Here is a 144,179-nt window from a genome sequence, read left to right as displayed (position 1 = left end):
TGTACTCGCCCAATTTCTCCATCTGGAATTTCTCCGTTGATCCGCTTTCTTTAGTTGACATCGTGATTCGCCGTGGGGTGAGCTACTCTCTGTACGGTTTATGCGGTGATTCGGATCCCGTCGCTGCCACCAATGTTAGACGGACCGGGAGGGTCGGCCGAGGATAAGGGGAGAGGTCTCCGGGGAGAGCCGTCTCCAGTGAATCGTACAGACAAGTAACTTCCCCCCCACAGACGGACACCACACAATGATAAAGTTCAACGATACTTTATAGACAATTCTTCAAGTACGGTAGAATGGTACAAGGAGGTCTGGACTCAGGGGTCCCCTCTATTCTGGTCTCTGTTTGGGAAAAGGGTAGCGGGACAGTCTTGTTACCAAAACGATGGAAAATAGCTCTCAATCCTCGAGCTCGGTGGTGTAGATGAACGGGCCGCGGCGGAGCCAGCAGGTCCCGAGATGGATGAAGGCAGACGACGGTCCGCGGCAGAGCCAGCAGGTCCCGATGAAGGTGGTGGTTACAAACGGTCCGCGGCTACGCCAGCAGGTCCCGACGATGATGAAGGATAGGGTGGTTCCCAAAGCCGCGGCAGCGCCAGCAGGCAAGACGAGGGTGCACAAGACAGAGCTACGGCAGCGCCAGTAGTCCGTCAAGGATGAGTTCTTCTTTGCGTCTCTCGACTCCAAGATACCACTCCCGTCCTGCTCTGGAGCTGCCCCAGTTATAGGGCTGGTGTGCTTTGATGTCCGGACCCTCGCACTTGGAGGTCGGGAGGTCCGGGATGAGGGGGTTCAGACACCCAGCAGGGGGGTGGAGCCAGCGTCCGGGGAGGCGATGGGCGAGCGGCACTTGGCGGGTGAGAGCCATCGACACCTCCTGCTCCCATTGACTGACCAAGTAGCCCGCTCACCTCCTGGGTGGATGTTGGTGCCGGAATGTCTGAGGCCTGGCCAGGCCCAGGGTTGAGATCGATCGGGGGCCAGGCGGCCTCGTGGTGGAGTGTCCAAGATGGCGCCCAGGATGGGCGCGCAGGCCGGTAGTGGGTCGGCCTACGGGGTCAACAGGTTCGAGTGTAGGGGTCCCTGCGGGGACGGTGGACGTGCAATGGTGGTGTGTGGTACTTGCGTGGCTGGTTCGGGCCTGGTTGGGCCGGGGGAGAGCGGCCCTTCATGTGGCCTGTCCAACAATGACATTATCCACATAATAGGATAAATGTGTCTGATGGCACCAAAGTAAACAAAGTACAACTTCAAAAAGCTTTACATCTACGATAGAAGGTCTCTTTCTACATTTAGAGCAAATTTTTGATAATTTGAAATTTACAAACAACCCCTGGAGCAGTTTTGGAATTTGACACTTTTACCAGGAGAATTGCAACTTTCAAAAGAGTCCATAGTCCCATGAGTTTTTATGGTGTGTAACATATGCATGATTAATACATGGAAAACCAAGTCCCTTTACGTTTTGCTCCCAGAAAACACAGGAATATTTACTTCTCTTTCACATCCTGAAAAGGCACTTAATCTTGACTTTGGATGGACCAGCATTTCATCCATTTCCGGGTGGCAAACGACTGGTATACTGTTGGACAGGCCACATGAAGGGCCGCTCTCCCCCGGCCCAACCAGGCCCGAGCCAGCCACGCAAGTACCACACACCACCATTGCACGCCCACCGTCCCCGCAGGGACCCCTACACTCGAACCTGTTGACCGCGTAGGCCGACCCACTACCGGCCTGCGCGCCCATCCTGGGCGCCATCTTGGACACTCCACCACGAGGCCGCCTGGCCCCCGATCGACCTCAACCCTGGGCCTGGCCAGGCCTCAGACATTCCGGCACCAACATCCACCCAGGAGGTGAGCGGGCTACTTGGTCAGTCAATGGGAGCAAGAGGTGTCGATGGCTCTCCCCCGCCAAGTACCGCTCGCCCATCGCCTCCCCGGGCGCTGGCTCCACCCCCCTGCTGGGTGTCTGAACTCCCTCATCCCGGACCTCCCGACCTCCAAGTGCGAGGGTCCGGACATCAAAGCACACCAGCCCTATAACTGGGGCAGCTCCAGGGCAGGACGGGAGTTGTATCTTGGAGTCGAGAGACGCAAAGAAGAACTCATCCTTGACGGACTACTGGCGCTGCCGTAGCTCTGTCTTGTGCACCCTCGTCTTGCCTGCTGGCGCTGCCGCGGCTTTGGGAACCACCCTATCCTTCATCGTCGTCGGGACCTGCTGGCGTGGCCGCGGACCGTTTGTACCCACCACCTTCATCGGGACCTGCTGGCTCTGCCGCGGACCGTCGTCTTCCTTCATCCATCTCGGGACCTGCTGGCTCCGCCGCGGCCCGTTCATCTACACCCCCGAGCTCGAGGATTGAGAGCTATTGCCATCTTTTTGGTAACAAGACTGTCCCGCTACCCTCTTCCCAAACAGAGACCAGAATAGAGGGGACCCCTGAGTCCAGACCTCCTTGTACCATTCTACCGTACTTGAAGAATTCCCTATAAAGTATCGTTGAACTTTATCCTTGTGTGGTGTCCGTCTGTGGGGGGGGGAGTTACTTGTCTGTACGATTCGCTGGAGACGGCTCTCCCCGGAGACCTCTCCCCTTATCCTCGGCCGACCCTCCCGGTCCGTCTAACATTGGTGGCCAGCGACGGGATCCGAATCACCGCATAAACCGTACAGAGAGTAGCTCACCCCACGGCGAATCACGATGTCAACTAAAGACAGCGGATCAACGGAGAAATTCCAGATGGAGAAATTGGACGAGTACAGCCATCGTGAACTTAAACAGTTCTGTATCGAATTAGGTATCGCTACCACCGGACTAAATACCAAAGATGACTTTAAGCAGGCCCTAGAATCTTGGGCAGAAACCGGGGCTGCCGGAACCCCCGATCAAGACATCGCAGCACAAACCCCCATGGCCCCTGAAGAACGAAGAACGGGTCTCTCGCCAGACGAGATCCAGGAACGAGAAAGAACCCGACTACACGAGCTGGAAATGGCCCGGCTCAAAATGGACGTTGAACTGAAGTTGGCCGAACAGAAAATCAACTTAGAGCACCTGCGTCTCCGAGAAGAAAGAGAGGAGAAACAGAGACAAAGGGAGCTCGAGGAAAAGAAACTGGCATATGAACATGAGCGGAAATTAGCTGAAATCGACCTACGCAAACAGAAAAAAGAAGCAGGGGTGCCCGAGCAACCCCACACTCCAGGGGCAACAGAGAAGAAGGTACACATCCCCAAGGATGTCGTTCGAGAATACTTCCGAGAGGACGACATCCAGCAATGGTTTAAGGCCTATGAAATCGCTATGACTGCACACCGGATCGATAGAAGCGATTGGGGGGCCGGTCTGTGGGGGAGATTCCTCAATGAGGGCCGCGACGCCCTGCTGCAACTCCCGGACCACCAGATGACCTCCTATGACCATATGAAAGCTGCACTCCTCACCCGCTATGGCCTCACACCCGAGATGTACCGTCAGAGGTTCCGAGACTGCACCCGCATCCCAGGTACAACTTGGGTGGACTATGTCAATTACTTTAGCCGAGCCTTCGAGGGCTGGATCAAAGGAAGCAAGGTCACAACCTACGAACAACTGTTCAATCTTATGGTATGGGAGCATCTGTCGAACAATTGCTTCATTGAACTTCGCCAGCACCTCCTCGACAGCAAGTTAACGGATCCCCGGCAGCTCGCAGCCGAAGCAGACCGGTGGGAGATCACCAGAGTGAGTCGAAATGGGTCCTCCGAACAGAACCGGAACAACAATGGTCAGCACCGTCCCCGAGGAGGTGGAGGCCAAGGACGCGGAAGAAGCAACGCTCCGGTCACCCCCACTACCAGCCCCACCCCCCCGGCCAACCGGGGCAGCACCCCAGCGCGACCGGGACATCGAGCCAATGTTACCTGCCATCGATGCCAACGAGTCGGACACTATGCAAACGACCCAAACTGCCCCCAGTACCAGAGCCCAAGACCCCGCCAAGTAGCCGCTGCTGCTCTGGGGGAGGAACAGATCTCAGAGGAACAAGAAGAATATGAACAGGAACACCAAGAATGGGAGCCAGCCGCCATGGCTCTCGCCTGCCTAGGGGGGAGAGACCTGGTCCCGCGGGTCCCCCTACCCGCTAATACCCAGAAGTACAGCCAATGGGTGGGCATCAATGGACGCCGGGCTGAAGCCCTTCGTGACACTGGGGCCAGTGTAACAGCCGTCCGCTGTCACCTGGTGACCCCCGAACAATACTTACCAAACATTCTCTGCCCTGTACGTTCAGCCGATAACTCAGAAAGTCTGTGTCGGATGGCCTGCGTCCCCTTCGAATGGGGAGGGGTCTCCGGCATGTTGAAGGTGACGGTCCGAGATGATGCCCCCGTAGACTGCCTCCTGGGTAATGACCTGGAAAGCTCTACATGGGCAGCAGTCGAACGAAAAGAGCACCTGGGGATGCTGGGCGTCCCGGACTGGGCGTGCGTCACCACCCGGTCCATGACCGCCCGTGCCAACACCCGCCCAGAGGAACTCGAATGGCCGGCGCCACCGCCTCCGGTCGCCCCCGCCGAAACCACCGACCGTGACGTCCCCCCCGAACCAGCTCAACCTCCAGACCTCGCTAACCTCGACCAGTGGCCTCAAGAGGGGGGGCCCACGCAAGAACAATTTCGCCAAGAACAAAAGACCTGTCCCTCCCTCGAGGGACTCCGCCAGCAAGCGCTAGCCCAAAGCGCAGGGGATACCTCCGGAACTCACTGGGTCTACTGGGACAACGATCTGCTGTACAGTGAGCAAAGAATCGCGGAGCTGGGGGCCAGCCGAGTCCTAGTGGTACCCCTCCGTTTTAGAGACTTTCTGCTAAACCTGGCCCACGATGTCCCCCTGGCAGGACACTTGGGTCAAGACAAAACCTATAGCCGCCTGGTGACCCACTTCTTCTGGCCCAAAATGAGGGACAATGTACACCAGCATTGCCGATCTTGCCCCACGTGCCAAGCCAGTGGGAAGAGCGGCCGCAAACTGAAAGCCCCCCTGCAACCTTTTCCCGTGGTCACCACCCCGTTCGAGAGGGTCGGAATCGATATCGTAGGGCCCCTGGACCCGCGCACAAAACAAGGCCATCGATTCATCCTGGTGCTAGTGGACCACGCCACCCGCTACCCGGAGGCTGTTCCCCTGCGGACTGTGACAGCCCCGGTAGTCGGCCGGGCTCTGATGGGGATCTTCTCCCGGGTGGGCTTCCCCCGGGAGGTCGTCAGTGACAGAGGCACGAACTTTATTTCGAAATATATGAAATCTCTCTGGCAACAGTGCGGGGTTACCTACCGGTTCACGACCCCCTATCACCCTCAAGGAAACGGACTCGTTGAGCGGTTCAACCGCACGCTCAAAGGGATGATCGGGGGGTTGGAAGAGCCCCTCCGTCGCCAGTGGGATGTGCTGCTGCCGTGCCTCCTCTTCGCATATCGAGAGGTTCCCCAGAAGTCCCTGGGCTTCAGCCCATTTGAACTGCTATATGGACACCCCGTGCGCGGGCCGCTCAGCCTAGTTAAGGAAGGCTGGGAGATGCCCCCTCTAAAGAACCCACCAGATGTTTTCCGCTACCTCCTAACACTCCGCAACCAGACCCGGCGATTCCGAGAACTAGCAAAAGCCAACCTAGAGGCCAGTCAAGAGGACATGAAAAGGTGGTATGACCGGAATGCCTCCTCCATCGAATTTGAACCTGGGCAACAGGTATGGGTGATGTCCCCCACCGAACCCTGCGCCCTACAAGACAAGTGGACAGGGCCCTTCAAAGTGGTCGAGCGCAAGGGTCCGGCTACCTATCTCATCGACTTGGAATCTTCCCGGAACCCCCTCCGGGTCCTCCACGCTAACAGACTGAAACCGCACTTTGTACGGACAGAACTCAGCCTCCTGATGGCCACAGACAATGGGGCTGAAGAGGACTCCGAGCCCCTCCCGGACCTCCTACGAACGCGGGAGAAAGACGGTTCCGTAGATGGGGTCCGACTTTCAGAGGCCCTCACCCGAGAGCAACAACAGGAGTGCCAAGTTCTCCTGTCACAATTCGCCAGCCTGTTCTCCCTCACCCCAGGTGTCACTTCCTGGTGTACGCACGATGTGGACACGGGGGACAGCCCCCCTATCCGCCACCGGGCCTACCGCGTGCCAGATCGGGTACGGGCCTGCATCCAGGAGGAAGTAGCCAAAATGCTCACGCTCGGGGTCATCGAGCCCTCAGACAGCCCCTGGGCCAGCCCTGTAGTACTGGTCCCCAAAGCAGCTGCCCCCGGCACCACACCAGAACTCCGGTTCTGCGTCGACTACCGGGGCTTGAATGCGGTCACCAGGACAGACGCACATCCCATCCCCCGGGCAGATGAACTAATCGACCGCATGGGAGCTGCCCGCTACCTCAGTATCTTCGACCTGACGGCGGGCTACTGGCAAATCGGCCTCACACCCCGGGCACAAGAACGTTCTGCCTTTTCCACTCCCGATGGCCATTACCATTTCACAGTCATGCCCTTCGGCATGAAGAATGCCCCAGCAACATTCCAACGGCTCGTCAATCAGGTCCTGGCGGGGCTCGAAGGATTCAGCGCCGCCTACCTAGACGACATCGCTGTATACAGCAACCAGTGGTCCGAGCACCTCCACCACCTCCGAGCAGTGCTGCACGCCCTTCAGCAAGCTGGCCTCACGATCAAGGCCAGCAAATGTCAAATTGGGCAAGGGTCTGTAACCTACCTCGGGCACCAGGTGGGAAGCGGCCTGGTGGCCCCTCTGCAGCTAAAAATTGCCGCCATCCAGTCCTGGCAGCCCCCCATTACCCAGACCGAGGTACGAGCCTTCCTGGGCCTCACGGGCTATTACCGAAGGTTCGTGAAAGACTATGGTACTATCGTGAGGCCCCTCACAGAACTCACGTCAAAAAATCAGCCCCAGAAAGTCAACTGGACCCCAGAGTGTCAAGCTGCATTTGAACAATTGAAAGCCGCCATGTGCTCCGCCCCTGTGCTCCAGGCCCCCGACTACAGCCGGGAGTTCATCGTCCAGACGGATGCCTCCGACCATGGCATTGGGGCAGTCCTGTCTCAAGTGAACACCGAAGGCCGTGATCAACCGGTGGCCTTCATCAGCCGGCGACTCCTACCACGGGAACAACGCTGGAGCACCATAGAGAGGGAGGCCTTCGCGGTGGTATGGGCCCTCAAGAAGCTCCGGCCCTACCTTTTTGGCACACCCTTTCGGGTACAGACCGACCACCGACCCCTGCAGTGGCTGATGCAGATGCGGGGGGAAAACCCGAAGTTACTACGCTGGTCCATCTCCCTACAAGGGATGGACTTCACAGTTGAACATCGGCCTGGGCCAGATCACGCCAACGCAGATGGCCTGTCCCGGTTCTTCCGCCTCGACGAGAAGAGTCCCCAAGAGAATGGGTAACTCTCCCCGCCTTCAGCTGGGGGGGACGCATGTTGGACAGGCCACATGAAGGGCCGCTCTCCCCCGGCCCAACCAGGCCCGAGCCAGCCACGCAAGTACCACACACCACCATTGCACGCCCACCGTCCCCGCAGGGACCCCTACACTCGAACCTGTTGACCGCGTAGGCCGACCCACTACCGGCCTGCGCGCCCATCCTGGGCGCCATCTTGGACACTCCACCACGAGGCCGCCTGGCCCCCGATCGACCTCAACCCTGGGCCTGGCCAGGCCTCAGACATTCCGGCACCAACATCCACTCAGGAGGTGAGCGGGCTACTTGGTCAGTCAATGGGAGCAAGAGGTGTCGATGGCTCTCCCCCGCCAAGTACCGCTCGCCCATCGCCTCCCCGGGCGCTGGCTCCACCCCCCTGCTGGGTGTCTGAACTCCCTCATCCCGGACCTCCCGACCTCCAAGTGCGAGGGTCCGGACATCAAAGCACACCAGCCCTATAACTGGGGCAGCTCCAGGGCAGGACGGGAGTTGTATCTTGGAGTCGAGAGACGCAAAGAAGAACTCATCCTTGACGGACTACTGGCGCTGCCGTAGCTCTGTCTTGTGCACCCTCGTCTTGCCTGCTGGCGCTGCCGCGGCTTTGGGAACCACCCTATCCTTCATCGTCGTCGGGACCTGCTGGCGTGGCCGCGGACCGTTTGTACCCACCACCTTCATCGGGACCTGCTGGCTCTGCCGCGGACCGTCGTCTTCCTTCATCCATCTCGGGACCTGCTGGCTCCGCCGCGGCCCGTTCATCTACACCCCCGAGCTCGAGGATTGAGAGCTATTGCCATCTTTTTGGTAACAAGACTGTCCCGCTACCCTCTTCCCAAACAGAGACCAGAATAGAGGGGACCCCTGAGTCCAGACCTCCTTGTACCATTCTACCGTACTTGAAGAATTCCCTATAAAGTATCGTTGAACTTTATCCTTGTGTGGTGTCCGTCTGTGGGGGGGGGAGTTACTTGTCTGTACGATTCGCTGGAGACGGCTCTCCCCGGAGACCTCTCCCCTTATCCTCGGCCGACCCTCCCGGTCCGTCTAACATATACCATGTGTAAATTCCCACAAAGTATAACTGTGTGGATGCTCCCTGCACTTGCAGGGCAATCCCTGCCTCGGTCATTTTAACACCCTTTGCAGCATAATAATAATAATAATATTGAGCTTATAGAGCGCTCAGTAACGCCATCACGGCGTGTCCCCGCCCTGAAGCTGTCCCAGGAAAAGCAGCAGACAGAAAAAAAACCAGGATCTAAGCAGTGTATAGATGTGTTTTAAGTAAGGTTCTAAACCGTGTTTCACTGCTCTCCAGTCTCAGAGCAGGGGGGAGTTTGTTCCATTGTTGAGCTGCATGGAGCGCAAAGGAGCGTCCACCCATTCTAGCCTTCCTAATCCTGGGGACTGTCAGCAGTCCGGTACCCTCCGAACGGAGGGTCCTAGTAGGTTCATATCGGCTGACTAGATCCTTTAGGTAAGTCGGAGACCTGTCCCAGACGATACGGTGACAGAAAAGGAGGCACTTAAACAGCACACGTTTCTTCACAGGTAGCCAATGAAGCGCATCCAGCGCCATTTTCGAGCTGGCTCTCCTGGGTCTTCTTAACACCAGTCTGGCGGCGGAGTTCTGTATGACTTGTAGGCGACCTATGCTGCCCTCGGTTGCCCCAAGGAACAGTATGTTGCCATAATCTAACCGCGAGGTCACCAGTGCCTGCGTTAGTGTCCTTCTGGCCGATAAAGGGAGGAGGTCTAAAGTTTTGTTTAGGGTCTTTAGTACTCCAAAATATTTGCCCACAAGACGCCTTATGTGGTCATCATATGAGAGAGTGGGATTCATCCAGATTCCTAAGTTCTTAGCCTCCTGACAGGGTATGGGGGTGGGGCCCAGACATGAAGGCCACCACTCAGCCGACCAGTTTTCGCTTTTACCCCCTACCACCAGTACCTCTGTTTTAGAGCCATTGAGTTTTAGACAATGGGCATCCATCCATTCTGCTAGTGCTTGCATACAGGATTTAAAGTTGTTAGGGGTGTTGGAGGTGTTCTGCGATAGAGAGATTAGCAGCTGGGTGTCGTCCGCGTACGACACCAATTCCACCCCAAAGGAATGTACAACTTTCGCCAGGGAGGCCATGTATAAGTTAAAAAGAGTGGGGCTCAGAGCTGAGCCCTGAGGCACTCCCTGGTCTAATGACATCTCCACTGAGCGGCATGTCCCTTGCTGTACCTGGAAACATCTTTCCGTCAGAAACGATTGCAACCAGCATAGCGCCGGACCAACGACCCCGGCTTCGTTCAGACACCGTAGCAAGATGGAATGTGCTACGGTGTCAAAAGCCGCACTTAGGTCGAGCATAATCAAGGCCATAGTATGCCCTGCATCTGCCCCTGCTCTTAATGTCTCAGTGGCTCGTAGGAGGGCCGTCTCCGTGGAGTAGCCCGCCCTAAATCCTGATTGTGAGGGATGGAGTAAATTCCATTTTTCCAGGTGCTCTGTGAGCTGAGCATTAACCACCTTCTCAGCCACCTTCGCCACATACGGCAATAAGGAAATAGGTCTTAGATTTTCTAGCACCTCCAAGCTTACATTCGGTTTTTTCCTTATTGGCAGTACTATGGCCTTCTTCCACTCCATCGGGACCTGTTGAGAGGAAAAGGAGGTTTGTAGGACGTGTCTGATGTGAGGTTCCAGGGCTGTCAGGCCCTCTGAGATAACCCAGGCAGGAGCCGGATCATTAGGAGATCCAGATTTCACACTTCAACAGATCTTTATTAGCTTATCAGCTGCGGGGACATCGAAAGTTATTAATGAGGCATCAGGAGTTGTCAGTGAGCTATCTGCTATAAAATCTATACCCTTATCTGGTTGTTGAGAGAAGGAGGCGTAAATCTTTTTGACTTTAGTGGAGAAAAAGTCAGCGACTTTATTGCATCCTTCCAAGGAAGTCTTAGTAGGGGTATTAGAGCTAGAGACTATTGATATTTCTTTGTAAATTTTAAACAATTCTCGCGCGGAGCACTCGGCATCCTCAATACGAGTCTGAAAGTATTTGGCTTTTGCTCTACGCACCGCATACTGATAGCTCCGGTGTGCTGAGCTATAACTGTTTTTTTCTTGTTCACTCGGGTTCCTTCTCCAGCTCCTTTCAAGCTTTTTGCAGTTAGATTTTATTTGCTGGAGTTCGGTAGTGAACCAGGGTGCAGTACGCTGTCTGCCCTCTCTAGCTTTACCCTTGCACATGGGAGCTAGCTCATCCAAGGTGGCAGTAACAAGTAGATTAAAATCCTTGTTCGCCTGATCACAATCCGTGGAACGAAAAGGTTGTGCTTTCTGGATAGCGTTTATAAAATTTTCTTTGGAGTATTGTCTCCATTTGCGTTTCATAGTATTTCCTTTCCCATTATCCATAATCTTAGCAGTCTGGTGACAGCATTGAAAAGGGACCAGGAAATGGTCAGTCCAAGGGAGCTGACAAGGGGTGAGTACTTTTATCATATCCCAGCTCGCAAAGATAGGGTCCAAACAGTGACCCCTCTGATGTGTAGCTGCGACACTTAGCAGTTTGAGCTGTAATTCTTGTAAGACCAGACAAACATCCTCTGCCTCCTTCTGTGCGGGATCCTCTAGGTGTAGGTTTAAGTCACCTAGCACTAGAACTTTATTGTGTTTAATTGCGGTCTGAGCAACCCCTTCTAGTAGGCTACTGCGGAAGTTGCCCAGGGACCCAGGAGGTCTGTAGATTAGGATGCCTGAGATAGTCTCCTGTTGTGTCAATTTAATGCTAAATTCGCCTGCCTCGCTGTCCTCAATTTTTATTAGCTTTAGAACACATTCGAAAGGGTGTTTGACTATAATGGCGATACCGCCTCCCCTACCTTTTATCCTGTCGAGTCTGTGGAGGGTGTAGCCTGGTGGGATAGTGTCCACTATGTCTGGATCAGAGTGTTCTCCCAACCAGGTCTCAGTTAAGAACAGTATTTGCAGGTTCTCATCCAATAAGAGATCCCACAGCTGAAGAGTGTGTTTGCTGATGGATCTGCAGTTTAGGAGACCCCCTTTTACAAGAGTCGCTTCAGGGTTATGGACAATGTGCGCTAAGCAGCTTCCTCTAAATGAACAATGTGGACATGGACCAAGGTCCAGTGGTTCCATTGTGTGATGACAGAGGGTAGGTAAAGTGGGGCAAAGGTCTATCAGTCTCTTACTTGTATAGCACTGTCTGTGACGCGCAGGAGATGCAGGGGTTAGGGCCCCTAGCCCCGGTCGGTCGCGGACGGGCGCAGACGGGCTTGCCTTAGGCGCGCCTTCGGCGCGCAAACGCCGCTCCCACTGCGCTCGTCCGCTGCGCTTTCTCTGGAAACACATAATATAGGCGATTAGGGGGCGTGGCCTGGAAGGTGGGCGTGGCCAGAATTCTCGCCGGAATGGCGTCAAGGAATCGTTGCAGCCGGCGTGTGCAATGAACGCTCTCAGCTGTTTAGGTAGGCTTCGTTTTTTAAAAATACACAGAGTATCACATCAAATTTTAAAAAGTTTTAGGTCTGTAGCTGCTCCCGGCGTATGCCTGCGGAGTCCTGGGCAAATCTGCTTTCGGCGCTCAATTTGGCGCTTAAATAGGCTGCCTATGGGGGCGTGGCCTGGAAGGTGGGCGTGGCCAGAATTCTCGCCGGAATGGCGTCAAGGAATCGTTGCAGCCTAAACATACAACAGGACCAAATACACCCCACTGGCAGATTTATTTATTTATTTTATTTATTTATATTTATTTTATGCTTTTTTATATAGCGCGGACTTTTCCCGAAGGTGTCAGAGCGCTTCACAATAGGAACAGTAGTGAAACATGAGGAAAAATTACAAGTTAGCATGTTACAAAAGCAAACGTTACGTTACATGAGGCAATGGTGACAATTGTGCATGTATCAAGAGCAAACAAAATACAAGAGGTAGCAAACGATACGTTACAAGAGGAAAAAAGTGACATGTGTGTATGTTACAAAAGCGAACAAAGTACAAATAGAGGTATAATACTGCACTAGATGGCAGATACTCAAAACACAAGAACAAACGTTACATTACATGAGGCAAAGCTGGCAGTTGTGCAAGTATCAAGAGCAAACAAAATACAAGAGGTAGCAAACAATACGTTACAAGAGGGAAAAAAGTGACGTGTGTATGTTACAAAAGCGTACAAAGTACAAATAGAGGTATAATACTGCACTAGATGGCAGATACTCAAAACACAAGAACAAACGTTACGTTACATGAGGCAAAGCTGGCAGTTGTGCAAGTATCAAGAGCAAACAAAATACAAGAGGTAGCAAACAATACGTTACAAGAGGGAAAAAAGTGACATGTGTATGTTACAAAAGCGTACAAAGTACAAATAGAGGTATAATACTGCACTAAATGGCAGATACTCAAAACACAAGAACAAACGTTACGTTACATGAGGCAAAGCTGGCAGTTGTGCAAGTATCAAGAGCAAACAAAATACAAGAGGTAGCAAACAATACGTTACAAGAGGGAAAAAAGTGACATGTGTATGTTACAAAAGCGTACAAAGTACAAATAGAGGTATAATACTGCACTAAATGGCAGATACTCAAAACACAAGAACAAACGTTACGTTACATGAGGCAATGGTGGCAGTTGTGCATATATCGAGAGCAAACAAAGTACAAGAGGTAGCAAACGATACGTTACATGAGGAAAAGTGACGTGTGCGTGGTACAAAGCAGTACACCTTACAAGTAGAAGTATAATACTGCAATAAATGGCAGACTCTCAAACCACAAGAACACACTGGGAAGGCACTTCTATCGTCATGTAGAACAGATTGGTGGAACATTTTGTGAAAGCAGAACATCAGGTTGAGGACATGGGGTGGTTGGTTTTAGAGAATGTGAACCCACCCAGAGGGGAGGGAATCCTACTGTCACTCTTAGTTATAAGGAGTGTAAGTGGATACACACACTGGATTCTGTTAAAAATGGCCTTAATGTATATGAAGAGATTGACAGACAAGAGTCACATTTTAACAGTGGATGATAACTTTGGAGGGCTCAGTCTGTTATCCCTTTGGTCTAAGGGCTTTTTACATGTACTTCAGTCCATGCCGTCCCTCTTATCATGCAACGTCCCCTTAAGATATATTTTTGAGTGTAGAGTGTATGCTCCTATGAATATAGCAACTAAAATGGTATTTATTGATCACTCTCACTATGGAGATACTAATCATATATTTTCGCCTTGGTGTTTTTTTGGACCATTAAATGGATGAATTTGGAATACCATACACACATTTTTAAAACATTTCTGTATGTCGATCGTATGTCTTTCTAACTTACAGTAACTAACAGGATATTCATTGATTATTATCACCTCGAAGAGTTCAAACATGTATGTTCTCTTGTTGGTGTTTTGTAACATTAAGCGTATAAACTCAAATGGGCAACTGTATCGTGCCCCATGGCATCCGCGGTGTTTGGTTGGACCCTACCGTAGGCTTTCACGTGCAATGATGGGATTGTTTCTAACTTTTTACTGGGCTTCATATCCTGTTTAGAGTTCTACTCAGTCCCAGGATTATCACTGTGTTCATCCTTAGTTATTTTATTTTATCTTTCTCCTAAGAATGCTTTGCCAATGCTTGTTTTGCATTGTAGGGCTCTGCTGGCTTTTCACCTAGGCTGACAAAGTTGGTCACCATATTGGGTGAGTTTGTTGTCCTCGAGCTCGTTGATGTCTATACGGGCCATCTCTGCCGCGTCTTCGTGCCAGTGGGCTACTAGATGCTTTGCTCGGAGGGGAGATCATTGGTCAGTCAGTTGGGTGGCTGGTAAATTAGTTGTGTTTGGCTTTGACCCATCCATGTAATATGGCTTTCTGTTGACTATGCATCTAGGTTGCTTTTAGCGGTTGTTTGGGGCTAATGCGAGGTACTAAACTGTAAAGGCTATGTACCCCCTTCTTATTTCATTAAGGTTAGTTGTAGGCATTTTGGACTTTTTGGGGTATTTGCTTGCTCAACCACGTAGGACGAGGTAGTGTTTGAGCCAAACACTTCCTTGTCCATATCAGTTTTCTATAGTATATAGTAATAATGGTATGTGGTTCATATTTTTTAGGGAGCCTCCCTATGTGTTTTCCACTGATGTCCTGATGAAGACCCCGCAGATGTGGTCAGACACACCTTGAATGTTGAGGGGTCGAAACGTCACTGCTTGTTATCTCTGCTGTACCATTGACCAGACTGGCTGGTATTGATCTTTAGCTTTATGAGGATAAGCCACTACTGGCTTAGACATCATGGCATGGGCAGTGCATTGAATAATGTTCAAATCGTTTGTACAATGCCTCTTAAATAGCACGAACACCACTTGCACAAGCACCTTTTCACCTCATGCACTGTCCTTGCACTTTGTATTATGTTGATGTATGTTATATTGTGTTGATACTACATACATTTACAATAATTCTACTTATGTGCAAATATGTTTTATTGTTGTTTTTGTTTGACCTTGGGGGAGGATCTATTAGTTGTTGTACTCTATAATGTGAAAGTTGATTTGTAAATTAATCCGACGGAACCATTATATGATGTACTCTACTTGACCCAGGTTCTGAGGAGCACAGGGTGACCCTATAGCGGTATGGCGCTCTTCGCCCCAGTATATAAAGGAGGAGGGCCATGCAAGGATGTGGGAAAAGGGCCTGAGTCAGTACTTATTTTGCAGTTGTCTACCATGTGACAACCTCTAGAGCTTCTCCAATCTCTCATCTGATTGGTAGATAACTCACAGTTTGTTGAAGGAAGACACGGGTAGCTCTGCTCTCTGGTTTTAGAAGGTTTAAGTTGAATTAGGCAGTGATAAGAGGTCTCTGGTCTAAGCAGCTCTTTCTCTTTCCGCGTTCCTCATAGCAGCACTTGGAGCAGCAGGGACTGCGTCTCTGAGGTTGGACGAAGGAAGGTTCCCCGCAGCCATGCCCGCCACCTTCCTCCTTTTCAGTACAGATCACAGTCATAGGGGGAGTTTTCTTAGCCCTGATGTATATTCCCTTCTCTTTCAGCTGAGGCAGCCAAGTTTCATGCCTCTGGTCCAATCATGTATCTTCAATGGTGCACAGAGCTCCTTCAAGTAAAACAAGCATTGGCAAACAGAAAAGGTCTTGCCTGTGTGAACTGTTGGCTTTGCTAATACGTTTTGGAAATGCCCTACACCGGCAGGCATTGTTCTGACACCGTGCAGCATTGTCAAAAATAAATAAAATTAGAATATTGGAATGTGGAGAACCCCATTAAATACAATGGAGTGCTCCGTGCTTCTACAGGCCAGTAAAGACCTGCAGAGCAACATTCAAATGTTTCTTTTGTTCACAGCTTTTGCTGTGAACAAAGGTCTTTCGGAGCTCGAGGGGAATTAAACACCCTCGGGCTCCGAGAACGCCATTGTTTTATTTGTTAGAAAATTCTGCCCTCTAGTGGCAGAATGTACTAATAGCCTTATAGCCCTTCGTAGCTAGGATATAGGGCTATTAAAGTCCTGCTCCCTTGTTAAAAGCCCTTGCCTTCGGCTCGGGCCTTTTAAGTTGGAGCGGGCCTTTAATAGCCATATAGCCTGCTACGGCGGGCCATAAGGCTATAATAAAGCGCCAATGGCGTGACTACTTCTAGTGCCAACACAGGGGTAGGGTATATACGCACATGGAGAGAGGAACATAGAGCTAGGGGTGCCGGGGAGTGAACGTCACCAAGCGTGGGGTAGAAGCACACAAGAGAGTGAGAAGCACAGAAAAGTGACAACATGGCGGGGAGCAGGGAGATGCATCTGAGCTGGCGCTACATCGTGGAGCCCGAGGGTGGCATGGGGAGAAGTACACGGGAGACAAATACAGAGAGCAGGAGGGGTCATCATTAGATGGAAGGTGATGGAGCAGAGAATGGTAGAACTTGACATCGCAACCAAAATGGAGAAAAAAAGTTCCTTAAAAGTAAGCAGTGGAAGGATAGAAGCCAGCCAGTCAGAAAGTTGGTAAACAGGCCATGCTTTAGGAAGAAACTAACACAAGATGAACAAGCTGGGACCAGAAAAGCCATCAAATAAGAAGCAAGCACATGAGAGTGACAAAAAAAACCAACCAATGATAAGCAATGGGCGGGCTTTAAACCCCTGAAAGTTCTTAGGTCTTTTGCAATACCTGGTAGGCATGAAATAAAAACATATTAGAACATTGGAATGTTGGGAACTCCATTGAAAACAATGGAGTGCTCTGGGCTTATAATGGCTGCTATAAGCCCGGAGCTCCAACATTCCAATGTTTCTTTGTTCCCAGCTCTGGCTGTGAACAAAGGCTTCAGGGAGCCTGAGGGGATTCCAATCCCCTCACGCTCCCAAAAGGCTTTGTTTTATTTGTTAGAATATTCTACCCTCTAGTGGCAGAATGTTCTAATAGCCTTATAGCCCGCCATAGAGGGCTATACTGCTATTAAAGTCCCTCTCCCTTGTTAAAGGCCCTTGCCTTCGGCTCGGGCCTTTAACGCTGGAGAGGGCTTTTAATAGCCGGTATAGCCCTCTACGGCGGGCTATAAAGCTATATTATGCTCTTTGCATCTACATATACACTACACATATTGTACCCAGTAACTCTGTTCATCTGGTTCATGTAAATACTGCAAGAGTGTGCTGAACCACATAACAAGAGTTTATTGTCCATTCCAAATGTGGTCTTTCTCAAAATGAAAGCAAGTGTGATGTATAGCTCACTGCACGAAGCACCACACAACATTCAGTGTTATTAGTAAATATATTTGTTCTCCAGCACCATAAGCTCTTTAATCCTGTGTATCTAGTGGTTTAAGTGCGCAGGAATTTGCAGCTTTGCGTGTTTTAGTTCACTTTTCCTCTATGTACGTCCTGCTCACGGTTCAGCAGACATTACAGGCCTGACGGTTTGCAGCAGCAGAGGCTGCCAATTAAAAGGCATTTTGCAGTGTCATTGCAGCTCATTCACTAAACTCGAAGTGCCAGATTCACAGAACTAACTTAAGACAAACTTACTACCATTTTGGTATTCACAGAAGGCACAAACTCATTTCAGTAGTCACAGAAGTTAGGAGTCCTAAAGGCCTTTTGTGAATACCGAAAGTCTTAAAGTTAGGATTTTTCTCAGTTTAGAAGTAGTAAAGTTAGGAGTCGTAAACTGAGAAAAACCCTAAATTTAAGACTTTCGGTATTCACAGAAGGCATTTAGGAGTCCTAAAGTTAGGACTCCTAACTTCTGTGACTACCAAAATGAGTAAGTGCCTTCTCTGAATACCGAAATGAGTAAGTGCCTTCTGTGAATACATAAATGGTAGTAAGTTTAGGATTTTGTCTTAAGTTAGTTCTGTGAATCGGGCCCGATATGTCTGGCACACGCGATGTCAACCAAAGTCATTTTCTAGATTCTTTTGTTTTTTATCACCGAACCTGATGCTCGGGAACTGTGTGATCCTTTGATTAGATCACACAACATGCAAGGAGGATCGTAGGGTCCTGGGCAACAAACTATTTGGGTAATATGTACTGAAACAGACCCTGTTTCGTCCATCTGATAGCAAGCAAGCAGCTACATGTGACAAAAAAAGTCCATGCCCTATTATTCACACCATTAAAAATGTGTGCAGGCTGTTTTTTGCACTGAGTTTAACCCGTTAAATGCGGTTATACGCCGTGCAATTCACCTTGCCTGGTCACTGAGCATCATAGTATATAAATCAATCAATCAATCAATCAGGGATTCGTGAAGCACACTACTCACCTGTGAGGGTCTTAAGACGCTAGGGGGAGGGGGATTCACGCAGCGTCTCATCCGAAGAACCAGGTCTTGAATACTTGCAGTGTGGGGGTTCGTCTGATGCTGAGGGGGAGTTTGTTCCAGGTCTTCGCCGCAACGTAGGAAAAGCCTCTTCCTCCCGTTCTGGCTCTGTGGATGCGTGGGATTTCAGCCAGGGCGAGGTCGGCAGAGAGGAGGTTTCTCTTGGGTGTGTAGAAGGAGTTTCTTTCGTTGAGGTATTGGGGTCCAGTGTTGGGGAGGGATTTGTAGGCGTGAGTGAGCAGCTTGAAGGTCACTCTCTTTTTGGCAGGGAGCCAGTGGAGGTCTCGTAGGTGTTGGGTGATGTAGTCTTATCGTGCTATGCTGAGGACGACTCTGGCTGTGGCATTCTGGATGGTCTGGAGTTTGTGGAGTAGGGATTTGTTGATTCTGGCGTAGACGGTATTCCCGTTGACCAGTCTGCTGGTTATGAGTGCGTGGGTGATGGTCTTTCTGGATTCGGGGGGATCCATTTGAAGGTCTTGCGGAGAATGCAGAAGGTATTGAAGCACGTGAAAGATACGGTGTTGACCTGTGAGTTCTGCTACATTTGGGTGTTAAACTGGTACTAACGAGGTGCAGCGGATGCCAAGACAGTGTTAACAAGTTTGAAAATGACAAAATTATGAAGTAATATTACAAAATGCGTTACATTATGCAGCATAATTTGCCTTTTCTTGCAGCATAATTTAGTCAACCCTGCCACATAATTTAGCCTTACACTATAATTCCAGTGGCCCTGGTAATAATGCACAGTCGGTAGTGAAACTTCCACAGAGCACAGTTTGCAGCGCAGGCAGCAGCCCCGGGCTCATGAGCCAGTGGTGAGTGAGTCCCCGGCTCTGGAAGCAGCTGAGGTCAGCCCTGACCTCCGCTGGATTTTACAAGACCTGAGGAGGAAGTGATCCTGCTGGGAGCTCAGCAGGCAGCGCCAACCTCGCGCTCAGCAGAGCCAGGGCATGTTGGCAACTCAGCCATGGCCCGCGGAGGGGCGGGCTTGGGGCCACGCGTGCTGCGAGGACTCCCGCCAAAATAAGAAGCTCTCAGCTGAAAAACATGTCGCAGAGGCTGCTCTGCACTGGCTGCAGGGGGACCTGTGGCAACGTAGAAAATTCAGAAATAAACAATAATAATAATAATATAAGAAAAAACATGTTCTTGAAGACGTGTCAGGACTGCCTGTTACCGTGGTACACAAATCCATCGGCTGGAGTGTGTGGTTTAAAACAGACACTCAAAGAAAAGTCCAAACATCGCACAAACGCCCAGACCCCCTAGAAGTGAAAATGCCACCCGAGAATAAAGGTCGAGGCTGGCCCTGCACGACGGTTGTTCTTTCTGGTTAACAGATAGGGGCGTTTGTGTGAGAGTTAAAGTGGTACATGCGTGACGCAAGGCTCTGAGTCAGATTTATGAAGCTAAGCAAGCCCACATTGCGTGTCCTTGAGCGGCCTCAGAAATCTTGAGTATGGCAATACAGCGCAAATCACTGCGATACATGGCTCTGCATAAGGCAGGCGTTCCATGGGTGTTGCGGTGGGCGTTCCCACAGAGCAACAATGGTCTTTGACACATTGCCAGATACACAAGGACTTGTAAACCTGGGAATTCACCAAAACCTTACTTCCTCTTTCGATGTGTGCTGCATTCAGAAGGAGGGAATCGCCTCTATGGATTGTTTCTGTGCAGGAACGTGACCCCTCCTGCACAAAACAATCCTGCATGCAGTGCAAACACCCTTGCACCATGGTGCAAAGGACCCTAAACAGGTGCTAGGCTGCCAAACCGGCGCCAGCACAGGGATAGGGCAGGAATGCACTGTTTTGGGTGCCCTTTTACTTTGACATAAGACAGCGCAGCAAGCGGACTTGCTGCGCTGCTTGCTGCGCTGCCCTACGCCAAAACACCATGAATGAAGGCCATAGTTTCAACTTCATAGATACCATGCAGAAACAAGTAGTGTCAAGGACTAAAAGGGGGGACTTCCATACGGACGCATACACCTCAGACATGTTCAACATTCACATACACATTTCAACCACATTAGGGCTCAGGAGTAAGACGTATGTCACTGGGGTGGGGTAGGAATGAACCATAATAGTGACCATAACCTCACATCCCAATACTATACGAAGTAGCATTTGGTAAGAGTCAGGAGAGGCTGTTCTTCATAACAAGAGGTGAGGTGGGGGTGGGCGGTGTAGGGGTAAACAACACAACAACAACAACAAAATACCTGCCGCCTACTGTTTTGGGGTTCTCCTGCTCTGGTCCCAACTCCGATTCCCCATGGGCTGGTGAGCACTGCACAGGCTCCTAGAAACCAATCGAGACGCTGCTCTCATACTGGTAATACCGCATGAGAGAAGTTCTGTTATTGGCCTGAGTGGGCTGGTTTGATGCTCACTCAGGTCCTGGGAGTCTGTGCCTCTTCTCCACCCGGCTGTGCAGTGCAACTCTGGTGGAGAGAGTGCCACTGACGGTTTAGCCAGCCTTAGACAGCCGGCCAAACCATCTTACGCACCCACAGTGTGCACTACTCCTTCCCTGCTGTCATCATGGACCCGCTCCACCCTGACCTGGCTGGCTCTAGGTGGAAATAAAAATAAAAAGATAATTATCTGGTTTTATCATTTTATTTTTCCCTTTTTCCTTAGCTGGCTGTCAGCCGGGGGGACGATGCTTCTCCGCTATAGCGTTGGAATCGCTGCTTAGAAAGTTTCACCTCCAACGCAGCTGTGCATCAAAAGGTCATACGATAAATATGGTGCCAAATATCATATACAAAGATCTCAGTCGAGTGTATATCTTCTCATGTTAGCGCCTTGAGACCCTCACGGGTGAGTAGTCGCGTTTTACAAACCCTGATTGATTGATTGATTGATTGATTGAGGTGATATTTGTTCCTATTATTTCCAGGACACAATATTTTTGTCACAAGATATCTTTGTCTACAATAGTATTTTTCCAGCTTACCTCGAATGCTGAGCAGAACAGATCGATAAATCCCCTGAAAATATAAAAACTCTAGGGAAACATCCATCACAACGCAACTTTTACGACGCACTACCATTACAACGCAGGATTTTCAACGCAAGTCATTACAACGACTTGCACTGGAGGGCGCTGTAGGATAGGGAATAGTTTAATTTACTATCCAAAACCTTCCCTACTATCCACAGGGACTGGAGTTGGAATAGTAAATTAAACTATTCCACTATCCAGCGCCCCCCAACGCAAGTCGTTGTAATGACTTGCGTTGTTAAACCTGCATTGTAAAGGCATGCGTAGTAAAAGCATGCGTTGTGATGACATACATCCGAACTCTACTGCTTTCAGCCACCTTGGCATTGGACTGGCCGAGAGGGCCATCAGGCAGTGTCCGAAGGGCTGGTGTGGGGGCCGTTTTTGGCTGTTTGTGGGCCTGTTTTATCCTCTTCTGGTTGGTCTGACTGTAGCTTTCCCAGGTATTGAAAAAACATTGCATGCAACAAGCTCAACTCCGTACAGCCTCCTTTACTTTGCAAAACACGTATGCAGTTCGTCCTTACAAGTTCCAAACTGACCCAATTTGCAAACATTGGCCACTGTTTTGACTAATTCACTCAAGGGAGTGCACTTTTATTTTGTTGCCCAGGTCTACTTTCAGTTCCAGTCTGAGGACCCAGGCCACCTTTTCCCCTGGCACACCTTCATACCTTTAACTCACACTGCTACCCCAATCACAGTCACCACTTCCACAGAGTCTAAAATCACTGCATAAGCCTGCGACTTTTCAAAGTCTCTTTTTCTCACAAACTTGGGAATTGAATATTTTTGTGACATTTTAAGTTGCTACAGTTAAACTTGCAGTTTGCATTTATACGAATACCATTTTGTGACACAATAAATAAGGAAAGGAACTAATAAAAAAAGAAAAGTCTGGTCTTGTCCTTCCATCAAAGAACACATCACAAACTATCGAATAAACTCAGGTTGTGTGCGCTTGACACTGTATATAAACTTGCAGTAAAGATTCAGTGTACATGTGCAATTGTGCATAAAAAAGGTCTGCAAAGGCACACTTGAAGAGAAACATGTATGGGAGGGGGGCTGAGCCCACAACGAGTACCAACCCAGAAACTGCCCTTAACTAGTGTTTTATTACAGAGGGTTGCATTCACTCCTCCTCTGAGATATGTCTCTCCTTGTGTTAGGAAAATTCCTGAACCATTCACAACAGTAAGTTGTTTTCTTTACTTTATGTGCTGAATGCTACACTTCCTCCTACACAATACCCAACATATTGATTTGGTAGGATGGGCTTGAATGAAGGATCAAAGTCCTGATGAAGGCCACTGACTAGTCCGGCATTTATTGTTGGTTGAAACATTTTGACGCACTCTATGAGGAAATAATTAACTTTCTTACGCATCCTCCTTACAAGGTGTTTAGTCTTATCAGGGAACCCTCAATACATGTATCTTCCATGATCCAGTACATAATTGTATACTAATTTATCTGGATTCCCTGATAAACTATCATTGATATGAAAGAGCTCCTAATATTGGTTGAGCCATTCAAGCAATGCTTCGCCTTGAATGTGGACAGGACCAATGATGATGGGTGAGGGTTCTTTGTCCAAACACTTCTTACCTCTATTAGGGTCTGTGTCAGATTTTCTTAACCTCATCACTGAGGCGCGAATTCCACCACAGTGCTGAACATTCCGATCGCGGGTGTGGTCATGACGGCTCCCGGCCATCATCAGCACACGCCCACCGTGACTCATGACGGCCGGGAGCCGTCATGAGCATGGAAGAGGTTAATCCCTCTTCTGGTTTGTAATACTTTTTTTGTGGCAGAATCTCCAGCACCCCGAAAAAAAGCATTGCTCTCTACTGAAGAAGGACAATTTTCCTGAAACACTTGTCTAGAGATACACAGCACTGGCTGCACCAACAAGGGTGAAACACTAAAGCCTGACACCGAAGAAAGTGTTATCATGCATTGCATTTATTATGATGCATCGGGGCGAACTGAGTGCTGGAGTGTGAGGCAGTGTGCGCCCACCCCCCTCTGACTTTTTTTGTGGTGTTCATATTAACGCTGGGCGGAACTCCGCGAAGTGGCAAAAAAACTCTGCCGCACTACGCGGAGCTCCGCAAGCGGGGGAGTTCCATAGAAAAATGCTGTTTGCGGGGATTGCACAGTGTGGATGCTTGTCCGCAGTGTGCAATCCTTACGAACGGCATCGTGCACAGCGTAAGCAGTCCCTTCTTTCCCTTTCCTGCGCCTCGAGTAGATTTTTATTCGAGCAGCAGCTTTCTCAATGCAAAAAATTAGTTTCTCATTGCGAGAGGTCGCGAGCATACGCAACCACTTACAACGAGAAACCTGACCACACCCCGGGATGTTTTTTTCCCATGCTCTTGCTCGCCAACTTGATGTTGACAATCGCAAGTGAGGAATAATCTCACCGGGAGGTTGATTGTCCTCGCTCGCGGTCGACCAACTTGACGCTAACGATCACAAGCGAGGAAAAAAACTCTTTTTTTCGGATCTCCGCGAGCTCCGCTTGGAAACTTGGAAATGCCTAAGAATGCTACTCCACCCCAAGGGCGGTGTCAAGAGGTGCAATGAGGAGAAATGTTTTCACTTCTCCTTGTTTTTTTCCTCTTTCAATTTGTGTTGTATTCTACAGCATGCAGTGGAAGAGGAAATCACCTCAATTGATTGTTTTTGTGCAGGAAGGTGCCACTTCCTGAGCGGAAACAAGCTCCACGACGCGGCATCCTTGCACCAAGGTGTAAGGGTGTCTGTGCCAGTGCATGGCAGCAGTTTGTGCGCCAGCGCAGGGAAAGGCACAGAGATGCGACATGTCACTGTAAATATGGTAAATGTGTTGCATCCCTGTGCTTCGAAACGAACGCAGCGTGGCGCATCAAAATGACTTGAGGCACCATACTGCATCAGTTTCACATAAATAGGGCCCAAACAATCATCCCCGAGACCGAGGCATCCTTGCACCATGGTACACGAGTGCCTGCGTCGGCACATGGCAGCCATTTGTGCGCCAGCGCAGGGGGGAGCACAGAGATGCAACATATTATTGTAAATATGTGGCATCCCTGTGCTTTGAGAGTGCCACAGCGTGGCGCAGCCAAAGGGCTTGCGGTGCCGCGCTGCGGCACTTTCTTGTACATCAGGCCCTATTTGATTTTGAGGATTGCAGGGTTTTCGAACGCAAAAAGGTTTTGCACGAAGCTAGCCTGTAGTTTAATGTTAGTAACAGATTTGAGTTTGTGAAAAGCATTTCCTTTTTTTCCCTTTTGTTTTTGTACAGCTGGATTCAATTTTGCTGCTTGTATGTTTAGATTTTTGATTCTATTCACTATTAATAAGAAAACTTCGAAAAATAAGCATTAATCAATATTCAGCAAGTATATGCAAAGTCATTTTTTTACCGGGAAAGTTTTGCAAAGTCCTAGAATTTTTCGGAATGGGGTTGATGAAATTTGCGTACAAGCATCATCCTCGAATAGTGAAAATATGTATGCATGATTTTTCTGCAATTATACATTTTGTGGAGTTTTATATGCACAGTTGAATCGCCCAGGAGAATGCAAACTGTTTTTTTTCCTGAAGTTAAGCTTCTTCAAAACTATTTTTGCTTTACTTATGAATGAATATATGTGACATCATTCATTGCAACATTTATAATGTTCATACAAATACTGTGAAATGCAAAAAAAAAAAAAAATTAAGGGGCATATTAGCAAGGACAATATCGCCGCTTTAGCAGGACTTTTTCCTGCTAAAACGGCGATAATTTTATCGCCCTATTAGCAAGTTGTCGCTAACAGCAGTTAGCGACAGCTTGTAGGCGATAGTGAGCGGTTTGGGGCCCGCTCTGCATGTCAGTGATATTTATCGCTAATGACATGCAAAGTGGGCGTACCCAACCTGTTAGTGACTAAAAGCAATCGCTAACACAGATATCGCCTGTTATCAACGCAGGCGTAGCGATAAAAAAAATCGCGCTAAGCGCGATTATTGCTAGAATCTAACGCCTGCTAAAAAGTTGACTTACCTGTATAGTCAATGGGGGGTGGATTATCACATTAAGCCCCCATTGGCAATAATGCGAGAATATTCTCGCATTGAGCCGCTATCGCCGGATATTTCATCCCATTGGAGATAAACTTTGCTAATAGCTTGTTCTCTCTGCGATAATATCCAGCGATAGGCAGCGATAACAAAAATACGCTAAGCGCATTTTGCGATAAATATCGCTATTTGTTGCTAATATGCCCCTATGTTCGAAGTTGCAAAGTTTTCTATAGCTTTTCGTTAAGTTTGCAAAAAAAAAAAATACCTTAGCTATTATCCACCACCTTGCCTTTCTTTGGCATGTTTAGCCAGCCATGTCACGATAGGAGCTAGCGATAGTCTGGGAGCGCCACAGCTGGCGACCGACCCGCTGAGCTATCTTACGGGAAGGGCACTTAAGGAGCTGGGTTTATGGTGCCAGGCCAAATTTAACCTCGGCCTTGTGTGTGCGGGGCAGCAGGAAGGGAGGGGAGATGAAAAGCTCACATTTCATCAAAACATACCAAAAGCGCGCACATGTCTAATTTCAACGGTTAATCAAGTGTCTTTTGTGCGGTGTTTGTTTGCATTAGGGCACCTGCCCTATTTTTAGAGCCCAGGCCCGGGGGATGAATGCACGCGCGCCCCCATTAAACTATATTAGAAGCGTGGACCTGAGCTGCGAGTTTATTTTTATAACCAGCCGTCCGATTAACCAGGAAGCGGTCACAAGGGAGGTGAGGGCTGGGGGCATTTTTCTTTTTTAATATTTCTTCTGTATATGCATTCCAGACCCCAAAATACACTCAGGGGGAAAAGCAGGGCCCCTACCCCGCTGTCTGACCTGGGCCACTCATAGAAGATGAAAGGCTGAGCAAAGCGACAGGAGGAAAGGCTGCAAATAGCCCCAATTTAAAGGGATGATTGTACAAAAAATATTTGTGTGTGGATTGGGCAACTTGGCCCAAAAATAGAGCCCCGAACACGTGCACTTCCCATTGACGCCTGCAATTAAAATAAACAGCGATTTCTTTCAGGTATATCTGAGTCCGTCCCGGCACAGGGGGCTCAGGAATGGAGCTTGCAGAGGGTGTTTACCTTTCACCAAATCTGCCGAAAATTGCACAATTTTACCGCAATGAATGTTGGGTAATGGGACCCTCTCGAAGGAGCAAAGCGACCCTCACGCCAGGCAGGTTTTAAACCCTCCTCACGCACTGGGAAGGAGGTCGAACTCAGATTCGACGTCTCCTCAGGGGTAGTAAGCGCTATATAAATATAAATACAAATACAATAACTTCTCAGCGACACCAGAAGGCATCCAGGGCCGGGGACGGGCTGGGGTAATATCAGTCAGGGCTTGAGTCGGGGTACCATGCGGGTGGACGGCATCCCCCCACTTATTTTACCGGGAGCTCGATAACTGGAGCAAATGGAGCCACACATTCACTCTTTGGCCTCTCTGGGGCGAGATCGCAGCTCATTCAGCACGCTGCTCACGCTCTGGCTTCTCTGATGAAATCGCATTTAAGGGGTGAGCGAGGAGAGGCAAGGAGTCTGATGGTGCAAGCCACCTTTCGTGACGTCACTTCCTGTTCTGACAAATGCAAAAACAACAGTTGATGGACAGAATGCAGAACAATGTCATACATTCACCCCAGTACAGAGATCTGGGCCTAAATCCATCATTTTGTTGCTCACCACACCACCCCAGTTCAGACATATGTAAATCAGCCTTGACCCTGTGCCTCATGGGAACAGTCCAGCCCGAACTGCCAAGCCAGGTCCTCCCTGGACTTGAAACCAGCATCCTAGGACCGGTTTCTGGCTATCAGCCGTCTTCAGCCAGGATAGCTTGACTCCAGAGGTGTGGAGAGCCTGGGACTCACGTCTGAGCATACCCGTCCCACTCGGGGTGACAAATGCAAAAAGAACAGTTGATAAACAGAATGCAGAACAATGTCATACATTCACCCCTGTACAGAGATCTGGGTCTAAATCCATCGTTTTGTTGCTCACCACACCACCCCAGTTCAGACATGGCCATTTGCAAATCAGCCTTGACCCTGTGCCTCATGGAAACAGTCCAGCCCAAACTTCCTTTTGTGACGTCAGTGTCCCCCCCACTTCTTTTTTAGGACTGGTGCTCTGATGGGGGCTGGTGAGACCCTGCCAGGGCTGCCAGGGGCAGGCATGCCACAGTGTAAGGCCCCAGGGGGCTCGTGGGTTCTTGTTAGGGCCACAAAGGGCCAGGTGGTATGAGGTGGGAAGCTGCCCTCAGGCCTGTAGTGGACAGGGGCAACAAAGAGGAATGCCCCAGAAGTTGGTTGGCTGCTTCGAGGGCTGGAAGGGGCAGGTCTGTTACTGAGCAACGCACATGGGGCAGTTGGACGGGGCAGGAGGAAGAAAATAATATGTCCTTGGGTTGGGGGGCTACCATTAGGGCTGACAGGTCCAGAAGGGACACTGAGCAATGCCAGGGATCTGGTTGGCTATCGTAAAGGCCAGGAGGAAGAGGAGGGATGCTGGGAAATACCAAGGATCCCTGGAAAGACAGATGGACCCCGGCACTCAACAGTATTAATTCAACATTGCTTCTAATAAATTTGAAACACAAGATCTATGTATTGTGTTGATCGCGCAAATCACAGGATACGACAATATTTAGATTTGTACTGGGGTCTCCCAAATTTAATAATCAGTGTATCATTTAGTCACCACAGTCTGTACAAATATTCTTACAAGAAAAAGATTTTTTCAAAAACATTTCATGTTTATACAGTTATTTTTTCAAGGTCCAGTTTTTGTCGCTGGAAGGACAGAATATAACGGTGAAATAGAAACATGGCAGCCGACACATGTTTCATTGCATTCGTAACTTCTTCACACTGCAATAATAGTAATAGCATTCATGAATAAGTGATTTATAGGGCATTTAGTAAAACATTTCACTAAACCCAGTACTGTTTTATGCAAAGAAAGCGAAGACCCAAAGGAAAAAGCTCTCAGGGTGATGTGAGAGAGTACAAAAAAAGCTTTAGTGAGTCGCATGCATATCAATGGATAGACCATTATGTCATTCTCAAAAGAGATAGTGAGACAGGTGAAAAAATGGGCTTAAGTCTGATAAAATCAAGCAAAGAAAGATAGATATACTCAGAAGGCAACATGCGGCATTCTGGTTGGCTGCTGTGCCAGAAAGAAGAGGGGAACGCTGGGCAATGCCAGGGACCTGGTTGACTGCTGAGGATACCATCAGCATCGGGACGGATGCTGGCCAATTGCAATGCCCGGGGTCGGTGGCCTTTTGTTGTTTCAAAAGGGCCAGGCAGGACATTGGGCAAGGCCTGCAGGGCTTGTGGGCTGCTGCCAGGACGGAATAGCCAGGCGAGGCACAGGCCAATGTCTCAGTGGCTGCTGGGAAATTGTCAGGGCAGGACGTGGCATAAGGGTCACCTGGCAATGTTCAGGGGGTTGGTGGGCTGCTGTAAAGGTTGTGAAGGTAGGAACAGACAGCTTACACCCAGGACTGTGCCCTGGGGTGATGGGTTGCTTTCTAGGCTAGAAGCGGCATGCAGGCCATAGGTTAATGCCATGAGGGTTTCTGTATGACCAAAGGGATAGCAGGGCAGGGGTCAATGTCCCAGTGGCTGATCAACTGCTGCTGTGTTAGAAGGGGTAAGCAGTACATCTGTACTGGGGGGCTGCTGTCAGTGTTGGATGTCGTGCGGAACCATGCAGCCTATTCATTCTTGCATCGGCCATTTACAGCTTGAATATTTTACTTGTTTATCTTATCTTATCTTATCTCATGTTATCTCATCTTATCTTATCTTACCTTTTCTTATCTTACTGTATCTCATCTCATCTCATCTCATTTCACCTCACCTCACCTCACCTCACATTACCTTACCTTACCTTACCTTACCTTACCTTACCTTACCTTACCTTACCTTACCTTACCTTACCTCACCTCACCTCATCTCATCTCATCTCATCTCATCTCATCTCATCTTATCTCATCTTATCTCTTCTTATCTCATCTTATCTCATCTTATCTCATCTCTTATCTCATCTTATCTCATCTTATCTCATCTTATCTCTTCTTATCTCATCTTATCTCATCTTATCTCATCTCTTATCTCATCTTATCTCATCTTATCTCATCTTATCTCATCTCTTATCTCATCTTATCTTATCTTATCTCATCTTATCTCATCTTATCTCATCTTATCTTATCTTACCTTTTCTTATCTTACTGTATCTCATCTCATCTCATCTCATCTCATCTCATCTCATTTCACCTCACCTCACCTCACCTCACCTCACATTACCTTACCTTACCTTACCTTACCTTACCTTACCTCACCTCACCTCATCCCATCTCATCTCATCTCATCGTATCTCATCTTATCTCATCTTATCTCATCTTATCTCATCTTATCTCATCTCTTATCTCATCTTATCTCATCTTATCTCATCTCTTATCTCATCTTATCTTATCTTATCTCATCTTATCTCATCTTATCTCATCTTATCTTATCTTACCTTTTCTTATCTTACTGTATCTCATCTCATCTCATCTCATCTCATCTCATCTCATTTCACCTCACCTCACCTCACCTCACCTCACATTACCTTACCTTACCTTACCTTACCTTACCTTACCTCACCTCACCTCATCCCATCTCATCTCATCTCATCGTATCTCATCTTATCTCATCTTATCTCATCTTATCTCATCTTATCTCATCTCTTATCTCATCTTATCTCATCTTATCTCATCTTATCTTACCTTACCTTACCTCATTTTACCTTATCTTATCTTATCTAATCTTATCTTATCATATCTTACCTCACATTGCATTACCTTACATCTTATCTTATCTTATCTTGTCTTATCTTATCTTACCTTACCTTACCTTACCTTACCTTACCTTACACCTCAACGTATCTTATCTTATCTTATCTAATCTTGTCTTACCTCATTTTACCTTATCTTATCTAATCTTATTTTATCTTACTTTAGCTTACCTTACCATACCTTACCTTACCTTACCTTATCCTACCTTATTTTATCTTACCGTATCTCACCTTATCTCACCTTATCTTATCTTATCTTATCTTATCTTATCTTATCTTATCTTATCTTATCTTATCTTATCTTATCTTATCTTATTTTATCTTATCTTAACCATATCATACCATACCATACCATACCATACCGTACCATACTATACCTTATACCATACCATACCATACCATACCATACCTTACCTTACCTTACCTTACCTTACCGTACCTTACCGTATATTATCTGGGCTGATCTTATGGAATAAACAACTTGTGTTTCTTCAAGACATGACTTACACAGCAGGTTAGTGGTACCAGTGGAGATCGCAGTTTGAGTAGAGTACTTTTATGAGGATTGGTGTGATTGACATATACAGAGACAAGACCCCACTTACAGGTTAGAAATGATAATGCGTAATAGGGACATTTTATAAATGCAACAATTATCCGGAGGGGTTGGTAACAGGTCCAATATGGATTAGAAAATCCTCAGCAACTCCTTGGACTATAACTTGTGCCCCCACCATGCACAGTCTTGTCATGAATAATGTTATTTCAGATGTTGCAGTCATGTTATCAATGATGTCACAGAACATGTAATGAGTGACTTAATATGTCGGAGAACTAGCAGTCCATGTCGAGGGTGTGAGTTATAGTCAGGGCAGGTGGAATAATGTGACTGTGCAGCTGCAGTGCTTTTCGTATAGTTATGGATTTGCAGCATTTGCCACATAATTCATCACATGCAGCATAAACGGTTCAAAAGTTACTAATAAGGCAATGACGCATGGTGCCGCATAGTGGTAGGCCCTTTTCAAAGGTTGATTGGTCACCTTTCCATTGTCTATGTCTCCTGTTGGGTGCTAATAAGGTGCAAACTATGCCCAGACAGGTTCAGTAATGTGTAAAAATAAGAAAACAATGAAGTAATTCTATCACAAAATGTGTTGCATTAATCTGCATAGTTTGCCTTTTCTTGCTGCATGATTTAATCAACCTACCGCATAAGTTGGTCTTCCCTTGCTGCTTAATTCCAGTGGCCCTGGTACCTTTGGGAACTAGTTATAGTTTCTTGAGATAACTATAACTTTTGAATTTCAGTGTTTTTTTTAACTTTAAAATGGAATGTTTTAATTGCGATTTTCACTAAACTAGAACGCCCCTTCCAACTTTATTTTTCAGTGAATTTCTAAGGGTCCTTTTAAATGCAAACTCATATACTATCACACCTAACTATAGCATCACTTTAACCATAGTTTAAACATGTAAAACACATGCATTACCTTTATCAGAAAATTACCAATAATTATAATTAAATATATATTTCATTTATTGGCACAGTTCAATGTTTAATAAAAGTGCTTGCCAATAAAAAATATAAAACTTTACTAAAAAAAATAAAAAAAACACCAAAATGTCTTTGAATATTTTTTGTAAATATTTTTCAAGCTACGAAGTACTGCCATAAAAACAGCCACTAGAGGGCTCTGCACTCTAGCTGAAAGGTGTAGAGCTCCAGCAAGGACTGCGTTAAAAATATGGTAAGCTCTCCTTGGGTTATGGATACAAAAGACCCAGGAGACTGACTGTTTTTTATGTTACTGGTGGGGCCTGCTGCACTCCCCACAGCCCACCCCCACACATAATTTAAAAAAAATTTGGTGGTGCCCCTGCCTCTTCTAGGGGTATCACACGCATGAAAATATACTTTGTTAAAATGCCCCATGGGGTGCTCCTTGCTAGAAGCAGTGAATAATAAATGAGTGGCTCCTCCCCTTCTTGAATAAATGGTCCACGGAGGAAGGGGGACAGTACACCTAGTTCCTCTTGATTAAAAAATAAGCACCAGGGAATGAGGTCCACGGCCTCTCATTTTTTTGATGGCTTTAATATCCCTGCACATTTAAAAAAAAAATGTACTGAGTTTTATATAGCGCATACTTGACCCAAATCCAGCATCAGAGCTCTTTACATAGCACCAGTTGCATTACATGAGGACACATTCATTTTTGTTAGGCAGGGGGGATTAAATGATTTGCCCAGGATCATAGGATTTTCAGCGTCATTGCCGAGACTCGAACCCGGTTCACCAGATTTGAGGTCAACTGCCCTAGCCGTTAAGCCAACTCCTCTCCCCGTTTTGCACTAAAATTGCTCTAACTTTGCCCGTGGCAGCTGTCGTGCAGTGCATCGCTCACTCCTAGAGGCTTGCGTGGCTAACTCTAGCCTAAAGATGCATATAGAGAAAGCAGGTCGATGGAACACCCATAGGAAATACTTTTTATCTTGGCGCGCCCTGGCTGTGCAGGTTCACACACTCACAGAGAATCCTGGGAAACACAAAGTTCTGTCCATCTTCGGGAGGCGATTACCAGCTGGTAGATAAGTCGGGTTTATGGTATTTATTTTTTTGACATTTCCGTCTGTATTTATCCATATTTATTTTTTGTCAACTTTATCTGTATTTATCCATATTTATTACGGGTTTGTGAAAAAAATTAAGTTGAAACTAGTATATTTCTGCATTTATTTAATCAATAAATATGTAACCACGCTTGAATGCCTGCCAGGTTTCAGTAATATGAACTCCTGCAGAAGATACATCTTTGCACTTATAGGAAAATATGCAAATTTCAGTACCATCATTGTATATCTACTGGTGTTTAAGCCTCTTTACTAAACTTCCTTTTTTTTACCCCCTTACCTATCAATCCACACAGTTATTAGCCTGGCAGTCATGGCAAAGTGTATTTAGAATCACTCAAAAAGCAACCCAATTTCCATTTTTATCCACATTTAAAAATAAATACAGACAAGAACATAAATGGTTTTCTGTCTGCATTTATCTGCAAAAATCAGTAAAAACAGAAAACACGGGGGCATATTACCAAGATGAAGCGATATGTATCGCTTAACACGTTTAGCGGCAATATTATTATCGCCGAGCTCCGCCGATTTTTATCGCAGATAAACCTTGCTATTATCAAGGTTTATCTCAAAAGCGATAAAAATTGTCCGTAATGCATGAATATCGGTGAAAAGTCAGCGATATTCATGCATTACCGAGCTAATGCTCTTAGCCATGTTATCCACCCACCATTGGATAAGATGGCTAAGAACTGCTCTGGGCAGGCGTTAGCTTTTGGAGATATTCACGCTTAGCGTGAATATTTCCTAAAGTACGCCTTTGTAGGTAATAGGAGATAGCGATGTTAGCGACTGTTTACAGTCGCTAACATCTTGGCACGCCCACTTTGCATGTCATTAGAGATAAATATCGCTGACATGCAAAGTGGGGCCCAAGATGATCGCTATCTCCTACTAGCTGTCGCTAACTGGTGTCAGCGACAGCTGGGTAACAGGGCGATAAAATTATCGCCGCTTTAGTGGGAAAAATTCCCACTAAAGCGGCGATAAGGCCCTTGGTAATATGCCCCAAGGAGCCTTATAGATAAGTAAACACGTGAAGGCTATCTGCCCTTGCAGTCACTGGGCCATGGAATCTTGTAGATGTACATAATTGCCCCTCCCAAAAACCTCTACAGCTAAATGGTGAAACTGCTATTTTACCCTTCTATTAGGTTGTGTGGGCCATAGATTGTACTATTAGTCTATAAACACACAGGTATGGGGCCTAGTGGTTTCTGATGCTCTTACAGAATATCCGGTTCTTGTGCAAACACTTCCGCTTCTCATGCTTTTTATAGCGGATGTCTGCGCCGCAGTTCTTGCCTGCACAGAGGGGGGTCAGTGAGTTATAGACCCGACCAATGATTGGTCTAATAGAGCCATTCACTGTCGAGAAAACACGAGTCCTCTGTCTCTTTTTTTTTTTACATCTCGAGCAGTCAAAAATAGGCATTCTAGAATGTTCGAGAATGTTCCTTTGTTTGATGAATACTGCTTGTGTGTTGAGAACTGTGGTGCTATAATTAACCTAATGTCACCTTTAAAGAAAGCTATACTACACAGGCAATGTAATACATTGCAGTGCTGTGGATAAGCAGCTGTCCACTTTCCTTCCTTCCCTTACGTTCGTTCTTTCTTTCTTTCTTTCTTTCTTTCTTTTTCTTTCTTTCTTTCTTTCTTTCTCAGACCTGAAAATATATCACTTTCTATGTATTTCAAAATCCATTTTGTCCAGAAAGGCTAAGATCAGAAAGCAAATGTGATTTTTACAGAGTGAATTAAGTCTTCTGTTTTCACTTGTGGCTGGTTTTTGCTCCAATGAGGCATTTCTGTCACAATCTGCAACCTTCTGTGGCAGAAAGGGAGAGGGTCTCTGCTCGCTCTATAAATTCAGCAATATAGGATGAGCCAATGGCTTAAAGCTGAAAGAAGTCCAATCCTTGTAGGAACGACAAACCAGTGGTTTAAAGCTGCCAGAAATCCACTTCTGACTATGAATTAAGAACCAATGCAGGGCTGGACTGGGATCAGCAACCAGCCCGGGCAGTTTGCTACTCGACCGTACCTCGGAGTGGGAGTAGGGGAAAGGGTGCTAGCAAAAAACACCACTCCCGCTTTGATACATGGGCCAATATTGCAGTGACAAAACCAGCCCCCACCCCTCCGGCCCACCGGGGAAATGCTCGGTGCCCACTACTGCTAGCCAAGCCCTGGACCAATGGTTTGAAGGGATGTATGACATTACAACGCATGCATTTACATCGCATGCCTTTACAACGTAAGTATTGCAACGCAGTCCATTACAACGCATAGTGCTTTGGGGTGCTGGATAGTGAATAGTTTAATTCACTATTCCAACTCCAGTCCCCGTGGACACTAGGGAAGGTTATTGGATAGTAAATTAACCTATTCCCTATCCTAGAGCGCCCCCCAGAGCAATGCGTTGTAATAGTTTGCGTTGTAATGGTTGCGTTGTAAAGGCTCTGCGATGTAAAAGTTTTGTTGTAAGTGTTGTTCACCGTTTGAAGCTGCCAGTCTGTCTTTCACTGCATCACTGTCACCTGCACAGCCAAGTTGGTGCATACATTGGGTACAGCAGCTTTTCATAATGGGTCACATTCTCACGGCCTGTGTCGGTTAACAGCATCCGATGCAGGCTGCGTCAAGGCACCCAGTGATGTAATACGGTCCTTTTTGTCCAAAGCTGTGGTGCATTGGAGAGACCTGGATGGGCTGATCGTTGAAAGAGCGCAGAACTCACTGGCAAGAGGTGCTTCACGGGCAGGCTTCAGAATAGGGCAACTCTGAGTTTAACAGCCTCCCCATTAGAAGGTCACACAAGTGCTGCATTTGACCTCCAACTGTTCCCTTTCGAAACACCACTCACACCAAAGGGTTCATGTTGTATATATGCTGCTGGCGACCGGGTGTTGGCTCACTGCACTGGGGCACTGACAGGACAATGTGAAGGGGTGTCCGAGAACCCACTTCTGGCTCAAGAATCCTGCTGGTGAACACTCTGGGCCACAGGCATCAAAGTATGGAATTGAGAATTCTAAATAGCGATTTTCAGGGAATCGTTATTTAAGAATAGCAATTCCTTATGCATGTAGGAATTGCAACAAAAAATGAGATTCCTACAAATTCATTGTAACTCGCTATTAAGGTATACCTTCCCATTAATTCCTGTGGCTCTAAAGGCCCATAGGAATGAATGCGAAGTCATTCGCAATTCGCGAGTACCAAATAGGTACTCGCAAATTGCAAATGCAATATGAAGGGTGCCTAAAGGCTACCCTGATGCACCACCAAAAAATGTCATGTGTGTACATGTGGTGCACACATACGCCCTATGTGTGTCCCACATTGCGATTTGAAAAATGCACTTTTGTGCATTTGTCCAAGCTTTTGGAAATGTATTAGCGTTTTCTAAATGTGAAGTCGCATTTAGGAAAGGCTTGACGCATCCCAAACAGGGAGTCACAATTTGGATTCCCTAAAAGCTTTCGTAATTTAGGTAAACGCTAAATTTGTGATCACCTATATTGCGAATGCGTTTTGGGTTGATGCATCCCAATTTGATAAATACCAGTCACAAAGGGGCCGATTCTGCGAATCTCCCCTTTGCGACCGGTATTTACCTTGATGCATGTGCCCCTCTGTCCCGACACTTTCCATTGTGTTGGTATTTGTAGGATATTGGTATGGGGGTTTTACCCAGTTAAAGTTACGGGGACCTGGGTTATCAAGTAAGTAAAGAGAGAGGGTCCCAGTAGCATAGGAACATTTAACCACACTAATGAAAATAGTTAAAGAAACATAAATTTGGTCCACATTGTTTAATTCACAATGGGAAAGCATATTGGATATGCAATATTATTATACAAAATACTAAATCCGTAGTTTACAAGGTGCCCCAGAAGGAGAAGCGGGAGGGGTGGTGTATTGGTGTGGGGAATTAGTGAGGAAGAGAGAGAAGATTCGTAAGTGACAGTAAAATCAACAATTGTCAGTCATTTAACAAGGTTACAGACTATGTACACAAAATGAGACCAACAGGTTCATTAGATTATTCAGGAATAGTCATACTCCAAGCAGTTCAATGAATGAAAACAATGAGGTATGGAGTTGACAATAAAGAGTAAACAGATGTCGACGTTTCGACCCTCAAACGTGCAGATGTAAGTGGTTATCTTGCGGTGGGGTCTTCATCAGGACTGGAGGGGACACACAACCTATTTGATATATAAATATGTATTGTGAATACGGGAAGCAATATCCCTGTAAATGTTTCAGACATTAAAGCACATCACCCCAATATGGGTTAGATTAAGGTCAATATAAAGCAACCCACACTGATGGTTGGGACTGTGTCTACACGAAGAATAAAATTGATTTAAATGGCGCTAGAGCGTCAGACTTATTTAATATCTAGTCAAGAGCAATTGAGGATCAGCCAGATCTAACACGGTAGATGGTATCAAGAGATAGTAGGAGATAGTAAGGACTGCTCAGGAATATAGCGTATTCAGCCTTAGGCCAGACCAAAGTCTCAGCCAGGGAGTAGTTAAACACATTACATCGTAGAAATTGCAGCAATTGAAACTTACCACAAAGGTGGTATACACAGGACCAAACGTTTGTTGAGAGTCAGTATAACGAATAAATCTGTAGAATAAATGTATCAAAGTTTTAGAAAGTGCACCAATTAATTACCAAGAGGTGAAGTTCGGTAACAATGGTGAGGAACTCACCGTAATTTGCACCAATTATTGTAGGAATATTTGCAGGTTTAGGTCACAGACATCATCGATAGCTAAATCTGACAAATACAAGGCGGAAGCGACTGTTAGACAAACATAGGGAAACTAGCGTGGTCAGACGGTGTGCTGTATAGCAAACGGGATCGGGACTCACCCAATCGCCGTAGTAGGGACACGTCCGGCGGGAATCGTGGTCCGTGGCGGTCAGGCGAGCAAACTCTCGTTATTAAGTCTAGAAAGAGGGGTTGAGTGTTAAACTAAGCTTAGTAGCCGAACCATTACTGCATTGATTGGAGAAAAGCAGGAAAGCCTCACACAGCCAAAAACTGCTTACCGATCGAGGAATGAATCACTGTCAGATCACGGCTGGCCGTCTCAGTGGCAGGGCCAGTTTCCGGGTATGCTGATATCGCCGTGGCAACGAGGTCACGTGATACTTGGTACCTACGTCAGACATAGTTGGAGGACTGACTCGGGTTGCTTGGTAACGTGTCAACAATAGACATAGTGGATACACTAAGTTGGTGGTAGTGTTACTCAACCCAGGTAAAACGTATTAGTATTGCTTAACCCATGTAAAACGTGATATAATTAATAATAATCACCGTAGTTGAAACGGAGCGCGTTCGTGTTCGCAATCAATTAAATCTAGAATTATACATAGCTTATTGGAAATATTGTGCAACACGTAATGAACGGGACACTCGTATTAAGGTGAGCATTACTGTAGTGTTGGAAAAATGATCTAATATGATACCATTGTGATCATACATATAAAACAGTCATGGCATCATTCTCACATGAAGTTAGCGGCTGCAATGGAGGGCAAACATAACAGTTTAGCACATATGTTGGATGGAGCATAGTACCCAAGCACCTATGTGTCTAATTCAATGTTGTCATTACATAACACCTATGACAGTGGTGGCGTACCTCACACATGTGGGTAAAGGCCACTAATAATTAAAATAAGACATTGTTCAGGAAAGGACAGTGATGGCGTACCTCACACATGCGGGTAAAGGCCAATGCTGACTAGAGTCATACATTCATCAGGACAGAGTAGCTAGTTGCGAGAAAGAACTATCCTGTTCATTAAGCCCAGATTCAATTGAGTCAAAAGTGAACATCCACTTTAGTTCCCGAGTATTGAGGATGTTGGAAATGCTCCCACCCCGAGGTCCAAGTGAAGCTCTCTCAATGATTACCCATTTTAAACTCTCCGGTGAGTGACCTGCTGTGGAGAAGTGATCCACCATGGGTGCGCCTGGGACCTGGCAACGGATTCTGCTCATATGTTGAAGTATCCTCGTTTTAGCTTTTTGCTGTGTCTGACCAATGTATATTAGATTACATGGACAAAGGATGGCGTAAATGATGTTTACAGTGTTGCAGTTAGTGTGAGTTTTGATCGGAATTCTGTGATGACGATATGTAAATTCTTTTGTCTGTATCGTACTGTCACAGGCCTTGCAGCTCCCGCATCTGAAGTGGCCCAAAATTGGAGGTAAGTTCCACATGGTATTGATGGTAGGGTCCTCCGGTGTTCTGAGGAACGAGCGGACCACATGGTCTTTGACACTCCTTGCTTTTTTGAAAGCATGTAGTGGCGGGTCAGTTTGTTGGATATCATCTGATATCAGTTCCCAGTAGTTGTTGATGATACGTTTTATTTTGTTACTTTTTGTGTTAAAGGTTGTAACACACACGATTCTCTGTTCCGTTTGGTCTTTATCAGTCTTGGGAACCAGTAGCTCCTCGCGAGGGTAAAACCAGGCTCTTTTCCTTGCTCGCTTAACCAATTGTTTGGGGTAGCCTCTGCTCAGAAGTCTCTGTTTAAGTTCTTCCGATTCGGTAAAGTAGTGATCTTTATTGGAGCAATTGCGGCGTAAGCGTAGAAATTGCCCAAAGGGCAGATTGTCCCGCAGGGCTCGAGGGTGGTGGCTGTCATAGTGCAGCAGCGAGTTCCTCTCAGCAGGTTTTCGGTATAGTCTGGTCAATAAGTGCCCAGCATTCTCATAAATGGTAAGGTCCAGGAAATGGATTTGATGGTTATCTGATTGGATAGTGAATTTGAGAAACTGGGATTGGGCGTTCAACCAGTCAAAAAACAACATCAGTTCTTCCAAATTGCCATTCCATATCAGTAAAATGTCGTCTATGTATCTCATCCAGAGACCTAGATGGTCTCTGAATGGATTGATCGAGTTGAGCACAGTGTCTTGCTCAAAGGCGGCCATGTATAGAATGGCTACATCCGGAGCAAAGGGAGCGCCCATGGCAACTCCCGATGTTTGCATGTAGAATTTATCCTTGAAAATAAAGAAGTTCTTGGTCATCGCTATGTGTAGCAAAGCCACAATGAACTCCGTCGGTACTTGAACTGGAGCTTGTCGCTGGTGCAAGCAACGTGTTATAACCATTAATGCTTCTTGTTGCGGAATGCACGTATAAAGTGACACGACGTCGCAGGTAGCTAAACGTTGTTGATTGGTATCAAAGGTCAGTTGTTCCACGATGTTTATCATGTGCATGGTGTCACGCACATACGCCGGAGTGGCCTCTGCAATTGGCTTTAGAAAAAAATCAATGTACTTGCCCAGGGGCTCGAGGATAGAGCCACACCCGGAAACAATGGGACGACCCGGGGGTCCACCATTGATTTGTGTATCTTTGGAATGGTGTAGATGGTAGCCAACCGGGGATGTGGTTTATTTAGAAAATTAAACTCCAATTCCGATAGGAACCCTTGATCAAGACCAGCTTTGGTTATTTCTAGAATCTCCCGTGCAAAATCTCCCCTTTGCGACCGGTATTTACCTTGATGCATGTGCCCCTCTGTCCCGACACTTTCCATTGTGTTGGTATTTGTAGAGCACATTGCTGACTCTGGTTTGGCTCTGTAACGCTTTGTAGAACTTGCCTGTGTCAGGTAGCCCTTGCTGGGCTTTAAGCCCTTCTTTGCTACAACTTCTTCCTCTCCCAGCCCTCCTTTCTACCTCTTTCCTTTTCCTCACACCCTCCTTCCATCACAACTCTTGCCTCTTGCTCTTCTGCATCCCCCCTAGGGAGCTGAATGGTTTGAAACTGAAAACACATCACTATTGACCTAATGCTTATTCTCTGTACATAGGAGGCGTAGCGGAGCAGTGGCACAGGGCTCAGAGGCCCGAAGAGCTCCTTGAATCCTGAATATTGCTGTATTTTACAGTTCAAACAGATGCCAGAGGGCCATTTCCTTCATTGCACTAGGGCCCGCGACACAGGCTATGCTATGGTCCATACAGAACTTACCTGAGCACGGATCGGTGCTGACAAGTGAGACAGGAATTGCAAGAAACAGTGGGGCATATTACCAAGCAATAGCGATAATTATCGCTATTGCTTGGTTAGAGACAAAATGTTACCGCTGAGCTGCAGCGATTTTTATCGCAGATAAACCTTGGTATTACAAAGGTTTGTCGCAAATGCGATAAAAAACGGCCGCAATGCATGAATATCGCTGAAAAGTCAGCGATATTCATGCATTACCGAGCTAATGCTCTTAGCCATGTTATCCACCTCCCATTGGATAACATGGCTAAGAACTGCTCAGGGCAGGTGTTAGCTTTTGGAGATATTCGCGCTTAGCGCGAATATCTCCAAAAGTTGGTAATAGGAGATAGCGATGTTAGCGACTGTTTCCAGTCGCTAACATCTTGGCACGCCCACTTTGCATGTCATTAGCGAAAATTATCACTGACATGCAAAGTGGGGCCCAAGATGGTCGCTATCTCCTACTACAGCTAGGTAATAGGGAGATAATTTTATCTCCGCTTTCTTGGCTTTTAAAGCCAAAAAAGCGGAGATAAACCCCCTTGATAATATGCCCCAGTAAATCTCCAGCATGGCTCTAGTGTGAAGCTTGGGGAGGCCTGAGGACCAAGTATATGCAAATGCAAAGGTCTGCCCCAGGGGATCTTTGCCTTTTTACCTTTTGGATTCCTATGGAATCACTACTGAAAGAAAAGGACCACTGACCAAGCAGTTTCTACCATTTCAACCTCGAAACAATAGATAAAATGCAGAAAAGTATAGAAATAAAACAAATACTCAAATGATGGAATATTTTATTTAATTCACAAAAAACATGTAAAAATCAAAATGTTAATTTTGATGGGAAGGTTGTAGCTACTCAATTGCTTCTTTAATGTCTAAATGATGAAGAAAGATGCTAGACCAGTGGTTCTTAACCCGTGGACTGTGGACCCGGGTATTACACCTCTTCAGGATGTTCACCACTGCTTACAAAATTAAATGATATTAGCAGATCAATAAAGCGTGTAAAAATAAAGAAACAAAATGTAAAATTGAACATTTTAGGCCTTTCTGTATATGTAAAGGAATTTGAAATTGGAAGCTAAAGAATAGGTTGGCATCCTTAAATTGATTGTGGGAGCAGTGCAAGTGCAGCAATGTGGACGATGAAAAGCCTCAGTTTAATTTAGAAAAGCATCAAACTTCACTTTAAAATTCAAATTTAGATTTTTTTATATTTATGTATGAATTAAAGAAAATATTTACTTAATTGCTTATTCGTTTGATGAATGATTGTTTCTGTATTTTTGTATTTTGTTCCGCGGTTCAAATAATCAAAATTGCTTAGTCCAGGGTTCCATAATGACTCAGCGGGGGTGCCCGGATTCCAGTAATGATTAAATGGGGTCCACAGAAGTCAAATGATTAAGAACCACTTTACTAAACTTTATATCACTTGTCTTTTGTGCTCTGAATGCATGCTCGCTTTTTGTCAGCCCATACCAGTGCTTCAATTGCTTGCTGAACTTGCACTAAATGCTCAGACTAAGATAAGGATACCGACCTAGGGCCTGATTCCGATCTCATTCGGAAATCATACAAGCACTTAGAGACCTCTGGGTGATAAGGCGTTTTTTAAATCTAAATGAATAAATACCAACCAAATCTGTTCTGGAATGCTTTCTGTACGACTCGGATCGGGGGAGTCCAATCAACTGAGTACGATGCATCTGTATGCATCGAATACGATTCGGTCGGTCTCCCTTTGACTTCAAAGGGAGCCTGTGTTCCGAACGTCAACACAGGCTCCCATTGAAGAAAGGGGTGGTTTGGGAAAATCATGCACCCTGTGGTGGGCACCCCATGGTGCCTGCCACATTGTGAATGGTTGGGAAAAGGAGACCCATAGGTACCCCCACAGGCCTGATTTGGAGGGCCCTGGATTCAGGAGGGCATGCTACGGGCCCCCAAAGACCAGTTCTGGCAGCCATTTTGTTCCCAGCAAACTGAATTTGGAAAGGCTGTCTGAATCGGTCATCGTACTCGCTCATTCGGAAACCAAGTCCATAGAGCTGTACGAATAACATAAACGATAGTTTAGATGTAGGACTGAGGTCGACTAGGTCTCTATTGAATGCCAGCTAGCTCAGAGGTCACTAGAAACTTTTTTGAGTATACAGGAAGGGGTTAGCTTTCCTGAATAGACAAGAAGGGATTAGTTTCTGACAACCGCATAAACATGACAACTTTGCTCCCTCCAGAATAAGGAGTATACCTCCAGAGTCGCGGAAACAATAGATAGCTATTTTACTCAGTCACTCGTGCATGCTTAGTTTCACCATAAGTGCAGAGAAACAGAGAGACGGGCGTTTTCAATACCAGTGGTTATTTATTGAACAGTCTTCTTTCTCATGCAAGAGAAGTGAGTTGCCACAATTGCAATACTTGTTATAAAGTAAAGTGCGTACAGTAAAAAGAGTGTTACAAAGTAATACTGTAAAAGCATGGTATGGTTTCTGAGCCATACGGTGTTTAAAATGGTTAAAATACATACAATGATAAAATAATGACTAACAGTACTCAACTGGTGCGTCTAAGATACGCTTACCCCGGAGTACCTAACCTAAGGAAGGAGTAAGTGAGATATAGTTTGAGTTAAGATAGTTTTTGCCAAGAATCTGAATCAAGAATTCTCTAAGGGTCTAATCAGCTCCGTACCTTGGTTATAGAATGAAGGAGGTCTTGTATCTCTCTCTCAGGACTCGATCTCCCAGCAACCCGCAAGGGTGACCGGAAAACACTGGAGCTGGATTTCTCGGCAGGAGAAAAGACAGCGTCTCTCTCAGTGCGTCAATAGGAGGGGCGGCTTCCTTCGGCACTCGCTACAGCAGGGCGTCGGGCAAGTAGTTAGTCGATCTGCTCCAAACCACCGTGGGTTTTGCTAGGGCAGATGCTGTTATATTTATACCTGGAAGGTGCTGAGTTTGATGTAAGGTTGGACATAAGACGTCACTAAGAACTCACAGTTCTTTCAGGACTTCGGGAGTTCTAGGACAAATCAATACAGAAGCAGGGGGAATTCCCGGGCTGCTGGAGGCTTGGTTTGTTTAAGAACACGTTGTACTTTCTAGGAGTTTATGGGAGTAGCCTTGCCGTATTTGGACTGCATTGGCTATGTCTTAATATGGATATGATTCTTATGCCTATATATGGATATGATTTGATATAACCACATAAGGGCATAAATCGGGAATATTAAATTAGAGTCCTAGATTCGTTTACAACACTACAATGAGTTATGCTGGCAGTAGCCCGTATGCAATGTTTTCAATTACCCATAGGAATTGTTGTTCCCTTCACTAAAACTGCTGAGGTTAATGTTGATGTTATGCAGACCTAATGAAATAACACCTGAGTTTTGAAGGAATGGTTTTACTGATATCTCTATGCCTTTATAATGAAATGTTGCCTGAGTCCTCATGAAATGGATTTACGTGTGCCAACAATGAAATGTTGCTAATGAGTTAATGTTGAATAGATAACCCTGAATGATTTGCCAGCCCTGAAATTGATCTAGATAAAAGCATATTGATTTTAACAGACCAGCTGGTGTGGTATCCTGTATTGCGTGTGTTTCCTGTCTCAGTGGGAGTGTGTGCTGCACTGATACTTTACACTTAAGCTTTCGGGTGCCTTCCTGCTCACACCAAGCTACCTCCGTGGAATTGGTGACCCCAGTTCTCACAGTGTTTCACACTCTTGTACTTGTCACCTGTGTGTTTGTTTGCAGATTGGTGACCCGGCTTCTGTGCATGCACTTTCCTTGTTCCCAGCTGTGTGTCTTGCACACTCTCACATGTGTAACCTGTGTGATTACTTGCAGATGTTGGTGACTCGGCTTCTGTGCGTGCATTTTCTCCTGGCTGTGGCCTTGATCCAGTGGAATGCAGGAAGGCTCCTCCTGGCTGGTGCAGCGCCTGAGGTGAGCCAGCACTTAGGACCATTACACTCAAGGCCCACTCACTTAGAAGCAGGGCCACTGGAAATATGTGGCAGTGATGGGCCAAATGATGTGGCACGTTTGACTAAATTATGCATCATAACTGGAAAATTGTATGACAAATAATATCAAGTTATGAGGCACATGACACAATAATGAAATCACAACTCTTAAGCACTTTTTGTGTTATTGTTGTCTCTGTTTTGGAATTTTAACACACTGATATAAAATGGGCCCCAGTGCTGTCTGAAATACACAATAATATTATGAAAGAAATGTATGCGTTCTGCAGATCCCATTCAAAACAGCAACTGATGTTTCTTGCAAGGAAGCATAGAAACACTATTTTATTAACACTGCAGTTTCTATTTGGGCAGTGAAAGGCTCGCCTAAAAATGAACCCTGGGCGTAGCAGGCCTCTATGCGTATTTCCATGGAGTTTAAAAAAAAGTCAGTGGAAATACGCTACGCTCCCTCCCCCCTCCCAAAGTCTTTAAAAATGATCTGTAATTAAAGAAAAACTACGTTGTACGTCTGACGCTTGTGCACGTGCGCAAGCATGTCAGCTGTGCAACGTAGTTTTTTTTTATTACAGAAGGACGCGAGGAGTAGGACGTAGAGCGGCCAGGCAGGGAAGGCAGCAAGCAACAGGTAAGTGGCTTCTTTTACATTTTTAAAGACTTTGGGAGGGGGAGGGAGTGGCTAACTCTGCGTTCGCCACGCGGCGCGGAGTATGCAAATCCCCGCAAACTCCTCTGGCGGATGGGAGTTACCCGCCCAGGGTTACTAAAAATAATTGTTTTTAAAGACCACTGGACTCATTTACAAAATTTTAACGCATGGCAATTCAGCAAGCCTTCCTGCTGTGCTGCCGCGCATCAAAATATAAGGGCAGGAATGAGGCATATCTACAAGATCCGGCACATTCTTGTCCTTCTCCCCTGCGCCAGTGCACAAACAGCAGCCATGTGCCATTGCAGACAGCCTTGCATCATTTTGCAAGGGTGCTTGCACTGAGAGGATGATTGTCTTTGCACAGGAAGGGACACATTCCTGAACAAAAAACAATAATTAAAGGCATTATAGGCATTTTCCATTAAAAGTATTTCTCCTCGTTGCGGCTCCTTATGCCTCCCCAGAACAGATCCTGTCAGTGAAGGAATTCCAGGGGGGGGTCACAACCCCCTTCAAGGTGACACACTCGGTGCCCTGTAGGGTCTGCCGGGGGCACGTCTCCTGTCCTCTGGGACAGCACAGGCAGCACCTTAGAGTTAGAAATGGCCTCACCAGGGTCTGTCTCGGGGTGCTCTTCTCTCATAGCAGGTAACCCCTGAATTACTGCTCCTATTCCATCTTGGCCTCTGCACTCGCCATTTAGAGACAAGGGGCCCGATGTAGGTCGCCCAATACCGGTCGGTAACGGCCCAAATTACCGAATTTCGGCCATTACCAACCGGTATTAGGCTACTGATATGTTGGTGGGCTAAATTGCAAATTCGGTAAATTACTGATTCGGTATCTTAAGGAATCAGTAAGTTACTGATTCCTTAAAAAAACGAATAGGTGAATTACCGAATCTGCAATGTAGGGAGCACTCAAATGAGTGCTTTTCCAATTTTAGGATTCGTTATTTACCACCAACAACAAGTTGGTGGTAAATAACGGATACCTTTGAAAATGCAAATCTGTGCATTTTCAACTGTGCCATGTGGCAGACATACATCCCCTTAGGGTAGATATGTATGTGTGCCACATCTGCACACAAGCACGATTCAGGGGTGCAAGAGGGTGTCAAAGTGACACCCTGGCACCCTTGAAAGTGTCCTCCATTTTACCGAATCGGTATTTACCAATTCGGTAAATACCGAATCTTACCGATTCGGTAATGTTTACCAATTTTTTTGCTACATAGCATTTACCGATTCTAAAATACCGAATCGGTAAAATTCGGTATTTTAGAATCGGTAAATGTACTTTACCTACATCTGGCCCATTATCCCCAGAAATCTGAGGGGTTAGGGCGTCTGGCGGTTCTCTGACTGGCGGAAGTACACTGCCAAGGATGTAGTCAATGGGATTCTGGGGACTGACAATGACCCGCATCAGGGCCCCTCCCCAGCCTCATTCAGGGGACACAGGGGCCACAAGGTGGGAAAAGTCCTGGCCAGGGGCCTGGGTTACCCCTCATACCTGTCCAGGGAGATGCTGCTCTGGGGAAACCAGAGCTCTGTCTAGAGTGGTTGAGACTAACCAGATATGCCCTTAAAAAGAACACAAACATATTGTGAAAATGATTAAAATGTCATCTAATTTCAGCCAATAAATAGTTTTTAACAAAGAAAATCACAGACAGCAGCAGGAGCTCTACTCCATCATCTGAGAAGAGTGCTCCTAGTACCAATGAAGCCTGGTGTGCAGGGGTCACTGTTACACAGAGGTCAAAGGGTAACAGAAAAGGTATTTAGAGTTTGTTTGAAGGGGTGGGGAGTGGTGATCTATGATCCTTTATAGACTAGAGAGGGAGGTGAGCAGTGCAGGGATTTGTGGGTGTGAGAGAGGCTGTGTGAAGACAAGTGTCCTCACTTGATGGACAGGAGGAGGAAGGGAGCTGGCCAGATGTTGACTGCCATCTTGTTTGAGATTCTGGGGCCACATCAGGTGAATACTTGCAATAAGGTGTTGTCCTACTTGCATCTCTTCTACAATTCTAAATTGAAAATAGCCATCCTTTGATTGCAAAAGAGATGAATCAGAGCTCTGAAAATAGTAATAAAACATTACAACCATCTGAAAGTAAAAATAAGAGTAGTGAAACTCTGTTAGTTCTTGCTCACTAGGCCCTTCGTGTAGCCCCATAGACTAGTCCTGGAGCAAGAGATATGGGGAGTAGAAATCCATGCAGTATATCTGGCGATAGACGAAGATCACGGGTGCATTCAGCCTTTGGGTGGAACACCTCAGCACCCCCATCATACCTTCCTTCCTACTCCCTCCTCAGTGAGTAGGTGTTAAATGATTGAGCTGGGTCTGGTGGCTCAGTGAACTAATGGGCCCACTGCAGGGGCCTGTGTTCGACCTCATGGTCACAGGTTCAAATCCCGGCGGGTCTGCTCAGCCTTTCATCCATCTGAGGTCGATAAAATGAGTACCATTGACTTGGGTAACAATAAACATGTACTATTCAGCGCATTGAGACCCATGGGTGACAAGTCCACTTTATAAATGCACATGTTATGTTATTTACCCAGGTCTGGTGACTTGGTGAACTAATACACCCACTGTAGGGGTTTGTATTTGCCCTCATGGTCACAGGTTCAAATCCTGGCGGATCCACTCAGCCTTTCCTCCTTTTGAGGTCAATAAAATCATTGCCATTGAGTTGGGTAAGAATAAACATTTGTTTTGAGGCGCCAAGATGCACACGGGTGAATGTGCATTTAAAAGTACATATGTTATGGTGTTGCATTATTTTAGGATTACCCCATAGGCCTTGTTCTTTATTTACCAAATGTTCACTTTTGTGCTTAACAACTCAATATTACTTAACTGACTGCTTTGCATTGGATAAGGTTAATTGCAAAGATGCATACAAGGTCAGTTTGGCAGCTCAATGTGATGTCCACTCAAGTAACTCCCTAACAGTGTCCACCATCTCTTTCTGCAGTCCGTGGACTCCTCCCTTCTCTTAGACATGGATTCACACTCCGCGTCCAGCGAGGAGAAGGCCGCGACCGACCTGGTGGCCAAGCTCCTGCTTCTCGATGAGCTGGTGTCCCTTGAAAATGACGTCATCGAGACCAAGAAGAAGAGGAGCTTTCCCGGCTTCGGCACCCCACTGGACCGGCTGTCGGCCGCCTCCACGGAGCTGAAGGCCAAGCAGAGGTGAGTCCACTCAAGCGTAGGTGCGATGGTCAGCAGCACGACAACCTCAACCTGGACCTGTGTGGTAGGTAGGTACAACCGGGTGAGTACTGAAATAGCAATAGTTTACCAATCTAGACACTTTTCTTTCAATGATGAATATGTTTCAAGACCAGAGTTCTTTCTTTAATTGTTCTTGTGTGAGATAACAAAATACAGAAGTTCACCTGATTCTCTACCACAAAGGTTAAGTCATCTGTTGCTCTGTATGCATAAACAGACCTAAAAATATAAGATGTAAGAAATGTGAAATTCCACAGAAAAGTAAACGTTGTATTCATTCCAAGGGGTATCCAGCCTCACGGGGGGGGGGGGGGCAGATTTACTAACATTTTGTACTGGGTTTGCATCACAAAAATGACACACACCAAAGCAAAATGTTCATTTGGAATTTCCTTTCCAGCTCAGTCTTGCTTTGCTTTGGAATGTTGGTGAGTGTAACACAAAGTCCCGCTGTGCGTTGCTTTGCATTAGTTTGCTTTCGGGGACCTCCATGGATGTTACATGGGTGTTCTCATGTAACATCCCCAATGGCCTTTGACGCAAACCCCTAACTACTAACAGCGGTAGACAGACGTTTGATCCCCAAAAATAACACCTTATGGAGACTGATAATAATTAGGGGAAATGCTTTTTTCAAAAACTTTAACTACTTTTCATGTATGCAGCACTGTACAGAACACATCCAAACTGGAAAAACTTTTAAAGTTTGCTCGTCCTAGTATCTCAGCCAAAGCTTGATATTCGCAAAGTTGTGTGGATAAAACATTGAGTGGATCCACGCAAATCACACCACCCAGGACTCCCCTGGATGTCCAGTTTTCATATACGAATGAACCCTGGGTGGACAACTAGATTTTAAAATATGTATGAATGCACAGGCTGTACATAATTAAACATCTGGGTTCCAGATGTTTTTGATCAACAAACAAACTCTATTTATCCTTTCGACCAGAAAAGTCTACGGACAAAACAGTATATTATCTTTGGCTTTAAGGGCATTTTATTTTTACTTACTTTGATTTGTTTCTGATTTCAATGCTTAGTTTCTTTGGGGATACCATGAGTGAGCTGCACAAATGATCCCTTGCTGAATTCCAAATGTTATTTACTTAACGGAAATGCAATCTGTCCAGGTTCACCCATGAATTTCACACCTGCTTCCATCACTAACTTTAAGTAGGCAGAAGTCACAAGAAAATATGGAAATATCAACTACCACTTAAAAAATACCAAAGCTGTATTAAAAAAACGATAGTTCTGCCTGTTCATGAAAGCTGGGAAGGGGGTGATTTTAGCACAGAAAAATGTGTTCATGTCATTTAAAAAATATATATCCATATATATATATATATACTCTTTTTTGCACATCATTTTCCCCATTTAATAAAACAAAAAAGTTGCTGCATTTTGTTTATTTTCTTGCAGCCTGATTCATCAAGGGGCCGTTTTGCGTGGCCCTAATAGCGAATCATAGCGACTCGCTATTGAGGACACGCAAAACGGTATTCATGTAGGAATTGCTAAATAAATAGCGATTCCTACATGTTCTCAATTTGCGAGTAGCAATTTGCTACTCGCAAAAAAAGGAATAACTCCCCATTCATTCCTATGGGCCAAAAGGCCCATAGGAATGAATGGGGAGTATCCCTTATTTGCGAGTAGCAATTTGCTACTCGCAAATAAGATAGCGATTGTAAGGGTGCCAGGGGTGTCCAAAGGGCACCCTGTAGCACCCCTAAAATGCACATTTGAACAGGTGTTGCGCACACACATGTCCAAAGGACATGTGTGTGTGTAACATGCAAAAGAAAAAAATGCACTAAAGTGCTTTTTACACTATTTACGCAATTTACCACCAAGTCAGACCTGGTGGTAAATTGAGACCAAATATAGCGATTTCGCTATTTCTATTTGGTTGATGAATTGCATTTAAGGAATCTCTATTAGAGATTCCTTAAATCCAATTCCTCGCAAATATGCGAATTCTTAAATAGCGATTTTTGCATTTGGAATGATGAATACCAAATGCAAAAATCGCACTCGCAAAGGGCCAGATTCTCAGAATCTGGCCCTTTGCGAGCGCAAATCAGCTTGATGAATCAGGCTGTTGGTTCCTTCCAGGAGAATCAACAAACCCTATATACCTTTAGAATCACCAACATGTGAGAGAATAGGACGCATATTTGGCCTAGATATGTTTCATTGATAGTACCAATGGTGGTGCCCCGCATGACGTCACCAGTGATGTCATTTGTAAGTTCGGAGGAAATGTTCTTTACGTGGCATAATCTCCCATAATTTCGATAATTTTCTGTTATATGTGCTATGTGGAATTCCCTGAAATTCCGCTATTACGCAACGGCATCTTATTACACGCCATTCACAGCAAAAACATAGCGTGGGCGCACATGAAGTGCTTGAGCAACAAGAACACGAGTAACTGTAGTTTGTGCACCCGTGTTTTTGGTGCCACTTTCTAGTGCAAAATGTGCCCTTGTGTCTAAAATAAACACAAGAAGATAGCGTCAAATGGCGGTTTTCCATTTCACATAAGTCCATGTAATTTGGAATTTCTTATAATTACGCAAAAGCAAATTAATAATACGAATATCACACACGCCTAAAATACAAATCCTCTCTGTACTAAAAGTCAAAGCACCTTGAAAGTCTTTTGAAGGATGAATAAATCAATAGTGAAACCTTTCACTGCGAACAGGTACACAGAGGAATTCAACACTGTAAAAAGAAAGCCTGTCGATAATTCCTCTGATTCTACTGCAGAGTAATCACTATCTCGCAGAATCATCACACACAGAGAAGCAAAAACTATTTAATATTGGAAAATGTTTTAATTGTTTAAACAAATATTTTAAAAAGTTCACTGTAATATATTTCTGAATTTATGCACACTATTAGAAGTTTTGGTATTTGCATGTTTGATTAAGTAACAGGAAAAAGGGTTGCAATTAAAAAAAGAAAAATTAAAAGATTTCTTTTCATTTTTTAAGAGCAGGCAGTGGTCCATGGTACGACTGTCTGCTCTTGAAAAAAGTTTTTACAAACATTCACAGAGGTGGAGAGGTCCCTTGGGGACTCCTTCCCGTTTGCAAATGGGTTACCACCGACTTGAAGTAGGTGGTAAAATACGAATGTTTAGTGACTGCATTTCGGTCACTAAACATTCTTACATACCACTGCAATTCAGTATTAGGAAGGGACGCTCTAAACACGCCCCTTCCTAATACCTAATCTGTATGTATTCACAAATCCAAACTACGATTCGGTAACATGTTACCGACTCGTAATTTGGCAATGATACATACCAAAATGCATTTTTCAGGTCGCAAACGGCCTGATTCTGCAAATCGGGTGACCAGAAAAATGCTTGATACACCTGGCCCTTATATTGAAACAATATTATAGCTTCAGTGTGAAACTTAAAAGCGGACATTCCTGTTTAGGGGGAGCAAAGCGACCGTAACTCATTCCCCAGTACACTACTTGTGACCTCATACATGATGCCACAGTTGCCATCTCAAACTACGTCGCTGAAGACCCCACTTACTACCTCAGTGAGGGCCCGATTCACAAAAGTAATCTGAGACAAAATCCTAACATTACGACTTTCGGTATTCACAGAAGGCATTTAGGAGTACTAATTTTAGGAGTTTGTCTCAGTTAATCTTACATTTTGGTCTTAAGTTAAATTTAAGACAAACATAAGTTTAACTGAAACAAAATCTTAGTTGTAAAGTTAGGATTTTGTCTCAGTTAAACTTAAGTTTGTCTTAAATTTAATTTAAGACTAAAATTTAAGATTAACTGAGACACAATCCTAACTTTAGTACTCCTAAATGCCTTCTGTGAATACTGAAAGTCTTAAAGTTAGGATTTTGTCTCAGTTAAACTTAAGTTTGTCTTAAATTTAATTTAAGACTAAAATTTAAGATTAACTGAGACACAATCCTAACTTTAGTACTCCTAAATGCCTTCTGTGAATACTGAAAGTCTTAAAGTTAGGATTTTGTCTCAGTTAAACTTAAGTTTGTCTTAAATTTAATTTAAGACTAAAATTTAAGATTAACTGAGACACAATCCTAACTTTACTACTCCTAAATGCCTTCTGTGAATACCGAAAGTCGTAAAGTTAGGATTTTGTCTCAGATTACTTTTGTGAATCGGGCCCTGAGGTCTTTGGTGAAAGCACTGTTGACATGCCTTTATTTGTTTGTGTATGTGCTGGTATTTCCTGATAGGGATAGACAATGTGGACACCATCCATAGGTGTCTTTGTACAATGATTATCTGGCGTTGTGTCCCTTGTAAGACACCGTATCATTTTCCATTGGTGATGTCTGCTACTGGTCCCCTCTTTAGCCTGTTAAAGTGAGATTCCCTCTGTCCTCCCTTCAGTTAGCTCCGCCTCCCTGTGGACACAACCCAGTGAGCAGGGCCTTCACATTTATTCTCCTCAAATCCTTATTGGAACCGGATCCTGAAAAAACCATCAGGACATCTATGAGTTCAACGCTTCGACGTCCACCAGCATGTTTTGTAATGTAAATATTTCTCAAACTGATGAATGATTTACACGAAACAAAGATTAACTTCTTTTCTGAGTGAAGGTCTAGTTTCATACAAATATTTATATAATTCTGTCCAGCAGTCTGTGCTGCAGCAAAAAGAGCAAGCATTTTCCTAACCAATTGGCCTTACCTTTTGGCTTTGTCGATTCCTTTTTGCTAATGCTGATCTGCATTGGCAAGAAAAGACTCAACATGATGATGCTGAGGTGCACGTGTTACCTTTCATGCGTACATATCATCAAGAAGTGTTTTTTCCCTTTTAAATGTACTGTTCCAAATGGTGGACGCCCATCATGAACAGTAAATTAAAAAAACATAGGTGGACTAAAGCACATTTTTTTGAATGATGGAGCCTCGAAGCTTCCAGGCCTTCTTAAAAAGTAGAAGAAAAAAAAAAAAAGAAATGCCATGCAGGGGCTGGGAAAGCAACCGATGAGCCCTGAGTATGGAGGCTAATTAAAAAAAAAGATCTGCATGGCTGAAAGCCCACTGTAAGTATTAGATTAGCATGTTCTCATTCTTCTGACCACTGATATTTGTAGGTGAGTCCTAAAAATTCCTATGAGAGCTAAATAGACAAGCATTGACAATGCCAGTCGGTCCCACGTACCTTTACGTACAATCAAAAGCGATTGGCTTTGCCAATGCTTGTTTTTAGAAGTCTGTTAATATCATTGTTGCTTGTTCCACATTTATACCGTATTTTTTCTGATGACCATTAGTGGCAGTAAATGGGCAGCAAACTGATGCTGTAGAGAAATGTGGCTCTGTTTTCAATGCTGCATTTGGAGCAGGAAGTAGGACGAACCCAAGAAGCTCCTGTGGGCGGGTCAAACACAGGAAGAGACGAAAAACAACAAATAGGAGAAAGACAACTGAGAGCGGCATGAAAGCCATCCAATCTTGAGCAAGGATAGGCTCTGTGAAGTATGGTATAGAATGGTATGTCCCAATAGGCAGCTTGAGATGTCTGTAGCGACACCGCAAACACACCTCCATTTGTACCCCCTCTTTCATATTTTCCTAAGTAAGAATAATACCTGCATTGAAACATGACATAAAAATTTGCTGAATTAACTAATTGTCTGCCAAAATGTATGCAGAATTGCCAAACGGTGGAAAAGTCATGAGCAAAGCAAAAAGAAGCCATTGCAATGGAGAGTGCAAATCCACCAGGTCATTATCGCAGACTGATCTATATGTCATGAAATCCATTTGAATGCATTGGCACCCTCCCTCTGAAGGAATTAATAGCCATTAAAGCACCTTAGAAATGTAAATGCACCGAAAGCGTAAGGAACTCCATAGGTACACACTGCTCATGCAGGATAAAAGCAGCCAAGCACATTGAAGTCTGGCATAGAACAGAGGGCAGTCATCACTCACCAGATACCACAGCCAATGTATGCACATATGACTGTCAGAGGCCTGACGTCAGGGGTTCTGCTTAGACAATGGAAAATGGTTCTGTGGTACATGTGTTAAAGGGAAACAACCTTTACAACGCAGTCATCACATCGCACGACATTTACAATGCACACTCGCAACATCCTTTACAACGCATGTCACTACGACGCAGCCATTACATTGTATGTCACTATTGCACATGACACTACAACGCATGACACTACAAAGCATGTCACTCCAACGCAGGCATTAGATTGCATGTCATTACAACGCATACCGTTACAACACATAGCACCCCTACACTATTTAACTCTTACCCTACTGTTGCACACCCTGGAGTTAGAATAGTAATTTTTACCCCTACGCTATCCAACGCTTACCCTACTGTTGTACCCCCTGGAGTTAGAGTAGTAATTTTTACCCCTAGACTATCCAACACTTACCCTACTGTTGCACCCCCTGGAGTTAGAATAGTAAGTTTTACCCCTACACTATCCAACACTTACCCTACTGTTGTACCCCCTGGAGTTAGAGTAGTAATTTTTACCCCTAGACTATCCAACACTTACCCTACTGTTGCACCCCCCTGGACTTAGAATAGTAATTTTTACCCCTACACTATCCAACACTTACCCTACTGTTGCACCCCCGGGAGTTAGAATAGTAATTTTTACCCCTACACTATCCAACACTTACCCTCCTGTTGCACTCTCTGGAGTGGGAATAGTAATTTTTACCCCTATGCTATCCAACACTTTCCCTACTATTGCACTCACTGGAGTGGGAATAGTAATTTTTACCCCTACGCTATCCAACACTTTCCCTACTGTTGCACTCCCCTGGACTTAGAATAGTAATTTTTACCCCTACACTATCCAACACTTACTTTAAATGCACTGTAATGGTATGCGTTGTAATGGTATTCATTATAAAGGTATAATGCGATGTAATGGAATGCGCTGTAAAGGTAGTTTACAAAAATTTGTTATAATGGCATGCAATGTAAATATATGCGTTGTAAGTGATTTTGGTGTGTAAAAACTGCTTTGTAAAGGCATGCGTTGTAAATGTATGCATTGTATCTTGATACATTCATGTGAGGTAGACGCAAGTACACCTGGCAGCTACTTTATAAGTTCAGTGGCTCTGCAGGTGAAGAAAGTGTGTTGTGGTGAAGACATGCAGGTACGTGTTAGGCTAATTCAGGGGTGTCTAAGCCACACCAGAGAAATGGGGGACTCTTTGCCCCTTTAGCCATTTCACCCACACTAAACTGATTTCCGGGTCGCAGGGTTACATTTTGAGTACAACTCCATTTTTCAATTTTTTACTGATTTATATAAATAAATACAGACAGAAAAAACATCTATTTTTCCAGTCTGTATCAATTTATAACTATAGAAGCAATGGATAATAGACTGCGTTTGAGTGATTTAAAATGCTTCGGTCATGACTGCCAAAGCTCTGCGGATTGGCAGGTCAGGGAGTTAAAAAAAGATATAATGTTTTCTAAGGAGGCTGTAGATGTGGACAAAGTTGACAACGATCGCATTTTCATTTGAATGTATTGATTTATCATTCATGGGTGTTCATATCATTAAAATCAGTTAGGCCCTGAAGCATGAGAAAATATTTATCTGTTAAGACAATATGGACATTTACTAGTTTCAAATTCATTTTTTCACTAACCCCAAAATAAATCTGGATAAATACAGATAAAATAAGTAAAAAAATATATATATATGAATAAATATAGGAGGAAATGTCTAAAAAAAACACCATAAAACGTGGAGCAACAATTATGACACAGCAAGCTAACCCCCTGAGACCCCGCCCACAGGTTGCCATAAAAAGCATCTTATATCCATGTGGGGTAGATCCTTCTTTGGAATAATATGACTGGATGCTCTTTCAGCCAACGGTGACTGACTCAGTCTGCAAAAACAAGAAAGCAGAATGAAGTGAATAACTTCTAGGAGTGATGGCTGCCACCTCTTTGTGTTTCACTTGTTACAGTTTTAGATGATATGTTTAGCCTATCCCCTGATGGTGATAGAAACTATGAAATAAGAGCGCAAAGTTTTGGCTGACCTCTGATTGATCTTCGATCACTATATTTTTGAGTATATCTTCACCCTTTATTGCTCAATTAAATGAAATTTATCATATAATTCCACATTTTCTTTGATTTCTTTTGAAATTGTAACCAAAGGATTTGTAAGAACTTCATGGACTATTTAAGATTATATATAGCATGTAAAAGCTCCAATAACAATATTCCTTTCATGCACTTTATTTCACTTAATGTCATTAGTTATTTATTTCTTTACCATAGTATATCATTCATGCAACGCGTAAAATCTTAATGCTCTTTTAATTCAAATTTTGTTCTAGAATTTAAGGGAATTTAATTTATGTTCTTTTATTTATAGAACTGTTTTCAACACATTATGTTAGTTTTTTAAAATTCACTTTATATGGTCACATTGTTCATTTTATTTATGTATTTATTTTTGCGGCTTTATAGAGCGCGAACAAGGCCCCAGAGGGCGTCGGAGCGCTGTACAAGGATGTCAGGTGGACCTCCGAGGGCGGGAGTAAGGTTGGAATAATTTATAAACATTTGTTTATACTAGCATTTGTTGTCAATCAACGTCTGCCATTCAGGTGGTGTGCTCTCAAAAAGGGGATGTATTAACATACAGGGGTACAGAAACCTCTGAGATCTAATACATGTGATACAGAGACATTATATTACATTAATCAGACTGTTCACTAATATATGGTTGCAGCTTGCAAAAGGAAAGTAATACAGAATTTTATGGTTTCCATCTTGCGAGAAGGATAGTTGGGTAGTCAGTCTCCTGTGAAGGACTTGGTGGCGAGGTAGGAGAAGGAACGACCTCCACTGTGGCTTTGGTGGATACGGGGAGTGTGCGAAGGACGACGGAGGCAGAGCACATGTGTGTAGTGGGTAGATGGAAGTTCAGGCGGTGGTTGATGTATGCTGGTCCCTGGTTGCTGGGGCCCTTGTAGGCGCGTGTCAGCATTTTGACCTGAATAACAGTTGGTTGGGCTATTCAACTGTACTCATTGTATCAACCTCTTATGTCTCACTGTATGCCCCATTTGTCACTTTAATTCTGTATTTTTGTGAAGTGTGAAATTGTGTCTTGTTTGGTCTAGTGCTGCGAGAGTTACACACTTTCTGCACTCTGGTCTGGTGTGATGATGATAAATCACCTTGTTGGGTTGTGATCTAAGGGAAAGAGTGTGAAGAACTTGAGTTTATTTCTGATCTTTTAATATACGGAAGCCGTCAATAATTCTTAGAAACCTGTCCCTCATTGTCTTACTGGAGAATAGTTGGGATATCGCTTCTCACCTGTATTAAAAAGATGATATCAGTACTCAACCAACTTTGTGTTGTGACAATGGTACAGCCACCAGATAGAGTGAAAGCAGCAAAGAGAAGACATTAATGTTTATAGTTTGCACTTCTGGAGCTCATCAGATAAAAACAGAAACCTCTCAGCAGCTTTCCACACATTCTGAAGAAGGGTGGTTATTAAACTGCCTATAATACATTTCTACACTGACTAAAATATATTTTTGCCCTGCCTATGAGATATTTTAAATTGCATATAATATATTTTTGTCCTGCCTATAATATAGTTTGACACTGAATGTAGTATATTTTTACACTACCTAGAATATATTTTTGCACTGCATATATTATATTTTGCAGTGCCTATAATATACTTTTGCACTGCCTATAATGAACTTTTGCACTGCCTTTAATATATTTATATGCACTGTGTATAAAAAAGTTGTGCACTGCATATAATATAATTTTGAACTGACTATATTATATTTGTGCACTACATATAATATAGTTTTGCACTGCCTATAATATAGTGTTACTTTGCATATAATATATTATTGCAGTATCTATAATATATTTTTGCAGTGCCTATAATATATGTATGCACTGCATGTATTATATTTTGTACTGCCTATAATATATTTTTGCACTGCATATAATATACTTTTGCACTGCCTATAATGAACTTTTGCACTGCCTTTAATATATTTATGCACTGTGTATATAAAAGTTTTGCACTGCATATAATATAGTTTTGAACTGACTATATTATATTTGTGCACTACATATAATATAGTTTTGCACTGCCTATAATATAGTGTTACTTTGCATATAATATATTATTGCAGTATCTATAATATATTTTTGCAGTGCCTATAATATATTTATGCACTGCGTGTATTATATTTTGTACTGCCTATAATATACTTTTGCACTGCATATAATATACTTTTGCACTGCCTTTAATATATTTATGCACTGTGGATATAAAAGTTTTGCACTGCATATAATATAGTTTTGCACTGCCTATAATATAGTGTTACTTTGCATATAATATATTTTTGTAATGTCTATAATATATTTTTGCAGTGCCTATAATATATTTTTGCACTGCGTGTATTATATTTTGCACTGACTATATTATATTTGTGCACTGCATATAATATAGTTTTGCACTGCCTATAATATAGTGTTACTTTGCATATAATATAGTTTTTGCAGGATCTATAATATATTTTTGCAGTGCCTAGAATATATTTTTGCACTGCATATATTATATTTTGTACTGCCTATAATATATTTTTACACTGCATATAATATACTTTTGCACTGCCTATAATGAACTTTTGCACTGCCTTTAATATATTTATGCACTGCGTATAAAATAGTTTGCACTGCATATAATACAATTTTGAACTGACTATATTATATTTGTGCACTACATATAATATAGTTTTGCACTGCCTATAATATAGTGTTACTTTGCATATAATATATTATTGCAGTATCTATAATATATTTTTGCAGTGCCTATAATATATTTATGCACTGCGTGTATTATATTTTGTACTGCCTATAATATACTTTTGCACTGCATATAATATACTTTTGCACTGCCTTTAATATATTTATGCACTGTGGATATAAAAGTTTTGCACTGCATATAATATAGTTTTGCACTGCCTATAATATAGTGTTACTTTGCATATAATATATTTTTGTAATGTCTATAATATATTTTTGCAGTGCCTATAATATATTTTTGCACTGCGTGTATTATATTTTGCACTGACTATATTATATTTGTGCACTGCATATAATATAGTTTTGCACTGCCTATAATATAGTGTTACTTTGCATATAATATAGTTTTTGCAGGATCTATAATATATTTTTGCAGTGCCTAGAATATATTTTTGCACTGCATATATTATATTTTGTACTGCCTATAATATATTTTTACACTGCATATAATATACTTTTGCACTGCCTATAATGAACTTTTGCACTGCCTTTAATATATTTATGCACTGCGTATAAAATAGTTTGCACTGCATATAATACAATTTTGAACTGACTATATTATATTTGTGCACTGCATATAATATAGCTTTGCACTGCCTATAATATAGTGTTACTTTGCATATAATATATTTTTGCAGTGCCTATGATATATTTGTGTACAGCCTATAATGAACGTTTGCAGTGCCTATGATTATATTTTTGCACTGCATATCTTTTTGCACTGCATATAATATATTTTTGCACTGCCTATAATATATGTTTTCACTGCATATAATATATGTTTGCACTGCCTATAATATATTTTTGCACTGCCTATAATATATTCTTGCACTGCATATAATATATTTTTGCATTGTCAGTGCACTTGCTGTTTCTATTTGCGCTGCAAATTTGCATTTATTCAACCTATGACTAACCTTACAATCTCTCTGTAGAGAATGCACAAGACACCAAGAAAGGATAATGGTGTGAGTATACATTATAAGGAATGATATATAACTGGAATGTTGGGAGCTCCACAGAAGACAAGGAAGTGACTCCGGGCCAATAATGGCTGGTATATTCCTTGTGCTCCCACATGCCAGTATCTGTCTTTCTGTTTCTCTCTTTCAAATTAAGAACATTGTACTCTAAGTTGACAGAATGTTCTCTTAGCCTTATAGCCCTTCTGACTCGGGCTATGCCAGTTGTTAAAGACCCTCTCCATTGTTACTGGGCCTGTCATGATTGGTATAGTCCTCAGCAGTGGGCTATAAGTCTTTAAAATACCCTCTATTGTAAGTTAAAAGTAAATTACAAGTCACTTCCAAGTTCTGTGCTCTAATAAAGGAACTCGGCCTTCAAGCTTGCCCCGTGTAGGGGCATTGTTCTATTCTGTAACTTGAAATATTCCTACGGTGTAGTATAAAGGGTCCTTTATGCCACATACTTTGGGGTATATTTACAAAGGGATAGCGCCACCAAAACGTCACTTTTAGCGACATTCTGGTGGCGCTATGCACTTCTCTATATTTATTTACAAAGCGGTGTTAAGGTCCTTTTTGTGGCATTACGCCACCTTGTAATTACATACCCCTTTACACTCTTTGCTTAGCATGAAAGGGGCGAGCGATGGGTGTTCCTGTGGGTGTTCCCAAGCAACAACCATTGCTTTGTGATGTTTCCTTAGATTTACAAGCATGTGCAGGAAGGGAGACATTCCTGCACATAAACTATCATTCCCTGCAACGCAGGCACCCTTGCACTATGGTGCACGGGTGCCTGGGGTGCCACACAGCAGCTAATTTTAGCTCCAGCACTAGGGAAAGCACAGGGGTGCACCGCATTGTTATAAATGCAGCGCATCCCTGCGTTTTGAAAATGTCAGAGCGTGGCCCTGCCAAATTTGGAGCAGGTCTGCACTCCCACATTTCATTGTAAATATACCCCTCCATTTTTTCAGTGCATTGTTGACCCTCTTCGAGGTGGGAGAGCACTTTACGGCGTGGCAGCACGACACACAGACAAGGAGCATAGAGAGTAAATGTATATTGTGAACCGATACTTAAGTAGATGATGCAGTGAGGGGTGCGCGGTGCAGTGCCCTCAGGAAGGGGCTACAAAATATGGCCACAGAGCACAGAAATGTGGACTTATTGGTTTCACAAAAAATGTTCAGAGTTATGGGCTGTATTGTTATTATTAACAATACCACTACTATTACTACAACTAGTCCTCCTCCTACGAAGAGCAGAATAGTAGGATACATGGATGCACTCACTCGCTGCGGGTTAAGTTCATAAGCCGGACACACGTGCACGTCATCTGCACACAGGACCCTCAGAGCCCGAGTTGTACAGGATAAGGGTCCGTTTGTGCTGTCAGTAGGAGCTGACAAGTTTGTGCAGGGCAAATCCATCGCATTGTGACTCATGCGCTGCCCATGAATGTCCACAAGAGGGCGCCCAAGTACAGGAAACCTCTCCTTCCTGCATTTACTACATATTATTAATTACTGCAGCAGTCTAGGCATCAGGGGGCTGGCAGACACTAGTGAGGGGTCGAGGCACACCCAAGTATATTCCAACTCCAAGGAACGCAGATTAGAAATCTGTCAAAGGAAATAAAAGAGGAATGTGGGGGCCTCACAAAAGTGTTTCTGTCTCGTATAATCCTGGGCTGCAGCTGGCGGGGGGAGGGGGGTGAGGTGGGGGCCGTAAACCAGGGGGAGAATATTGTAGATGAGGTTATACTACAAAGGTGGAGCTTAACCCCTTGGCTGCGGAGGTAATTCTGCCGCAGCGCTAGGGGGGAGGGGAGGCCGCGCGGCGCCGCCATGCTCGTGACGGAACCGCTCCGTCACGAGCCACGGGCGCGCTGTGCTTGTGACGGAGTGGTTCCGTCACGGCCCCGCCCGCTCAATACAACGCGCAGCGCAGGTGCAAAATCAGTGCCGCACAGGCGCGGTGGCCGGGCCGTGACGGAACCACTCCGTCACCAGTACAGCGCGTCCGTGGCTGGTGACGGAGTGGTTCCGTCACCAGCATCGATGAGGTTAAGGAGGCATTAGTGTTGCGATAATATAGCACATTGCAGGCACTGGGTGGCCTTGAAGGGCTGTGAACCTCGCCCCCGAGCAATGGCGGATCCTCCGATAAGGCGGAAGAGCATCGCCCCACGGCTTCACAGAAATGAAGTAAAGGAAACATAAAAGGGTCATAACACATGTTATCATTTTATGTTTCCTTCTGCAGCAGCTTTGCGTTTGGGGCGGTGCTCCGATGAAAGGGGAGCATGGAAGCAGTGGTGTGCCCACTCCTAATCGCGCAATGACTGTTTGACCGCCCTCTCGGGTCGGCTAAACATTCATGCGCACTTCATATATTACAGAAATATGGGGGCTTCCACCCGTCACAGGACACTCAAGATGTGGAGACTGCAGTGTCTGTCACCTCACCGACAATACCAAGACCCTCAATCTTGAAGACGGAAAAATCTGAGAACAAAGGTCACACACCAACTGCAACAGTAACAACGTCGTATATCTGATCAAATGCACCTGTGGTAAACCCTATATAGGAATGACCACACGCAAAGTGAAGCAACGCATATCCGAACATCGTAGCACAATCAGATACAAGAAAAACACCACCAGACTCACGGACCACTTCCTGACAGAACACCACACCCTGAACGATATGAAGTGGACCATGATTGAACAAATCCAACCAGGTCCTAATGCACAAACTCGCCTTTTTGAAAAGGAACAACGGTGGATTTATAGACTTTCCACCCATAAAACAGGTCTCAATGATAATATTCCATGGGCATCAGTATTAAAATAATATTTCTATACCTTGCTCTATGAATTACTGAGTCGCCACCCCCCCTGAATTTGAAAGCCCACGTAATGACCCACTTCTCCGTGGCACCATTTCTGTAATTTTTCATTGGTCCACTATGAACAACAGCACCCCAGCTGGGTGCTTATGACACCCACGTGATCACTGCCAACCTTAGAAGTGATCCAGGTATCGGTGCTTCACTCGGATTACTGTCCAAGGGCATAGCTTAAGGCACCCTTCTTTTGCCAAGTCCTATCTGCACATTTGCAGGACTCGACGATATTACCACAACAACTGAAGGTCAGAAACATACATCTTTCATTGCCGATTCATATCTGCACGTTTGCAGAACTCGGCGGCATCTCCATAGTAACCCCACGTCTCCGAACGCATCACGACGCCAGTCGGTGTTCGTAGCCCCTCCCATTGCCGTGACGCCGCGCAACCACGCCCAACCCGGAAGCGGCTAAACTTTTCATTACCTAGCCCGTCCCGCACGGCATCACTAGCCGAGCAGAGGACGGTAGAAGTAGGTTAATGGCCTTTTACCTCACCAGCAAACTGTAAGTAGATGACTTTTTCTCCCTACAGAAACCCTGACACCTAGTCTGCCATTTTATCGCGAAGCACTACGTTACTGAGATGGGCATTCCCACGCCGCTCGGTGACTAACAGATCCGTCTCTCACTAATACATATTCAAACATTACAGAATATGTTTTCTCTGCGTGATGAGCCTACCCCCTGCCCGCCGAAGCATTTGAGAGCCTCAAACTAAGTAAGCCCTTCTCCCACGTCATGCAGCTCCTATGTGCCTCTCCGTGTTACATGTGTGTTAGTCTTGTATGTTATTTATATATAAGGGCAAAGTTTGCACCACCGATTTTCCAGACCATCATAACTGGGCATATCGAATGAAATATCGCGCCGTTTGCTGTATTCACAAGACAAATTACGAGTGCGATAAAAGTAATGCATGCGACAATGCACGCACCTATTGATAAGTATATGTGTCCTGGCACAATGATAAGCCCCCCACGGACACTTGATCATCACGTTATTGATCATATGAAGGTCTACAAATCACATTGGCATGAAGTTTGAAAGCACAGAGACACATCACGACGTAACAGGCTAGTAAGCATGATCACGCCTGATAACTGCTTACTTTCTCTTCTCCACAGGTCTTTCTTTTTTACCCATGCTCGTCCATTTTGACTAAGCATTAATACCATTGGCTATTTGCCATTAGGTACACAGGGATTCAGGATAGGGTGCGCCTTTTAGGGGGCCCATACCGTCTGTCTCCCTGTTTTTGGTCCTGAGGAATACCGGGTATTTACCCATATGGTAGAAACATGTTGACCAACCCACAAATACACATATAGAGATACACTGGCTGTAACTTCCCTACCAGTATCTCGCCACTGCTTTTTAACATTGTCCAGTTACTTTAAAATAAAATTTCTGTTTTGAGTTAAACCAGGACAATTTTTAACACCTTTTTTTGCACCTACAGCCACAACCCGCTCCACTGTATTACAGGTGTCGAAGCACATCCTGGTGACGCTAGGTCACGAGGGTGGACCCCGATGATGAAGCATGTCACCACTAGGCTGGTGAGTGAGGGGTTTGAAGCATGTCACCACTAGGCTGGTGAGTGAGGGGTTTCATACAAAAGGATGAATTCTTTCCTTTTTGCCAACAAACCCACCCTGCAGAAAACCTTCAATTTCTCCTTTGGTGGTACTCCTCTTTTTGTTTGTCTCACTTCATATATTCTCCATGCAGGCTGCATTACATAAGTGGAGAACATGCCCAGGCCCCCATTCCCTGGCTGAGTGCCAATCCACAGAGCTCAGACCAACAACAACGCTGCATTGCAGCATTGTGATTGGCTATCAGGAGGCTAGGAGCCAGATGCTTCCTGCTGCTTTCTGCCTCCAGCTGGAGGACGAGAGTCAGGAAGAAGAGGGCAGAGGAGAGGCGTTGGCCGGCACAAGTAAGTGTGTTTATTTTTTTAATGACATTTTTCGTCCCCCCTCCCACCCTCTTGCTCCTGCCCGACCACCAGGGTCCGGTAGCAGCCGCTACTGCCCCAGAGGGGTGCATGTGTGGCAGTGTAGTAACATATAATTGATGGGCCCCGGGCCCCTGCAGAATGGGAGAAGAGGCCCCTGATTCTCTCATATTTCATGGATATTGATTGGCTTTGGGCAGAGTGTGGCCCCTCTGAAGAGTGTGTGGGGGTGCAAGGATGTGCCCCCCTGCGCTACAGGGGCCTGCGAACTGCCCCTGATGTATGGGTGAAAAGGGTTTTGATTATTGCAACCTGAGCTGAGTATATACGCACCATTGCACTGCAATGAGGCGTGATGCAGTCTAGAGAAGCAGCGGGGGGCTGGGGTAAAGGGATCTACAGTGCGTAGCAGAGAGTAGTAGAGATAAGTGTGTGCATGACGGAGAAGTAGAGCTACATATGTGTGTATCTGGCGTGCGTGATAGTCAGTTATGTTCTTCAACCAGGGCCCTGTTGGCTAAGTGGCGGTGATATGTGACAGTTTTAGGGCATCGGCTCAAATTAAGCAGTGTATGTGCAGTGCTCCAGAGGTGGATCTATTTACGAGTGTTTATAGGACTGCCTTCTCTACGGTGTGCCTGTGCGGTGTGAAGAGAGAAATTGCAGCTCACGCACCTGCCTTACGGAGCAGAAAAAGCACCTTGGTCTGACACACAATGACACTTACACTTTTGAGTCATTCATACTTTTGGGGAAGGTTACTACTTTTTGTCTATTCGCAAAATCTGCGGGATATTAACAAGGGGAGAGTGCCACCAGAAGTCACTTTTAGCAAAGTTCTGGTGGTGCTATGCCCTTCTCTATATTTACAAAGCTGCGTTAAGCCACTCTTCATGGAGTAAACCCGCATTGGAAATACGGCTCATTTGCATGCAACAATTAGTGTGAAAGCGGCGTGCATTGGGTGCTGTTGTGGGCAATCCATCGCAAATCCCATTACTTGTGATGCTGTCCCAGATTTACAAGGAGGTGTATATCTGAGGCAGTGTCAAAAACCAACGCCATGCAAGAGCAGGCGAAACGAGAAGGAATGCTTTTATTTCTCCTCGTTTTTGCATTTGTTTTTCTATGTGTGCTGCATTCTGCAGCACATATGTAAATGTACACGTACATGTATTTATATAGCGCAAATCACCGACCCGGTATCTAAGCGCTTGCTTAGGGAACCCGTCCTGGTATTCCCCTGTGAGATACCCCGGCAGGGTTTCCACAAGGTGAAAGCCAGGCATCCCGCCGCGAGGGGCTGTAGTGGAGATTAAGCAGGCTATTGCCCAGAGTCGCAAAGTGTGACCCTGTGAGTCGAGTAGGCTTCGAAGCGAGAATTATCGTGTCCGTGGAATTTTTGAGCCCGAGACCCACCGAGGCGGGAATTGAACCCTGGTCCACGGTCGATCTCAGCTTCCGGGTCTGCCGCCTCTAACCACTGAGCCACGCTTCTCCAAAGAGCAAAATGCCAATAAATAATGTTTATGTGCAGGAAGGTGTCCCTTCCTTCACATAAATATTAATTAAATAATGACGATTTGTTACTTCTATGTGTGTACTGCAGCACACAAAGAAGTAACAACTCGCCATTAGTGATTGTTAACGTGCAGGAAGGGACACCTTCCTGCAGATAAACAATCCTCCCTGCAACGCAGGCACCCTTAGCAGCTAAATGTAGCACCAGCACTAGGGAAATCACAGGGGTGCGCCATATCCTTGTGAATACAGAGCATCGCTGCGTTTTCAAAATATCGAATCGCAGCGCTGCCAAATTTGGCGCAGCTCCACGCTCCAACATTTTCTTATAATTAATCCCCTAGATTTTACATTTTCTCCAAAAAGAGCTTACATCTCTCCATCAAAGTGAAGGGCCTGGGGGGTACCGATAAACTGCTGGGGCTATTCACAAAAATAACTTACACTTTTGAGTAAGTTTACAAACTTTTGCTCTACATCAAATCTGGATGTAAAAATACTCAAAAGAGTTTGTGATTTAGGCTCGGTATTATTGTCAGGAAGAAAGGTTGAGGTAATCAGGTGTTGACCACGTTTGAAGCTAGTTTCTCATCTCAATTTATCAACTTGTCTAAGTTATACAACCTTGGTCAAATGAATATATTTTACTAAACTCCTGCAAAAAACAGACTGTGGAGTACATAAAACGATGCAAAGTGCTGGCTCCAATTCACAATTCTGAATCTAAAGATAAAAATGTATATACATGTAGGTTTATGCCTACGCATAACTATATATCTTTACCTAAACGTCATTCAGCAACACTGGGTGAAGATTTACATCTGGTTGTAGGAGCAGGCGTCCCCAACACTTTACACAAGCGATTGGGGGCACATACAACACAAACTGTGAGCGGAAAGTTACCACAAGTATTTTATGCTTAAATAAGCTAAATTAAGTTCTACCTTCTGTAAGTGGTGACCTTGGCTATGCTCTTTACAACCAAGAATCGAAAAGAAGAAGTAAACTGGCATCTCCTGAAGAAAACAATACACATTTCATAAATATTACTACTGAGTGCACAAAAGTACAGGCCACAGCCTGGGCCCCCCCTTCTCTGATTTCTATGTGAATCTCTAACAGAGCCAGGAAATTGTCTGGTGTGGTGTGGAGTTGTCTCCAAGGCTCAGCTGGAGTATCTTTGAGTGTTTGGGTTAACACAGCTGGAGAATGTTGTGGGTATAACTTATGTGAACTGCAACTGACTTACCCTTTTGGAAGTGATTTAATTTGATATTTGCATGCCCTTCCCTAGTCCATTCTTTAATTTTCCCTTTTCTCCTACCACCTATTAGATATTCATTATTTTCCATCCAATCTCCTTTGCCCCTCCAATATTTATACCTAAAACGTAGAACTGCTTCTGCGGTGTTGTAAGCACTGTCGGTGTAGAACTCTGCACATAAGCGATAGGCAGAGATCTATCCCCCAGATGCATCAAGCATCCATTTTGCGATTCCTTATTAGCGAAAAATAAGGATTCGCTAATAAGGAATAGCAAAATGCTATGCATGAAGAAATCGCTAAAAAAATGTGATTTCCTAATATTCCTTAATTACGACTCACAAATTGTGAGTCGCAATTAAGGAATACCTCCCCATTCATTCCTAGAGGCCTAGAGGCCCATAGGAATGAATGGGAAGACATTCTCAATTTGCGATTAGCAATTAGCGAATCGCAAATTGAGAATGTAATTTCAAGGGTGCAGGGGTGTCCAAAGGACACCCTGTTGCACCCCTGAAAATAATCTTTGCACATATGTTGCGCAAACACATACCCTAAGGGCATGTGTATGTGCGCAACATGAAACTTTGAAAAAAGCACAAAAGTGCATTTTTCTAAGTTTTTGCAAATTACCATGAAGTTCAACTTCATGGTAATTTGCTCCCCTTATTAGCGAAATCGCTATTTTTTTTACTTTGTTGCATTGCATTTAAGGAATCTCAATTTGGGATTCCTTAAATGCAATCGCAATTTAAGGAATCTCAATTTAGAGATTCCTTAAATTGCGATTTTTGCATTTGGGATGATGCATCCCAAATGCAAAAATACAGGTCCCAAAGGGGCAGATTCTGAGAATCTGCCCCTATGTCCTTAAATTTGTAAATTACATATAGGAACACAAGAAGTAGTACTGCAGGAATAATGCTACAAATACTCCAAAATGTCTTTGTGAAGTAGGCCCACAGACATTAAGTGCTCAAATTGACTGTTCTTGACACCCACTTTCACCACGTTATCATGAACATTGCCTAGACAAGGGTGGCCCTCAGATGAACTGTCTGCTCCACCCTAACCTTTGGGTTGTCCACTGTGTTTATTGTTAGATGTGGAGAGAAGACCCCTAAGTTCTACTGTAACTTTCACAGGTGCTCAACTGTGTGATCTTATGCAGTTACTCTATTTCCCTCTGTCTCTAGCCCCATACCTAAACAAATGGGAGTGCTTAGAAATAGTTTTAAATGCTAGCATTAAGTAAAAATGCAAAGGATCTTCTACCTTCAGACCATCTTACTGCATGTGTCCTGTGCGGCTGGTCCCTCGTCTTGTCACCTGTCACTCTGGTGTGGGATGTTGGATAAGCTGTTTGCACTGACACTCAGAGTTGCAACAGTTCTTCTCAGTCTCCGGGTGACTGCACTCAGACTCACCAACCACCACCCTATCAGCCTTATGTCACTTAGTGATTGAGGTGTGGGCTGTAGAACAAGCAAGCTAGGGCCTGATGTACAGAAGTACTTGTTTGCAATCACCAAAAGGCAAATTTTTGCAATTCGCTGTTTGGTAATCTGAAACACCCATATACAATTGTGTGGTTTACATAGTTGGGTTGTATGACGTTTCAACGCATGCTTTTACCACGCATGCCTTTACAACACAGGTATTACAACGCATGTCGTTACAATTTTCTATTCCAACTCCAGTCCCCGTGGATAGTAGGGAAGGTGTCGGATAGAAAATTAAACTATTCCCTATCCTAGAGCGCACTCCAGCGAAAGTCGTTGTAACAACTTTCGTTGTAATTCCTGTGTTGTAATGGTAAGGCGTGGTAAAAGTTTTGTTGTAAACGATGTTCCCCCATAGTTGTGACTTCCAGTGGGTTGTAAGTAGACCTACCTCATGAATATTAATGAAGTAGGTCTCGGTTTGTGACCCATCGAGAATTGCAAATATCACAAGAATGGTGGCCTGCTGGGGTCAGCAGATCAACATGTCTGCAGTCACTTTTAAATAAAGCAATCTTTTTTTTCAATGCGGCACGTCAAGGGTTTGTACTTCCAACACCGTTGTTCAACCAATACTTGCAGCCAGGAATCTTCCACCAATTGGCCTCAGGAATCAAAATCTACCAGTACCCGTATCTAAGCATCACCCTTCCAAGACTTCCTCCTTCTTGGGACCTGCCTCATGAAACTCCAACTGGAACCCCACAAAAGGCCACATTTCTTGTTTTCTGATTGAAATTAAAATACAAATTTGATCTCACACTTGTTGAACAGCGAAAGTCAGAAGTATTGTGGCCCTCTTTGTCCACTAAGGTTAACAACACTCTCACCCTACACATAAAAAACCCAGGACAGACATGAAGGTCTTTCTCACAGTAAAGAACCCTTTATCCTCGCACCAACCAAACTCAGCATCACTCACCCTGGACCTCGCTCAGCCTGCCTCTCTTGCTGACATTTCTAGGTGGCATCCTCCATTGTCTAAGAACAATAATGACCCCCGACCCTGCCCCAACCACAAAAGGTCTTCAATGGTGTCCTTCTTTGCGTGTATTTCAACACAAGGACCATTGTGTCCTCTTGCCTGAATCACTGCAGAGACCAGCATTAAATATCACATATCTTTTAGAAGTTAGCAGCTCGTGAACATCATCCAAATATTGTGGTGCAACCAAATAAGGACAACCTTGTCGCCTCTCCCAGGCTAGACGACACTCCCTTATTTGGAAGAGAATGGAGTTCACAATGCAGGTAGCTACTGGCTGCGCGTGCGGGCTCAGCCTTGACCAGCACGAGGAGTCCCTGATACGGATTGAGTTGCATTAATCGAGCTCTGTCTGGGTCTATGTGCCGCAGGGCAGTGACGGGTCAATGTGTCGCAGGGCAGTTGTGGATCCATGTGCCGCAGGGCAGTGACGGGTCAATGTGTCGCAGGGCAGTTGTGGATCCATGTGCCGTAGGGCAGTGACGGGTCCATGTGCCGCAGGGCAGTGACGGGTCCATGTGCCGCAGGGCAGTGGCGGGTCCATGTGCCGCAGGGCAGTAGCGGGTCCATGTGCCGCAGGGCAGTGGCGGGTCCATGTGCTGCAGGGCAGTGGCGGGTCCATGTGCTGCAGGGCAGTGGCGGGTCCATGTGCCACAGGGCAGTTGTGGATCCATGTGCTGCAGGGCAGTGGCGGGTCCATGTGTTGCAGGGCAGTGGCGGGTCCATGTGCCGCAGGGCAGTGGCGGGTCCATGTGCCGCAGGGCAGTGACGGGTCCCTGCTCTGCAGGGCAGTGGCGGGTCCATGTGCCGCAGGGCAGTGGCGGGTCCATGTACTGCAGGGCAGTGGCGGGTCCATGTGCTGCAGGGCAGTGGCGGGTCCATGTGTTTGCGGGTAGTGGCGGGTCCATGTACTGCAGGGCAGTGGCGGGTCCATGAGTTTGCGGGCAGTGGCGGGTCCATGTACTGCAGGGCAGTGGCGGGTCCAAATGCCGCAGAGCAGTGGCGGGTTCATGTGCTGCAGGGTAGTGGCGGGTCATGTGCTGCAGGGCAGTGCTGGGTCCATGTGTCTCAGGGCAGTGCTGGGTCCATGTGTCTCAGGGCAGTGGCGGGTCCATGTGTCTCAGGGCAGTGGCGGGTCCATGTGCTGCAGGGCAGTGCTGGGTCCATGTGTCTCAGGGCAGTGACGGGTCCATGTGCCGCAGGGCAGTGGCGGGTTCATGTGTCTCAGGGCAGTGACGGGTCCAAGTGTCTCAGGGTAGTGGCGGGTCCATGTGCCAAAGGGCAGTGGTGGGTCCATGTGTCTCAGGGCAGTGGCGGGTCCATGTGTCTCAGGGCAGTAGCGGGTCCATGTGTCTCAGGGCAGTGGCGGGTCCATGTGCCGCAGGGCAGTAGTGGGTCCATGTGTCTCAGGGCAGTGACGGGTCCAAGTGTCTCAGGGTAGTGGCGGGTCCATGTGTCTCAGGGCAGTGGCGGGTCCATGTGCCGCAGGGCAGAGGCTGGTTCATGTGTCGCAGGGTAGGGGCAGGTCCATGTGCTGCAGGGCAGTGGCGGGTCCATGTGTCTCAGGGCAGTGACGGGTCCATGTGCCGCCGGGCAGTGACGGGTCATGTGTCTCAGGGCAGTGCTGGGTCCATGTGTCTCAGGGCAGTGGTGGGTCCATGTGTCTCAGGGCAGTGGCGGGTCCATGTGTCTCAGGGCGGTGGCGGGTTCATGTGTCTCAGGGCAGTGACGGGTCCATGTGCCGCAGGGCAGTGACGGGTCCAAGTGTCTCAGGGCAGTGACGGGTCCATGTGTCTCAGGGCGGTGGCGGGTTCATGTGTCTCAGGGTAGGGGCAGGTCCATGTGCTGCAGGGCAGTGGCGGGTCCATGTGTCTCAGGGCAGTGACGGGTCCATGTGCCGCCGGGCAGTGACGGGTCATGTGCTGCAGGGCAGTGCTGGGTCCATGTGCCAAAGGGCAGTGGTGGGTCCATGTGCCGCAGGGCAGTAGCGGGTCCATGTGTCTCAGGGCAGTAGCGGGTCCATTGGTCTCAGGGCAGTGCTGGGTCCATGTGCCGCAGGGCAGTGTCGGGTCCATGTGCCGCAGGGCAGAGGCAGGTCCATGTGCCGCAGGGCAGTAGTGGGTCCATGTGCCGCAGGGCAGTGACGGGTCCATGTGCCGCAGGGCAGTGACGGGTCCATGTGCCGCAGGGCAGTGACAGGTCCTTGTGCCGCAGGGCAGTGACGGGTCTTTGTGCCGCAGGGCAGTGACGGGTCTTTGTGCCGCAGGGCAGTGGCGGGTCCATGTGTCTCAGGGCAGTGGCGGGTCCATGTTCTGCAGGGCAGTGACAGGTCCTTGTGCCGCAGGGCAGTGACGGGTCTTTGTGCCGCAGGGCAGTGACGGGTCTTTGTGCCGCAGGGCAATGACGGGTCCATGTGCCGCAGGGCAGTGACGGGTCCATGTGCCGCAGGGCAGTGACGGGTCTTTGTGCCGCAGGGCAGTGACGGGTCTTTGTGCCGCAGGGCAGTGGCAGGTCCATGTGCCGCAGGGCAGTGACGGGTCCATGTGCCGCAAGGCAGTGACAGGTCCTTGTGCCGCAGGGCAGTGATGGGTCTTTGTGCCGCAGGGCAGTGACGGGTCTTTGTGCCGCAGGGCAGTGGCGGGTCCATGTGTCTCAGGGCAGTGGCGGGTCCATGTTCTGCAGGGCAGTGACAGGTCCTTGTGCCGCAGGGCAGTGACGGGTCTTTGTGCCGCAGGGCAGTGACGGGTCTTTGTGCCGCAGGGCAATGACGGGTCCATGTGCCGCAGGGCAGTGACGGGTCTTTGTGCCGCAGGGCAGTGATATGTCTTTGTGCCGCAGGGCAGTGGCGGGTCCATGTGCCGCAGGGCAGTGACGGGTCCATGTGCCGCAGGGCAGTGACGGGTCTTTGTGCCGCAGGGCAGTGCTGGGTCCATGTGCTGCAGGGCAGTGGCGGGTCCATGTGCTGCAGGGCAGTGACGGGTCCATGTGCCGCAGGGCAGTGACGGGTCCATGTGCCGCAGGGCAGTGACGGGTCTTTGTGCCGCAGGGCAGTGGCGGGTCCATGTGCTGCAGGGCAGTGGCGGGTCCATGTGTCTCAGGGCAGTGACGGGTCCATGTGCCGCCGGGCAGTGGCGGGTCCATGTGTCTCAGGGCAGTGACGGGTCCATGTGTCGCAGGGCAGTGGCGGGTCCATGTGCTGCAGGGCAGTGGCGGGTCCATGTGCCGCAGGGCAGTAGCGGGTCCATGTGTCGCAGGGCAGTGATGGGTCCATGTGCCGCAGGGCAGTAGTGGGTCCTTGTGCCACAGGGCAGTAGCAGGTTCATGTGCCGCAGGGCAGTGGCGGGTCCATGTGTCACAGTGACTGGTCCATGTGTCGCAGGGCAGTGGCGGGTCCATGTGTCGCAGGGCAGTGGCGGTCCATGTGCCGCAGGGCAGTGACGGGTCCATGTGCCGCAGGGCAGTGGCGGGTCCATGTGCCACAAAGCAGTGGCGGGTCCTTGTGCCGCAGGGCAGTGGCGGGTCCATGTGCCGCAGGGCAGTGGCGGGTCCATGTGCCACAGGGCAGTGGTGGGTCCATGTGTCTCAGGGCAGTGACGGGTCCATGTGCCGCAGGGCAGTGGTGGTTCTATGTGCCACAGAGCAGTGGCGGGTCCATGTGTCTCAGGGCAGTGACAAATCCATGTGCCGCAGGGCAGTGGCGGGTCCATGTGCCGCAGGGCAGTGACGGGGCCATGTTCCACAGGGCAGTGGTGGGTCCATGTGTCTCAGGGCAGTGACGGGTCCATGTGCCGCAGGGCAGTGGCAGGTCCATGTGCCGCAGGGCAGTGGTGGGTCCATGTGCCGCAGGGCAGTGGCGGGTCCATGTGCCGCAGGGCAGTGGCGGGTCCATGTGCCGCAGGGCAGTGGCGGGTCCATGTGCCGCAGGGCAGTGGCGGGTCCATGTGCCACAGGGCAGTGGCGGGTCCATGTGCCACAGGGCAGTGGTGGGTCCATGTGCCGCAGGGCAGTGGCGGGTCCTTGTGCCGCAGGGCAGTGACGGGTCCATGTTCTGCAGGGCAGTGACGGGTCCATGGGCCGCAGGGCAGTAGCGGGTCCATATGCTGCAGGGCAGTAGCGGGTTCATGTGCCGCAGGGCAGTGGCGGATCCTTGTGCCGCAGGGCAGTGGCGGATCCTTGTGCCGCAGGGCAGTGACGGGTCCATGTGCCGCAGGGCAGTGGCGGGTCCATGTGCCACAGGGCAGTGGCGGGTCCATGTGCCGCAGGGCAGTGGTGGGTCCATGTTCTGCAGGGCAGTGACGGATCCCTGTGCTGCAGGGCAGTGGCGGATCCTTGTGCCGCAGGGCACTGGCTTCTCTAGTTCACCTCGGAGGGGGATGTCCTCAGCGCTCTAGCAGTAGAGGCGCTTCAGCAGCACTGGAGAGGTGTGTCCTAGTGGTGGATGGCAGTGAATTCTGCGGCTCAGGGATAATGAAGTCTTCTAAGCGCTATGGGCTTCCCCCAGCGCTAGAATAACACATTTCTCAACATGCCCAGGCTAGCGTGCCCCGGGCAGGGGTCTCACACGTCAAGAGTGAGGTCTCCTGCCACACCTATCATAACCTATAGCTATGTGTCCACATCTGAGCACTGCTATGCCAGGTGAAGACAGGGTAGGGTAGAGGTGCTTCGGCAGTGGTGTAACAAACTTGAGGGGGGGCCCCTGCAGGGTACGTAGAGGGGCCCCCTTTGGGCTCAATCTGGAGCTCTCCAGCCAAAGTGTTGTGCTGAGGGCCCCCCGGGAGCTATGGGGCCCCCCCACTCCACGGGGCTGCGGGCCTGTGTTCCGCCCCTGTGCTTCGGTGGATACATGGGCGGGTTCCAGAGTCTGGCGTGGGTTTCATCATTCAAATATCAGTTGATTGATCAGGATTAAGGGTACTGACAGTGTTCGGGTCAAAGTTCTGTAATAGAAGCCGTGCTGCAGGACAAGATTGAGGCGCAGTGGTTGAGGTGAGTCGAGAATGGCCAGAGTGCAGCAGGTCAGGATTGAGGTGCACTGGTTGAGGTGGGTCTAGAATGGTTAGAGTGCAGCAGGCCAGGACTGAGGTGCACTGTCAGTGTGTGGGTCAAAATTCTAGCACAGCCGGAGTGCTGCAGGTCAGTACTAAGAGATTCTTATGTCTTATGTATTATCTCATATTGATTTGTCATCTTTGTAATGCTTTTAAATGTAATGTATAATGTATTGTACTTTTATGGATTGCAATATATCCGAAATAAAGTCAATTTGAATTTGAATTGAATTGATACTAAAGTGCACTTTCCATATCTGGGTCAAAGTTCTAACAAAGGGCAGAGGGCAGGTTAGAGCAAGTATAACAACCTTCTTTTCTGTGCATGTATTTACCCATCAGCGGACAGTCTAGAACAAGGAATTAGTCCTTCTTTGCTGTGCCTTTATTTACCCAGAGAGGGCAGGCTAGAGCAAGGATTGAGTCCTTCTTTTCTGTGCCTGTATTTACCCAGCAGAGGGCAGGCTAGAGCAAGGATTGTGTCCTTCTTTGCTGTGCCTTTATTTACCCAGCAGAGGGCAGGCTAGAGCTAGGATTGTGTCCTTCTTTGCTGTGCCTCTATTTACCCAGCAGGGGGCAGGATGGAGCAAGGATTGAGTCCTTCTTTGCTGAGCCTTTATTAACCCAGCAGAGGGCAGGCTAGAGCTAGGATTGTGTCCTTCTTTGCTGTGCCTTTATTAACCCAGCAGAGGGCAGGCTAGAGCTAGGATTGTGTCCTTCTTTGCTGTGCCTCTATTTACCCAGCAGGGGGCAGGATGGAGCAAGGATTGCGTCCTTCTTTGCTGTGCCTGTATTTACCCTGCAGAGGGCAGGATGGAGCAAGGATTGCTCCTTCTTTGCTGTGCCTATATTTACCCAGCAGGTGGCAGGCTAGAGCAAGGATTGCGTCCTTCTTTGCTGTGCCTGTATTTATCCTGCAGAGGGCAGGCTAGAGCAGGGATTGCATCCTTCTTTGCTGTGCCTTTATTTACCCAGCAGAGGGCAGGCTAGAGCTAGGATTGTGTCCTTCTTTGCTGTGCCTCTATTTACCCAGCAGGGGGCAGGATGGAGCAAGGATTGAGTCCTTCTTTGCTGTGCCTTTATTAACCCAGCAGAGGGCAGGCTAGAGCTAGGATTGTGTCCTTCTTTGCTGTGCCTTTATTAACCCAGCAGAGGGCAGGCTGGAGCTAGGATTGTGTCCTTCTTTGCTGTGCCTCTATTTACCCAGCAGGGGGCAGGATGGAGCAATGATTGCATCCTTCTTTGCTGTGCCTGTATTTACCCTGCAGAGGGCAGGATGGAGCAAGGATTGCTCCTTCTTTGCTGTGCCTATATTTACCCAGCAGGTGGCAGGCTAGAGCAAGGATTGAGTCCTTCTTTGCTGTGCCTGTATTTACCCAGCAGAGGGCAGGCTAGAGCAGGGATTGCATCCTTCTTTTCTGTGCCTGTATTTACCCAGCAGAGGGCAGGCTAGAGCAAGGATTGAGTCCTTCTTTTCTGTGCCTGTATTTACCCAGCAGAGGGCAGGCTAGAGCTAGGATTGTGTCCTTCTTTGCTGTGCCTCTATTTACCCAGCAGGGGGCAGGATGGAGCAAGGATTGAGTCCTTCTTTGCTGTGCCTTTATTAACCCAGCAGAGGGCAGGCTAGAGCTAGGATTGAGTCCTTCTTTGCTGTGCCTGTATTTACCCAGCAGAGGGCAGGCTAGAGCAGGGATTGCATCCTTCTTTTCTGTGCCTGTATTTACCCAGCAGAGGGCAGGCTAGAGCAAGGATTGAGTCCTTCTTTTCTGTGCCTGTATTTACCCAGCAGAGGGCAGGCTAGAGCAAGGATTGTGTCCTTCTTTGCTGTGCCTTTATTTACCCAGCAGAGGGCAGGCTAGAGCTAGGATTGTGTCCTTCTTTGCTGTGCCTCTATTTACCCAGCAGGGGGCAGGATTGGGCAAGGATTGAGTCCTTCTTTGCTGTGCCTTTATTAACCCAGCAGAGGGCAGGCTAGAGCTAGGATTGTGTCCTTCTTTGCTGTGCCTTTATTAACCCAGCAGAGGGCAGGCTAGAGCTAGGATTGTGTCCTTCTTTGCTGTGCCTCTATTTACCCAGCAGGGGGCAGGATGGAGCAAGGATTGCATCCTTCTTTGCTGTGCCTGTATTTACCCTGCAGAGGGCAGGATGGAGCAAGGATTGCTCCTTCTTTGCTGTGCCTATATTTACCCAGCAGGTGGCAGGCTAGAGCAAGGATTGCGTCCTTCTTTGCTGTGCCTGTATTTATCCTGCAGAGGGCAGGCTAGAGCAGGGATTGCATCCTTCTTTGCTGTGCCTTTATTTACCCAGCAGAGGGCAGGCTAGAGCAAGGATTGCATCCTTCCTTGCTGTGCCTGTATTTTCACAGTAGAGGGCAGGCTAGAGCAAGGATTGAGTCCTTCTTTGCTGTGCCTGTATTTACCCAGCAGAGGGCAGGCTAGAGCAAGGATTGAGTCCTTCTTTGCTGTGCCTGTATTTATCCAGCAGAGGGCAGGCTAGAGCAAGGATTGCATCCATCCTTGCTGTGCCTGTATTTTCCCAGTAGAGGGCAGGCTAGAGCAAGGATTGAGTCCTTCTTTGCTGTGCCTGTATTTACCCAGCAGAGGGCAGGCTAGAGCAAGGATTGCATCCTTCCTTGCTGTGCCTGTATTTTCCCAGTAGAGGGCAGGCTAGAGCAAGGATTGAGTCCTTCTTTGCTGTGCCTGTATTTACCCAGCAGAGGGCAGGCTACAGCAAGGATTGAGTCCTTCTTTGCTGTGCCTGTATTTACCCAGCAGAGGGCAGGCTAGAGCAAGGATTGAGTCCTTCTTTGCTGTGCCTGTATTTACCCAGCAGAGGGCAGGCTAGAGCAAGGATTGCATCCATCCTTGCTGTGCCTGTATTTTCCCAGTAGAGGGCAGGCTAGAGCAAGGATTGAGTCCTTCTTTGCTGTGCCTGTATTTACCCAGCAGAGGGCAGGCTAGAGCAAGGATTGCATCCTTCCTTGCTGTGCCTGTATTTTCCCAGTATAGGGCAGGCTAGAGCAAGGATTGAGTCCTTCTTTGCTGTGCCTGTATTTACCCAGCAGAGGGCAGGCTAGAGCAAGGATTGCATCCTTCCTTGCTGTGCCTGTATTTTCCCAGTAGAGGGCAGGCTAGAGCAAGGATTGAGTCCTTCTTTGCTGTGCCTGTATTTACCCAGCAGAGGGCAGGCTAGAGCAAGGATTGAGTCCTTCTTTGCTGTGCCTGTATTTACCCAGCAGAGGGCAGGCTAGAGCAAGGATTGAGTCCTGCTTTGCTGTGCCTGTATTTACCCAGCAGAGGGCAGGCTAGAGCAAGGATTGCATCCTTCCTTGCTGTGCCTGTATTTTCCCAGCAGAGGGCAGGCTAGAGCAAGGATTGAGTCCTTCTTTGCTGTGCCTGTATTTACCCAGCAGAGGGCAGGCTAGAGCAAGGATTGCATCCTTCCTTGCTGTGCCTGTATTTTCCCAGTAGAGGGCAGGCTAGAGCAAGGATTGAGTCCTTCTTTGCTGTGCCTGTATTTACCCAGCAGAGGGCAGGCTAGAGCAAGGATTGCGAGTTTCTTTGCTTTTTCACATTTCATTATGTCAACAATGACGTCCAAAGCGAGCCCTCCCAGCACTTCTTGGCACGTGCTGCCAGTGCGAAGGGCAGAGTGCCAAGAAGCCGTATGCGTGCCAAGCACTTAAGCAATTTGAACTCCCAGCCCACAGAACATTTCTATTAAAATGATTTTCAACATTAAGTTAGGACTGAACTATGACGTCAAGAGCTGCCTAGTTAAGCAATTTATTGTTGGCAACAGCTATTATATAAAATCCGCAAGTGCTGAATTATGACATTTAAAATTCTAAATTATGTTCCCTTTGCTTGGTTGTTGCAATAATAATAAAAATCCTTCATACATTAAATGTCAAAAGTCATTAAATGACAAAAGGGTTAGAGTCTAATTGTCTTATATTTTTATGTTTCTCTCCACCCAGACACAAAATTGGCCGAAGCACTCTGTAGAAGCGCCTGTCAGAGAAGCGTAGGAGGGCGTGCGTGCGCGTGCGTGTGTGCGTGCTTGTGCGTGTATACCGACTCACGAACCACCTTTACCCTCTCTCTCTAGGAAATTGGTATCCATTTCTGGTTTCTTAGCAGGGAGACAAAGTCACAGAATAAGTGAGGGGGGAGGGGGTCAAGTCAAAAGTTGTGATATTTGTAGCAGGAGGGCGGGGTTTCGATGTGTAGGTGAGATTCAGATGGGGGGCACCAGCAACCCACATTGCAGTTGTCCTTTTTCAGGGGGCCACAACATGACTCGCGTAATGTAGGTTAATTTGTCAGATTGCAATTTTCAGCCCCCTGTGAATGTAGGGACGGTGGCCTGCAGGGCACAAGAACCCTCCACCCATTTGCTTTTCCGAACAATCAACTTTTTGGGCCTCATTTATGAGAAGTGACGCATCGCTGCGTAAAAGCAGCGATGTGTCACTTCTCAGTGCGCCCTCCTTGCGACATGATTGATGCATCATATTTACTGTATGACGCATCATGTTGCAAGGAGCTACAGATACGTAAATATTTCTGACGTATCTTATGGCGCAAAAGTGATGCATTGCTGGAGTGTGTCACAAAAGTCACGCAACTCCAGCAATGTGTCCTTTCACAAGAAGCAAGCCCCATGTGAAAGGGCTTGCGTCAGTCTTACGCCTGCTGTGAGGCAGACGTAAGATATTGATGCATTTGCAACCTAGAGGTGACGCAGTGAAATCTGGTAGATTTCACTGCGTCACTTCTACGAGGCTTACTTACGTGAGAACGCCCACCCTGCTTGCATTATACCTGACGCAGGTATAATGTAGCGCAGGGGTTTACAAAGTGACGCATCTGCTTAGATGCGTCACTTTGTAAATAGGGTGCAACAGGAGACATGTTTTACGCCGCCAATGCGTCATAAAAAGTGACGCAACGGAAGCGCAAAACTGTCACAAGGCCTCATAAATAAGTCCCTTTGTTTTTAGAGCAGCTCATACCCATTAAAGGGACAGATACTGCTTTAAGCAAAATGTTCCTGTTTCAAGGACTTCCTCACCAACCCTCAAGGAAGTCCTATGCCCTCTCCACCCTCACCCAGCCACCTGCCAATGCCAACAAAGCATTCACTTTCCAACTCTAGCTTTAAAGCCAATGATGACATCCACGTGCCATTGAAACTACCGACCACAAACCACTTCCTGGTACACCCAAGAGCTCTCTGACGACAAACACCCCATGCACAAACACCAGGGAAGATTCAAGGCCCTCAATCCCAGGGTGAGCTAAAACAAATAAAAATGCATCGTGTTAATATTCAGAGACTTGGGGCTTCGTGGGCAGAGGTGCATTGAAGTCGCAAAGTCTCTGATTCACAGAAATACAGGGTTTGTGCCCACAAGACACTTTAAAATGTATCATTTCCCTTTCTTGAGTTGAAAAAGGATTTCCAGCTTCTAAAAGGGCCTTTGGCAACCAATATGAATCACAAACTGCAGGGGGCATGGAAGGGGTGCCCCCCTCCTGTTAGGGATTCACAATAGAATTGTTGGGATGGAAAAGTCCTCCTCATAGTAATGTAAGTGCACCCCTGCCCTGAGTACCCCAACGGTATCGATATCTGGACCCCGAATGCAAATTTGTATTGTCATTGGCAAACAGCGATCATGCGTGTGCGCCATGACATAGGCCTGCCTCGCGGGTTGTGGTCTTGTTGAACAAGAAAGGCCCCCAAAGCGCTTCCCTCATAGTGGTGAAAAACGACTGCCTTCAAATGGAGTTAAGCGGCACAGAACAGAGGCAGCACCAAGGATGAAGTAGCCAGGACCATGTAGTATCAATAAATAAATTCTTTTATTTTCTCATTTATAGGACAGCCAACGCGTTTCGCTCCCCAACCATGGGAGCTTCGTCAGGGCAAGTGTGTTGGTCAGAACTTGAAGCGACGAAAAATAACGTCAATGGAGTCGTTCGATCCAAACAGTACAGAAGCCTATGGCAAACTTTCGATATCCGGATAATATTTTAGCCACGTCAAGGGTATATATTTAAAAGACACAATTCGTCCAAGAAGTTCCAAAAATTAGTGTAAAATTTCTGGTATCCAAAGAACAGTAAATGCGCAGACCATAATAAGCTGCCACCAAAATTGCTGAAGAGCCCCTTTTCAGAGCGGTGTCCCCATGACGGATTCAATCGACTGCCGATTGAATCCGTCATGGGGACACCGCTCTGAAAAGGGGCTCTTCAGCAATTTTGGTGGCAGCTTATTATGGTCTGCGCATTTACTGTTCTTTGGATACCAGAAATTTTACACTAACACACTTGCTCTGACGAAGCTCCCATGGTTGGGGAGCGAAACGCGTTGGCTGTCCTATAAATGAGAAAATAAAAGAATTTATTTATTGATACTACATGGTCCTGGCTACTTCATCCTTGGTGCTGCCTCTGTTCTGTTTCTTAAGTCTTTGTCTGGATTTCCAGTAGGACCAAAACCGCAGCAGGTCCTGGAGGTTATCAGCACAACACCAAATTGGATATTAGAGGGACATCGGAAAATAGAGGTGCTGTCTACAAGATCCGCTGTGGAACATTTTTCTTTGGAGTTAAGCGGCACAAGCGAGGTGTAGTGATCCGTAGAAGTGAAGAGGCTCTTTTTACCCGTGTCACTGGAGTGAAACCGACAGGCTCGCTCCTGTAAAGCTCCACTGCTGAGTGCTTTACTCACCCTTGGTCTTCATCGGATTGGTGTGAAGTGCTGCACAGCGCAGGAGTGCCGTATCTGCGCTGGGTCTGTGTGTACTTGCGAAACGTACACTACAGGAATGATGCAGTACTGGGCACTATGTGCAAGGTGAGTGCATGTGCTGGGTGTATGTGTGCCTATGCGTGGTACAATACTGGAATAAATAGGGGAGAGCAGTTGGCCTAACGGCTAGGGCGGTCGACCTCGATTCTGGGGAACTGGGTTTGAGTCTCGGCAACAACGCTGGACATCCTGTGATTCTGGGCACATCACTTAATCTCCCCATGCCTAACAAAACGAGCATTGGCATAGCCAATAGGTCTCGCCTTTGGGATGTTATAAGTTGTTAGTAAAAAAAAAATGCTCCCCAAAGGCTTCGTGCAAAACGTGTTGAATTAACCGTTTGGAGATGCTTGCACTTGAGCTGCTATGGCAACAAATGCCAAAAGAATGTGTTTAGAAATGCCAAACACACCAGTAAACAACACGACATATCATTGTGTACGGAATGACATCCGCTGGAACGGCGGCAGCCATATTAGTAAACAGCCACACATGTTCTGACTGCATGCAAGATTTAGCAAAGGATAAAAAAAAAAACGCGTAAAGTGCAGCTCCTTGAGGAGCTGGCAGAGCCAGGAAGAGACAATATAAAGTGTGATAGCAGCAGCGGCAAGAGGCTGAGGAGCGGCTCCCACCCCCTGTGTGTGCGTGGAGAGAGATCAGCCTGCAGAGCCAGTGGTGGAAGTGGGGGGAAAAAAGTAGGGGAGCTGTGGGCGGAGACTCCTGCAATTTGGAACAGAAAAGTTTCAGAAAAAGGGCATTTCCCGCAAGAGTGTTTTTGTTTTTTGGATCCTTTTCACAGGGAAGCAACTAAATGAAAGAAGGAAAGAGAGGTTGTGAACCGTTTGCCAGCACAGAAAAGAAGAGGATATTGTTTGTGTCTTCTCTAGGCAGTAAGGAAGAGACAGAGTCCTTTTCCTTCTCTGTCCGTCCCCGAAAGCCAGCCGAGCCTTATCTGAAAGCGTTCGCTATTTCTGCCGTCCTGGGACACAGTTTTGAAATGAGAAAGTAGGGGAACACAATTTTTTTAATAAAAGAAGTAGGGGCACGCCGTGCCCTTCCGATCTTGCCCACTTCGACCACTGTGCAGAGCGGCTTCTTTGGCAAGGCTGCAAGAGCAGGCCACGGCGGAGACAGAGGCCTGGAGGGAGCAGCGCCCTGCCAGGCACAGAGCCTGCACACAGGCCGGCAGAGGCCATTCGCAGGCCCAACCCATCCCAATGACCCAGCACATGAACAGGCAAGCAACCTCTGCACAAAGCCCCCGAGAAAGAGGCCACGGTCCAGGCTTTAGGATAAAGAGCGAGGCGGTGCCGCCCCCTGTGCCCCGAGGGCATGGAGTGCTTCACCAGCCCGAGGAAGGGCCAGGGGCTGCGGGCTCTGCAGCAGTCCAGGGTCGGGGAGCTGGTCTTCGCCTGCCAGGCCTACACCTATATGCTGAAGGACAACGAGAGGGGAAACCACTGCGACTACTGCTCCCCCGGGGGAGGGGCGTGCGCCATGTGTCTGCTGGCCCCCTCCCCGTGGCAGCACCCGACTGCAGCCGCAGACAGCATGGCCCTGCTTGACGGCGTCAGCAGCAAGCGCTGTATCCGGGTGCAGAGCTTCCACGCCGCAGGAGACAAACTCCTCCCACCACAGGCAGGCAGCTTCTGCGGAAGGAGCTCCTCTCCTGCACATGCAGCCCTGCACAATGAGTAACTGCACACACCTGAGGCGAGCACCCCTGACCCCTGTACTTGTACTGAGCCCTCTTGCTCGAAAGGAGGGCAGCTGGCAACAAGTTCTGGTGCCCCGTGAGTGCTGTTAAATATAAAAAAAAATAATAATAAACAGAGCAGGGTGATCCTAAATTGTGCGCCGCGCTCCAAATTAAAGTGAAGCAGCACTGTAAAAAAAAGCCCAAGCCAGCGAATGGTGCGCGCAAGTGCGAGCAACAGGCCATGTGTTTTTAATTATCGCGCACGCGTCTGGACTTGATAATTTAAAACACATGACACCCCTGAGATGCGGGAGCTGCTGGTGTGTGCGCGCGGTTGCGAGCAGCAGCATATGTTTTCAATTATCGCGCCCGCGTCTGGGAACGATAATTGGAAACATATGCTGCTGCTGTGCGTAACCGCAAGCATTAGGCCGTGGGCGGGAACTTGGGTGTGACAAAAAAAGGCTTTGGCCAATTGCGTGCTGTCTTTCTTAAAAAGACGCATGCAAAGGCCATTAGCCTGGGGCAAAAGTACAAGCACACACGCAAGCGTGTGTGAGTGTCTGGTGCGATTTCTGGAAGCCCTTACATAAAGTCTCGCAGGACAGCGCATGCGCCCTGCACTAGGCTCGACCTAAAAATGAATGTGTCCTCATGTAACGCAACTGGTGCTATGTAAAGTCAAGTCAAGTCAAGTCAGAATTTATATAGCGCACTACATACCCATAGGGTCTCAAGGCACTTGAGGAAGGGGGGGAGGTTTACTTATTGAATATCCAGGTTTTAAGTTGTTTTCTGAAGGCTAGGTGGTTTTGAGTAAGGCGGAGGTGGATGGGAAGGGAATTCCAGGTTTTGGCCGCTAAGTAGGAGAAGGATCTTCCCCCCATGGTGGCTTTGTGGATGCGCGGAACAGCGGCGAGGGCTTGGTTGGACGAACGCAGCTGGCGGGTGGGGGTGTAGAAGGAAAGGCGCGTGTTGAGACAATCAGGTCCAAGTTCGTATAGGGCTTTGTGTGCGTGGGTGAGGAGACGGAACGTTATTCTCTTGTTGACGGGGAGCCAGTGAAGGTCTTTCAGGTGGACGGAAATGTGGTCTGTGCGGGGGATGTCTAGTATGAGTCTGGCTGAAGCATTTTGGATGCGTTGGAGTTGTTTCTGCAGTTTTGCGGTGGAACCGGCGTAAAGGGTGTTTCCGTAGTCCAGACGGCTTGTAACCAGTGCGTGGGTGACCGTTTTTCTTGTTTCGGTGGGGATCCAGCGAAATGTTTTTTTGAGCATGCGTAGGATGTTGAAGCATGAAGATGAGACGGCGTTGACTTGTCTGGTCATCGAGAGTGAGGAGTCCAGGATGATGCCCAGGTTCCGTGCGTGGTCCGTCGGTATGGGGGCTTTTCCTAGGGCCGTTGGCCACCAAGAGTCGTCCCAGGCGGAAGGGGATGAACCTAAGATGAGGACTTCCGTTTTGTCCGAGTTCAGTTTCAGACGGCTGTGCTTCATCCACTCGGCTACTTCTTTCATCCCTTCATGTAGTTTGGTTTTGGCGGTGGTTGGGTCTTTGGTGAGTGAGAGGATCAGCTGAGTGTCATCAGCGTAGGAGATGATGTTGAGGTTGTGTTGACGTGCGATGGTTGCGAGGGGGCTCATGTAGACGTTGAAGAGGGTGGGGCTGAGTGATGATCCTTGCGGGACGCCGCAGATGACTTCGGTGGCCTCTGACTTAATAGGGGGGAGGCGGACTCTCTGAGTTCTTCCAGCGAGGAACGAAATGATCCAGTCCATTGCTTTTCCTTGAATTCCGATGTTTCTGAGTCGTTGTATCAGGGTGCCATGGCAGACTGTGTCGAAGGCTGCGGAGAGGTCAAGGAGGATGAGGGCGACTGTGTCTCCGTTGTCCAGTAGTGTTCGAATGTCGTCTGTTGCTGCGATGAGGGCGGTCTCGGTGCTGTGTTTGGCTCGGAAGCCAGACTGTGAGGAATCGAGTGATTTGTTGGTTTCGAGGAAGGCGGCGAGCTGATTGTTGATGGCTTTCTCAATGACTTTGGCAGGGAATGGGAGGAGCGAGATGGGGCGGTAGTTTTTGAGTTCGGGGGGTCAGCTGTGGGGTTTTTCAGAAGGGCGCTGAGTTCGGCGTGTTTCCAGCTTTCTGGGAATGTGGCGGAGCTAAGGGAGCAGTTGATGACATCTCGGAGATGGGGTGCGATAATGGAGTCTGCTTTGTTGAAGATGTGATGGGGGCATGGGTCTGTAGGGGATCCTGAGTGGATGGAGTTCATCAGGCGAATGGTGTCTTCTGTGGTGAGTGGGTTCCAGTCAAAAAGGTTATTCGGAGGAGGTACAGGTTTGGAGGTGAGTGGGGTGGGTTGGTTTACGGGTTGGTTGTCAAAGCTGTTATGAATGTCGGCGATTTTGTCATGGAAGAATGAGGCGAGGGAGTTGCAGAGGACTTGAGAGGGGGTGATGTCATTAGAGCTGGTGGTGGGGTTGGTGAATTCTTTGATGATGTTGAAAAGTTTCTTGCTGTTGTGGGCGTTGTTGTCTAGTCGGTCTTTGAGTGCTGATTTCTTGGCTGTCCGGATTAGTTGGTGGTGTTTGCGGGTGGCGTTTTTGAATGCGCATGGGTGATAGTGTTTGGGTCTGTTTTCCAAGTTTTCTCAAGGGAACGACAGAGCTTCTTGGATTTCTTAAGGTCATCGTTGAACCAGGGGGCGTTCTTGCTTCCTTGCTTGATTTGATGTTTTTTCAAGGGTGCTAGTTTGTCGGCGGTTTGGGTTAACCATTGTGTGAGGTTGATGGCGGCTTGGTTAGGGTTCGTTGAATAGGCCGGGGGTTTTTGAAGAAGCGATGTTGAGATCTGGTCCGTGGTGATTTTGTTCCAGTTTCTTCGCAGAGTTGGTTGAGGGTGGTTGTGGATTGAGGTCTTATTGTAAATAAAGTGGATGCAACTGTGGTCCGTCCAGTGGAGGGGTGTGGTGTGAGTGAAGGAGATATGCTTGTAAAGCGCTCTGATACCCAATACCTTTGGGTCAAGTTCATGCTATATAAAACTCTGTTAAATAAAAAAATTAAAAATGTACAGTACGTGCATGTTAAATGCATGTGCTTGGATGTGTGCATGCGAGTGGTACAATACATGAAAGATTTAGTACTGTGCATTGTGTGCATGTTAAATGTATGTGCTGAGTGTATGTGAGCCTGTGAATTGGACAATGCAGTGATAATGCAGTACTGTGCAGTGTGAGCATGTAGCCGCTGCAGGTAAGAGCGTGGGCGGTGGGGCCGGCTGGGGGGATTTTGAGAGACGACCACAAGGGAAAGTTAAATAAATAATTTATTTTCCCTTGTGTTCGTCTCTCGAAATCCCCCCCAGCCGGCCCCACCGCCCCACTGCTCGTACCTGCAGCGGCCGCGACTGTGTGCATGTAAATGCATGTGCTGGGTGTATGTGTACCTGGAAGTAGTACAATCAATAAAGAATAGACAGTGTTGTGCAGTGCGTGTATGTTAAATGCATGTGCTGAGTGTATGTGTACTCATGAAGGGTACAATTCATGGAGGACTCTGTGTTCCATGTTTGAAGACCCAGGGCTATGTGGTGAAACATGACGAGAGGAGGTTGGGGGACCCCCACAGACAGGTTTGTGTATTGCTGCATTCTTGAAGGCTGGGTGGGACACACTGGGGAGGGAAAACCGGGCTTCCCTACTTCAAAGGGTGCTCTTTGATTCAAAGATTTCACGAGGAAGGGGCCTGGGCATATCTCACTGATGGATATTACTCACCTGCGCTTAAACCCCCCCTCCCCCCCCATCCGAAGACATGTGGACACTGCCCTGTCCTCATGCTGCACCACTGCATTGTCTACACCCCGGTTGCCTCTGAGTTTTGGAGCATTTTGGAGACGGACTGAGTTTAGCAGCAAAGACTCCACCACCTTGCCTGACCTCAAGATGGCTGCCTCAGTTGGTCTACCCACGACGCCCTATTACTCATGGACAATTGATCTGGCCATTTACCCGATCTTGATTACAGCCCTCACTGACCCTTCATCCTGCTCTCCCTCCAGAGCATTTACTCATTGAACTTTCCCTTGACTGTGGAGACCTAGCTATCTGACTGACGCCGGTTGGAGCTACCTGTTAGCTGAAGAGGGGATGGGCTGTGGATTTACCCTCGGCCGTCACCGACCCAGCCAGACCTTGGACAGACCGTCCTTTGTCTCTCTGTCGTATCCCCTCCTACTCATTCACCCTACCCTTTTCCCCCTCTACGCTCCTTTCCTCTTGTCATCATAGCTTGTTAAATGATTTTCCATTGAGACCTAGCTATCTGACCGATGCCCAGTGGAGCTACCTGTTAGCTGAAGAGGAGATGGGCTGTGGATTCCCCCTGTGGCCGTCACCTACCCAGCCGGACCTGGGGCATACTTTCCCTTCGTCTCTCCGTCGTATCTATACCTTACCCCCTTTCCCTTCTTCACTCCATTTTAGTGTTTTTAATGGTATGTTTTTTGTAATTTGTAACTGATGTAATTTGGCACTTATGTGGAACTTTATGTAAAGCGCTCTAATACCTTTGGGTCTAGCAAGCGCTATATAAAACTCTTAAAATAAATAAATACATAAGATGGGGCTGATAAGAAAATAGTAAGAGCAGGGCTGAGGCCCTGGGCTAATATTTTGATACACATATCCCTGTGACTGACATCCAGGTATGAACTCTATTTTGGAGTCGCTTCTACTCTGACGGACTGCTTTGAAGAGGAAGAGAGGGCAAAAGAGGGGTCTTGTCAAAAGGAAACTGACCATCAGCATAAACTTCAGAGACTCAGACTTTAAATCACATTTGGCATCTGGAAATGGACTATAAGAAGAGGAGTTGAGACCCCAAAAATTGTCAACTATCAAGCTACCAGTCGGCTCTGCACAGAGAAGCTTTGCAGGACTTCTGCCGGTGACCAGGACTCGGGGCCAAGGCCTGCTAATCTCCCTACTGGGTGAGGGAACATCACCCAGGGAATCCAACACCACCTGCCCTGGAGCACCTGCCTGCTTGCCAGGACCAGTGTGAGAGTGCTGGAGGGAGCGAGGTCCATTGGGGAATCCTGTCGAGTGGAGCCTCCGAGTGAGGTGAGAGGAGATGGCTGCTGCACCAATTGGGTCTTTGCTTGTGTGCAAGACGAAGTTAGCAACCCTCTCATGCCAGAGGGGGGCCGTCGTGAAATGAACTGTGCATATCGCTGTGATCGTCAGGCCAGAGCCTCTGTGCAGTGAGGAACCTGCGAACCCGTATGCCAGAAGGAGCCACTGTAAAGTAAAGTGTGGCCATAACTGTGCCGATTGGGCCAGGGCCAATATGAATTGGCGCCTTGAGACCCTCACGGGTGAGTAACGTGCTCTACAAATGCTTTGATTGATTGATTGAGGAATCGCTGATTCCCTATGCCAGGAGGGGCCACCATGAGAAGATTCTCAACCAGTGTGGGCCGTGACCCTTGCGCAGTGAAGAGCCGGTTATCCCGTATGACAGGAGGGGCTGCCGTGCAAGCATCTGCTCCATCGATTGGGGTAGAACTTGTGTGCAGTAGAGATATGGAAACTGCGTATGCCAGAGGGGATCACGGGGACTAGGGAGAAGTGTGACCTGAACAGTATCAGGGAACAGCCTTTGTCCCTAAGCTTTTACCACAAAATGCAATTACAATGCAGTTTTTACATCGGAATTACTTTTACCACGCAAGGCTTTACCACACAACTCTTTACATCTCATATATGTCTGTATTGATGAGTTTGTGGTAAGTATTTTATATATTTTTAAGGGTAATTAAAAAAGGGTGTGAGGGGTCTCCCCCCAAAAAGTAAATATGTAATTGAGATAAACGTATTTTAAAAAAATATATATGTTTATTTTACAATAAAGTATTACGATTTATTGTATCATTTTTTTAACAGTAGGTGGCAGTGTTAGACTGTGATTGATATTTCTGTAACCGTAAGCGTGGTGAAAGTATGTGTGGTAGTGGATTGAATGGTAAACGTATTTCAGATGTGAGTGAATGTAAATGCGTGGTAGTGGTATGCATTTTAGAATCTGCGTTGTAAAAACATGCGTGGTAAAGGTACACACGGTAATGTCATACAAACACCAGTATTGAGGCCGAAAGAGTGAGGCTGCCGTGGGAAGCTATCCCGGGATGAGGGGTCAGCATCAGGAACTTTGCACTTCTTCCCTCCACGGTGGACGAGTCTTTACCTGCTAGGCGGAACTGCTAGGAATATCCAGTCTCTAAGGTTACTCAACAGCTTGTAGGAACTCTGGTATCTTCGAGCGTAGCTTGTCTGTACCACCTGAAGTGGACTCACCTGAAGTGAACTCACCTTAACCAGCCGCTGCTGCTCTAGCGTCCACAGCGGAGGGGACACTCAGGAATTCTGGTCACTCTGACCCTGCAGGTGTGGGTAAGACTGAATTTGGACCTGTCCTCCTTGGGGAATTTGCTTAGTAGACAGCGCTTCGGGGCTGGAACACTTTTCGGTTTCATACAGAGTCGTAGTAGGAGACTCCAACTACTAGTGGGCATACCCTGGATTTTGCCTATAGAGAATGTGGAATAACGACTATCGCTAGAGCTAGGAGGGAGTGGGACACAGGGACCTGTCTACGAAACACTAGAGTGCAAACCTCAGAGGAATTGTGTAGATGTTTATGAATATCGAATTTACATTTGTGGTGTTAGAAGTAAATTAAATACATCTCTGTTTTCATAAAAGGGAGTATTCGGCTGGACAATCGTCTCTTGTTGCTTCTCTGCATATTTTGAGTTGTGACCCTGTATTCATCCCATATATCTACCTCCCCTGAGGGAGCCTTGAACTGCTCAGACCATCATACCCCTCAGAGGGAAGTGCTGAAAGGGTACTTAGACCAGTTGTAAAGATCCATAGTAGGTCAGGCCCCGTGACATCTGGATTAAAACGCCTCCACCCCCACGGTTGGGCCCAGTAATCCCTGCTTGTCCAATGACTAAGCATGAGCGTAAAATCCGTTCCGCTCGCGGATTTTGCGGATTTTCGGCAAATTCGCAATCCGCGAACTCTCGCGAACTTGCCGAAAATTCGTAAAATCCGTGCGAAGCGGATTTTTTGCTTGGTCGCACTTGACAACTAGAATACGATACAATTTCGCGGGAGTAAACACTTGCGAACACGTAGATGCGGTGGGCAGCGACAATCTGGCAATTGCGAGATTGCAAAATTTGCAATTTCGCACAAGAAATCCACCAGCAGGCAGCATAAACCTTGAAAATTATGATTTTTATCAGAATCACTCCTCAGGTTGACATTTGCCTGCACTTTTTCTTTGCAAGGAGTCCATTTTGGGGGGGGGGATGGGAAGATGGAAGTGCCCCACAGTCTCCAACTTCCTGTTCCTGTCCAGCAGGCTCCTCCCAGTGCTTTCTTCATGTGCTGGTCACTTTGATTTGGATCTTGACCTGGAAGGATTACTTTTTGTGGATGCTGCTGGATATTTGGATTTTTGCAAAACTGAAAGCACTCAGCAGGTGCAAAAGTTCAATCTTATCATTAGTAACCATTCCCTGTAGTGCTTCCTGAGGGGCCCCTTCAGAGTTCATTTGCCTACTTGCAACTATTCTATGACCCTGCTCTGACCCTCACAGCAGGCTCAGAGAATAGCTACAAGTATACAACAAAGGTCCTGTTAAAAAAATTACACTGCAACAGAAAGCAATTACATACAAAACTGAAAGCACTCAGCAGGTGCAAAAGTTCAATCTTATCATTAGTATCCATTCCCTGTAGTGCTTCCTGAGGGGCCCCTCCAGAGTTCAGTTGACTACTTGCAACTATTCTATGACCCTGCTCTGACCCTCACAGCAGGCTCAGAGAATAGCTACAAGTAGGCCACAAAGGTCCTGTGAAAAAAAATTGCACTGCAACAGAAAGCAAATTACAGATAAGGAAGCAGGTGCCAGCCAGACTGGAAGTTTAAATTCAGTGACACATTAATCAACCCCAAATTAATTCATGTCAGTTGAAGCAGGGCAGGTGTGTTTGCTTTTTTCACCCCAATAATCTACAGTGATAAACCAACCAGAGGGTGGCAGTGCCAGACCTAGAAACAACATAGTCACGGCCGTTGTGAGCCGACAAGTAAGTTCGCAATTGCGAACTGGTACACAACCCTCGCAAACTGGCAGAAACCCTTGCGAACACAAAAAAAAAAATCCGCAAATTCGCGAGAGTTCGCGGATTTTGCGGATTGCGAATCCGTAAATACGCAAGTTCGCGAATTGCCAATTCGCAAAATCCGCCCATGCTTACCAATGACACTGTGAACTGGGTTCTGACAGCAATGTATCAGTGGTATCTCACTGTAATGTCTATCACAAACCATTGACCTGTTACCGACAACTAAGCTGAGGTGGTATCTGATTAACAAAGCTTGTGTTCTACAAGATATCAGGTGCAAGATATCAACCTAAAAAATGTTGCCTTTAATGGCCTGCAGCTTACTGGATATTTTGTTGATGTGATGAAGTCACTGAGTCCATAGTGCTTTCCCTGGGTGGTAGAATCTCTTGCGAATCCACGATCAGCAGGGGACATGTTATTTGTGGTGCGATCAATGCTTTGCTCAGAAAGGGAGGTGCTCTTTCTCTGTGGCCTGTAGAGCAGGTTGAATGTCATGGATTAGAGGCAGGTGTGGGGATGTGGAAGGGGAAGAGGTTTTTCAAAGTGAAATTTATGAGCTCTCTTGAATACCTTGCATTGCCCTCTGTTCTCCAGTCTCATCTGCAGCGGGGGCATCGGGAACAAGCCAGACACATTAATTGTCCATGTATCCACCATGGGGTATTATTTACCATCCAGGATGGATTTTTAAAAAGCGTAAGTGCATCAGTAACTTCATCCCAGGGTCAGCAATGGCAAACAAGCCAGATCATTAACAATGTCCCCTCCACCTACTTGCTGCAATGAAGGATTAAAAAAATTTAGCTGGCAGCTTCAGCAGCAACTCCATAGGCAGATCAAGCAACCTGTCCAAACCAATCAATCAATCAATCAATCAGAATTTATATAGCGCTGCTAATCACCCGATGGGGTATCCCGGCGCTTCACAACAGGCACCGTTGTGCAATACCAAAATGCTGCACACAGTAAACCAGCATCATCTAAGACAAGATCTTCAAATAAAGCCATGAGGGAGAGAACACAGAGGATAGTGAGGGAAGGCAGTAAATACAAATTCACACTCTAATATGGGGTCTATATAATGTCCATAGTACACATTCTACAATATACGTTTCGTGGCCAGAGTTGCGGGGATAGGGGTCTCACTGGTGAGTTGGGGTGACTCACAGCTGAGATGCTTTTTGAGGGAAGTTTTAAATGTGAGGTTAAGGTTCCAAGACCCTGCAGGAGTGCGACAGGAAGGTAGAAAGAGTGATAATCTGAGTCTGTACAAGGGGGCTGTGATCAGTAAGGAGATGCAGACTTGTAGAGCACATAGGCAATCAAGTGGCAGCAAAAGATTTCACACAAATATTAGGGCTAGAATCTGACGCAAGGTGGGCACGGTGGCATATGCACAATGGCATTTTGTAATATGTGAAGTAGCATACCAGTAGATCTCTTTTACCTACTCTTAGGTGTCTTTATGAATTATTTACACAACATCTAGGGACTGCTTCACAAAGGTAAACTTACACTTTTGTGTAAGTGTTCTACTTTTCGGTGTTCACAAAGGGAAATGTATATGTGAAGTCTAACTTTACAACTATTCGGTATTAACAAGGTTAAACTTAAAACAAGAGTCTAACTTTACCACTATTTGGTAATCACAAAGGTAAACTTAGACCAAGAGTCTAACTTTACTTCTTTTCAGTATTCAAAAAGGTAAACTTAGACCAAAAGTCTAACTTTACTACTTTTCAGTATTCACAAAGGTAAACTTAGACCAAGAGAATAACTTTACTACAAAGGTAAACTTAGGCCAGGAGTCTAACTTTACTATTTTCGGTATTCACAAAGGTAAACTTAGACCAAAAGTCTAACTTTACTACTTTTCAGTATTCACAAAGGTAAACTTAGACCAAGTCTAACTTTACTTCTTTTCGGTATTCACAAAATAGACCAAAAATCTAACTTTACTACTTTTCAGTATTCACAAAGGTAAACTTAGAGCAAAAGTCTTTCTTTACTTCTTTTCAGTATTCACAAAGGTAAACTTAGACCAAAGGTCTAACTTTACTTCTTTTCTGGGTTCACAAAGGTAAATTACTCTAAGTAAAGTTAGACTGTTGGTCCATGTTTACCTTTGTGATGACTGAAAAGAAGTAAAGAACAACATTTGGTCCAAGTTTACCTTTGTGAATACCCAAACGTACTAAAGTAAGACTTTTGGTCTAAGTTTACCTTTATGAATTGGTGTCACAGTAGAAGAGCAAGTCTAAGTTTACATTTGTAAATACTGAAAAGAACTAAAGTCAAACCTTTGGTCTAAATTTAGCTTTATGAATACTGAAAAGAAGTAAAGTCAAACCTTTGTTCTAAATTTAGCTTTGTGAATACTGAAAAGAAGTAAATTCAAACCTTTGGTCTAAATTTACCTTTGTGAATACTGAAAAGTAGTAAAGTTAGACTTCTGGTCCAAGTTTACCTTTGTGAATACCTAAAAGTAGTAAAGTTAGACTCCTGGTCTTAGTGTACCTTTGTGAATGCTAAAAAGTAGTAAAGTCAGACTTTTGGTCTAAGTTTACGTTTACGTATACCGAAAAATGGTAATGTTAGACTTTTGGTCTAAGTTTACCTTTGTGAATACCAAAAAGTAGTAAAGTCAGACTTTTGGTCTAAGTTTACGTTTGTGTATACTGAAAAGTAGTAAAGTCAGACTTTTGGTCTAAGTTTACGTTTGTGTACACTGAAAAGTAGTAAAGTCAGACTTTTGGTCTAAGTTTACCTTTGTGTATACTGAAAAATAGTAAAGTTACACTTTTGGTCTAAGTTTACACTTGTGAATACCATAAAATAGTAAAGTTACACTTTTGGTCAAGTTCACCTTTGTGAATACCATAAAATAGTAAAGTCAGACTTTTGGTCTACCTTTACCTTCATGAATTGGTGTCATAGTAGAAGAGCAAGTCCAAGTTTACGTTTGTAAATACTGAAAAGAACTAAAGTCAAACCTTTGATCTAAAATTAGCTTTGTGAATACTGAAAAGAAGTAAAGTCAAACCTTTGGTCTAAACTTACCTTTGTGAATACTGAAAAGCAGCAAAGTTAGACTTCTGGTCTAAGTTTACCTTTGTGAATGCTAAAAAGTAGTAAAGTCAGACTTTTGGTCTAAGTTTATGTGTATGTATAACAAAAAGTAGTAATGTTAGACTTTTGGTCTAAGTTTACCTTTGTGAATACCAAAAAGTAGTAAAGTCAGATTTTTGGTCTTAGTTTACCTTTGTGTATACTGAAAAGTAGTAAAGTTACACTTTTGGTCTAAGTTTACCTTAATGAATACCATAAAATAGTAGGGGCCGATTCACAGAACTAACTTAAGACAAAATACTAAACTTACTACATTTGGTATTCACAGAAGTTAGGATTTTGTCTTAAGTTTGTCTTAAGACAGACTTAAGACAGACTTAAGTTAGGAATTTGTCTTAAGTCTGTCTTACCTCTGTCTTAAGACAAACTTAAGACAAAATCCTAACTTCTGTGAATACCAAAAGTAGTAAGTTTAGGATTTTGTCTTAAGTTAGTTCTGTGAATCGGGCCCGTAAAGTCAGACTTTTGGTCTAAGTTTACCTTTATGAATTGGTGTCATAGTAGAAGAGCAGGTCTAAGTTTACGTTTGTAAATACTGAAAAGAACTTTGGTCTAAGTTTAGCTTTGTGAATACTGAAAAGAAGTAAAGTCAAACCTTTGGTCTAAATTTAGCTTTGTGAATACTGAAAAGAAGTAAAGTCAAACCTTTGGTCTAAATTTACCTTTGTGAATAGTGAAAAGCAGTAAAGTTTGACTTCTGGTCCAAGTTTACCTTTGTGAATACCTAAAAGAAGTAAAGTTAGACTTCTGGTCCAAGTTTACCTTTGTGAATGCTAAAACATAGTAAAGTCAGACTTTTGGTCTAAGTTTACGTTTATGTATACCGAAAAGTAGTAATGTTAGACTTTTGGTCTAAGTTTACCTTTGTTAATACCGAAAAGTAGTAAAGTCAGACTTTTGGTCTAAGTTTACGTTTGTGTATAACGAAAAGTAGTAAAGTCAGACTTTTGGTCTAAGTTTACGTTTGTGTACACTGAAAAGTGGTAAAGTCAGACTTTAGGTCTAAGTTTACCTTTGTGTATACTGAAAAGTAGTAAAGTTACACTTTTGGTCTACGTTTACATTTGTGAATACCATAAAATAGTAAAGTTACACTTTTGGTCAAGTTTACCTTTGTGAATACCATAAAATAGTAAAGTCAGACTTTTGGTCTACGTTTACCTTCATGAATTGGTGTCATAGTAGAAGAGCAAGTCCAAGTTTACGTTTGTAAATACTGAAAAGAACTAAAGTCAAACCTTTGATCTAAAATTAGCTTTGTGAATACTGAAAAGAAGTAAAGTCAAACCTTTGGTTTAAACTTTCCTTTGTGAATACTGAAAAGCAGCAAAGTTAGACTTCTGGTCCAACTTTACCTTTGTGAATACCTAAAAGAAGTAAAGTTAGACTTCTGGTCTAAGTTTACCTTTGTGAATGCTAAAAAGTAGTAAAGTCAGACTTTTGGTCTAAGTTTATGTGTATGTATAACAAAAAGTACTAATGTTAGACTTTTGGTCTAAGTTTACCTTTGTGAATACCGAAAAGTAGTAAAGTCAGATTTTTGGTCTAAGTTTGCGTTTGTGTATAACGAAAAGTAGTAAAGTCAGACTTTTGGTCTAAGTTTACGTTTGTGTATACCGAAAAGTAGTAAAGTCAGACTGTTGGTCTAAGTTTACATTTGTGTATACTGAAAAGTAGTAAAGTAAGACTTTTGGTATAAGTTTACGTTTGTGTATAATGAAAAGTAGTAAAGTTAGACTTTTGGTCTAAGTTTACGTTTATGTACACTGAAAAGTGGTAAAGTCAGACTTTAGGTCTAAGTTTACCTTTGTGTATACTGAAAAGTAGTAAAGTTACACTTTTGGTCTAAGTTTACCTTTATGAATACCATAAAATAGTGAAGTCAGACTTTTGGTCTAAGTTTACCTTAATGAATTGGTGTCATAGTAGAAGAGCAAGTCTAAGTTTACATTTGTAAATACTGAAAAGAACTTTGGGCTAAGTTTAGCTTTGTGAATACTGAAGAGAAGTATAGTCAAATCTTTGGTCTAAATTTAGCTTTGTGAATACTGAAAAGAAGTAAAGTCAAACCTTTGGTCTAAATTTACCTTTGTGAATACCGAAAGGTAGTAAAGTCAGATTTTTGGTCTAAGTTTGCGCTTGTGTATAACGAAAAGTAGTAAAGTCAGACTTTTGGTCTAAGTTTACGTTTGTGTATAATGAAAAGTAGTAAAGTCAGACTGTTGGTCTAAGTTTACATTTGTGTATACTGAAAAGTAGTGAAGTCAGACTTTTGGTCTAAGTTTACGTTTGTTTATACTGAAAAGTGTGTATAATGAAAAGTAGTAAAGTTAGACTTTTGGTCTAAGTTTACGTTTATGTACACTGAAAAGTGATAAAGTCAGACTTTAGGTCTAAGTTTACATTTGTGTATACTGAAAAGTAGTAAAGTTACACTTTTGGTCTAAGTTTACCTTTATGAATACCATAAAATAGTGAAGTCAGACTTTTGGTCGAAGTTTACCTTTATGAATTGGTGTCATAGTAGAAGAGCAAGTCTAAGTTTACATTTGTAAATACTGAAAAGAACTTTGGTCTAAGTTTAGCTTTGTGAATACTGAAGAGAAGTATAGTCAAATCCTTGGTCTAAATTTAGCTTTGTGAATACTGAAAAGAAGTAAAGTCAAACCTTTGGTCTAAATTTACCTTTGTGAATACCGAAAGGTAGTAAAGTCAGATTTTTGGTCTAAGTTTGCGCTTGTGTATAACGAAAAGTAGTAAAGTCAGACTTTTGGTCTAAGTTTACGTTTGTGTATAACGAAAAGTAGTAAAGTCAGACTGTTGGTCTAAGTTTACATTTGTGTATACTGAAAAGTAGTAAAGTCAGACTTTTGGTCTAAGTTTACGTTTGTTTATACTGAAAAGTAGTAAAGTCAGACTTTTGGTCTAAGTTTACGTTTGTGTACACTGAAAAGTGGTAAAGTCAGACTTTAGGTCTTAGTTTACCTTTGTGTTTACTGAAAAGTAGTAAAGTTACACTTTTGGTCTAAGTTTACCTTTATGAATACCATAAAATAGTAAAGTCAGACTTTTGGTCTAAGTTTACCTTTATGAATTGGTGTCATAGTAGAAGAGCAGGTCTAAGTTTACGTTTGTAAATACTGAAAAGAACTTTGGTCTAAGTTTAGCTTTGTGAATACTGAAAAGAAGTAAAGTCAAACCTTTGGTCTAAATTTAGCTTTGTGAATACGGAAAAGAAGTAAAGTCAAACCTTTGCTCTAAATTTACCTTTGTGAATAGTGAAAAGCAGTAAAGTTTGACTTCTGGTCCAAGTTTACCTTTGTGAATACCTAAAAGAAGTAAAGTTAGACTTCTGGTCCAAGTTTACCTTTGTGAATGCTAAAACATAGTAAAGTCAGACTTTTGGTCTAAGTTTACGTTTATGTATACCGAAAAGTAGTAATGTTAGACTTTTGGTCTAAGTTTACCTTTGTTAATACCGAAAAGTAGTAAAGTCAGACTTTTGGTCTAAGTTTACGTTTGTGTATAACGAAAAGTAGTAAAGTCAGACTTTTGGTCTAAGTTTACGTTTGTGTACACTGAAAAGTGGTAAAGTCAGACTTTAGGTGTAAGTTTACCTTTGTGTATACTGAAAAGTAGTAAAGTTACACTTTTGGTCTAAGTTTACCTTTGTGAATACCATAAAATAGTAAAGTTACACTTTTGGTCTAAGTTTACCTTTCTGAATACCATAAAATAGTAAAGTCAGACTTTTGTTCTAAGTTTACCTTTATGAATTGGTGTCATAGTAGAAGAGCAAGTCTAAGTTTACGTTTGTAAATACTGAAAAGAACTTTGGTCTAAGTTTAGCTTTGTGAATACTGAAAAGAAGTAAAGTCAAACCTTTGGTCTAAATTTAGCTTTGTGAATACTGAAAAGAAGTAAAGTCAAACCTTTGGTCTAAATTTACCTTTGTAAATAGTGAAAAGCAGTAAAGTTTGACTTCTGGTCCAAGTTTACCTTTGTGAATACCTAAAAGAAGTAAAGTTAGACTTCTGGTCCAAGTTTACCTTTGTGAATGCTAAAACATAGTAAAAACAGACTTTTGGTCTAAGTTTACGTTTATGTATACCGAAAAGTAGTAATGTTAGACTTTTGGTCTAAGTTTACCTTTGTTAATACCGAAAAGTAGTAAAGTCAGACTTTTGGTCTAAGTTTACGTTTGTGTATAACGAAAAGTAGTAAAGTCAGACTTTTGGTCTAAGTTTACGTTTGTGTGCACTGAAAAGTGGTAAAGTCAGACTTTAGGTCTAAGTTTACCTTTGTGTATACTGAAAAGTAGTAAAGTTACACTTTTGGTCTAAGTTTACATTTGTGAATACCATAAAATAGTAAAGTTACACTTTTGGTCAAGTTTACCTTTGTGAATACCATAAAATAGTAAAGTCAGACTTTTGGTCTACGTTTACCTTCATGAATTGGTGTCATAGTAGAAGAGCAAGTCCAAGTTTACGTTTGTAAATACTGAAAAGAACTAAAGTCAAACCTTTGATCTAAAATTAGCTTTGTGAATACTGAAAAGAAGTAAAGTCAAACCTTTGGTCTAAACTTTCCTTTGTGAATACTGAAAAGCAGAAAAGTTATACTTCTGGTCCAAGTTTATCTTTGTGAATACCTAAAAGAAGTAAAGTTAGACTTCTGGTCTAAGTTTACCTTTGTGAATGCTAAAAAGTAGTAAAGTCAGACTTTTGGTCTAAGTTTATGTGTATGTATAACAAAAAGTACTAACGTTAGACTTTTGGTCTAAGTTTACCTTTGTGAATACCGAAAAGTAGTAAAGTCAGATTTTTGGTCTAAGTTTGTGTTTGTGTATAACGAAAAGTAGTAAAGTCAGACTTTTGGTCTAAGTTTACGTTTGTGTATACCGAAAAGTAGTAAAGTCAGACTGTTGGTCTAAGTTTACATTTGTGTATACTGAAAAGTAGTAAAGTAAGACTTTTGGTATAAGTTTACGTTTGTGTATAATGAAAAGTAGTAAAGTTAGACTTTTGGTCTAAGTTTACGTTTATGTACACTGAAAAGTGGTAAAGTCAGACTTTAGGTCTAAGTTTACCTTTGTGTATACTGAAAAGTAGTAAAGTTACACTTTTGGTCTAAGTTTACCTTTATGAATACCATAAAATAGTGAAGTCAGACTTTTGGTCTAAGTTTACCTTAATGAATTGGTGTCATAGTAGAAGAGCAAGTCTAAGTTTACATTTGTAAATACTGAAAAGAACTTTGGTCTAAGTTTAGCTTTGTGAATACTGAAGAGAAGTATAGTCAAATCTTTGGTCTAAATTTAGCTTTGTGAATACTGAAAAGAAGTAAAGTCAAACCTTTGGTCTAAATTTACCTTTGTGAATACCGAAAGGTAATAAAGTCAGATTTTTGGTCTAAGTTTGCGCTTGTGTATAACGAAAAGTAGTAAAGTCAGACTTTTGGTCTAAGTTTACGTTTGTGTATAATGAAAAGTAGTAAAGTCAGACTGTTGGTCTAAGTTTACATTTGTGTATACTGAAAAGTAGTGAAGTCAGACTTTTGGTCTAAGTTTACGTTTGTTTATACTGAAAAGTGTGTATAATGAAAAGTAGTAAAGTTAGACTTTGGTCTAAGTTTACGTTTATGTACACTGAAAAGTGGTAAAGTCAGACTTTAGGTCTAAGTTTACATTTGTGTATACTGAAAAGTAGTAAAGTTACACTTTTGGTCTAAGTTTACCTTTATGAATACCATAAAATAGTGAAGTCAGACTTTTGGTCGAAGTTCACCTTTATGAATTGGTGTCATAGTAGAAGAGCAAGTCTAAGTTTACATTTGTAAATACTGAAAAGAACTTTGGTCTAAGTTTAGCTTTGTGAATACTGAAGAGAAGTATAGTCAAATCTTTGGTCTAAATTTACCTTTGTGAATACCGAAAGGTAGTAAAGTCAAATTTTTGGTCTAAGTTTGCGCTTGTGTATAACGAAAAGTAGTAAAGTCAGACTTTTGGTCTAAGTTTACGTTTGTGTATAACGAAAAGTAGTAAAGTCAGACTGTTGGTCTAAGTTTACATTTGTGTATACTGAAAAGTAGTAAAGTCAGACTTTTGGTCTAAGTTTATGTTTGTTTATACTGAAAAGTAGTAAAGTCAGACTTTTGGTCTAAGTTTACGTTTGTGTACACTGAAAAGTGGTAAAGTCAGACTTTAGGTCTTAGTATACCTTTGTGTTTACTGAAAAGTAGTAAAGTTACACTTTTGGTCTAAGTTTACCTTTATGAATACCATAAAATAGTAAAGTCAGACTTTTGGTCTAAGTTTACCTTTATGAATTGGTGTCATAGTAGAAGAGCAGGTCTAAGTTTACGTTTGTAAATACTGAAAAGAACTTTGGTCTAAGTTTAGCTTTGTGAATACTGAAAAGAAGTAAAGTCAAACCTTTGGTCTAAATTTAGCTTTGTGAATACGGAAAAGAAGTAAAGTCAAACCTTTGCTCTAAATTTACCTTTGTGAATAGTGAAAAGCAGTAAAGTTTGACTTCTGGTCCAAGTTTACCTTTGTGAATACCTAAAAGAAGTAAAGTTAGACTTCTGGTCCAAGTTTACCTTTGTGAATGCTAAAACATAGTAAAGTCAGACTTTTGGTCTAAGTTTACGTTTATGTATACCGAAAAGTAGCAATGTTAGACTTTTGGTCTAAGTTTACCTTTGTTAATACCGAAAAGTAGTAAAGTCAGACTTTTGGTCTAAGTTTACGTTTGTGTATAACGAAAAGTAGTAAAGTCAGACTTTAGGTCTAAGTTTACCTTTGTGTATACTGAAAAGTAGTAAAGTTACACTTTTGGTCTAAGTTTACCTTTATGAATACCATAAAATAGTGAAGTCAGACTTTTGGTCTAAGTTTACCTTAATGAATTGGTGTCATAGTAGAAGAGCAAGTCTAAGTTTACATTTGTAAATACTGAAAAGAACTTTGGTCTAAGTTTAGCTTTGTGAATACTGAAGAGAAGTATAGTCAAATCTTTGGTCTAAATTTAGCTTTGTGAATACTGAAAAGAAGTAAAGTCAAACCTTTGGTCTAAATTTACCTTTGTGAATACCGAAAGGTAGTAAAGTCAGATTTTTGGTCTAAGTTTGCGCTTGTGTATAACGAAAAGTAGTAAAGTCAGACTTTTGGTCTAAGTTTACGTTTGTGTATAATGAAAAGTAGTAAAGTCAGACTGTTGGTCTAAGTTTACATTTGTGTATACTGAAAAGTAGTGAAGTCAGACTTTTGGTCTAAGTTTACGTTTGTTTATACTGAAAAGTGTGTATAATGAAAAGTAGTAAAGTTAGACTTTGGTCTAAGTTTACGTTTATGTACACTGAAAAGTGGTAAAGTCAGACTTTAGGTCTAAGTTTACATTTGTGTATACTGAAAAGTAGTAAAGTTACACTTTTGGTCTAAGTTTACCTTGATGAATACCATAAAATAGTGAAGTCAGACTTTTGGTCGAAGTTTACCTTTATGAATTGGTGTCATAGTAGAAGAGCAAGTCTAAGTTTACATTTGTAAATACTGAAAAGAACTTTGGTCTAAGTTTAGCTTTGTGAATACTGAAGAGAAGTATAGTCAAATCTTTGGTCTAAATTTAGCTTTGTGAATACTGAAAAGAAGTAAAGTCAAACCTTTGGTCTAAATTTACCTTTGTGAATACCGAAAGGTAGTAAAGTCAGATTTTTGGTCTAAGTTTGCGCTTGTGTATAACGAAAAGTAGTAAAGTCAGACTTTTGGTCTAAGTTTACGTTTGTGTATAACGAAAAGTAGTAAAGTCAGACTGTTGGTCTAAGTTTACATTTGTGTATACTGAAAAGTAGTAAAGTCAGACTTTTGGTCTAAGTTTACGTTTGTTTATACTGAAAAGTAGTAAAGTCAGACTTTTGGTCTAAGTTTACGTTTGTGTACACTGAAAAGTGGTAAAGTCAGACTTTAGGTCTTAGTTTACCTTTGTGTTTACTGAAAAGTAGTAAAGTTACACTTTTGGTCTAAGTTTACCTTTATGAATACCATAAAATAGTAAAGTCAGACTTTTGGTCTAAGTTTACCTTTATGAATTGGTGTCATAGTAGAAGAGCAGGTCTAAGTTTACGTTTGTAAATACTGAAAAGAACTTTGGTCTAAGTTTAGCTTTGTGAATACTGAAAAGAAGTAAAGTCAAACCTTTGGTCTAAATTTAGCTTTGTGAATACGGAAAAGAAGTAAAGTCAAACCTTTGGTCTAAATTTACCTTTGTGAATAGTGAAAAGCAGTAAAGTTTGACTTCTGGTCCAAGTTTACCTTTGTGAATACCTAAAAGAAGTAAAGTTAGACTTCTGGTCCAAGTTTACCTTTGTGAATGCTAAAACATAGTAAAGTCAGACTTTTGGTCTAAGTTTACGTTTATGTATACCGAAAAGTAGTAATGTTAGACTTTTGGTCTAAGTTTACCTTTGTTAATACCGAAAAGTAGTAAAGTCAGACTTTTGGTCTAAGTTTACGTTTGTGTATAACGAAAAGTAGTAAAGTCAGACTTTTGGTCTAAGTTTACGTTTGTGTACACTGAAAAGTGGTAAAGTCAGACTTTAGGTCTAAGTTTACCTTTGTGTATACTGAAAAGTAGTAAAGTTACACTTTTGGTCTAAGTTTACCTTTGTGAATACCATAAAATAGTAAAGTTACACTTTTGGTCTAAGTTTACCTTTCTGAATACCATAAAATAGTAAAGTCAGACTTTTGTTCTAAGTTTACCTTTATGAATTGGTGTCATAGTAGAAGAGCAAGTGTAAGTTTACGTTTGTAAATACTGAAAAGAACTTTGGTCTAAGTTTAGCTTTGTGAATACTGAAAAGAAGTAAAGTCAAACCTTTGGTCTAAATTTTGCTTTGTGAATACTGAAAAGAAGTAAAGTCAAACCTTTGGTCTAAATGTACCTTTGTGAATACTGAAAAGCAGTAAAGTTTGACTTCTGGTCCAAGTTTACCTTTGTGAATACCTAAAAGAAGTAAAGTTAGACTTCTGGTCTAAGTTTACCTTTGTGAATGCTAAAAAGTAGTATTGTCAGACTTTTGGTCTAAGTTTACGTTTATGTATACCGAAAAGTAGTAATGTTAGCCTTTTGGTCTAAGTTTACCTTTGTGAATACCGAAAAGTAGTAAAGTCAGACTTTTGGTCTAAGTTTACGTTTGTGTATAACGAAAAGTAATAAAGTCAGACTTTTGGTCTAAGTTTACCTTTGTGTATACTGAAAAGTAGTAAAGTTAGACTTTTGGTCTAAGTTTACTTTGTAAATAGCATAAAATAGTGAAGTTACACTTTAGGTCTAAGTTTACCTTTGTGAATATGGAAAAGTAGTAAAGTTATATAAACGTGTACGTTTACCTTTGTGAATCGGGCCCCTAGAATGGACATTTTTATAAACAATGACCACAAATACGATGAAGTGCAGACTTTTACTAAGCACCTGGACTTTCCAGAGCGATTCACAGATGCATTCAAGAGTATGCAAAAGATTAATTCTGTAGTACTACTTCCGGTATTCGTAAATGCTTTTCTAAATCGCCCACAAGATGAGCATGTCCTGGGCGCCACTGCTGGCAGGGAGTCAACACACCCGCCTTTGAAAGGGGAAGTGAATTTGTGTCATAGTAAAAGAGCAAGCTTGCAGGTTGCAAAGCTAATTACTGTACATTTTTAAGACATCTTACAAAAATGATATTGTTTTTCTTAATTCTTTAAATATAGCTGAGATATTTTAGAATGTTACAAATTATTACTTCATATTTACATTCCGAATAATCTCATAAGTATCACATTTTCAAAAACAAGTGATTTGGTTTATCATTGATAAATGTATTTTAGGATCACAGATTTAGTACCTTCGTGAATCCATTTTTTTTTAGCAATCTGGTGATCTCTTTCGCAATGTTTTCAGCCTGGTATATGCACAAGCCATGCAGCGTAAACTGTACTAGGAAAACAAATACCACAAACCCTTGTTGCAATACCCAGTGCCTGGGTGTCTGCTCACCCTCTAGCCAATGGGCTCCTCTCTTCTGTGACCAGCTTATTTCCCACAGAAAGATCCAGAATGGCTTTCTCCATTAGTCTTGGGCATCACGGCTGGGGTCCAAGCAGGGTCAGACTAACTCTACATTAAGCATGGGCGGATTTTGCGGATCCACGATTCGCGGATTTGCGTATTCACGGATCGTGGATCCGCAAAATCCGCGGATTTTGCGGATTTGCGTATCGGCGGATTTGGGGCGGGGCTTCCATGCGAGTGCACATGCATCTTGTGTGTATTAAAGGTCAGAGACCGATCAGAGCAGCAGATGAAGATACAGAAGCTCCTGGCCACAGGAACAGCACGAGGATTGCGCTTGTGAAAGTCAAGGATGCAAAGGCCTCTGTCCAGCATCACAGCTGATTTTCGACGGTAGATTTGGGAAGAAGGCACACCTGCCTGGCCTGTTGTTACTATTTTACGATGGCGCCGGCAAGCTGCCAGCGCCATCCTAAACTAGTTACTAAATTAGCTTCAACAGGAAGCTCGAATAGATAAAATAAAGCAGATGCACGAGCAGCTGCTTTATTTTATCTATTAGTGCTTCCTGTTGAAGCTAATTTAGTAACTATTTTAGGATGGCGCTGGCAGCTTGCCGGCGCCATCGTAAAATAGTTACAACAGGCCAGCAAGGCTTGAACTTTTGCCCTCGGAATCCGCCGCTCGCGGATTTGCGAATTCGCGGTAAATTCGCGGGAGTTCGCGGATCGCGAATTTACCGAAAATTCGCAAAATCCGCGAGCGGAACGGATTTTGCGCTCATGCTTACTCTACATCCTGGGTAGGGCCTGACTGACTTTACATCACAGGCGGGTCTGAGTAGGGCCTGACTGACTCTACATCACTGGTAGGGTCTGACTGACTCTACATCACGGGTGGGGTCTTACTGACTCTACATCACGGGTGGGGTTTTACAGACTCTACATCACGGGTGGGGTCTGACTGACTCTACATTACGGGTGGGGTCTGACCAGGGCCTCACTAACTCTACATCTTGAGTAGGGTCTTACTGACTCTACATCCCAAGTGGGGTCCAAGCAGTGCCTGGCTGACTCCAGTATTGTTGTTGTGAAGAAGAACGCTCATGTGCTGCTGTGTATGGACCACAGCGCACCCCTAGACCCGCGCTCACTACTGTGGACATGCGCCTACTCAATGAGGTGCCATAGCGTCCTGCACATGGCCATGCTGGGTGCTTGTCTGGCGCGGTATCCCTCCTTGGCGCCCAAAATAATAAATCTGACAGGGAACTTTCTAGTTTTACCAGAAGGTGTTCCCTGTATTTCAACAGTCAGGACAGACCCTCAGGGGGGAGCTCGAAGGAAGGAGGAGGCTGAACTCAGTGCCAGTCGAACTCCCATCATAAGGTAGAGGGCCGGGTTTACAACCCCTCATCCACAAACATTCAACCAGAGGCAGGTCACAAGGTCACAGGAGAAAGCACCAGGAAACATCTGGTCTGCACATCACTTCCTCACTGGTTAGGCCTTGCCAGGCTCACAAAACCAAAAATATTTATCAATAAAAATGCATGCATACCATGGTACACAGAAGGGTTTGGGGTTTCCCCATTTCATCCATTGGTGTGTCCAGCTGTCAGTCCTATTTGTTTCCTCCAAACACAGCACAGAGAATAGGGCAGTGGGTCAACCCCCTGAGGCATTGGCTCCTGCACTGGGAGTGGCAGCTTTTTTCACATTTATACACCCTAATGAAGAGTGCACTTCTCTTCAGGCCGGACGAGCCGATACTTGACTCTGTCAGTAAACGCTTCTTAAACCTTTTCCATTTCTCGAGGCATTTTTTCTGTTTAATCTACATATTTAAGTTACATAAATTCAAGGGGCCTCATTCATGAGAAGTGACGCATCGCTGCGTGAAAGCAGCGATGCGTCACTTCTCAGTGCGCCCTCCTTGCTACATGATTGATGCGTCATTTACTGTATGACACATCATGTCGCAAGGAGTTACAGATACGTAAGTATTTCTGACATATCTGTATGGCGCAAAAGTGACGCATTGCTGGAGTGTGTCACAAAAGTGACGCAACTCCAGCAATGTGTCCTTTCACATGGGGCAAGCCCCATGTGAAAGGGCTTGCGTCAGTCTTACGCCTGCTGTGAGGCAGGCGTATGAAATTGACGCATTTGGGTCCTAGAAGTGGCGCAGTGAAATCGTATAGATTTCAATGTGTCACTTCTATGCCCCTTTCTTGTGTCAGAACGCCCCCCCTAATGTAGCGCAGGGGTTTACAATGTGACGCATCTACCTAGATGCGTCACTTTGTAAATATGGTGCAACAAGGCACATTTTTTACGCTGCTGGTGCGTCACAAAAAGTGACGCACCGGCGGTGTAAAAGTGACGCACGGCCTCATAAATGAGGCCCAAGAGGTCTATAACACTTTCACTTTGCGCCAATAAAAATAATATTTTACAATGTCATGCAATAAAAGGTTTTCTGTACCTGTTCCTAATTCACTGGACTGCTAGGAAACACTCATATTGCTCTATTCAAATTATATCAGATAACTATATTTTTAATTCCTTTTTGTATAGCAAACATTAACCTCCATGTTTAATCTGCATGTTTTCCCCCCGTGGTTTTATTTGTGTGGCACGTGCTTTCTCTATTTCCATAGTTCTATTTTGGTGATCTATGCTTGAAAAAGTAAAACAAAAATCAACTAATGCACATGCTTGCCCAGGCCGCACACACTGGCTTTGCCAAGGATTGTTGTAATCGCAACACCACCAACTGTCCACTACATAAATGCACTGAGTGAATTCTTTAGCATCAATAATTCTCCACCGATTGGCATCAGCAGAGTGCATACGTCACGCATGGCCTCTGCATTGGAACTTTCAAAAAGTTGTGTTAGTAACTACTGCTGTGTCTTGTCTTTGCAGGAAAGTTGTTGAACTTCCGAAGAGACGGTTTGGGATCCCCTTAGACAGGATCGGCGTGAATCGCCCGAGTGCCGCCCGGGGCTAGCGGGTCAGAACTGCCAGGTAAGAGGGGGGCAGCGGTGCTGAGAGGTGTCCCTTGTCTCTATGCGTGCGGTGCGTGTCAATAACTGGTGCATCTCTTACAGACTGTCAACTGGCCTATAGTACATGAAGCATCTTCACAATGAGTGTGTGCACAAGGCCTGCAGCTCTGTCTCATGGGGTCACAGCTCTTCCAGACTGTTCTATCGCACTGTTGGGCTCTGTTTTCCTGAGTCGCCTTCAAACTCCAGTTCTGCGGCTCTAGTACAGACTTGCTTATCTCACAAACACCAGTTCTGCGGCTCTAGTACAGATGTTCTTATATTACAAACACCATTTCTGCAGCTCTAGTACAGATGTTCTTATCTTACAAACACCATTTCTCCAGCTCTAGTACAGATTTTCTTATCTTACAAACTCCATTTCTGCAGCTCTAGTACAGATGTTCTTATCTTACAAACTCCATTTATGCAGCTCTAGTACAGATGTTCTTATCTTACAAACTGCAGTTCTGAACCTTGAGTACAGATGTTCTTAACTTACAAACTCCAGTTCTGCAGCTTGAGTACAGATGTCCTTAATTTACAAACTCCAGTTCTGCAGCTTAAGTACAGATGTTCTTATCCTACAAACACCATTTCTGCAGCTCTAGTACAGATGATCTTATCTTACAAACTCCATTTCTGCAGCTCTGGTACAGATGTTCTTATCTTACAAACACCATTTCTCCACCTCTAGTACAGATGTTCTTATCTTACATACACCATTTCTGCAGCTCTAGTACAGGTCTACATATCTTACAAACACAATTTCTGCAACTCTAGTACAGATGTTCTTATCTTACAAACTCCATTTCTGCAGCTCTGGTATAGTTGTTCTTATCCTACAAACACCATTTCTGCAGCTCTAGTACAGATGTTCTTATCTTACAAACTCGATTTCTGCAGCTCTAGTACAGATGTTCTTATCTTACAAACTCCATTTTTGCAGCTCTAGTACAGATGTTCTTATCTTACAAACTCCATTTCTGCAGCTCTAGTACAGGTGTACTTATCTTACAAACACAATTTCTGCAACTAAAGTACAGATGTTCTTATCTTACAAACTCTATTTCTGCAGCTCTGGTACAGATGTTCTTATCTTACAAACTCGATTTCTGCAGCTCTAGTACAGATGTTCTTATCTTATAAACACCATTTCTGCAACTCTAGTACAGATGTTCTTATCTTACACACGCCAGTTCTGCAGCTCTAGTACAGATATTCTTATCTTACAAACTGCAGTTCTGCACCTTGAGTACAGATGTTCTTAACTTACAAACGCCAGTTCTGCAGCTTGAGTACAGATGTCCTTAACTTACACACTCCAGTTCTGCAGCTTGAGTACAGATGTTCTTATCTTATAAACACCATTTCTGCAGCTCTAGTACAGATGTTCTTATCTTACAAACTCCATTTCTGCAGCTCTGGTACAGATGTTCTTATCTTACAAACACCATTTCTGCATCTCTAGTACAGATGTTCTTATCTTACATACACCATTTCTGCAGTTCTAGTTCAGATGTTCTTATGTTACAAACTCCAGTTCTGCAGCTTGAGTACAGATGTTCTTAACTTATAAACACCAGTTCTGCAGCTGTAGTACAGATGGTCTTATCTTACAAGCTCTAGTTTCTGCAGCTCTAGTACAGATGTTCTTATCTTACAAACGGCAGTTCTGCCGCGCTAGTACAGATGTTCTTATCTTACAAACTCCAGTTCTGCAGCTTGTGTACAGATGTTCTTAACTTAAAAACTCAAGTTCTGCAGTTTGAGTACAGCTGTTCTTATCTTATAAACTCCAGTTCTGCAGCTGTAGTACATTTGTTCTTATCTTGCAAGCTCTAGTTCTGCGGCTCTAGTACAGATTTTCTTGTCTTACAAACACCAGTTCTGCAGCTCTAGTACGGATGTTCTTACCTTACAAGCTCTAGTTCTGTAGCTGTAGTACAGATGTTCTTATCTTACAAGCTCTAGTACAGATGGGCTTATTTTGCAAACTCCAGTTCTGCAGCTCTAGTACAGATGTTCTTATCTAACAAACTCCAGTTCTGCTGCTCAATTACAGATTTTCTCACCCCGTAAGCTCCAGTTTACCAGCTCTAGTACAGATGTTCCTATTTAACAAACTCTAGTTCTGCAGCTCTAGTACAGATGTTTGTACCTTACAAGCTCAAGTTCTGTAGCAGTAGAACAGATGTTCTTACCTTGCAAGCACCAGTTCTGCAGGTCTAGTATAGATGTTCCTATTTTACAAACTCCAGTTCTGCTGCTCTAGTACAGATGTTCCTATCTTACACGCTCCCGTTCTGCAGCTCTAGTAAAGATGTTCTTACCTTGTAAGCACCAGTTCTGCACCTCTAGTACAGATGTTCTAATCTTACAAGCTCCAGTTCTGCAGCTCTGGTACAGATGTTCTTATCTTACAAACTCCAGTTCTGCAGCTTGAGTACAGATGTTCTTAATTTACAAACTCCAGTTCTGCAGCTTGAGTACAGATGTTCATATCTTATAAACTCCAGTTCTGCAGCTCTAGTACATATGTTCTTATCTTACAAGCGCCATTTCTGCAGCTCTAATACAGATGTTCTTATCTTATAAATGCCAGTTATGTAGCTCTAGTACAGATGTTCTTATCTTACAAATGCCAGTTCTGCAGCTCTAGTACAGATGTTCTTATCTTACAAACTCCAGTTCTGCAGCTTGAGTACAGATGTTCTCATCTTACAAGTTCCTGTTCTGCAGCTTGAGTACAGGTGTTCCTATCTAACAAACTCTAGTTCTGCAGCTCTAGGTCAGAGGTTCTAATCTTACAAGCTCTAGTCCTGTAGCTATCGTACAGATGTTCATATCTAATAACTCTAGTTGTGCAGCTATGGTCCAGATGTTCTTATCTCATGAACCCCAGTTTTGCAGCTCAATTACAGTTGTTCTTAACTTACAGGCTCTAGATCTGCTGCTCTAGTACAGATATTCTTATATTACGAACTCCAGTTCTGCAGCTCGAGTACAGATGTTCCTATCTAACAAACTCTAGTTGTGTAGCTCTAGTACAGATGTTTTTATCTAACAACCTCTAGTTCAGCAGCTCTAGTACAGATGTTATATCTGATAAACTCCAGTCCTGCAGCTCTAGTACAGATGTTCTTAATCTCATGAACTCCTGTTCTGCTGCAGTACTTGTGTTCCAACCTTACAAACTTCGGTTCTCTTGGATCCAGTCCTCGAAGCTCCAGTCCGGAAAGTCCCCCCCCCCCCCCCCCCCCCCCCCCATTGCAAGCAGCCCTCCTGCACACTATCCCTTTATAATCTTCAAAACAATAAATCCAGTTGAAGAACTCCGGACGGTAGGATCAGGAAATGGTCCTACAGCAAGACTTAAAATTCAGAAGTATTGTACGCCTTGGGCCTCAGCGCTGAGAGGCCTAGGGAGGGTGGATATGCGCTATACAAATAGGTATACATGGAATTGCATTGATTTCCTTTGGTGCTCGCTAGCAGCTGTTTCCAAAGGATGCCCTACAGACAATGTGGCTGTCTCGAACCTGTCACTCTTACTACAGAATATATAAGAAAGGAGTGAAATATTGACACAAAGTTCCTGGCCCTGACAGCAACCTTGCTGGCCCTTTAAATTGTAAGCAGCACTTTTATTGTACATTATAATCAATTTTATTTAAGTTGATGTAGACAATTGTCTTTTAAACAATTATTCCCATCATTACAACTCATCTGTATTTGTATTATTACAATTTTAGTTTTTAATTTACACACTCATTATGCCTGACTATTCAGTGCCCTCATAACTGCTTTGGACAAATGTTTCTTTTTTATGTTTCCTCTTTTTTTGTTTTCATGCACCTCTGACTGAGGCTTACCATATATAGGGGCCCATTGCTGCTCTTTTGAGAACTGACTCTGGGGCGTCTTTGAGTCTGGCTGCCCAGACCCCTTGAAGGCTCCCGAAGTTCAGGCACAATGTGAGGCATGTGGGGCTTTTCTCCCCTTATCTCACTCTCTCAGTATATTTTAGTTCTCACCTGCTCAAGCTTGTTAGGGACTGTTTCAAGGCACAGAAGAGAATCAGAGTGGGACAGTCAAGAGAAGAAGGAAAGCCAAACATCGAGGTATTGTTATTCAGTAAGTTGAGCTAGTTGTTGTAGTAAGATGGTGATAGATGACAGGATACTTCTAGTTGATTACATGTAGATTTATTGTAGGACACAGCTGAGTACAAACCTCGCCAGCTGACCAGACCATCAACTGACCCAGGTAGAACACTCTGGTACAAGTTAGAACACTCCCAGGTATTCTGGGAGGCTGAGAAGGTGAAAGGAAGGGCTAATGACTACTGTCAGCCATATTGCAAGAAGAATCAATATACAACACATCTTCATAGTCTTGAAACTAAAGAAACTGGGGGCATATTATCAAGAAAGGAGTTAAGATTATCGCCCCTTTAACGGCAGGAAACTGCAGCTAAAGCGGCAATAATGGGCTTGATAATATGCCATAGAGAATTCCCATAGAATCCCAGGTTCACACCAGAACCTGGGCTGCTATGGGAATTCACAAGGACATATTATCAAGCCCATTATCGCCGCTTTAGCGGCAGTTTCCTGCCGTTAAAGGGGAGATAATTTTAATGCTGTTTCTTAATAATATGCCCCTGCTTTTTTAATTATTCCTTATTCTTTCCTTTTTTAAATAAAATGACACAAACTAGTCAAAATCACAGTCAAATCATTATTTTTGTAAAAAATGTCATGAGACAGAGTACGAACCAATTTACATTTTTGGAAGATGGACACAAAAGTTTCTTTTCAGCCATCACCTAGGATTTGGCGGCAGAGTCCAAGGCTCCTCAACACCTTGAAGAAGTTGGAAGGAAGCTGACTTATGAAATCTGTAGCTTGGATTTTCACAACGTTGAAGCTTATATATAAACCTCGAAAAAAAGAATCAGGCAAACATCTCTTACAACCCATTTCAGAGAAATTATTCTGGCATTTGCCCACCTTTTCCAATAAAATGTTTTGGCCACAGATGTTATAGGATGACGAGTAACAAAACCTAGGGGCATATTATCAAGAAACAGTGTTAAAATTATCGCCTTTTTAGCGGCAGAATACTGCCGCTAAAGCGGCGATAATGGTCTTGATAATATGCCCTTGAGAATTCCAATAGAAAACCATGTTCTGGTGTCAACCTGGGCTTCTATTGGAATTCTCAAGGGCGTATTATCAAGCCCATTATCGCCGCTTTAGCGGCAGTTATCTGCCGCTAAAACTGCGATAATTTCAACACCGTGCCTGATAATATGCCCCATAGTATCAGAAAATACTCTGTCTTTGGTAGGGGTGGATGGATTGTTCTGCTCCACCTGCTCAACTGGCAGAATTTTGGCCACTCTGGATTACTGTTTAATGCCGAGATCTGGGCAAATTCCACCCATCGCCGTGTGATGGAAATTTTCTCCCGCAAGACTCAAGAATATGTGGCTGGTGGGTGAGAGCAAGATTTGGCGTTCCCTAGTCCAATTTTCTAACAAGGGCAGGACCTGCGTTTCTCGAGCACTAGTGGTCAGAGAGCTGCTGTTTGAGTAGATTTGCTGAAGCTCAAGTAGATTTTAAACTTGAGCAGCAGTAAAATTAACTTGAATGGTCGCGCGCTCTCCTACAAACCATGGTGCAATTTGCACTGATTTTCAGTGCTACTCGTGCTACCAGTGCTACATTACTTGTCTGTCTGTTGACGGAATCGTGCAGAGTTTTTCTGTAAATCCACAGAATTCCATGGAGTGAAACCCCACGAGTTCCGCCCACCACTCTTTGGTCAAAGTTGGTCAAGTAAATCACACTAGACAGTTGCACAGAATGATAAAAAATAAATCTATGTAATGCCTTTCTGTCAGTAAGTCATGGTGATGGTTGAAGGAAATAATAACTAATTCTCAATTTCCACCAAATCATAATGGAAAGCATTCATGATACCTAATTAGCACGATTCCTACTGTAATATAAAATCTTTAATTTACCAACTGGTAGATTCATCAAGGGAAATTGCGCTCGCAAAGGGCCAGATTCTCAGAATCTGGCCCTTTGCGAGCGCAATTTTTGCATTTGGGATTCATCATCCCAAATGCAAAAATCGCTATTTGCGAAATCGCATATTTGCGAGGAATTGCATTTAAGGAATCTCTATTTAAGATTCCTTAAATGCAATTCATTAACCATTTTTAATTTGCGAATTCTCAATTTTTGGTCGCTATTTACCACGAATTGAAACTTCGTGGTAAATAGCGAAAACTCAGAAAAATGCACTTAAGTGCATTTTTCTAAGTTGCATGTTACACACACACATGTCCTTTGGACATGTGTGTGCACAACACATGTGTACATTTTCATTTCAGGGGTGCTACAGGGTGTCCTTTGGACACCCTGGCATTCTTGAAATCGCATCCTTATTTGCGATTAGCAAATTGCTAATCGCAAATAAGGAATGACTCCTCATTCATTTCTGTGGGCCTTTAGGCCCCTAGGAATGAATGGGGAGTTATTCCTTATTTGCGAATAGCAATTTGCTAATCGCAAATAAGGAAGATGTAGGAATCGCAATATTTTTTGCAATTCCTACCTGAATCGCGTTTTGCAAGTCCTTAATAGCGATTCCTTATGAATCGCTAATAAAGACTCGCAAAACGGGTCTTTGATGAATCTAGCTGTATATCACTTAAACCAAACACACCATGACGTGGATTTAACACTTTCCAAGAGTCCTTGGCTTCCTTACTTTTGCTCCAGAGAATGCTAATAGAGATAGTAAAAGAAAGCATGGAGACTTGATTGTAAACTTGGTAAAAGAATATTAAATAAGTAAATTTATTTTACAGGCAACATAATTTTGAATGTAATTACTGTCACCCCCACCAGGTCAAGCTAATAGAGAACATTTAGTTGCATTCATCCATATTTCAGAACACTCTTTTGGTTAAATCGTCTCTTATTTTGATCCTCAGTTTTATTATAGATTTGGGGACTGATTATGGACATTCTCAGCCATGCACACGTCATGCCTGCAGACTGTACCAAGGCAGCCAAAAAAGAATGGTGCTGAGTGGACTACAATCAGATCTTGTAGCTACACTCACTATTGACCCTTCTGGTGTCAAAAATGTACCAATAGCCTCTCGACGAGCACCCTGTTCAAACACAAACCAGAAAACCCTACTCACTGCACGAGTTACCAAAATATGTGCAGTTCAGACTAGAGTCTATTGTACATAAAATCTAAGACTAGGGGTGGGTGGTAAACTTCGCTCCGCTGGTGGAATTCATGAAGTTTTTCACACTCCGCGCTTCACTTGGAGCGCGGAGCTCAGTAAAAACTCCACCAACCACAGATATTTCTTATGCTCGGCTTTTCAAAATCAGGTTGGCGAGCAGGAAAAAAGAGCACTAGACAGCCTTAATACAGTCGGTCAAAGAGGTCGCCACAGCTCGTGTTGAGAAAGTTGCCACTTGTGTTGCAAAAGGTGCTGTTTGAGTAGAAAATCTACTCGAGCGGCAGTAAGAAGCAGCCCCCTCTGGCGTGCCACGCGGTGCAGTTTGTGCTGAGTTTAAAGCTCAGAACAAGCTTCTGTCACTAAAAGTCAGCACGAGCAGTACAACAAACGGAAATTTCCCTGCTCGCGGAACTCTGCAGAATTTCGCTGTATTTTTAAGTAACTGTGGACCCCACCCAAGACCCATGCCGGAACAAATATTTCAGATGGAACAAATATCATAAAGCCGGACCGATGACATATGTATAATGCATACACTGCCAGCACAATATAATCAAGTGGGCTAAATGTTCATAGCTTGAAAAGTTAGCCAACATGTGAAACTTGCTAGATTTTTTCACTGTGAAACATTGCGAATGTAACTTACATTTTCAGAATCTTATGAGAGCTATTTTATTTATTTACAGGTGGCCCTGTCCTGGGTGATCTATGGAAATATCTTGAACATGAACCAAAGTACCGAAGAAAACTTATAGGAGTCTATGTTATTGATTAATAGTTCCGATTATAATGAATTGACCTGTATATACTTCTCACGCTGTCTTATCAAACATCGCATGCAACCCATCAGATCTTGAAGTGACTCCCACGGTCGTCTAGCCTAAATACGTGGGGTGGGAGTAGTATTATTTTACTTGCATTGCATTCTTTCAAAGTTTAAGAGACAAGTGTGATTTTCTTTCGGGGTGAAGCCAGGTCCTTTGGAGACCCTCAAGACATTCTGAAGCAACATTGGACTTTCAGCCGGATTCCGCTCACTTCTGCTTGTAAAGTGTTGAAACGGCAAGAGGAAGAGAGAGGAAGGAGTTTGACTGAGTGACATACTTGTTAACCATTCAGCCCTTTTTATGTTTTTTTTCCAAGCATCCAAATATAAAGTATTGGGTGCCTTTTGGAAAGTATGGATAATCTTGGGCCACAGAGGAAAGACCATTGTTAAAGTCTTCTGTTTTGATTCAACCTTTGTATGTCACTCGTATTATGTTTTTGTTATCGTACTATGTGAACATTTATCTGTATATTTTTTGTCCCATGGAATGGGTAAAAGACAGTGTGTATGACTTTACTATTTTGATACAATGATATATGTTAGACATATTGAAAGGATGTGGAGGGCCTGATTCACAGAACTAACTTAAGACAAAATCCTAAACTTACTACCATTTCGGTATTCACAGAAGGCACTTACTCATTTTTATATTCACAGAGGCACTTACTCATTTCGGTATTCACAGAAGGCACTTACTCATTTTTATATTCACAGAGGCACTTACTCATTTCGGTATTCACAGAAGGCACTTACTCATTTCGGTATTCACAGAAGTTAGGAGTCCTAACTTTAGGACTCCTAAATGCCTTCTGTGAATACCGAAAGTCTTAACGTTAGGGTTTTTCTCAGTTTAGGAGTCCTAACTTTACTATTCCTAAACTGAGAAGACTTTGAGTAAGTGCCTTCCGTGAATACCAAAACGATAGTAAATTTAGCATTTTGTCTTGTTAGTTCTGTGAATCGGGTCCGGAGTGTTTGTGTCCAAAGATCAGAGCTTGTAAATTGATCGTTTATGGAAATTAATAATATTAATGTTGTTGTCGTATTAGCCTGAGAGGTTATGCTACTATGTAAAGGTTTAATAATGTTGTACGATATTATGCTACTACAGTAGAAAGAGGAGAAGTATCACCCTAAAATATCAATGTGATTGATTGAACATGGTTGTAACAAGGGGGGCCATCCAAGCATACCAGTTTAGTGCCATCATTTTAGCCATGATCAGCAGCTTGCTCTTTCATCAAGTTTGAAAACAATGGTTTGGTACCATCTTTTTGTTGTTGATTCATAGACCAACTTTGGGCACATGAGGGAAACATTGGGCACATTATGAGGTAAATCATATAAATAACAGGAGGAAGGTAGGTAAAAATGTTAATAATTGGAGCTACTTTATGGGACATGGACCATGTAACAATGGGAGGATCCGTATTATTATTCAATTCTCCATCTCCCTGCAGTAGATCCTGAAGACCAAAGGATGAGGAACACAATGCGAGTTTGGCACGTGGAAGACAGATCCTGGTAATTCTCCCAAAACTGTTTAACTAGAAGACAGCCCTGATAGGAATCCAATGGCATTTGCGGCTCACTGCACACAACACTGAATTCCTACCAAGATTTCTTTATTCGAAGACACACCTGGGATAATTCCAAGTCATTGTTGAGTACCTACAGCTATATTGCATCCTGCTTTGAGGTTCTTAGACCGAGATCATTGCCCAGTCATGCAACACCATGCTACATCTATCCACTCTTTTTTGACAACTGACCCTTATGGAGACACTCATCGCTACACATCACTTTCTAGTTATAGTTATTTAACTCGTTACCTTACACTTCTTGCATTTTATTCTTTCAACCTATTTTTTTAATTTTGCATGAGGTATATTATTTGTGTGGGCCCTACAAGAATCCCCCAGACAACAGTTGATAATCGGTATCATAAAATAATACAATGTGACACAAACTACAGTATACCAGGATCTTAATAGCGTGCTTTTTGTGGTAGCGCAGGCTAATCTTGTGTTGTTGACCTTAGCCGCTCTGTCACAAGAATGTAGATCCCACACCACTGACACATACATGAGTCTAAACCCCACAGCATTTCCCCAAAGAATACTTGAGACCTCTCTGCTCTGCCTAATACCACACTCTAATCTTGCAATGCTATCAAATTTCTGACTCTATATCATTTCCCTCTCTAATATCACACTGCAAACCTAGCAGCGCTGTCTAATGTCAGTAACATTTTTAGAGTACTGCCCAACAGGAGCCTCTACTCTAATACAAATTAACATTATCAACAACTTATACACTGACTCAAGAGGGCTCTGACTCTAGCCCCTATTATCAGGATCATAGACATGTACATAAAAGAGGAGATCAAGGTCTCACCTGCTACCACCATGGAATATTCCATCCACTTACACCCGCCACCCCTCTGACCAGAGCACTAACAATCCTTCTGTGGAGATTCCTGTCATGAAACCACACAGCTCTGCTAGGGAGCAAGTATCTTAGAAAGTCAAACCTAGAACCGGTCTCTACACATTACTGCCAATGTTGCCCGTGATAAGTCCACAGAACCTGAATACATATGACGGTGGGTTTCAAGCACTGCAATTTGAGATGCATGTACCAGGACCCTCTATAGCCTGCATCACCATTGATGAACAGGCATAATCACACTGCCTTAGTTGCGACACCAATAGATAGCTTTGACGCACTCTTCAAGCTAACTCTAGGTTTGCATTTTGAAGCACTATCAAATTCTCCTGGCCACGCCTTTGTGACTCACAGCACCACCCCCTCCATACTCCACCAGTCATTGGCGCTGCCATGCCCCTTGCCCAATGCAACTGAAGGGCTGATATTCAATCAACAGTTATCCCTTCCGTGAACCATTCCCCATCACCAGTCACAGGTAGACATTCCATCACATCTGTGAGGATCGGTCCACTCAATGAAGACAATGTATTCCAACAGTCATTAACACACTGCGGATGAAAATCAAGTAATCTGCTACATATTGATAAGGCATTACACCAGTCAATAATAGATCCATAATCAAGCACTCCTGCTGGTGAGGACTAGACACCCTGCCCTTCATTGAGGCTTCCATACATCAGACCCTCCTAACTACAAAGACTGGACATCCCGCTATGTGTTAACACGTCCATACATTAATCACCCCGCTTATGAAGAGTGGACAACCTGACAGTCATTAACTCTTTCATACCTACCCATGAAGACCACACATCCTGACGGTCACTAACTCTTTCGTACCTGCCCATGAAGACCACACATCCTGACGGTCACTAACTCTTTCGTCCCTACCCATGAATGCCAAACATCCTGACGGTCATTAACTCTTTTGTATATATCCATAAAGACCACGCATCCTGACGGTCATTAACTCTTTCGTACCTACCCATGAAAACAGCGCATCCTGGCGGTCATTATCTCTTTCGTATCTACCCATGAAAACCACACATCCTGACGGTCACTAACTCTTTCGTACCTACCCATGAAGACAGCGCATCCTGACGGTCATTAACTCTTTCGTATCTACCCATGAAAACCACACATCCTGACGGTCACTAACTCTTTCGTACCTACCCATGAAGACAGCGCATTCTGACGGTCATTAACACTTTCGTACCTACCCATGAATACCACACATCCTGATGGTCATTAACTCTTTCGTACCTACCCATGAAGACCACACATCCTGACGGTCATTAACTCTTTCGTACCTACCCATGAAGACCACACATCCTGACGGTCACTAACTCTTTCGTACCTACCCATGAAGACAGCGCATTCTGACGGTCATTAACACTTTCGTACCTACCCATGAAGACCACACATCCTGACGGTCATTAACTCTTTCGTACCTACCCATGAAGACCACACATCCTGACGGTCACTAACTCTTTCGTACCTACCCATGAAGACAGCGCATTCTAACGGTCATTAACACTTTCGTACCTACCCATGAATACCACACATCCTGACGGTCATTAACTCTTTCGTACCTACCCATGAAGACCACACATCCTGACGGTCATTAACTCTTTCGTACCTACCCATGAAGACAGCGCATTCTAACGGTCATTAACACTTTCGTACCTACCCATGAATACCACACATCCTGACGGTCATTAACTCTTTCGTACCTACCCATGAAGACCACACATCCTGACGGTCATTAACACTTTCATACCTATTAATGAAAACCACACATCCTGACGGTCATTAACTCTTTCGTACCTACCCATGAAGACCACACATCCTGACGGTCATTAACTCTTTCGTACCTCCCCATGAAGACCACACATCCTGACGGTCATTAACTCTTTCGTACCTACCCATGAATACCACACATCCTGACGGTCATTAACACTTTCATACCTACCCATGAAGACCACACATCCTGACGGTCATTAACTCTTTCGTACCTACCCATGAAGACCAGACATCCTGACGGTCACTAACTCTTTCGTACCTCCCCATGAATACCACACATCCTGACGGTCATTAACTCTTTCGTACCTACCCATGAAGACCACACATCCTGACGGTCATTAACTCTTTCGTACCTATCCATGAAGTCCACACATCCTGACAGTCATTAACTCTTTCGTACCTCCCCATGAAGACCACACATCCTGACGGTCATTAACTCTTTCGTACCTACCCATGAAGACCACACATCCTGACGGTCATTAACTCTTTCATACCTACCCATGAAGACCACACATCCTGACGGTCATTAACTCTTTCGTACCTACCCATGAAGACCAGACATCCTGACGGTCACTAACTCTTTCGTACCTACCCATGAATACCACACATCCTGACGGTCATTAACTCTTTCATACCTACCCATGAAGACCACACATCCTGACGGTCATTAACTCTTTCGTACCTACCCATGAAGACCACACATCCTGACGGTCATTAACTCTTTCGTACCTACCCATGAAGACCACACATCCTGACGGTCACTAACTCTTTCGTACCTACCCATGAATACCACACATCCTGACGGTCATTAACTCTTTCGTACCTACCCATGAAGACCACACATCCTGAGGGTCATTAACTCTTTCGTACCTATCCATGAAGTCCACACATCCTGAAAGTCATTAACTCTTTCGTACCTCCCCATGAAGACCACACATCCTGACGGTCATTAACTCTTTCGTACCTACCCATGAAGACCACACATCCTGACGGTCATTAGCTCTTTCGTACCTACCCATGAAGACCACACATCCTGACGGTCATTAACTCTTTCGTACCTACCCATGAAGACCACACATCCTGACAGTCACTAACTCTTTCGTACCTACCCATGAAGACCACACATCCTGACGGTCATTAACACTTTCGTACCTACCCATGAATACCACACATCCTGACGGTCATTAACTCTTTCGTACCTACCCATGAATACTACACATGCTGACGGTCATTAACTCTTTCGTACCTACCCATGAAGACCACACATCCTGACGGTCATTAACTCTTTCGTACCTACCCCTGAAGACCACACATCCTGACGGTCACTAACTCTTTCGTACCTGCCCATGAAGACCACACATCCTGACGGTCACTAACTCTTTCGTCCCTACCCATGAATGCCAAACATCCTGACGGTCATTAACTCTTTTGTATATATCCATAAAGACCACGCATCCTGACGGTCATTAACTCTTTCATACCTACCCATGAAAACAGCGCATCCTGACGGTCATTATCTCTTTCGTATCTACCCATGAAAACCACACATCCTGACGGTCACTAACTCCTTCGTACCTACCCATGAAGACAGCGCATTCTGACAGTCATTAACTCTTTCGTACCTACCCATGAAGACAGCGCATCCTGACGGTCATTAACTCTTTCGTATCTACCCATGAAAACCACACATCCTGACGGTCACTAACTCTTTCGTACCTACCCATGAAGACAGGGCATTCTGACGGTCATTAACACTTTCGTACCTACCCATGAATACCACACATCCTGACGGTCATTAACTCTTTCGTACCTACCCATGAAGACCACACATCCTGACGGTCATTAACTCTTTCGTACCTACCCATGAAGACCACACATCCTGACGGTCATTAACTCTTTCGTACCTACCCATGAAGACCACACATCCTGACGGTCATTAACACTTTCATACCTATTAATGAAAACCACACATCCTGACGGTCATTAACTCTTTCGTACCTACCCATGAAGACCACACATCCTGACGGTCATTAACTCTTTCGTACCTACCCATGAAGACCACACATCCTGACGGTCATTAACTCTTTCGTACCTACCCATGAAGACCACACATCCTGACGGTCATTAACACTTTCATACCTATTAATGAAAACCACACATCCTGACGGTCATTAACTCTTTCGTACCTACCCATGAAGACCACACATCCTGACGGTCATTAACTCTTTCGTACCTACCCATGAAGACCACACATCCTGACGGTCACTAACTCTTTCGTACCTACCCATGAAGACCACACATCCTGACGGTCACTAACTCTTTCGTACCTACCCATGAAGACAGCGCATTCTGACGGTCATTAACACTTTCGTACCTACCCATGAATACCACACATCCTGACGGTCATTAACTCTTTCGTACCTACCCATGAAGACCACACATCCTGACGGTCATTAACTCTTTCGTACCTCCCCATGAAGACCACACATCCTGACGGTCATTAACACTTTCGTACCTACCCATGAATACCACACATCCTGACGGTCATTAACTCTTTCGTACCTACCCATGAAGACCTTACATCCTGATGGTCACTTACTCTTTTGTACCTACCCATGAAGACCACACATCCTGACGGTCATTAACTCTTTCGTACCTCCCCATGAAGACCACACATCCTGACGGACATTAACTCTTTCGTACCTACCCATGAAGACCACACATCCTGACGGTCATTAACTCTTTCGTACCTACCCATGAAGACCACACATCCTGACGGTCATTAACACTTTCATACCTATTAATGAAAACCACACATCCTGACGGTCATTAACTCTTTCGTACCTACCCATGAAGACCACACATCCTGACGGTCATTAACTCTTTCGTACCTCCCCATGAAGACCACACATCCTGACGGTCATTAACTCTTTCGTACCTACCCATGAAGACCACACATCCTGACGGTCATTAACTCTTTCGTACCTCCCCATGAAGACCACACATCCTGACGGTCATTAACTCTTTCGTACCTACCCATGAAGACCACACATCCTGACGGTCATTAACTCTTTCGTACTTACCCATAAAGACATAGCCTGCCAAGCATTAACTCTTTCATGCCAACCCATGAAGACTAAAGTTACTGCCAGTCATTAACTCTTTCATACCTACCCATGAAGACTGCAAATTCTACCAGTGCTTAATTTGAGCCGGTGGGTGCCGGTGGAGGACACAACACTTATTTTTGTAGAACAGTACTTATTTTTTGCAACAGATACTTTCTGAATGCGAGAGGGAAAACCTGCAGATCAAAAAGAACAAGGAAGTGAAAGACGTTATACCCGCCACAAAGGGAGAAACTGTGAAACTGCAAGAGTGAGAGAAAGGGGCAGGGAGTGTCTGCTGGGGGATTAAACAGGCATGATCTGGATTTAAGATGACAAGCCTTGATATTTGGCACACCAATATTAATTTAAACTGTCCATGGGCTTCTGAGCAGAGCTTCGGGCACCGGCACTCTTTCTTTTACAAATTAAGCACTGATCCTCCCAGTCATAAATACGTTCCTACAGAAAGCCCTACCACCAATTAACTCTTCCTTACAGAACACCATACTCTTCTATCCCACTGTTACCCTTCTGTATCCAAATAACTGAATATCATATACACCACTCAACGTACTTTCATATTTTGTTATACTAATTCACCACTAATCCTTTATGGCTTCCAGAGTAGCGTGCTGCTCACTAAAAAAGTGCTTCAACACCCCTTCAGGGGTAGTAAGCGTTATATAAATGCAAACGTTTTTCCCTCTCCCTCTGCTATCCTTCTCAATCCAAATAACTGACTAAAATCCACCAATCAAATTACTTTCATATTTCACTATACTAATTCACAACAAACACTATATGGGTTCCAGAGTAGCGTGCTACCTGCCAAAAAAGTGCTTTGACGCCTCGTCAGGGGTAACAAATGCTACATAAATGCTAACCTTTTCCCTCTTCTATCCTTCTATCCCTCTGCTATCCTTCTGAATCTAAATAACTCACTAACCTATCCACCACTCAAATTACTGTCATATTTCTCTATACTAATTCACCACTAACACTGTATGGGTTCCAGAGTAGCGTACTACTTGTCAGGGGTAACAAGTGCTATATAAATGCAAACCTTTTCCCCTCTTCTATCCCTCTCTCTCTCTCTCTCTCTCTCTCTCTCTTTCTCTCTCTCTCTCTCTCTCTCTCTCGCTGTCTCTCTGTCTCTCTCTCTCTCTCTCTCTCTCTCTTTCTCTCTCTCTCTCTCTCTCTTTCTCTCTCTCTCTCTCTCTCTCTCTCTCTCTCTCTGTCTCTCTCTGTCTCTATCTCTCTCTCTCTCTCTCTCTCGCTCTCTCTCCATCTTTGTCACTATTTTACACAAGTATTTTACACTGCCATAATCTAGACACTGTAACATCAGCACCGTTTGCACATGGATGTCTCTGTCCGTCATTTCACCAGTGAAGTGTACCATTTCCCCGTCTTCTCTTCTGTAGCTCACAGGGTGTGCCTCGAGGTGCTAGACTCATGAGGATAAAGACTGTGGGCAGATTTACAAGATAGTGACGCATCTGTAGAAATGGGTCACTTTCCCTGCACCACCATGCAAAACTGTTGCGTCACCATGGTTGCACCGTATTGTAAATACGGCGCACCATGGCGCAAGGATTGACAGATGCGTCAGAAATTCTGACGCATCTGTTGACGGAAAAGTCACGCATTGCTGGAGTCATGTCGCAAGAATGCTGCAACTCCAGCAATGCGTGTTGCGGCCTATTCCCAATACACGGCATCACTCCTTACGCCTGCTTCGAGCAGGCGTAAAGTTTGAAGCAGTGGTGTCCTAAAAGTCACGCAGTGAAATTTTGTAGATTTCACTGCGTCTCTTTTACGAGGCTTTCCTGCGTGGGAACGCCTACCCTCCATACATCATACCTGACACAGGTATAATGTCTCACAGGGCTTTACAACGTGACGTATCTCCATAGATGTGTCACATTGTAAATGGGCCGTAACTTTTACGCCGCCGCTGCACCACAAAAGTGACGCAACGACGGCGCAAAAGTGAAGCACGGGTCTTGTAAATCTACCCCATGAGTGTTCTTTGTCGGAGCTTAATATAAGTTCACTGACGCTTCTTAGACCAGGGGCTACTGAAAACACCTGGTATACGTCACTCGCTTGTTGTGTTGTTGTTTGTATTTTTACTTTGTGAACCACTACATCTGCACGGTGACAGCAGACGCTGCAGACGTACCTTCTCTTTCTGTGGAGCAGCGGCCAGCCTGGCTAGCCCTGTGTCTGGACACTAGATACTGAGCTAGCCGTGTGCCTGGACACTGGCCACTGAGCCTCTGACAACTCTGGGCTGGTGCAGACTGAGCAGGAACCACTGCCCCATGGCCCCCAAAGAGCCAAGCAGGGCGAAGGGTGATGTACTAACTAAACTGTATGTTCAGATGAGATGAATAAAGGTGTTACTGTTAGCAAAGCGCCTCGCGTCTCCTTGGTCTGTCTTTGAGCTGTGTGCGTTGTACTGTAGATGGGAAACAGGAGACTCTTAAAAAGAGCTGGTCACTTCATTTGGTATTTGGAAGAGGAAGTTTCACAACAAAAATAAACTGGGACCCTATACGGTGCCAGTGAGATATCTCCAGACCTTATGATGTTACGTTGCAGTTGTTTTCTAAGCTCTTCGATTCCTTCAGTCTATTCTTCTATTCTCTACTTCCTGCCTTACCACCCCCTCCCCCTTCTCCCTGCTTCCACTTTTTGCTTCTCTGTCTCCTTCCCTCAGGTTTTCTTTCTATCTGTGCTATTTTCCTCTCTCACCCCCAACCCCCCATCTAGCTCCTAGGAGTTTTCGTGGGACCCCTCATGTCTGGACCAGCACCCGCTGCAGTACCAGTCCAGCTGACCATGAAGGTTGGGTGATGCGCCGTAGGTGGCGTCTTCTGGCCACGCAACCACCATCAAGCAGCCACGTCCAGCATCAGCCGAAGCCGCACACTGGTCCACGCGCGAGCTCTGATGAGGGCATCACCTCCTCGTCCACTTCCTGGCTCCAATCATGACTCTTACAGGAGTTACACATGTTTATAGTCCTACTTTACTTTCTAGAGTTCCTAAGGAAACAGACACACCTTTACAATGGAAGAAAAAGCTCTAAGAAAGGAAAGCACAGAGAGATGACACTGATCGCCTGAAGGTGACATGGAGACAGGGACCAGCATGTCCAAGAGAGCTTCTGTTTCCTCCTGAAGATTGGTTTTGTAGGACAAGGTGGACAAAGAGGCAGAGATGTATCAGCTTGAGCAGGAAGCAGAACAAAAGAAGGAGTTATGAGAGTGAGACTTTGACACCACATAAGAGATTCCCCATCTTCCAGATCACCTACCCTAGAAGCTGCCCTTCTTTGAAAGGGAATATTTTAGAAGGGATGAGATGGAAAAGGGTATGGGACATTTAGATAATAGTTTTGGGTATCTCGATGGCGTCGGTCAAGAATGGTGATGACGCTTCGATGTGAAGGGCAACCAGGACCTGTCTTGTCGCTCATGAGAAGATTCAGCCTTTGACGCTGGAGAGTGGATGGGCTGGCAACCTCTTGCGTACCTAGATTTATGCTGAAAATACATTTGTGGACAATGCTGAGCGGGTGCTCCAAATAAAGGTGTACTCTGTTGGCGACTATCTCAGGAAAGACTTTAGTAAACCCTGATGATTTTACTCCATACTCAGCTGTAGACACAAAGGGGTCCATTACGATGTCGGGCGGATTGCCTCCGTCAGGCTGGCAGTGGCCACCGCCGGCCTGGCGGAGGCAATCCGCCCGACATCGCAAGCCCAAATCCCCCCCACCATATTAGGATGGCGTGGGGGATGGCAGCGGTGAAAAACACCGCCCGCATATTTTCCGCCCTGGTCGCCTTACGGCCGGGGCGGAAATCGATTAATATGGTGGCGGTGTCTGTTAAACACCGCCCGCCATATTACTATGTGCATTTTTCAATGCCTTTCCGTGGCGGCAATGCCAGCATGCGGTGTTCACTCTAGGGGCCCCCTGTGGGCCCCCAGAGTGAAGGCCAAAGGGGGGTGGCACACGGGGGGTACCTGTGTTACCCCCCTGCATTTACATGATCAAAGCGGCAGGCACCATGCGGTGCCTGCCGCTTCGATCATTTAAATGCGTGCATTTTTTTTTTAACATTGTGGCGGGCGGTGCAGTGAGCACCGCCCGCCACAATGGTAAATTGAGGAATGCGCCCGCCTCTGTGGCGGGCGCATCCTAATTCCAATGTCGGGACCCCCGCCCTTTAGGCAGGCAGTCCCGATAGCCAATAGGGTGGCGGGCGGGCACAGCCCGCCCGCCATCCTAATAACCCCCAAAAGTTGAGTTTCCAGTAAAGAGGACTGATGATACTATAGATTTGTCTTTACCAACAAGCCGTACCAAGGCATGAGGGCCTGGTCACAAATGTTCATTTACACAAGGGTAATACTATATGCATAAATGTAATCTTACAATCTGTAGTAAATGTATTATTTTTGGTTATTCACTATTTCAGAATGTACTTCTACTTCAAAATTTAGACATACGTGAAATTTAGTAATGTATATTCATTGATATGTTTATTTTATTCCTTTATTTAATTTTTATCACAGAACATGTCAAAAATAAAAAAGCATCTTAATATTGAATTAAATAAATAATTAATAGAAATATAATGATTGACTTACTTTTGAATGAAATATTTAATAAATGTAAATATAGTGAAACATTATTAAATACATTAAATAATTAGTTACATATAATTAAACTACATTTATATTTTAAAAATGTATTTAAAAAATCTGACCCAAAATAAAATATTTTATATTTACTTATTATTTGTTACAAATGACAAACAGTTTGGTACAATTAATTTAAACGTCTTTATAAAAAAATAATGACATTTATTTTTAAATGAAAAAAAGGATATCAAAATATTTTCAATAAAGTAATATATATTTTTTTGCATTTACATGCGCTTATTTTTCAACACAATTATACTTACACAGTCAATTGCACTGACCATAGAGTGTGAATGACTGGGTACGAAGTTCCTGAATGCTGCTGATAATCTTTTAAGAACTGTGATGTCTGAAGTTCACTGATCTTTAGATGCTGCTAACAATTTTCAGGGAATTGTAATTTTTAAAGTTCCCTGTTTTTTTTCAGCTTAAAGTTCATTGTTTTTACCCGCTTCTTGCACCGTTTTCTGCTCATTGCCGCTTGTTCATCGCATTACATGCTAGTCGGCTGCAGGGATTGCTTACTTCAGCACCGCCAAGGCCATGTTCAGAGCCGGGGCTGGTGGCAATGGGCTCCATCTTTGTTAGCGTTCTAGTCCTCAGCCCGGGCTCGGTATTTAATGATCCCGGGATCACGGACGTGCAGCCAAAGACAAGCCTGTCTGCGCCCGTCCGCACCAAGACTGCTCCATGGACCTCTGGTCTAACAGCACCCCAAATGTATTCCAGAGAGACGCTGAGAGACCTCCAGAGAGGTTTAGCGTCTGCTTTGTAAGGTGAGTAATCGTATCCAGGGTCAGGGGGTTTTCACTGGGATCACTGCAAGTGGGCGAGCCAGGTAGATCTAAGGGCCATAATATCAAGACAAGGCAATACATTATCGCTGCTTTTAACGGCAGGAAATTGCCGATAAAGCGGCGATAATCTGCTTGATAATAGGCCCTTGTGAATTCCCATAGAAGCCCAGGTAATGGTGTTAACCTGGACTTCTATGGGAATTCTCAAGGGCATATTATTAAGCAGTTTTCTGCCAATAAAAGCGGCGATAATGTATCGCCTTATCTTGATAATATGTCCCTAAATTTGTTGGCAGATAACATCGAAGTCCCCCTCCCTCTAGTAAATCAATTATTATGTAAGGGACTCCTGATATATAGGCCCCCAGGTCCAAAAATGACTGTCCTAAAAGTCCTGGGAGATATGGTGGAACCATACATGCAGCATGCTAACTTCACAATTTTAGGGGATTTTAATTTAGAAGATAGCAACAACATAGAGACAGAACATTTCCTGGACATTTTAAGGAGTTTTAATCTTAGCCAACGAGTTACCACTTCCACTCACAGAGCCGGCCACATCCTGGATGGCGTGTTCTTGGTACGCTAGACCACAAGGTTGATAATATTCTTCCCGTTATATGGTCAGACCACAAAGCTATTAACTTTATCTTAGAACTTACTTCCACATAAAAAAACACAAAAAAGCATGTGCAGGCTAAAAAAGTCCAAGCTTGGAGCCAAGTCTGTATTATGGACTTGATAGCAGAGCTCCCCTTCTTGATTTTTGAGAAATGCCACCCCAACAGTGGCATCTTACACTGCGTGGCTACAAGCCAAAGTAACCAAGCTCGCACCCAGTCAAAATTGTTAAAAACTACAGAAGTAGACCCTCCTCCCCCTGGTTTTCCTCCCAACTCAAGGAATTAAAACTAAAATGCAGAAGGCAAGAAGAATTGTGGAGGAAACACTTTAGGTGGGAAAAAAAAGGTCAGATACAACAAATTTATTCAAGAATTTAAACATTTGATTGCGATTGAAAAGTCAAAAAACTTCTCTGCAAAAATCTAATCAGTTAATAATTCTCCAAGAGAACTCTTTAAATAGTGGAGATTCTCTCTAGCCGATCCTTCTCCCGCCCCATGGCTCCGTGTCAGCTGCTCTGTGATCAACTGGAGGATTTCTTTTTTAAAAAGTGGAGAAAATCCATGGAAAATTTAATATAAATATTAGACCCTCACCCCTGCCTGAGGAACCACATAGCTCTGCCTCAGACAAATTGACCCTGAACAAGTTTCCCTTGCTTATGGAGGACAGAGTAGCTGTGTTCATTGTCAACTTAAATCGGGGGCGTCTCCTGATCCTCATCCCCCTAAAATACTCCCATGAGATTTCTGGGTTAGTCACTCCTCCCCTTACTTTGCTACTCAACTCCATTCTGAAATCTGGTCTTTTTCCCCCAGAATAGAAAGAAGCCTCCATTCTCCCACCACTGATGAAACCATCATTGGATGATAAAGCGGCAAAGAATTATCGCCCTATCTCCAGGTTTTCATTCCCAGCTAAGGTCCTTGAAAAACACTTGAATCTGGCACTATACTAACTTGTAGAGGAGAACGGGATCCTAGATTCAGCACAATTCGTATTTAAGTTGAATCATAGCACGGAGTCAGTGATGGTTGTGGCTTCAGAAGAACTGAGAAGCGTTTTAGAAAGTGGAGGGAAGGCTGCAATGATCATGCTTGATCTATCGGCAGCCTTCGACACTGTTTTTCACAAGGTTCTGATAGATCGCCTGGCGGAAATAGGAATCGAAGGGTCAGCCCTGGAGCTGATTCGATCATTCCTTATGTATAAACAACAAGAATCCACCAATAGTTCTAAAAGTGTTCCCTACAATGGTGGGAAGCACTTAGTGTTTTTAAAATACCCCTCACACACCAAAAGGACCCTTGGTGTCATGCTTCATCATTGGGGTCTTCGCACCCCTCTACGGGATGCAGCGTGCTACGACCTACGACTACGCGGGAGCACTTATTTCAATGACTATGCGTGGTGCATGTGAGGGTTTGATGTGAGTGAGTGGTGGGGTAATAAGTGAGTGATAAAGTTAAAAAGTGCCTGGTTCGTGGGGTGGACTAAAAAATCTTTAATAGGCCCCCGGGCTGGTACTATGATAAAAGTGAAACGCGAGGTGTCTATGTAACGTTATGTACATCACCTCTTGTGTGCGTCGACATGTTTCGGAGATCAACTCCTTCTTCAGGACGGGGGTGCCCAAATCCCCACCTTACTCACGTTTCTCTATGTAAAAATGTGGTTGATATTTACAGAAAAGTGAAAATGAAATGCAGGCTACAATGTACCTACATCAAAAAATCCAAAGAATCTGCTATTTGCATAACTTGTCTCATCATTGTTGAGAGACTCATGGGCCTTCTAACGTTGGGGGTTGGCGTTCCAGTCTGCTACGATCTCAATGGGAGAAAATATCCATGTGCCCCCTCACGAGCATTTCATTTTTACTTTTCTGTAGATATCAACCACATTTTTACATAGTGAAACATGAGTAGGTGGGGATTTGTGCACCCCCGTCCTGAAGAAGGAGTTGATCTCCGAAACATGTCGACGCATACATGAGGTGATGTACATAACGTTACATAGACACCTCACATTTCACTTTTTTAACAGTACCAGCCCGGCAGCCTATTAAAGATTTTTTAGTCCACCCCACGAGCCAGGCACTTTTTAACGTTATCACTCCCTTATTACCCCACCACTCACTCACATCAAACCCTCACACGCACCACGCATAGTCATTGAAATAAGTGCTCCTGCGTAGTCGTAGGTCGTAGCACGCCGCATCCCGTAGAGGGGTGCGAAGACCCCAATGATGAAGCATGACACCAAGGGTCCTTTTAGTGTGTGAGGGGTATTTTAAAAACACTAAGTGCTCCCCACCATTGTAGGGAACACTTTTAGAACTATTGGTGGATTCTTGTTGTTTATACATACTTAACCAGGGAGAACGAATCCACTCGTTTAGACTCTCTCTCCCCTTTTTGTTATTTCCTCGATCATTCCTTACTCATAGAGTGCAATCGGTTGCCTTGGAGGACTTGGGGCCCGATGTAGGTAGCCCTTTACCGATCGGAATCGGCCGAAAATACCGATTTTCGGCCGTTTCCGATCGGTAAAGGGCCATGGAGATGTAGGGGCACATTTTCGGTAATTTTACCGATTCGTTATCATTACCGAATAGGTAAATTTACCGAGTCGGTAATATTTACCGATTCGGTAATGATAACGATTCGGTAAAATTACCGAAAATGTGATGTAGGTAGCCTATGTTCCGGCTGCACATGGCTTACAGAATCGGTATTTTACCATGGAATACAAATCCATGGTAAAAAACCGATTCCTGTGTACATGCACATCTGTGCATGTACACATGTGCCATGTGACAGACAGACGTGCCCTTAGGGCATGTCTGTGTGCCACATTGCACACATGGCCGTTTTGGGGGTGCTAGAGGGTGTCAAAGTGACACCCCCTGCACCCTTGTGAATTCCTTGAATACCGATTGGGTAAATACCGAATCGGTAATGCCTAATCATTCCTATGGGCTTCAAAGCCCATAGGAAAGAATGGGCATTACCGATTCGGTATTTACCCAATCGGTAATTAATGAATTGTTAAGGATTCTGTAACGAATCCAGATGTTGGGACCTACATCCCATTTACCGATTTTAAAATACCGAATCGGTAAGATTCGGTATTTCAAAATCGGTAAATGGGATTTACCTACATCGGGCCCTAGGTCTCCAATCCTTTTTCACTGCAATTTTGGGTTCCCGATGGGTCTTCTTTGAGCCCCACGCTGTTTAACATATATGTGCCCCCCTCACAAAACAAATCCGATCCTTTGGCTTCGCTCCAGTAGCCTATGCCGACAACTGACAAATTGTGGCGGCTATCACGAATGATATCGATGAGACGGCACACTGTTTCCAGGGCTTTATGTCATTGACCTATGGATGGATGACGATAGCCTCATGCGCAATTGAGCAAAAACCGAGGTCCTTCTTTCTAGCAAGAATCCGGTTTCTTGGGACCAGTCCTCGTGGACTCAGATGCTCGGTCGCCCCCCCACCCTGGTTTCCACTGTCAAAAATCTTGGCATAATTGTTTAGTCTGATAAGTCCTTTAAGGTTCAGACTAACAAGCTCACTTCTTCCTGTTTCTTTCTTCTGCATACAATTAGGAAGATTCTTCCTTTCATTCCCTTTGAATTTCAAACGTTAGTGCTCACAGCCTTAGTGCTATCAAGGCTGGATAACTGCAAGGCCCTCTGTCTTGGCATTCATCAGCGCTCACTGAAAAAAACTTTACGTTTTACAAAATGCTGCCGCAAGACTTTTGAAAATATCCCAAAATTCAAGTTTTATTATTTTTTTATTTTTTATTTTAGAGGTTTTCTATAGCGCTAGCCAGACCCGAGGGTATTGGAGCACTTTACAACATGATGTAGAGAGGAAAAACACAGGATAATGGCATGGTAGATAAATACAGAAGTGTGCAAACATTACAGTTACTAAGGGCTAGATGTAGGTAATTCCCATTTACATACTCTTAAATACCGAATTTTACCGATTCGTTATTTAAGAGTCTGTAAATGGGAAGGGGGCAGATGTAGGTAATTCCGAATTCAGGAATACCGAATCTGTAAGATTCGGTATTTACCGATTCGGTAAATACCGAATCGGTATTGCCCATTGATTCCTATGGGCCTTGAAGCCCATAGGAATCAATGGGCAATGCCGATTCGGTATTTACCGAATCGGTAAATACCGAATCCTGCAAGGGTGCAGGGGGTGTCACTTTGACACCCTCTAGCACCCCAAGTACAGGTTTGTGTGACATGTGGCACACATACATGCCCTAAGGGCATGTCTGTGTGTCACATTGCACAGGTGTGCATGCACAGCTGTGCATGCACACCTGAATTCGGTATTTTACCACACAATAGGATTGTGTGGTAAAATACCGACTCTTAAGGGCCTGTGGCACTGTAAACTGTGCCACCTACATTTGGAATTACAGAATCGGTATATTTACCGATTCGTTAATTTACCGAATCGGTAAATATACCGATTCTGTAATTTTCAGCCCCCTACATCTGAAAACCCTGATACCGGTCGGAAACTGCCGAAATCGGCCGTTTCCGACCGGTATTAGGGCTCCTACATCTGGCCCTAAGACTCTTCAAGAACTCCACCGGCTTCCAGTGAAGAAAAGAGTCAAGTTCAAAACTATACCTAACTCATAAAACCCTGTATGGAAATGCTCCCGCGTACCTGGAAAAAATCTTGCCTAGGGCAAACCGAACTGGATGTTACGATCAACTAAGTCCAGAACAGAAATCGTCCACAAAATCAAAAGAGAGAAGTGGGCGGCAGAAGTTTCACCCATTCTACTCCTCTACTGTGGAACAATCTCTCAGAACATCTGAGAAGCCAGCCTCAGCTGCTTAGATTTAGGACGGAGCTTAAAACTTTGGTAAGTTGTGGCCCAATGGGATACGTCTATTCAGTAGGCCTTCGTTCCAGTACTTCTCATTAGACGATGCTTTGACACAAGCGCCAAGGCACCACTGGCATTCAAGCGCTCTAGAAGTTGAATCAATATCAATACATATTTTTTAAAAAGTCAAAATGAATTGATTGACTAGCTTTATTACCTTTGGAGTTTTTATTTTAAGTCACTGCCTCCATTATGTTCTATGAGAGAGGGATGCTGAGTAAATGGTTGGCCATGTGTGATGATGGACTTACTCCAGGCCTAAGATGGAAGGAGCACACTTAGTAGTGGTTTGGGTCATTTTTAGCTGAAGTAACTTTAGGAGTGCAGTTTGTGAATAGCAATGGGCTTATTCTTATGAGGGATCACTGACTAAATATCGACGAACACAATATAGACTACCCAAAATATCGACGCCAAAATATCGATGGACAAAATATCGAATTCCTATCTACAAACAGGTAAGTACCAAAATATTGAGTCCAAAATATCGTTTATAAATATATACATTGTAAAAATATCGAATTTGTAAAAAATAATGTTAAATAAAAAAATATATTAAAAATAAATAGCTGAAATATACTTAAAAATACTTAAATTACCTTAAAATATTAAATAATTAATTTAACTTATAAAGAAAAAAAATACAATCATATCTGTTAAAACATATATATATATATATATATATATACACATAATATTAATAAAAAATACACAATATTATTACCGTAGGATAGCGTAGGGGTAAAAATTACTATTACCACTCCTGGAAGTGCAACAGTAGGGAAAGCGTTGGATAGCGTAGGGGTAAAAATTACTATTCCCACTCTAGCGAGTGCAACAGTAGGGAAAGCGTTGGATAGCGTAGGGGTAAAAATGACTATTCCCACTCCAGAGAGTGCAACAGTAGGGAAAGTGTTGGATAGCGTAGGGGTAAAAATTACTATTCCCACTCCAGCGAGTGCAACAGTAGGGAAAGCATTGGATAGCGTAGGGGTAAAAATGACTATTCCCACTCCAGCGCGTGCAACAGTAGGGAAAGCGTTGGATAGCGTAGGGGTAAAAATTACTATTCCCACTCCAGAGAGTGCAACAGCAGGGAAAGCGTTGGATAGCGTAGGGGTAAAAATTACTATTCCCACTCCAGTGAGTGCAACAGTAGGGAAAGCCTTGGATAGCGTAGGGGTAAACATTACTATTCCCACTCCAGGGAGTGCAACAGTAGGGAAGGCGTTGGATATCGTAGGGGTAAAAATTACTATTCCCACTCCAGTAAGTGCAACAGTAGGGAAAGCGTTGGATAGCGTAGGGGTAAAAATTACTATTCCCACTCCAGAGAGTGCAACAGTAGGGAAAGCGTTGGATAGCGTAGGGGTAAAAATTACAATTCCCACTCCAGAGAGTGCAACAGTAGGGAAAGCGTTGGATAGCGTAGGGGTAAAAAATACAATTCCCACTCCAGAGAGTGCAACAGTAGGGAAAGCGTTGGAAGGAGTAGGGGTAAAAATTACTAATCCCACTCCAGAGAGTGCAACAGTAGGGAAAGCGTTGGATAGCGTAGGGGTAAAAATTACTATTCCCACTCCATAGAGTGCAACAGTAGGGAAAGCGTTGGATAGCGTAGGGGTAAATATTACTATTCCCACTCCAGTGAGTGCAACAGTAGGGAAAGCGTTGGATAGCATAGGGGTAAAAATTACTATTCCCACTCCAGAGAGTGCAAGAGTAGGGAAAGCGTTGGATAGCATAGGGGTAAATTTGAATATCCCCACTCTAGTGAAATTAAATTAATATAAATCACATAATTATAAATTAATCAATTAATAAAATGTAATTACCAATTAAGAATTAATTAATTACCAATTAAAAATTAATTAACCATTTATTTCAAATAAATACCAATTAATTAATTAACATGTTTAATTAATTATATTAAATTACTTCCCACCCTATTCCCCTATAAACCCACAACCCGCTACTAAAAATAAAGTAATATTATTCACATAATTATCAATTAATCAATTAATAAAAATAAATTATCAATTAACAATTAATTAATTACCAATTAAAAATTAATTGACAATTTATTCAAAATAAATACCAATTACTATTCCCACTCCAGCGAGTGCAACAGTAGGGAAAGCCTTGGATAGTGAGTGCAACAGTAGGGAAGGCGTTGGATATCGTAGGGGTAAAAATTACTATCCCCACTCCAGTAAGTGCAACAGTAGGGAAAGCGTTGGATAGCGTAGGGGTAAAAATTACTATTCCCACTCCAGAGAGTGCAAATGTAGGGAAAGCGTTGGATAGCGTAGGGGTAAAAATTACAATTCCCACTCCAGAGAGTGCAACAGTAGGGAAAGCGTTGGATAGCGTAGGGGTAAAAAATACTATTCCCACTCCAGAGAGTGCAACAGTAGGGAAAGCGTTGGAAGGAGTAGGGGTAAAAATTACTAATCCCACTCCAGAGAGTGGAACAGTAGGGAAAGCGTTGGATAGCGTAGGGGTAAAAATTACTATTCCCACTCCATAGAGTGCAACAGTAGGGAAAGCGTTGGATAGCGTAGGGGTAAAAATTACTCTTCCCACTCCAGTGAGTGCAACAGTAGGGAAAGCGTTGGATAGCGTAAGGGTAAAAATTACTATTCCCACTCCAGTGAGTGCAACAGTAGGAAAAGCGTTGGATAGCATAGGGGTAAAAATTACTATTCCCACTCCAGAGAGTGCAAGAGTAGGGAAAGCATTGGATAGCATAGGGGTAAATTTGAATATCCCCACTCTAGTGAAAATAAATTAATATAAATCACATAATTATAAATGAATCAATTAATAAAATGTAATTACCAATTAAGAATTAATTAATTACCAATTAAAAATTAATTAACCATTTATTTTAAATAAATACCAAATAATTAATTAACATGTTTAATTAATTATATTAAATTACTTCCCACCCTATTCCCCTATAAACCCACAACCCGCTACTAAAAATAAAATAATATTATTCACATAATTATCAATTAATCAATTAATAAAAATAAATTATCAATTAACAAATAATTAATTACCAATTAAAAATTAATTGACAATGTATTCAAAATAAATACCAATTAATTAATTAACATGTTTACTTAATTATAATTAAATTACTTCCCACCCTATTCCGCTACAAACCCACAACCCACTACTAAAAATAAAATGATATTATTCACATAATTATTAAACAATAAAAAATAATTAACAATTAACAATTAATTAATTACCAATTAACAATTAATTTCCAATATATTCAAGATAATTACCAATTAATTAATTAATTAACATATTTAATTAATTATAATTAAATTACTTCCCACCCTATTCCCCTATAAACCCACAACCCGCTACAGAATTAAATTACGCAAAAATTAAATAACAAAATTAATTATTTACAATAAATTACAAATAAATATACATTTTTCACACATAAACTAACATATAAAACACTTTAAAAAATGTGATATTATTAAAAAGGCGATATTTTTAATCAATTATATTATGTACTTCGATATTTTGACTGTCTATATTTTTAAATACGATATTAAAGTACTTACCTTCAAAACGATATTTTGGAGGTCTATATTCTGTCCAGTCGATATTTTGTCCGTTCTATATTTTGGACTCGATATTTAGGTGACTCGATATTTTGGAATCGATATTTAGACCATTAACCCTTATGAGTGGGAGTCTTTCTCGCCCTAAACCCCTTCTCCCTCCTCCTAAACCCCTCCTTCCTCCCACCTAAACTCTTCCCAAAAAGTTGCAAGTATTCCCATTTTCTAGCCACTCAACTGGTCCCTCCCAAATGGACTACTAATCAGAAACTTTACATGTGTAAGATCTCCTCAGAGAAAAGATAGGAGGGGTGTAGGAGGTGGAGATTAACACTTGTAGGACTGTGCAATGCATTTTGCAGTCAGTCGTACTAATGTTAGTGCCACTTTACGCACTACAAAATGCAGCTTGTGATGGACCGATGGACTTCAATGGGTACCTATCGCGGCTTTGAGAAACCTTAAGATGGTTTATGTAATCCAAGTACACATGTTTTCAAGGTGCTGACTGAGTTTTAAGCTAAAAGACCAACAGGTGAGAACTTAGGGGCATATTATCAAGGGTGGGGATAGGGAATTTTCACCGCTTTAGCAGCCGTTTTCGGCCACTAAGCGATGATAATTCTATCGCTCTATTAGTAAGCTGTCGGTAACTGATGTTAGCGACAGCTTGTAGGCGATAGCGAGCGGTTTGGGGCCCGCTTTGCACGTTAGCGATATTTATCGCTAATGACATGCAAAGTGGGCGTACCCAAACTGTTAGCGACTGAAAACAGTTGCTAACATCGCTATCGCCTATTAGTAAGGCAGGCGTAGTGATGGAAATATTCGTGCTAAGCGCGAATATCTCCAAATACTAACACCTGCCCAGACCAGTTCTTAGCCATGTTGTCCAATGGGAAGTGGATAACATGGCTAAGAGCATTTCGTCGCTAATGCGTGAATATCACTGTATTCTCAGCAATATTCACGCATTTCGCCGCTACCGCCGGAAAATTTATCGCTTTGGAGATAAACGTTGCTAATAGCACGTTATCTCTCCGATAAATTCCGGCGATGCTCAGCGATAAAAAAATCGTCTCCAAGCCTATTTAGCGATAAATATTGCTACTTGTTGGTAATATGCCCCTTAGTTCCAGACTGGGGTCTACTTTTGGTTTAAGAAACTCTAGTGAATCCACTGAACCTTTCATTTTTGCACCTTTACTGTTCTTAAATTGGAAGTTGTTCTTCTTGCAGTGATTACATCAGCTATGAGAATTGACTTCCTTGTCTTGCTGAATCCCTTATCTGAGATTTATTTCTAACAAATTGGGGAGACAATTCAGTCTGTTGTTTATTCCAACATTTAATTCTCACTTTCATTTTGCACAAGAAGTCGATTGCCTGTTTTTTTGTCCTGACCACTTCTCCTGAAGAAGACGCTGTTCGATCTCCAGAGGTTAGACGGGTGGTCTTAAGCTAGAGGGTCTCTTCTTTCAGGAAAGTAAGCAACTTGTTTGTGAATGTTGGTCCAGCTGTGAAGGGATTGAAACCAGTGATAGCCTCTTAAAGCAGATGGGTACAGTTAGTGGTTGCAACTTTCTATATGTCAGCAGGCTTTCTTAGTCCAGGAAGGAGTCAGGTGACATCAAGAAGAAGCATTGGCAGCTTCCAATGCAGAACACCAAGGGTCTTCCATCTTTGAGATGTGCATTGAAGCCACCAGGACAGTCCTCTCTACATTTGTGAAGCATTACAGAATTCAAGGGGAGGGCACACACTCTGGGGACTTTGGTTGTAAAGTACTTTTGGGAGCAATGAACTTTTGACTGTAACCTGTAATGGTCGTTAAATGTCACATGGTGGTATAACATATCGTATAATGTGTTTTCTGTGATCCAAAATGCACATTTTTTATTTATACCACAAACTAATGCTTGGAGTGAGGAGGAAGTGGATGAAAAGGTAATGTGCCATTTACTTACTGGTAATTCCATTACTCTGAGTCATTGGCATTTATTTTGAAAATAAAACTTTTTATGCCTCAAAATATTTTTATGCATTTTTAGTAAATGCATGATTTAAACTTATTAACTTGTCATTTTCATCAATTACTCACCTCACCGGGGATTAGTCTGCCTCAAATATTCATGTGGTGCAGCCACTTGACAGGAATGACAATCATAACATTATAGATGCCCGCCATATGGACTGCATGGCCACCTTCATCGCAGGACCCCCACTGTTCTAAGGTAGCACAACTTACTGCGTAAGAGGCAACAATATTTCTCAAATGGGCATCAATAAACCAGGGAAGGCCACCGCCATTGTGCCAGGGTGACATGATTAAATAAGGATGCCCCACTATGTCATGGATGACACCATTGTGACGGGCCTGCCCATTATAATGCCACGAGTGGGCACGAGCAGTCCAAGGATGTCAAAAAATTGCCAAATAATGCTCACAACCCTCATTGCTGGAAACCATAAGGTCAAGGAAGTCAGAATATGACATGGATTGACACCAAGATGGCGGGTGTGGCCACCACTGTGCCATGGAGAAGACGCCATCACAGCAAGGGCGGAGGCAATCGGTCACGGGATCAGCATTATGCGCAGCCACTAAGATTCAACTGGCTGCCACACGTATGGTATGAATGACCACCATGGTGTCAGAGACTAGCTCTTACCTGGCTTGCGGATACAAACTGCTAATGGAGGAGTTTTAGGCAGAGATTGAGGCCATAAAGGAACACTGCCTGCCAGAGTGAGCCCTCACACCAACCTTACACAACCACATACACACACCCATGAATATATTCACACCCAAACCATCCCACATACTCTCACGCACATCCCAAAAGCTGGTTAGGCATTCACATTGGTCTTTTCCCTCTCTGACCTCTGACCTCTGGTCTCCTTGGCTCTATCTGCTTCCACACCCAGCTCACACACTTGCACCCAAACTCCTACAGTCCCACACTACAACTGCCCCAGCTCTCATGCAGGTTCTCTTCTCCCAGCCTTCAGTTGTTGTACACACAGTGTGACTGATAGCACAGGACCCACAACCCACCCGGCATTGGATTGCGTTGGTGGCATTGGGTGCTGAGATGTAGACCTGGCACTGTGCCTAGTTTTCGGTATTGTTGCAGCTGCTGAGGTGTGTTTGTTGGACTCTGCTGTGTTTGTGGTGGAACAGAGCACACGTGTTGCAGTGTCAGCGGATTACTGTGCGGGTTTCATCAGCTACCCAACCTGCTCACCTGCGATGTATGACCAGAGGTGAAGATGTTTCATACTCTAGTTCCTGGGGAAGCTTTGCCTCACAAGGCTTTAGAGGGGAATCCTCTTTTGAAAGGTCTGCCCCAGTTTCACCCAGAAGGGTGCCAAAGCAATCGAAGCCCACCACAACTGCCCGAGCTCAAGCAGGACTCTGAGAGCAGAGGAGTAAGATGGGAGACAGTGGTTCTGTACCTGGTGAAGAAAATGGCCCCTCATCCAAGAGACAGAATTGGCATAGAGGTATAAAGCGAGCATAGAGAGGCGGTGTACCCCTGAGAAGGTTGCTGACCCTTCCTCTCAGGCAGAGAAGGACAGTCAGGAGACAGAACTATAACAAATTCCCTGGATCATCCTGAAATCAAAAGACTTAGGACCTGATATCCTATGAGATTTATATTTCGGCAGATAGGATATCCGTCACCGTTATGACAGAGTAACCCTCCGCCGAGATCGTCATCAGACCCTTAGTCTTTGTGAAGAGTGGTGGCAGGCACTGATCTAGCAGTGGGTCGCAGTAAACACGGGTCTCACACGAATCCCGGCATTTATAGACCTCCGTTTATTCGTGCTAGATTGGAATAGCTCACCTACACATAGACCTTACCTTTTCTAAATACCAGGTTGTGACACATCAGATGTGAGTAATTCATTCAGTTAACATCTGTAATCAAATCCAGTTGTCCAGTGGTAAGGGCAGTTGTTAAATCAATGCCAACCTATTCTAGATCGAAGATTGTACCAATCCAGGGTCCATATTATGGACAGTGGTCCAGGATCACAACTAGAATGTGCAACCATGTTCTGCGCCACCGGAGAACAGCTGTTTTTATAAAATGAAGAAAAAAGAAGGAGATGATGGACGGAGCACTGACATTTTTCAGACACTCACCCCCAGTCACAGATCTGGGTTCTATTCATCATCGTTCTTTATTTCACTTTGCCACCTCAGTTCAGACCTGGCCATATACAAATCAGTCTTGACCCAGTGCCTCATGGGAACAGTCCAGCCCTAACTGCCAAACCAGGTCTTCCCTGAACCGGAGACAGGCATCCTGGGACCGGTTTCTGGGTAACACCCTTCATCAGCCAGGCTAGCTTGAATCCAGTGGCAAAGTGAGCCTGGGACCCACGTCTGGACATGCCCTGCCAACTTAGGGCAAACCTAGCAATCACAAGGAGATGATGGACGGAGCGCTGAAACTTTTCAGACACTCACCCCAGTCACAGATCTGGGTTGAATCCTTCATCATTCTTTAGCTCACTTCACCACCTCAGTTGAGACCCAGCTATATGCAAATCAGTCTTGACCCTGATCCTCATGGGAACAGTCCAGCCCTAACTGCCGAACATGTCTCCTTGGCCAGCTGTCTTGCAACGACTAGCCAGACCTGTGCACTTTAATCATCTCAATCCAGCTGTCTTGGACTGCTGCATTAAGAGCAAGCACATGCCTCCAGTGCCCTTAGGACATCTGAAAGAGCCTGCTTCATCCAATCCTGGCATTTCTCTCATGCTGACAGCATGACAGCAGCACCAGGATTGGTTAGGGGAGTTGGCTGGCCCACGCTGGAGGAGAGAAGATGACAGGGACGGAAAAAAGACCTGCAGCAAGGTACGTGACTTTATTTTCTTTTTTTTGTATTGAGTGTGTGTGTGTATGCCCTAAATCACCGTCACGCATTACATTACCATTTTAAAGTTAAACATTTTAACTTTAACACAAGAATTTGTTTAATCTAGTTTTACCTGTGTTTGCACCCACCATCCATTTGCCTGCCTCACCACTCTGCATAACTGGCAGCCGCCACTGACTGAGGATCAGTATGAACATACCCGTGT

At 44.5% G+C, this 144,179-nt stretch overlaps 1 protein-coding gene across 1 annotated transcript; it reads left to right on the top strand.

Annotated features, from left to right (window-relative positions):
- Window positions 1–44,847: 44,847 nt before the first annotated feature.
- Window positions 44,848–108,893, top strand: OSTN (osteocrin). The gene is made up of 3 exons (XM_078666685.1): window positions 44,848–44,946; window positions 48,629–48,846; window positions 108,809–108,893. The coding sequence occupies exons 1-3, from the start codon at window positions 44,848–44,850 to the stop codon at window positions 108,891–108,893; spliced, it is 402 nt and encodes a 133-aa protein (XP_078522811.1).
- Window positions 108,894–144,179: the final 35,286 nt, after the last annotated feature.

Source organism: Lissotriton helveticus, chromosome 11, assembly GCF_964261635.1.
Source record: "Lissotriton helveticus chromosome 11, aLisHel1.1, whole genome shotgun sequence".
NCBI lineage: Eukaryota > Metazoa > Chordata > Amphibia > Caudata > Salamandridae > Lissotriton > Lissotriton helveticus.
Note: the sequence above shows the minus strand (reverse complement) of the source record. Positions and strands in the feature narration are given on the sequence as shown.

Bases quoted from the DNA above. Each gene is read 5' to 3' on its own strand.
- OSTN (XM_078666685.1), top strand. From the start codon at position 44,848: ATGTTGGTGACTCGGCTTCTGTGCGTGCATTTTCTCCTGGCTGTGGCC. The intron at 44,947-48,628 runs GTGAGCCAGCAC...CTCTTTCTGCAG, and splicing joins TGGCTGGTGCAGCGCCTGAG to TCCGTGGACTCCTCCCTTCT. The intron at 48,847-108,808 runs GTGAGTCCACTC...TTGTCTTTGCAG, and splicing joins GAGCTGAAGGCCAAGCAGAG to GAAAGTTGTTGAACTTCCGA.